At 40.9% G+C, this 102,153-nt stretch overlaps 1 protein-coding gene and 1 pseudogene across 3 annotated transcripts; one reads left to right on the top strand and one right to left on the bottom strand.

Moving 5' to 3' along the window:
- Positions 1-3,078: 3,078 nt before the first annotated feature.
- Positions 3,079-101,581, top strand: ASXL1 (ASXL transcriptional regulator 1). 3 transcript variants are annotated; one of them, XM_058286888.2, is made up of 13 exons: positions 3,079-3,672; positions 9,818-9,900; positions 12,203-12,308; positions 87,743-87,823; positions 90,375-90,495; positions 90,572-90,669; positions 91,223-91,316; positions 92,220-92,372; positions 93,650-93,813; positions 93,923-94,019; positions 95,168-95,273; positions 95,573-96,206; positions 96,747-101,581. In XM_058286888.2, exons 1-13 carry the CDS (start codon positions 3,616-3,618, stop codon positions 99,633-99,635), a joined length of 4,683 nt encoding a protein of 1,560 aa, XP_058142871.1. In that variant the 5' UTR covers positions 3,079-3,615; the 3' UTR covers positions 99,636-101,581. The 3 variants fall into 3 exon arrangements, with proteins under 3 accessions (XP_058142871.1, XP_058142873.1, XP_058142872.1); XM_058286890.2 differs by lacking the exon at positions 87,743-87,823 and having other exon boundaries at positions 3,080-3,672; XM_058286889.2 differs by lacking the exons at positions 3,079-3,672; positions 9,818-9,900 and adding an exon at positions 10,787-10,845.
- Positions 75,725-77,257, bottom strand: LOC139437557 (large ribosomal subunit protein eL15-like; annotated as a pseudogene).
- Positions 101,582-102,153: the final 572 nt, after the last annotated feature.

The raw sequence follows: 102,153 nt of genomic DNA on the forward strand, positions 1-102,153 counted from the left end.
TGACTCATGTGCCAACAGGGCAGGGTTGAATATCAGTCTGGTTTATCTTACACTGCCCTGTGGCACCTGTGTTGACTTCTGAAGATAATGTGTAATAAAAAAGAAAAAGGAAAACACACACCAAAAAACTTATAGGTTTGCATTTTGGTGCTTCTGACAAGAGTTTCATTAAGAAAAATTACAACTATTTTAGGTTTAATGACTAAAGCCAACTTTCTAACGTGTACCTTGTACGGTCCTCTAAATATACCCTATTTTCACACTTAACAATAACTTTGTCATTTGTTTGCTTCTGCAAGGACAGAGACCCTGAGATATTTACATCTGGATTCTCCCACGGGTTGCCCCTACTGTAAGAGCCAGTCAGTGTTTACTGAGAGAATTAAATAAAAGTATTTCCACAGTGCCTATATTAGTTCTCTTTTGCTGCAGTAATGAGATACCACAGACTTAGTGGCTTAAAACAACACCCATTTATATCTTAAACTTTCCATGGGTAAGAAGTCCAGAGCAAAGAGTGGCTCAGCTGGTTCTCTGCTTAGAATCTCATAAGGCTGAAATCAGGGTGTCAGCAGGACTGCGTTCCTTTCGGAGGAGAATCTGCTTTCAGCCTCATTCAGGTTGTCAAAATTCTGTCCCATGAGGTTGTAGGACTGAGGTCTCTGTTTCCTTGCTGGGTATTCGCAGGGCTCGTTTCCAGCCTTTTAGAGACGCCTACAGTCCCTGGCTTATGGCCCCCTTGAAAGCCAGCAACAGTGGATTGAATCCCTCTTATGCTTGGAATCTGATTCTTCTGCCTTTCTCTTCCTGTGATTATACTAGACACACCCACAGAATCCAGGGTAATCTCCCTATTTTCAAATTTTTAATTCTATCTGCAAAGTCCCTTTTGCCATGGGATGTAACATATTTACAGGTTCTGGGGATTCGGGCAAGAGCAGCTCTCCCCAGGGTGAGGGTGAGGGAGAGGGTGGCGGAAGCATTATTCTGCCTATCAGTGTTCTTACTAAACATGTAAATTTTAGAGTGAATCTTTTCTAGTTACTCCTTGGAGGTCAGAGGAGTTAAAGCTACTCAAGAAATTTGAAACAAGCCAAATGACTTGACAAAGGTTACTTACTGTCTCTACTGTGGATTAAAAGACTTTAAAAAAAAAACAACAACAAAAAACCCTCTATAAAATTTTTTTTCTTTTTGGTTGTTCCTCCTTCCACCCTCTTGGGGTGAAATTAGAAGATTCAAAGAAACCTGCCATATTTCACGTTCTACAGACTACTTACTTTGCAAGATTTTGTTTATTGGACATGGAAACCTATGTAACTAGTGTTAGAAGAAGGAACACTGTAAACTCAGTGTTAGGTGTTGAGCAGCGTAGCAACAGTCTTCTCTCAGCAGTGGCTCTCATATGTGTTAGCACCAGGGAGCAGAGGATAAATTAATTTCCTTATCCAGGGAAATAATTTCAAATGTGGTCATTGACCCTGCTGTTTTAGTTTTTAAGAGCTCGTCATTAATCCAGTTCAAGACTGACTTTAGGAATGTTTCTGGACATTGACCTAACAAATAGGCGTAGAAAACTTTGTGTCCTGGGTCCTCTGAACTTATTTCATTGAATGCTCTTTAATCAAGGCTCAGAGAGGCTAAGTACATTGCCCATTGTCTTTCAACTGGTAATAACAACAGCGACCATTTTATGAAAACCCCTTGGGAAACGGACTTGGCCCAGTGGTTAGGGCTCCATCTACCACATGCGAGGTCCACGGTTCAAACCCCGGGCCTCCTTGACCTGTGTGGAGCTGGCCCACGCGCAGTGGTGATGCACACAAGAATGCCCTGCCATGCAGGGGTGTCCCCGCGTAGAGGAGCCCCACGCGCAAGGAGTGCGCCCCGTAAGGAGAGCTGCCCAGCGCAAAAGAAAAGTTCAGCCTGCCCAGTAGTGGCGCCACACACATGGAGAGCTGACAGCAAGATGAAAAGAGACACAGATTCCCGTGCCACTGACAACAGAAGCAGACAAAGAAGAACATGCAGCAAATAGACATAGAGAACAGACAACTGGGATGGGGAAGGGTAGAGAAATAAATAAAAATTTAAAAAAAACTTTGTTATTTAAAAAAAAAAAACAAAAAAAACCCTTGTTCCATGCCAGGAGCTATATTATATGGCCTTAATATTAAGATCCCTTTTCACACCTTCTTCCAGCCTGTCGGGTGTTTTATACTAATTCTAATCCCAAGAATGCTTTGAGGTAATTAGACTGACACTTTAAATTAGAAAATTGAAGCTCAGAGAGGTTGAGCCACTAGTTTTAGGCGACAGCAGGATTCTAGGCTAGAACATTTGACTTCAGGTCCTTAGCTCTCTCCAGAGAATTGACTGCCTAGGAAAAGGCTTCACTCAGGTGTATTCTTGTCGGTGTGCTCCCAAAGTCCAAGTTCTTTACGCTACCCATCATCACACCACCAAGTTCCCCAAGTAGAAGGACTAGCTAGGCTGCGGGTAAAGTCAAAGCAAATACACAGCGGCGTGAAAGCACGGGAGAAAATGGGAAACTGTCTAGGTTCGTCAATCGTGTAATAACCGTTTTACTGGTATGAGTGTCTTTTTGTCTCATTATTATGCGGCAGTGACTCATGTAGGGGCGGACCAAAAGGGAAAGTACTGCCTCTCTTTACCTACGAGAAGTGTAGGTGAGGACCATTTACGCGGGGAGAGAGTTGGCTCAGAGAGTTGAGCTACCAGTTCTCGAACCCCACCTTTACCCATTCAGGGGCCCTGGGGCGAGTCGCGTCCAAGGGGTTAAATGTGGCTGGCGCAGTCGGGACACCGCCCCTTCCCAGCATCGCCTCCCAGAATCCCTCAGGCCCCCAGCCAGTTCCCGCACATCGCGATACTCCGCCCAATCCCTTCCCCGAATGACTGCTCGGCCCTCTTTCCTGACCGAGTTTAGCGCGAGGTGGAGAAGGGGGGGGAGGGGGCGGAAAAACGGCCCGCGGGGCACGCCGGGAAGTGTGGTCCAAGCGTTTCAAGCAGCCATATTCTTCCGGAGCGAGGGAGGCCAGAGAGGGAGCCGGGACTACGATTACCAGACGCCCTTTCGGTTTGTTTTTGTTCAAAAAAAAAAAGCCCACACTCCCCCTCCTCACTCTTCACATACACTCACATACACCCACGGCAGACACGCACACACCCGGACACCGAAGGAAAAGCCGCGTCTCGCCTTCCCGCCCTGCCGCCGGTCCTGTCTCCGTTCCTCAACAGAGCGGGAAAGCGGAGGCCGGAGCTGTGACCTCTGACCCCGTGGTTATGCGGAGCCGCCGCATTCCTTAGCGATCGCGGGGCTGCCGCCGCCGTGGGCGACTGACGCAGCGCGGGCGCGTGGAGCTGCTGCCGCCCCTCCCCCACCGCCGCCCTCGCGCCGGGTCTCGAGCCAGCCGGTGCTCGCGCGCCCGCCTCCTCTCCCCGGCCGCACCCGAGTCCTCCCGAGCAGCCGCCGCCACGCGCCCGCCGCCGCCGCCGCCGCCGCCGCCGCCGCCGCCCCAGCCCCGCGCCGCCGCCGCCGCCCGCCCCGCCCGGAGGTCCCGCGTGGAGCCGCCACCGCCGGGGAGGAGGAGGATGAAGGACAAACAGAAGAGGAAGAAGGAGCGCACGTGGGCTGAGGCCGCGCGCCTGGTGAGGCCGACCGCTGAGGGGGCTCAGGAGGGGGGCGTGGGGGTGCGTTCCCCGCGCACCCCTCATGGAGAGGGGGAGGGGCGAGGCCCGGCCCACCGCGGGAGTGGGTGGGGCCACCCTTTCTCTGGGAATGGGACAGCCCCACCCCCTCGAGCGCAGCGTGTGAGGGGTCTCTCGCCGGGACGGGATGTGGCGCCCTTTTCTGCCCTCCCCTCTCTAAATTTCTACGGAGGGGCGAGCGGCAGACCTGCTCCTCCCACTCCACGCGGCGGGGTCCCAGCTTCCCCTCCCCCACTATTTGGTGGCGTCTGGGGGTCTGGGGAAGCTTCGTTTATTCTCTCGGGGGAGTTGGGTTTCCGGGAAGGGTCGGAAGCCCCTCCCTCGCTTCCTGGTGGGTTTGATTCCGGAGGGGGTGGGAGAGCGCCCCCAATTTCAAGGACGCAGTGGCATTTTGAGCTTTCCCAATCTAATCCAGGTGTGTGGTAGGAAACAAGTGCTTATTACTAGCTTGAATCCTGAGCAGAGGTTCTCAAACTTTAGTATCCTTTGGGAACACCTGAGGAGGTTGTTAGAAATGCTCGTTCCAGGGCCCGACTTCAGACCTACAGACTGAGATTCTGGGGTAGAGCCTGATAATCGTCATTTTAACCAGCTTCCAGATTAGTTTAATGCTGGTGGCTCATGGACCATAGTTTGAAAAACGCTGATTAAAGTGTTTTACTTCCTAAGTTAGACTCGAAATAGAAGAGCCTTGCAGATAATCGACCATTACAGTTTGCAAAAAATGTATATGTGTGTGCTCTCTTTACCAGCGTCCTAGTGCATGTCTATGTGAGATGTGGGACAAAGACAAAGTGTTTTTGTTTGAAGATACTGCTCATTGACGATTTAGCAAAGGGGAGAGTAATTTGAGTGTTTGAAGCTTCCTGGGGGTGGGGTGGGGTGTGTGTGTGTGTGAAGTTTTTGTTTTCTAAGCCTCAGAGGATTTGTAAGTAGAATAGTGGTCCTTTCAGATTTGCACCCGCAAAGCTTCGGCACTTTGAGACAGGGTCTTGTAAAATCTTACTGATCACAATAGTAACAGTTTATACTGCTCCCAGACATGTCACTTCCTCAGAACTGTCACAGAGCAAGGTTATGCAGAGAGCATACTTGTCTTTTGGTACCCTGTAGTTTATATGCAATTGCTGTAATTCACTTTTTATGGCCAATGATACTCAACCTTCTAATCTTTTCATTTTATTGGGAAGTGAGGTTCCTGCCTCAAAAGCTGTTGTGCAAAGAAAGATGAGTATGTGTTGAAGGCTGACACAAGCCCCAGGTATACCTTTTTTCTTTATTGGAGGTTGTAAAACTCAGTTTAAGATTTATAAGTACGGAAGCTGCTTGGTTCATAGGAGAATTTTCCCTGGAGTTCCTGCTAATTTTCCTTGGGCATTCGTTGCTCAAAAGAACAGATATTGTAATTGTTTGTATGCTGAGGTTCTGTGCTTAAATTGATGTATTTTGGCATAAGAAATTTGAAGACTTTGAACTTCCTAAGTGCTTTTTTTCTAATTCTGTCAAAATGTGGAGCTTTGGTTAGCTTTCAGGATTTCTTGGAAATTTCAGATTTCTTCAGTGTTGCTTCACCTGGAAATAAAGTTAGGCCTTAAGGGGACTGGGAGAAGCCAAAAGGATGTGCTCTTTTTCCTGGAGCTTGAGTCTTGGGTGTTCATTGAACCTCTTCTCTGAGTTCCTGTTATGCATGTGTTTATTATACTGAGCATCCAAAGGAAATTTGCTTTTTAGAGGTACGCAAAGGGACCTTTAAATTCTGTGTTATTTATGTCCTAACAAAATTCTAAAGTCTTTTTGTCTCAGTGCTCTTTTGTTTTTTTTGTTTTTATTTATTTTTAAAAATTTTTATTTTTTTTTCTATTGGCTCTTACTAGTAGTTGAAAGACTTGAGGAATTTGGGATCCACTACTCTGTTACACCTCCTTGCTTGAATTTGCCGTGATCTGAGCTCCAGCATCTAGGTTGCTCTTTCTGTTTTACCATTGGCTCAGTTTAATGCTACATTATCCGAGGAAGTTTTTCTTTTTTTCTTTTTTATCACTTCATTAAAAATAGGACTTTATGGTGCACTTACACATGTGGAAGAGGATTCATGGGAATGTGGTGTGTAGTTTTGCAGGTCTTTGTGTGCCTTTTGCTTTAGACTTCTGCCTCTTTGGGGATCTGTTGGTGGGTGAGAGGAAACTCTAAAAAGTTTTTTTTTTCTTTTTTTTTTTTAATTGGTCTAACACTTAAGTGCTGGAGAGTTTGTGAGAGTTTTATTGGACAGAGAGCGTCTTGACTAGGAATGAGCTGTAATAATAGGGCAGTCGATTAGATCACCTGAACACTGGATCTGCCTACTCTTTGGATAGGTGAATTTGGTGTTCTTGTCATGGTAATTAGATGCACTTGCTGGAGCTAGTTTCGGATTATTCTTGACCTCACTAAGATTGGAGGCTAGTGTGATACTGATAACCCTTTTAAAACTATTTTGATATCAAAAAGAATTCTGGAGAATTTCATGAGATTGATTTTTACAAATGTTAATTGAGTTGTTGGGAAGTAGATAGATGTTATTTCAGACATTTTGTAGTAACATCTTTTCTAGATATAAGAGGTAGACTTTAGGGGGTTGGGCGGATATTAATCCTCCCGTTTGTTAAGTTATGAGTAATTTGTTTGAGAGAAGACAGCCAAGGGGATTTCCCTTCAAACTGAGTGCCCTTAAATGGATTCTCTCTGGCTTTGAGAAACTCTACATTGCATGCTTTATCTTTCACTTTGATTCATGACTGACCATTCTTACATCAAACCTTTTTCCCCCTTTGATGTGGGAAAAGAGATACTTTAAAAGAGTGTACATTCTAGAAAGACACAGTAAGAATAGAACACTGCTGAATTGTTCTTATACTAAAATAGCTGGAGGCTATACAGTTTTAATATAAGCGAATACTTTGTATCTTTTGATGTAACTTCCCTTTGGAAATTTTGTTTCCTTTTTCTTAGAGTCTCAGGCTCTTTCTTTCTACTATTTAATTGTTAGCTAATTTTTCCGTCATGTATACTTCTTAAAAACAAAATCATCCTACAAAAATTTGTGAGCTCGGCTTACACTTAAATATATAAAAAATTTTATATCCTGTGGCAGTGAACATTAGTAGCTTATACCAGGGTTTTTGTGGTTTTGTTCATGTCACCATTGCCTGACATGGCACTCATTTAAGTTCTTGGAATATAAATGGAGGAGCTTATGTCTTCTGGGGTTGTAGAGGATCCAGACATATGAATAGCATTTTACTACAGGCATGATAAGTGTTATCATAGATGTATAAATAGGGTAAACAGATCTTGGTTCTTATCTATTGTCCAAGAGTAATTATTAATAGTTCCTCCTCTTACTCAAGTTTGGAAGATAAACTCTGTATTATGGGACGATGGGGGACACTGAAAGGAGACATTTAACTCTGCCTGGCAGAGGTGAGAGAAGACTTCCTGGAGGAAAGTGCTTTCTAAGTTGAATCTTAAAGGGTGAGTAGGAGTTAGCCCCATCACTGAGGGAATGAGCAGAAGCTGGTGACAAGAAATACTGGGGGTACGGGAGGATGGGATTTGTAGGGTGGAGTGGGGTAGAGCTACAAGCAGTTATTAGAATATCAAGTTTGTGGAGTGTCAGTTTGGCAGTTAGGTGAAAAGGCAGGCAGAGACCACATTGTGAGGGTCTCGTAATGCCATTCTGGTGAGCATCTATGCTGTGGCAGACATTCTAGGCACTTACTTACATTGTCTCTAATCTGTAAAACAACTCTGAGAGAAAACATAAGTATCCTTGCATCACAAGTGAGGGAACCAAGGCTAAGTAAGGTTGGTAGCTAACTTGCCCAAGTGTAGGAGGCCAGGATTTCAGTTTAGATCTGACAAGTTTGAAAGCCTGTGCTTTTTTTTTTTTTTGTGGGCCAAACTGACTGGAAACTTCAGCTTTACTGCATTTGATTAGGGAGCTGTTGAAGGGTTTTATAACAGAAAAGTGATGAGGGCAGGTTTGCTTTGTTGGGTTGACCTCAAACTATAGCATGTAAGCTCTTGAGAGCAGGGATTTGGTCTTGTTTGTTGATGAATTCCTAGAATTGTGCCTGGCACAGAGTAGGTGCTCTGTGTATGTATTGAATGAGGAATGGCAGCAGAGTAGTTGGGATGTTGATGAAGAGGCTGGTTCAAATGAGAGACTGACTGTAGGGTTGCGGGAGAAGTGAGAGTGAAGGATGATACCTTGCATTGTGATTTAGGTGACTGGATAGCTTCCCAGCTAAAGGAGGAATGTAAGAAGAGTGAGTCTGGAGTGGGGGAAGATAAGTTAGTTTCCTTTGGATCGGGGGTTCTTAACCTTTTTTGTTTCACAGACCCCTTTGCCAGTCAGATGAAAACCATGGACCTCTACTAAGTCCATACTATATGCTGTCTATTATTTAATAAATATATCACACCCACACCAACATATCCCCGCAAGAATGTTTTTTTAATCAAAATTTTTTTGTCTTTTTTTTAAAGATACATAGATCACACAAAATGTTGCATTAAAAAATATAAGTGGTTCCCATATACCCCACTCCCAACTCCCTACCCCCACTCCTACATCAACAACATCTTTCATCAAGTGGCAAATTCATTGCATTTGGTGAATATATTTTGGAGTATTGCTACACTGCATGGATTATAGTTTACATTGTAGTTTACTCACCTCCCCCCACCCCACCCCCCGTCCATTCAGTGCTTATAGCAGGATATATAATGTATTGCATCTGTTCCTGCAATATCATTCAGGACAACTCCAAGTCCTGAAAATGCCCCTGTATCACACCTCTTCTTCCCTCTCCCTGCTCTCAGTAACTCCCGTGGCCACAATTAGCAGTGTCTCCACATCAATGATACAATTTCTTCCATTGCTAGAGTCACAGTAGTTCTATAGTAGAATGCCAGTAAGTCCACTCTAAGAATAATGTTTTTTGAATTTCAATTCAAGTTCACAGATCTCTTGTTAAGAACCCCTGCTGTAGATGATCAAGGGGAGGTGTCCAGCACAGAATTGACTATCCGAATCTGAAGCTTGGGAGCAGTCTTGCTTAGTGCTAGAAATTTGGGAGTTATCAGAATTTAGGTGGTAGTTGAAACTGTGAGAGACTATGTAACATTACCCAAGGAAAAAGTGAAATTGAAGAGAGAGAGAGAGAGAGACTAAGAATGGGACCATAGTAAATAAGGGTTTTTATTTTAGCACTTCTCCAGACCTTGACTTCCTTTATTACTAAGGGCTTATGTTCTTCCACAGGACTGCTGCTGAAAGTACTCTTTATGAGGCTTCTTTGCTTTACATTTTATTTGTGACAGAGCAGTACTTGGTTGTTATGGTTGTTAAATGACTGCAAGATTTTAGTTTGATTTGGAGTAACCTCAGCAGCTGCACAGGTAGAGAAAATGCAAAGATATTGATTGGCGGCCTGTCTTTTCCTCCCCATAGCATTTCTAAAACATTTCACTCTCTTGGAGTAAGAGCTGCTGTTGCTCACTAGGAAGATACTGCCCTGACTTAGTTAACAGAGGATGCTAACATAAGTGGGACATTCCATTTCTCATTGTTTTGCTTTCACTAATCTCACAGATAATTATAGCATCCTGTTGCTAAATGGCAAAATGTTACCGTGGCAGTAAACACCAGAATTTCACAACATGGTGGCAAAAAACACCATTAAAATTATGAGTAATAATAAAACTTCCATAGGAAAGAAGCTGAACATTTTTCTGTCTTATGATATATCATGCAACATTGTATATTCTGTAGTTTAGCCATATTAACAGTGTCAGGAAGTAACCAGGGTTACTAAGGCCCAATACACCATGTATGCTAAAGAGAATTGAGAATTTGAAAATTTCCGCTCATTGCAGTCAAATCCAGTAAATGGATGTGTGTAATTTCCTTTCTGAAGTAATTTTAATAGAAAAACCAAGTTGTCACTAGTGGTACCTCAAAGTAGGATTGTACCCTATGATACAGATTGACAGATATAAATAGAAGTTGCACACTGAAATCAGGACATTTATATTTCTTCAGGTTTTAGAAAACTACTCGGATGCTCCAATGACACCAAAACAGATTCTGCAGGTCATAGAGGCAGAAGGACTAAAGGAAATGAGGTTTGTATTGATCTTGTTCCTTCATATGAGGAATTCATAGGACATGTGTCTTTCTGTAGTTATGTAGTGATATGAAAAAGTACACATGCATATTTATATGTGCTTGTGTGTCTGGTGTTGTTGAACTATCTCCCAGGTTGTGTGCCAGCTCTGAGTGGTGGGTGGGGGTGGCTCAACATCCATTTGTTTTCATTAGAGAGGTGTGGGTGCTTTTCCCAATCCTTGCTCCCCCTTAAATCTTTGACATGGAGTTTGTTTTTTACATAATGAATCAGGGCATATCCTTTCTTCTATTCTTGCAAGTTTCAGTATTGGAGAAAAGAACCTAATATTCTGTGGTGTGTCTATAAAATTATCTTTTTCCATATTGTATCTCTGAAGTCCTTTCTTTTAAGGTCAGAGACAGGTGGTACATCAGTATAAAACCTACTGACTTTTTTCCCTACTAATTTTAGCCGTTTGTGATATGACTATACTAGATTTTGGGTTATCCTTGATTTTTTTCAACTGTAATGTAGTTTTCCTAGAACAACAATAAGTTAGAAACACAAAAGCCACTGCAGGCCTGAAATTTAGTGATTATACTTATTCTTGCTCTCTCCTCACCCTTACCCCCAACTTTAAAAAAAACTTTTTAAAAATATAAATGAGGAAGGAGGAAAACAACACAGTCTCTTCTTGGGACTCAGAACAAGCAGCATGTGTTTTTCTGGTCACACTTTAGCTGCTTGAATTGATCTTTGAAGGTAAAAAGGTCCTCATTTTTCAAACATTCTCGAGTTGACATTTTGTGGGGAGGGAAGATAAGGATTGTCTAGATCACATGCATTTAAATAGTACCTTTGCACTGTGCAGTGTTATAATTGTGCTTTATTTTTGTTTTTATGGGCTATTTCTCATCATGCTGCTGTCTGCACTGCTGTTGGACCTCTATGCCTATAGAAGGTAAATTAGTCCCTTTGGGACAGATAGAAATGAGAACCTTGACTTGTTTCTGCTTCTTGCTCTTATAGGAATTATGAAGCAGTAATGGTGGCTTGTGATGAGTGAGCAGCTCTGTAATTTGTAGACAGGGCTACAGTGTGTAGGAGTCACATTTGCAGAAGGATTCTGCCAGCCTGCGGTTCCCCTTGTAGCAGAGATGTTAGCACACCCACTTGATACTCCAGATACTGCACAAGATTTCTTTTAGAGATTGGTTCTTGGTGAACTTTTTTTTTTAGCATCCAGTGTGTTCCAAAGTAGAATAATTTAGACAAATTTTTTAAAGGCTTTTTTAGAATCAGAATTTATTTTTAACACCCTGCATAAATTAGGGCTTCTAGTTCTGTAAAACACGAAGAGGCTTTATTAAAGATATTTATGTGTTTTTTTAACATGCTGGAGAGAGGGAAAAGAAGATACACAGGTGATCCTTAGCACTAACATGCTAGTACCAACCTTGGTTAATAAAAATAATTGGCATGTGTCTTGATTTTTTAGACACCTTTTCTATGTTAAGATTCAGTAAGTAGCTTCTATCGCACTGAGTTGTCATTGTTTTGTGACCTACTCTTGTGGAAAGGACCATGAAACAACTCAATATACTATCTCTTTTGGTTTAATGCTTGAACATTATTGGGCACTAAATCCATTTGACTCTTCTTTTTACATTCAAATATAAATGATTGTTCCTGGGTAGGTGTAGAATAAAACTCATCCTTTCCCTCTTTCCTCCCCAACAGAGAAAAAGCAAATGAAATGCTTTCTATTTAGACTGAAATGTGCTTATTAGGAAAATATTAAACTGATTAAATACGTGCTGTTTTGTTGGGATAGCATCATTGACTGATACTGTGTTTTTTGTGATGATAATGTGACAATTTCTGAGCATGGTATGCAGATTGAAATGTCACTAGGAAACTCAAGTTTTGTTTTTAATTAATATTAAAGTTTTAAAAAATTTTGTTAAAATTTAATATTAAAATATTGAGCGTGTTTGTTGTTGTTTCCAAAGCTGGGTTAACTTGGAAAAAATGGAGTAGTTTTTCTAAACCTCTTGGGAATTTGGTTCATATTGTCAAAAGACAAGAATGAAGTGTTAGGAACAGAGTGGAGGGTATTGTATAACATGTTCTATCCTAGAGCCTTCTCGGTATGATTTATGTGATTTCATTTCGTTACTCTTATTGTTTTCATAGTGGAATCATTGTCATGGGATCTTTTCTTCCATGTTTTTTGTTCCCCTTCTTCTTGATTTAAAAATGAGTTGGAGGGTAGTATAGATTTGTATGACTCTATTCATCCTTTTGTATTTTTACAGTGGTACATCCCCTCTTGCCTGCCTCAATGCTATGCTACATTCCAATTCAAGAGGAGAGGGGCTGTTTTATAAACTGCCTGGCCGAATAAGCCTTTTCACACTCAAAGTAAGTAATATAAACTATTCTAGTACAGTGAGTCACAAAGTTGTACTATGCATAGGAATCATCTGGTGGACTTGTTGGTCCCTACCCCAGTGATTCTGTTTGGAATGAGGCCCATGAATTTGTGTTTCTAATAAATGGTCAGATGATGCGGATGCTGTTGGTATGAAATGGCACTTTGAGTGGGATGTTCTAGTGTGAAAAGGGTATTAGTAATTTTTAGCAATTGTTTTTCCATCAGCTTCTGCTTGTCTATACCTTTGTAGGTATGCAATTGGGGGATAAGTATATATGAGAGTAATTGAAAATGTACTTTAATTGGTATTTTGTTTGTAGTAATGCTATAAAGGTGGAATTATTGGGAGATGAAGTAAGACCTACTCTGTGGAAAATAACTGAAATTTGAACTTATTTGTTCAAATTTAAAAACTCATTAGCTTTTCTAAGTAACACTATAAAAAATGAGAACATAAGTCAGGTAGAATTCATGATAAGGCTTAAGTTGGGCTGCAGTGAACAGATTAATTTTTTTCCTACCATTTGTGATATACATGGCTGTGATTTATACCAGGGCCAGATAATAAATATCTTAGGTTTTGTGGACCATACTGTTTCTGTCGCAACTATTCAACTCTGCTATTTTAGCAGGTAGAAGCCATAGATAATACACAAACCAATGGGCATGGCTTTGTTTCAATAAAACTTTATTTACAAAAAAAAAATAGTGGATCAGATTTAGTCTGCAGGCTGTAGTGTCAACCCCTGATTTAGATATATCATAACCATTTGAGAGTGGGGATACTGAAAATTGGATGCTGACCCTCATTCTCTTTCATAATATATTTATAAATTATGGTAGTCGTTATAGAAACTTTTCCCTTTTAATTTGGTTTTCTTGAAAAACTGTATTAATTCAGAAATTAATTAAACACTTGAACAAATACCTGCTGTATAACCTGTACTCATTAAACTTGGTCTTTAGGTACACATCACATATATCTTATGTTCAGATATCTTTGCTGTTTTCTGTATTTTTTCAGACATTTGTTTCCTTTTGTCCTTGTATTCTTTTCTTAAAGAGGCAGCATAATGTAATGTCAGGAACTGAGCCTTGGAAGGACAGCCATGAGTTCAAAACCTAGCTAACAGGCAGATTTAACTCTTCCTTATGGTATAAATATATATCCTTGGCAGAATAAGTCTTTAATAAATGGGAACCTTTTTGGTGTTTAGGTTCTTTATCCTTAACTGCCTGTTAATGGCATTTCTCTATTTTAGTTGGGATTAAGCGGGAGGGAAATACTTTTTCTATGAGCACATTGAGGGTAGGAACTGAGTTTTATTTGTCTTTGTAACTTCGTTCTAGGGATAATGCTTGGCATAGTCCATGCCCAATAAATGTTCAACCTGAATTAACATTTCTTCATTTTAATTTTGATCTGTCTTTGAGTTATATTTTTTTCCTATTGTTGTTGTGAGCGTTCATTTTTCATGACTAAAACCTTGGAAAGCGCCATTGTGTGAATCTGTCGTAAACTTGGGGGGGTTTCTTTGTTAGTCTGCGACCTGTGTCTGAGATACATTGATTGAACAGGTGGGTATTATAAGCATATCATTTCATCTGCCTTTGGCTTTATCATTCATAGCGTCTTGCACATCAGGAAGTATTATTTCTCTCATCTTTGTTCCTCCAATTAGTCTGAGCTTCTTGAGGGCAGAGTCTTTATTTCAGTGTCCATAGTACTAGGTACAAAGTAGCCTTCCGTAAAAGTATACTTACTGAATGAACTCATAAATAATGACTTCATTATTTTCATTGTTATCCTTTTGTTTTGACATTTGATGATAAATACTACTCATAATTGTGATGAAACTATTCCTAGATCTGCCTCTGGCATCTAGCTCAAATCTCAGAGCCAAATGAAGAGTGCTGACTGCAATGGCTTTGGTAGAGTTTGAGCTTGGTTAATGATCTGTGTCTCTTGTTGACTCTGCATAAAAGCAATATATATTTATGGACAATACAAATTGGTATAGAGAAAGTGAAAGTAACCCATAAAATTCTGCTATGTATAACTACTCTTAACAAGTAATTTCAACAGATATATTAAATAATAATTTGTTATAATATCAATATGAATACTTGAAAAGTTGGATTATATTCTCCTTATAGCTTTGCTGCTTGCTTTCTTCAATTAATATAGTTTGAACCATTTTTCCTTGATGGTATATCTACTTTTTTTTTTTTTTTAAGATTATTTATTTATTTATTTATTTCTCTCCCCTGCAACCCCCCCCACCCCCCCCCCTGCCGTCTGCTCTCTTGTGTCCATTTGCTGTGTGTTCTTCTGTGTCCGCTTGCATTCTCAGTGGCACTGGGAATCTGTGTCTCTCTTTTTGTTGAGTCATCTTGCTGTGTCAGCTCTCCATGTGTGCGGTGCCACTCCTGGGCGGGCTGCGCTTTTTTTGTGTGGGGCAGCTCTCTTTGGGGGGCGCACTCCTTGCACATGGGACATCGCTACGCAGGGGCATCCCACCGTGGCATAGCACTCTTTGCATGTGGCAGCACTACGCATGGGCCAGGTCAGCACAAGGGCCAGGAGGCTCTGGGTATGGTAGGCAGATGCTCTATCAGTTGAGCCACATCCTCTCCCCATCTAGATTCTTTTTACAGATTGTTGTAGGATTCTAGGTTATGAGTGTATGGTAATTTATTAATGTCTTGTTAAATGCCTCATTAACACCACCCTCTCTCCCAGAAGTTGTACAGGTATTTACTTTGTTGTTACTCTGGAATGGATGAGATAGGAAAAAAAAAATCTGAACCAGCCTATTACCATATTGATCTCCTGAGAACTCTAGTCTGCCCAATAAATTCCTGAATCCAAGGTGATGTTTATTTTTTTAAAATTTTTTAAAGATTTATTTTTTATTTCTCTCTTGTCCAACCCCCCCCCCAGTTGTCTGCTTTCTTTGTCTATTTGCTGTGTGTTCTTCTGTGTCCGCTTGTGTTCTTGTCAGTGGCATGGGGAATCTGTGCCTCTTATTGTTGCGTCTTACGGCATCAGCTCTTTGTGTGTGCGGCACCACTCCTGGACAGGTTGTGCTTTTTTTTTGCACGGGGCGGCTCTCCTTATAGGGTGCACTCCCTGCATGTGGGACTCCCCTACGTGTGTCATGGCACTCCTTGTGCACATCAGCACTGTGCATGGGCCAGTTCATCGGGTCAGGAGGCCCTGGGTTTGAACCTTGGACCTCCCATATGGTAGGTGGATGCTCTGTCAATTAAGCCAAATCTGCTTCCCGATTTTTATCCTTCAGTTTTTTATTTTGAAATTTTTCAAACCCACAGAAAAATTGAAGGAATGCTAAGTACAGAGTGAAGTACTAACTACAGTGAACACCCAACCCATATAGCTTTCACCTAGGTTTACTAATTGTTATTAGTTTGTCATATTTGCTTTATCCCTCTGTACATATGTGTGCATTACTTTCAGAACTATCTTAGAAAGTGTTAAGTACAGACGTCACATTTCAACCCTAAATATTTAATAATGTATTTATTAAGAACAAGGACTTTTTCTTACATAATCACAGTATCATCATCACATTCAGGAAACTTAACATTAATGCATTGGCATAGAATATATAATCCATATTCACATTTTCAGTAGTTCCAAAGACAAATGAAAGAACTTGGTAGATGGTGGTAAAACTTATATAAAAGGTTAAGGTAAACCTAGCATGTGTGTTTTGCCATGATGACCATGAAAGTCATCCCTGTAACTATGGGGAAGCCAGTCTAAGGCTTAGCTTTTGTCATCACTGTTTCCCAGGGTGTCTCGGTCAAAGAAATATTCTGCTAAGCTAGAAGGGGAGAAGGGAGACTTCTTGTGCAAGTTGGTTATATAGCCACCCAGTTCTTTGATTTTTTTTTTTGGCAGTTTTATTGAGATATAGTCACATACCATACAATCCTTCCAAAGTGTATAGTCAGTGGCTTTTCCTGTAATTACAGTGTTGTGCATTGATCACCACAGAATTTTTTAGAACAGTTTCATTACTCCAAAAAACAAAACTTCACACCCCTTAGCAGTTACCTCTCAATCCCTCTATCCTTCCCTAGCCCTACCCTACATAACAACTAATCTAATTCTTTCTTTGGATTTTAGCCGTTCATTCAGGTAATGAATCTCACTGAAGTCACACAGTGGGGGTTATTTTTGTCAGTGGTTAGTTTGTGCAGTTCCAACAGTGATTGATTCACCCTTTTTTCCAAGCACAAGCCATTGTATTTAGCCAACTCTTCTAGTCTTGATAGTTCTGCATTTCTATAAGCTTCTCAGCATGTTACCTCTCCTCATGAGACTGGTGAAGAAAATATTTGGCAATAATCTTTTTTTTAAGTTAGGCCAGTAATTTATTAAGGTAAGGTAAGAGAAATGGGAGAAAATAACAGATTATGGGTCCCAGGTAGAGAGGAAGGGGTTGAAGAGTAATAGAGGGCTGATTTACAGTCTATAATTGCCCATTATAGATTATAAATCCTCAGGTCTACTTGTGTGTTAATCATGGCAGGGGGTGAAAAGGCAGGAGAGGTGTGGTTTGGCCTTTGTACTTGCATTTTGAACCATTAATTACTCCGCCCCTTTGTTAATGACAGGGGAGGAGTCCAAGCTGTTTGCTGTTTTGATTGATTACCCATCAATCCCCTGGGAGGACCCAATGATAAGGCCCCTGGAGAATATCCTGGGTTTCTCCTGGCTTCCAGAGGAAATCTCGTTTTGAGTGGAATTTCTCGTAAGAGTCTTCCAGGAGCCATCTTGGGGGTACCAAAGGACACGTGGGCTTTCTGCCAGGTTCCAGATCTGTCTGTTGATTCCCTAACTAGCCTGCTTCATTTCCCCCCTGAGAGAGTTTACACTTTTATTCTTAAAGGGGTGCTGAAGGATGATGGTCCTTTTTCTGTAATTACTTCTTGCTGGTTAGGGGCAGTAGACCCTATCTAACAAGGTATAAAACCCTCTGGCTGTTCTGGCTTGGTTTGAAGAAGATGAAACTGGCATCATGGGTGAAGCTGGATGAAGTCCTCATGGCTGACAAGATGCTGATTCTGCAAAGGTTGCATCTACCTGAAGTTGATGGGAAATAGTCTTCTGTCAGTTATTTTGGTTAACTCTAGGGAGAGATTGGAATAGATAACAGGTTAGGTATAAATTGCCAATCCCAGTCCCTGTGGTAGAGGAGAGGAATGAGAAAAGAGACATTGCCCTTTTAATTAAAATATAGGGAGAAACTATAGGAAATAAAAACAGACAAGGTTTCTTTTTTTTTTTTTTAAGATTTATTTATTTATTTCTCTCCCCACTTCCCCCCACCCCGGTTGTCTGTTCTCTGTTTCATTTTGCTGCGTCTTCTTTGTCCGCTTCTGTCTGTTGTTGTCAGCGGCACGGGAATCTGTGTTTCCTTGTTGTGTCATTTCTCCGTGTGCGTGGCGCCATTCTTAGGCAGGCTGCACTTTCTTTCACGCTGGGCGGCTCTCCTTACGGGGCACACTCCTTGCGCCTGGGGCTCTCCTACGCAGGGAACACCCCTGCTTGGCAGGGCACTCCTTGCGCGCATCAGCACTGCGCATGGGCCAGCTCCACACGGGTCAAGGAGGCCCGGCGTTTGAACCGCGGACCTCCCATGTGGTAAGCGGATGCCCTAACCACTGGGCCAAGTCTGCCGCCCAGACAAGGTTTCTTGGGTGTTTGGTTTGCACCCCCCTAGCAATAGACCTTTGGGCTAGAGTTAGAGGGAACAGCTGACGTTGACACAGACACTACTTAGCTTTGCCTCTTCTTTTTTATTTTTTAAAGATTTGTTTTTTTATTTTATCTCTCCCTTCCCCCTTTCCCCTCCCCCTCCCCCCACTCCTTGTCTGCTCTCTTGTGTCCATTCACTGTGTGTTCTTCTGTGTCCGCTTGCATTCTTGTCAGGTGGCACAGGAATCTGTGTCTCTTTTTGTTGCGTCATCTTGCTGGATCAGCTCTCTGTGTGTGCAGCACCACTCCTGGGTGGGCTGTGCTTTTCACACAGGGCGGCTCTCCTTGCGGGGCGCACTCCTTGCACATGGGGCACCCCTACGCAGGGGACACCCCTGTGTAGCATGGCAGTCCTTGTGTGGAGCAGCGCTGTGCATTGGCCAGCTCACACATGAGCCAGGAGGCCCTGGGTTCAAACTCTGGACCTCTCCTCTATATGGTAGGTGGATGCTCTATCGGTTGAGCCACTTCACCTTCCCAGTCTTGCCTCTTGAAGAGGTATTTCAGGCCATCCAGTGACTGGCACTCATGCTTCCTGTCAGATGCTGTTGGTGAGCTGGCACTTTCTTTGGTGGCTTCACTCGGGATAAGTACACCAAGCTGACAATTCCTTTAATGTTAATGTTAATCCATGCATGGGCCATACACCACACGGGTCAAGGAGGCCCAGGGTTTGAACCGCAGACCTCCCATGTGGTAGGCGGATGCCCTAACCACTGGGCCAAGTCCGCTTCCCAGCAATAATCTTTTATTTTTATTTTTTTTAAATTTTTCTTTTTAAGATTTATTTATTTATTTCTCTCCCCTCCCCCCCCCCCCCCCACCCCAGTTGTCTGTTCTCTGTCTATCTGCTGTGTCTTCCTTGTCCGCTTCTGTTGTCATCAGTGGCACGGGAATCTGTGTTTCTTTTCGTTGCATCATCTTGTGTCAGCTCTCCGTGTGGGCGGCGCCATTCCCGGGCAGGCTACACTTTGTTTCGCGCTTGGCGGCTCTCCTTACGGGGCGCACTCCTTGCACGTGGGGCTCCCCTATGCAGGGGATACCCCTGCGTGGCATGGCACTCCTTGCGTGCATCAGTACCATGCATGGGCCGGCTGCACACCGGTCAAGGAGGCCCGGGATTTGAATTGCGGACCTCCCATGTGGTAGACGGACGCCCTAACCACTGGGCCAAGTCCGCCGCCAGCAATAATCTTTTAAACCAAATCTTTATGGTCAAAGTAGTAAGATGGGGGGAGGTAGACATGAAAGGTGTAGAACTTCAGGTTGATCTGGTGATTGATGATGGCGTCTGATCCTGGTTGTAGTTCTGGTGCTCCTGTAATGGGGATGTAGTCATCAAGACAGGTGGCGGAGGAGAGGTGGTGGTAGTGTGGCACTGGAGTGGTAGGGGCTTTGGGGTGGTCCAGGGGTGCTATAGGAGGTGCTGGAGGGCTGGCTTGGAGCTGCTAGCTGAGGCGGACAAGCCCTAGGTTTTGTTCAAGCACTGTTGAAGCAGAAAACTGGAGAGACTTTCTGTGAAGACATCTGGCAATAGCTGCATTCATTTATTTGTCATGTCTTTTTAATATCTTTTAATGTAGAACAGTTCCTTTGTCTTGTCTTTTATAACAGTGACATTTTTGAGGAGTCCAGGCCAGTTGTCTTTTAAAATTAAGTACATTTTTAAAGCACTGATATGAGAAGAGAAATTTTAATTCAAGGCTCATTTAAGTTTGTACTGCCTAGGACATAGGTTGTAACCCAGTGCCACTCAGCAATGAAGGATGAACTTGAGGGGATGTTTTCAGTAATGGTCTACCCTAGAGGTATGGTTAAGTTTGGTCAGGATATTGTCTGATATAAGGGCCAGTAAGACACATGGTTAACTCACATTTTTCATTTTTCATTTTGAAGAGGGTATTGGTTCCTTTGAAATCCTTTGAAAACACTTTCTTTGTCTAAGTCTTCCCTCATGTGTTAAAGAAAAACAGAATGGATTGGTAGTTTTTCTCCTCCCTGATTGGAAATGTCTTCTGGTGGGCCATTAAGTCAAAATTAAAATTTTCCATGTTTTGTTACTTATTTGAAAATAGTAGTTCTATCAGTTCTGGGTATATTTTTGAGGACTTATCTGTGATTATTAAAGGTTTACTGATAAACCATATTCTTTTTGAGTATGCCACAGGGTTTTTTTCTCTGATGAAAGTTATTCCAGATAATGGGATGGTAAGTTTGACACTTGATTCATAGATGCTTACATCAGTCCTTAGAGCTAGTCCTTAGGAATCTATTGATGTTTGAATTATTGAGTTGAATTGCTTTTCTTAATGTCAACTCTCAGTGCTGATCATTGCCTAGTTAGAGGTAGGATTTATATATTATTTCCCCATGCCCACCCCCAAGATGGCTCCCTCATCTGTTTCTGCTCGCTGTTTGTGCTTGTCATCTCCTCATGTTTTTTCTTGTTGTCTGCTTCTTGTCCTTTTTTTTTTTTTTTTCTTTAGGATGGACCCGGAACTGAACCTGGGACCTCCCATGTGGGAAGTGGGTGCCCAACTGCTTAAGCCACATCAGCTTCCCTGTATATTGTTTTTGCAGTTGGGATTTCCTTTCCTTATAAAAATCACTGTGAGCTCCTTTCAGTGTGACATTTTTTAGAACTTTTCATGCTGAACTTCTTGCTTTTGTGATTGAATGGTTGTGTCACAGGTGAGTTTAAACTGGGTTAGTGCATGGTCATTCCAGCACTCACTGTCAGAAATAACTGCAGTCATCTGAAACTTCACTCAGTTTTGTTGTTGCTCAAATCTAGATGTCATTCATGGCTTTTGTACTTTATTATACCCTATGGAGCAACATAGGACTCAACCCTCTGGGTCTTTTTAAATTCAGTTAACAAGCTCACTTGAACCTTTCTGATATTTAGAATATTTCTGAAGGTATAAAAAACATCTTCATAAAAGAAATAGACGGTACGCTTGAAATATCCATCCTTTAAAATCCACAACTTGGGAAGCGGACTTGGCCCAGTGATTAGGGCGTCCGTCTACCACGTGGAAGATCCGTGGTTCAAACCCCGGGCCTCCTTGACCCTTGTGGAGCTGGCCCATGCGCATTGCTGATGTGCGCAAGGAGTGCCGTGCCACGCAGGGGTGTCCCCCGCGTAGGGAAGCCCCACGCACAGGGAGCGCGCCCCATAAGGAGAGCTGCCCAGCACGAAACAAAGTGCAGCCTGCCTGGGAATGGTGCCACACATATGGAGAGCTGACACAACAAGATAATGCAACAAAAAAGAAACACAGATTCCCGTGCCGCTGACAACAACAGAAGCAGACAAAAACAAGAACACACAGCAAATGGACACAGAGAACAGACAACTGTGGTGGTGGGGTGAAGGGGAGAAAAATAAATCTTAAAAAATAAAAATAAATAAAATCCACAACTTGAAAATAAGAGAAAGGAAAAAGTTAATGGAGGAAAAGAGGGAGATAATGATTGCCTTTTCACAATGTTATTTAAATTTGTGCACAACTCTACATTTATAGTGATTTCAAAACTATTTATTTCCATTAAATACCAAGAGAAGAACAACAAATAGGGTAAGCCTAGACCCAGATATAGTCAAATCATGGAATCTTTACCATTTGCAAGGCACAGCAAGCAGAGTTTTGTTTTGTTTTTTTAAAGAATTTTATTTATTTCTCCCCACCCCCTCATTGTTTGTACTTGCTGTGTTTGTTGTCTTGTTTCTTTAGGAGGCACTGGGAACTGAACCTGGAACCTTTGATGTAGGAGAGAGGCACCCAATTGCTTAATTCACCTCTCTTCACTTCTTCCTTGTGTCTCTCCCTTATGCTTTTCTTCTTGTGTCTCTTTTGTCACCTTGTTGTGTCAGCTTGCTGTGCCTTCCTGCCACATTGTTGTCTTGCTTGTCTTCTTTATGTCTTCTTTAGGAGGTACCAGGAACCTCTGTTCCCTGCTTTGTTAAGTCTCATTATGTTTTTCTTTTTGTGTCTTCTGTTGCTTCATCTTGTTGTGTCAGCTTGTTTCACCTACCTGTAATGCCAGTTTGCTGTCTTTAGGAGGCACCAGGATCCGAACCATGTACCTCCCATGTGGTAGGTGAGAGCACAGTGACTTGAGCCACATCCACTTCCCAGAGTGATCTTTTAAATACACAAATCAGGTCATATCGCTCTCCTCTTCTCTGACCTGTTCTTCTAGCTCTTTTCCTTGGTCATTATCCTTCAGCTACTCTGGTCTTCATTTTGTTTCTCAAACACCCCAAACTTGTGTCTACCTCAGGGCCCTTACACTTAGCAGTCCCTCTGCCTTGAAAACTGCTTCTAGATCTTTCTTTGGCATTAACTACTTTTCATTTGGTTCTTTTTTTTAAAATTTCTCTCCCCTTTCCCATCCCCCAGTTTTGTGCACGTTTCTATCCTTATCAGCTGCACCGGGAATCTGTGATTCTTTTTGTTGTGTCATCTTGTGTCAACTATCCGGGTGTGCGGCGCCATTCTTGGGCAGGCTGCACTTTGTTTCATGCTGGGCGGCTCTCTTTAGAGGGCTCACTCCTTGCGTGTGGGGCTCCCCTTCACGGGGGACACCCCTGCGTGGCACGGCACTCCTTGCACACATCAGCACTGCACATGGGCCAGCTCCACACGGGTCAAGGAGGCCCGGGGTTTGAACTGTGGACCTCCCATGTAGTAGGTGGACGCCCTAACCACTGGGCCAAGTCCGCTTCCCTCATTTGGTTCTTAGTCAACAGTATCTTCTCAGTTTTACTTCCTCTTAACCTCCATCCTAATTCTACAACATTATTTCCATTATTGTTTGTTTTATAGCCTTATCAGTATCTGAAATTACCTTTTTTATTTTATTACATTGTTGTTGGCAGTAGAACATGGACTTTGTTTTCACTGTCTGGGACATAATAGGTACTCAGCAAATACTGGCTGAATGAGAAGGTGTAAACTCTTTTATGAAATGGAACTACAAAATACAGATGCTGGGAAACGGGCTTGGCCCAGGGTTAAGGCGTCTGTCTACCACATGGGAGGTCCGCAGTTCAAACCCCGGGCCTCCTTGACCCGTGTGGAGCTGGCCCATGCGCAGTGCTGATGCGTGCAAGGAGTGCCCTGCCACGCAGGGGTGTCCCCCACTTAGGGGAGCCCCATGCGCAAGGAGTGCGCCCCATAAGGAGAGCCGCCCAGCGCGGAAGAAAGTGCAGCCTGCCCAGGAATGGTGCCGCACACACGGATAGCTGACACAAGATGAGGCAACAAAAAGAAACACAGATTCCCAAGCCGCTGACAACAACAGAAGCGGACAAAGAAAGAAGACACAGCAAACAGACTCAGAGAACAGACAACCGGGGTGGGGGCGGGGGAAGGGGAGAGAAATAAATAAATCAATCTTTAAAAAAAAAAAAAGATAACAAAATACAGATGCTGCTTTTATTGAGATAATCTTGAGGGCCCAACTTCTCCGTTTCTGTGGGTTCCCCATCATCCACCTCATCTCCCAAGCACTTCAAACATCTTTCCAGGACCCTGGAGCTCTGTTGAAAACCTGGACTGAAAACATCAGTCAAGACTGTCTTTTGCACACATTGTAGTATCTCATTAGGTTGTCTTTCTGATGTTGAGTTCTGGGAGTTCTTTATATATTCTTTATATTAAACCCTTATCAGATAGAGGCATATCTCAGAGATATTGTGTGCTTGGTTCCAGACCACTGCAATAAAGTGAATATTGCAGTAAAGTGTCACATGAATTTTTAGGTTTCCCAGTGCATATAAAAGTTTTGTTTACACTATGCTGTAATCTGTTAAGTGTGCAATAGCATTATGTTTAAAAAGTCAATCTTAACTAAAATGTGACACAGAGACATAAGGTGAGCACGTGCTGTTGGAAAGTGGTTCTGGTAAACTTGATCGATGCATGTTTGCCACAAACCTTCGTTTTGTAAAAAGCAATACTTGTGAAGCACATTGCAGCAAAGCACAATAAAATAAGGTATGCCTGTATGTATTTTCTTCCATTCTGTAGGTTATCTTTTCACTTTCTAGGAATTTTATAGTTTTGGTTCTTATCTTGAGGTCTTTGATCCATTTTGAGTTAATTTTTATATATGGTGTGAGGTAGAGATCCATCTTCATTCTTTTGCATTTATTTGTATATCCAGTTTTCCTAGCACAGTTTGTTGAAGAGACTATTATTTCCCCATTGAATAGACTTGGCACCCTTGTGGAAAATCAACTGGCTGTAAATGTGTGGATTTATCTCTGGACTTTCAGTTCTATTCCATTGGTCTGTATGTCTGTTCTTATTCCAGTACCTCATTGCTTTAATTACTGTAGCATTGTAGTGAGGTTTTTTTTTTTTAAAGATTTATTTATTTCTCTCCCCTTCCCCCCCACCCCAGTCGTCTGTTCTCTGTGTCCATTTGCTGCGTCTTCTTTGTCTGCTTCTGTTGTTGTCAGTGGCACGGGAATCTGTGTTTCTTTTTGTTGCAGCATCTTGTTGTGTCAGCTCTCTGTGTGTGCAGGGCCATTCCTGGGCAGGCTGCACTTTCTTTTGCACTGGGCGGCTCTCCTTATGGGACGCACTCCTTGTGCGTGGGGCTCCCCTATGCGGGGGACACCCCTGCGTGGCACGGCACTCCTTGCGTGCATCAGCACTGTACATGGACCAGCTGCACACGGGTCAAGGAGGCCCAGGGTTTGAACCGCGGACCTCCCATGTGGTAGGTGGATGCCCTATCCTTTGTGCCAAATCCTCTTTCCTCTTCATTTCTTATGTCTTTGAGTTACTGTCTATTGTCCTTTTATTTCAGACTAAATGACTCGCTTTTTTGTAGGGCATGTTTCCTGGTAGTAAACTCTTTCAGCTTTTGATTATCTGTAAATGTCTTTATTTCTTCTTTATTTAATACTTATTTTTTTTTATTAGAGAATTTGTGAACTTACAGAACAATCATGCAAATGTTCAGAATTCCCATACAGCACCACTCCACTAACGCATTACTTTGTTGTGGAACATTTGTTACAGATTATGAGATAACATCATCAGACCGTTACCACTAATTATGGTCTGTAGTGAACATTCGGTGTATTTTTTCCATACCCCTCTATTTTTAACACAATACTTCTTTGACATTGACACAAGAATATTATAATATGGCTGTTAACTATAGTCCGTAGGTTACATTAATTGTATTTTTCCCATGTATCTCCATAGTCTTAACCACCTTGTAATAGTAATGTATATTTGTTCTAGTTCGTAGAAGAACATTCTTGTATTTGTACTATTAACCACAGTTCTTATCCACGTCTGGATTTACTGTTATTCAGTCTTTAAGTTATTCTCTAGCTTTTTTCCCATTGACATTCACATCCCTAGACTACCCCTTTCATCCACAAACCTATTTATAAACCAGCTGTGTTAGTTATACTCACTATCATATGTTATTATCAACTCTATCCATTTCCACACTTCTAAAGTCAAGCTAATTAAAAATTCTACATACAATAAGCATCAGTACCCCTTCTCAGTCCTCATTCTATCTCCTATTTATCTATACTCTAGGTTTTTAACTCCATTTATTTTTTGTATTTCACATTAGTGAGACTATGCAATATTTGTTCCTTTTGTGTCTGGTTTATTTCAGCGTAATGTCTTCAAGATCCATCTATGTTATCATAGGTGTCCCAATTTCCCTTCTTCTTATGCAGCATAGTATCCCATTGTATGTATAATACCACATTTTGTTTTTCCATTCATTGGTTGATGGATATTTGGGTTGTTTCCGTCTTTTGGCAATTGTGAGTAATGCCGCTGTAAATATCAGTGTGCAAATATCTGTTCGCATCATAGTTTTACGTTCTGGATATATTCCTTGTAGAGGGATTGCTGGATCATATGGCAGTTTTGTATTTACTGCAAACTCTTTAGCAGAGGCCGTGCTATTTGACATTCCCACCAACAGTGAAGGAGTGTTCTTACGCTTACTGTTTTTTTCAAAGTAATGACCATTCTATGAAGTGTGAGATGATACCTCATTGTAGATTTGATTTGCACTTCCCTAATAGCTAGTGATAATGAACGTTTTTTCATGTGCTTTTTTGCCATTTGTATTTCTTCTTTGGAGAAATATCTATTTAAGTCTTTTGCCCATTTTTTTAAGTTTCTTAAAATATTTTAATTTCTACAGAAATTTAAGTCATATTAAAATGAAGATAAGTTCACTGTACAGTGCTTGATAATACATTTCAACAACCCGAAAAGTAAAGCAAATCACTTAATCAGTTTATTTTTTAAGCTTAATAATGTACACACGCTTCCTTCCCAGGAGGATACAAAAATCAGCAAAAGTGAAAGTGGAATATTTGAAATAATATGATGTAAGATGTTTGGGCCAAAAGGATTTTTTTTTTCTTTTTACTTTTTTTTCCCCTCCCCTTCCCTCTCCCCCTCCCTGCTGTTTTGCTGTCTGTATCCATTCACTGTGTGATCTTCTGTATCTTTTTCCTTTTTTTTGTTTTCTTTGGTCTTCTTGTCTTTGTATAACCTCTAGTATTTTCCAAAGTTCCTTCCTTTCTCTTTTAATTGGGAAGATTCCAATTACTTTTAAAGGGATACTTGCTGACCAAGGATGTGCTTTTATTCCCAGATTTTGAAAAAGCACCTGTGAAACCATAATGGGTGGGTGGCTTACTAGTTGGCAGATACTAAGGCCCAGTTCCTAGATATCACAGTGGACCACTTCTAATCCACTGAAATGTTTTCCTAGGGACTTCAAAATGTGGAATAAACGTTCACTCACTTTCTAGTACAACCACTCTGGCACCAGTTTCAAGTAATGTCTGAGTCAGGATTCCTGGACCTGGATTGGACTCCAGAAATAGTGGGAGAGCTTCTTTTTGTTTCTTCTTAAGGAGCTTAGATAGTCTCTAATTATGTAAGGTCTTAGACAGTCTCCAGTTATGTTGCATTTAGTTAAGCAGCCCTTGGGTTTGGGAGAGGACAATTCCCTGAAATTGGAAAGGACAGTTGCTGTGGGAGGTAGTCAGGCAGTCCCCGGCAAGAGACCACTGGCAAGTCCTTCTGGGATGCCATTCCAGACCCTAAAATGCAAAAGTGAATAGGGCCTGCCAAGACTGAGCAGAAGTCCTGCCACTGGGCCCAACATCCTGGCTGATCAACCAGGGTCACTACTTTGGCAAACCCCATGTGGGTACCCCACGAGCAATATCTCCTTGTAGCCCAGCAGGTCAGGGCAGAAGTTTTGCCCATTTTTAATTGGATTGATTGCTCTTTTATTGTTGAGTTGTATGATCTCTTTATGTAGCATAGAATGCAAACCTTTATTGAATATGTAGTTTCCAAATATTTTCTCCCATTGGGTGGGCTGTCTTTTCATCATCTTGACAAAATCCTTTGAATCACAAAAGTGTTTAATTTTGCAAAGGTCCTATTTATCCAGTTTTTTCTTTTGTTACTTATACTTTTGGTGTAAAGTGAAGAATCCAGCACCTACCACCAGGTCTTTAAGATATGTTTCCCTACATTTTTTTTAGGAGCTTTATGATTCTAACTTTTATATTTTGATCTTTGGTCCATTTTGAGTTAATTTTTGTATAAGGCGCGAGATATGAATTGTCTTTCTTTTGGATATGGATATCCAGTTCTCTCACCACCATTTTTTTTTTCCAAATTCTAATCAATTTATTCATTTTTTAAAAAATATTACATTAAAAAAATATGAGGTCCCCATTCACCCCCACCGCCCCCACCCCACCACTCCCCCCACAGTAACACTTTCCCCCATCATCATGACACATCCATTGCATCTGGTGAGTACATCTCTGGACATCGCTGCACCCCATGGCCTGTGGTCCACACCATAGCCCACACTCTCCCACGTTCCATCCAGTGGGCCATGGGAGGACATACAATGTCCGGCAATTGTCCCTGGAACACCACCCAGGACAACTCCAAGTCCCGAAAACGCCTCCACATCTCATCTCTTCCTCCCATTCCCTGTACCCAGCAGCCACCATGGCCACTTTTTCCACACCAATGCCACATTTTCTCAATTATTAACCACAATAGTTCATGAATAGGATATCATTAAGTCCACTCTAATCCTTACTGTATTCCTCCTTCCTGTGGACCTTGGCTTGGTTGTGTCCATTTCACATCTATGTCAAGAGGGGGTTTAGATTCCACATGGATACTGGATGCAATCCTCCTGCTTTCAGTTGTAGGCACTCTAGGCTCCATGGTGTGGTGGTTGACATTCTTCAACTCCATGTTAGCTGAGTGGGGTAAGTCCACTAAATCAGAGTGTAGGAGCTGAAGCCTGTTGAGGCTCAGGGCCTGGCTATCATATTGTCAGTCCAGAGATTCAAATCCCCTAGATATGTCTTAAACCCCAGCACCAACTACAATTCCAGTAAAGCAGCATGAAAAGCTTGTGAAAAGAGATCCTATCTAAGTCCAGCTCCATCACGCAGAAACACCAGCTCCAAAGAAGGGCCAACTAACATGGCAGTGAACCCCATCTGCCATGACCGTAGAACCTGTGGGTCCTTTTAGCCCTCAAAAGGACCAGTAACCTGGGATTGTATCTACTTTATCTGTCTCTGAGACTGCTCAGGTGTGCATAAGGGCAATCCTTCTGATGACCTCCAGACTCTTTTTTAAAGAGACTCATAGCCATATGAACTCATTTGTCCTTTCCATTTCCCCCTTACTTTAGGTCAAACAGCATTTTTAACTCCTGTTATTATATGTAGACAGGGATATTCTGCTGGTCCGCGTTGAACCTTTAATTTAAAGTCATATTCTAGTTACGTCATCAGCTGGTACTTGGTGGTGATCCCTCGGTGCCAGGGAGGCTCATCTCCGGGTGTCATGTCCCACGCTGGGGGGAAGGCATTGCATTTACATGCTGAGTTTGGCTTCGAGACTGGCCACATTTGACTAACACAGAGACTGTCAGGAGGGAACTCTTAGGCACAGTGCTGCTCTAGGCCTTGTTCTTATTTCAGGTGTATAGGCTCACAAGCATAGTCATTAGTATCAGGGGCTCACTTTTGGACCCTCATTCCTTCCTTGTCCTTACCGTTGCACCTGGGGGACTGCCGCTGCTCCCCTAGGGACCACGACAGAGCCCCCCCCCCCGCCAGGAACCCAATACCCCCTCCAGCTGTTGTTTTTAATTGTTTCCACTATGAGTATATCCAAACATTTCCATGCACCCTGGACACATGCCCTGTATAACTCCCTGTCAACCATATATTGCCTGTCAATAAAATCCCATACCAGTATTCCTCCGCTGCCATTGTTGAACCACTCTGTGATCCAGAACTTCCTGAAAATTGAAGCCCAATATAATGTCAGATTCCCTTACTAGTAAAATAGAATATAGCGATGAGTTTAAAGGTTAGATGTAGAATACATATTGATTTGGAAAAATTCTACATCCTATCTTTTTCTTTTCTTTTTTCCTAATTATTGAACTTCTCTTCATAAGAGCCCTAGATCACAGTAATTCGTCTATACAATATACAGTACTCCCACATATCCATTATAAAACCTTTTCCCTTCCACAGCGATAATCTTTTAACTTATTCATATATTTACTGAAACTGATGTACAGATATTGAGACAATAGCTTTCAAACAAGGTAACATTTGTGTTTACATTGTGGTTTATACTTTAGGCTATACAGTTTTCTAAATTTTTTAGTTATCCTATGTTTTACATTAAGGTTTACATTATTGGGGAAACGGACTTTGGCCCAGTGGTTAGGGCGTCCGTCTACCATATGGGAGGTCCGCGGTTCAAACCCCGGGCCTCCTTGACCCGTGTGGAGCTGGCCATGCGCAGTGCTGATGCGCGCAAGGAGTGCCGTGCCACGCAAGGGTGTCCCCCGCGTAGGGGAGCCCCACGCGCAAGGAGTGCACCCGTGAGGAGAGCCGCCCAGCGTGAAAAGAAAGAGCAGCCTGCCCAGGAATGGCGCCGCCCACACTTCCCGCGCTGCTGACGACAACAGAAGCGGACAAAGAAACAAGACGCAGCAAATAGACACCAAGAACAGACAACCGGGGGAGGGGGGGAAATTAAATAAATAAATAAATCTTTAAAAAAAAAAAAAAAGGTTTACATTATTAGTCTGTCGTCCCCTATATGTCTTCGTTGTAATATTACATGTTTTATATCCATCCTTGTGTACTCTTGTGAAACACTTCTTTTGCCCTCACATTTACTTTGGTTCCATCTATTCAATATCTATTTCCCCCTCCCCTTGGGCCCCACAGTGACCGTCAATCTTCATTTCTTGAGGAGCCATGTTCAGAGATACTTGCAACAGTGTTGAGGGCTTGACTTGCTCAACTGCCCTAATGCCCTGGGAGCCGCCCTTTCTCTTGAGAGATACAGTTCCCTCTATTTGATGGCATTAGTCCTCCCCAGGATGTGGGTCTACCTTCACTCTCATTATATGGGTCTCTACCCAATGGTATAACCCACTCTGGCAAAACGAACATTCACATATTCCCTAGGAGTCTGTCCTGCTTCAGGTTATCCCCTTTGAGTATCTTAAACAGATAACTTTTCTAGTTATATTTTGAAAAGGTTTTCTCAGCATTTTACTTTCAACCAACACCTGGCAATCTCCTTTGTCTCACCACCATTTGTTGAATAGACTATTCTGGCCCAGTTGAGTGGGCTTGGCTGCCTTGTCAGAAAATCACTTGACCATAGAGGTGAGGGTCTGTTTCTGAACTATCAGGTAGATTCCATTGGTCTATATGTTTATCTTTACACCAGTGCCATGCTGTTTTTACTACTCTACCAAGGTAATATGATTTAAAGTCTGAAAGCGAGAGTTGTCCAACTCTGTTTTTCCTTTTTAAGATGTTTCTGGCTATTTTGGGCCCCTTACCCTTCCAAATAAATTTTATAATTGTGTTTTCCATTTGTTTAAAACAGGCTGTTGGGGGAAGCAGATTTGGCTCAGTGGATAGAGCGTCCGCCTACCACATGGGAGGGAGGTCCAGGGTTCAAATCCAGGGCCTCCTGACCTGTGTGGTGACCTGACCCACATGCAGTGCTGATGTGCGCAAGAAGTGCCGTGCCACGCAGGGGTGTCCCCTGTGTAGGGGAACCCCACGCACAAAGAGTGCACCCCATAAGGAGGGCCGCCCAGAGTGAAAAAAGTGCAGCCTGCTCAGGCATGGCACCAAACACACAGAGAGCTAACGCAGCAAGATAACACAACAAAAAGAGACAGATTCCCGGTGCCACTGGCAAGAATGCAGGCGGACACAGAAGGGCAGGGAGGGGGGAAGGGAGTGAAATAAATAAAATATAAATCTTTTTATTTTCTTAACAAGAAAAGGCTGCTGGAATTTTTACCAGGATTGCATTGACTCTGTACACCAATTTCTGTAGAATCGACATCTTGACGATATTTAGTCTTCCAATCCATGAACACGGAATGTTCTTCCATTTATTTAAGTCTTCTTTGATTTCTTTTAAGCGTTGTAGTTTTTTTAATACAAATGCTTGACATCCTTTGTTGAGTTTATTTCTAAATATTTTATTAGATTAGTTGCTATTGTGAATGGGATATTTTCCCTGACTTACTTGATATTAAATCATCTTTGAATGCTCGGTAGAATTCACCTGTGAAACCATCTGGTTCAACGCTTTTCATTTTGGGGAGTTGTTTGATGTTTTAACCTTTCTACTTATGATTGGTTTGTTAAGGTCCTCTCTTTATTCCAGGGTCAGTGTAGGTTCTGTATATGTTCCTAGGAATTTTTCCATTTCCTCATATTGTCTTGTTTGTTGATGTACAGTTGTTTATAGTATCCTTTTATGATCTATTTTATTTCTGTGGGGTCAGTAGTAATGTTCCCTTTTTCGTTTATGATTTTATTTGCATCTTCTCTTTCTTTGATCAGTCTAGCTAAGGGCTTGTCAGTTTTGTTAATTTTCTCAAAGAACGAGCTTGTGGCTTTGACATTCTCTTTATTGTTTTTTGTTCTCAGTTTCATTATTTCTGCTCTGATCTGTGTTATTTCTTTACTTCTGCTTGCTTTAGCAAAAGCTTGTTTTGTTTTTGTTTTTATTTTTGTTTCTCATTCCTTCAGCTGTGTAAGAAATTGGGTCATTGGTTTTAGCTTTCTTCTTTTTTAATGTAAGCATTGAGGGCTATAAATTTCCCTCCCAACACTGCCTTCACTGCATTTCATTTCATAGGTTCTCAATGTTGTGTCCTTGTTTTCATTTGTCTTGAGATGTTTATTGATTTCTCCTGCAGATTCTACTTTTGCCCACTGATTGTTTATGTTGTTTAACCTTCATATATTTGTGAATTTCCCATTTTCTGCCAGTTGTTGATTTCCAACTTCATTCCAGTATGATCAGAGAAAGTGCTTTGTATAATTTCAATTTTGCTAAATTTATTGAGATCTGCTTTGTGACTCAGCATTTGATGGTCTCTCCTGGAGAAAGATCCATGGGCATTTGAGAAGAGTGCATATCCTATTATTTTGGAGTACAGTGTTCTATATATGTCTAATTAGGTTTAGTTTGCTTATCATATTATCCAAGCTCTCTGTTTCTTAATTACCTTCTACCCACATGTTCTATCCAGTGATGATAATGGTATATTGAAGTCTCCAACTATTATTGTAGTGACATCTATTTTTTCCAAGCCTTTCACTTTCAGTCTATTTGTATGCTTGGGTGTAAGGTGAGTCTCTTACAGACAGCATGTAAATGGCTCATATTTTCTTATCCGTTCCACCAGAGTGTGTCCTTTGATTGTGGAGCTTAATCCATTAGCATTCAATGTTATTATTGTGAAGAACTTTCTTCACCCATTTTGACCTTTGAATTTTATCTGTCATAGTTTATTTTCAACACTCTTTTTACATTGTTACTTTTACTGATAGAATCTTCATTTCTAGACTCTCTTCCAAGCCTCTCTCTTTGTCTTTTCTTTTCAGACTGTAGCACCCCCTTTAGTATTTCTTGCAAAGCTAATCTCTTGGTTACAAACTCTCTCAGTTACTGTTTATCTGTGAATATTCTAAACTCACCCTCATTTTTGAAAGACAGTCTTGCTGGATATGATCCTTGGTGGGCAGTTTTTCTCTTACAGCATTTTTTCCCCCTATCTGGTTGCCTCATTGTCTTTTTGTTGTGTTGCTTTGCCATGTGGGAGCCTGCACCTCACACTGTGCAGGTCTAGGATGTCCTTTTTTTTTTTTTTTGCCAGGAGATCTAGGGATCAAACTCTGGTCCTCCACATGGTAAACAGGAGCTTGAGCCACAGCCACAGCCACTCCCTCTTGCAGTATCTTAAATACATCAAACCATTTTCTTTTCTCCATGGTTTCTGATGAGAAATTTGCACTTAATCTTACTGGGTATTCCTTGTATGTGATGCATCTCTTTTCTTTTCCTGGTCTTAGGATTCTCTTTTTGTCTTTGGCATTTGACATTCTGATTAGTAAGTGTCTTGGAGTAGGTCTGTTCTGAACTTATTTGGATGGGAGTACGTTGTGCTTTTTTTTTTAAGATTCAATTAATTAATTAATTTCCCCCCTTGCCGCTTGTTTGCTTTCTGCTCTCTGTATCCATTTGCTGTACGTTCTTCTGTGTCTGTTTGCCTCCCTTTTTTCCATCATCTTGTTGCATGCCAGCTCTTCGCAGGCATGGGCCATCAGCTCTACGTGGGTGTGGGCCAACTTGCCCTCACAAGTAGGTCCTGGGAAGTGAACGCAGGGCCTCCCATATGGTAGATGGGAGCCCAGTCAGTTGAGCCACATCCGCATCCCACGTTGTGTTTCTTGGACATGGATATTTATATCTAAACCTCGATAGGGTTATGATACCATTATTTTTTCAAATATTCCTTCTTCCCTGTAACTTTTTTTTTTTTTAAGATTTCTTTATTCTCCCCCCTGGGTTATCTGCTCTGTGTCCATTGGCTGTGTGTTCTTCTTTGTCTGCTTGTATTCTCATTAGGTGGCTCCAAGAACTGATCCTGGGACCTTCTGGAGTGGGAGAGAGGCACTCAGGCTCTTGTGCCACTTTAGCTCCCTGGTCTTCTGCGTCTCTTATTGTCTCTCCTTTGTATCTCTTTTTGTTGTGTCATCTTACTGTGCCAGCTCTCTTTGTGGGCCAGTATTCGCATGGGCCAGCTTGCCTTCACCAGGAGGCCCCGGATAGTAAACCCTGGCCTCCTTTATGGTAGACAGAAGCCCAGTCTGCTTCCCAACTTCTCCTTCTGGGATACCCATGACACATATGTTTGCACGTCTGGTTCTTTTTTTCTTTTTTTATTTAATTTTTAGAAATTTGTTATTTTTATTTTTTTAGGAGGCACTGGGAATTGAACCTAGGACCTCATGCATGGGAAATAGGCACTCAACCAACTGAGCTACATCCATTCCCTCTTGGAGACCATGTCTTCAAGCTCACTGATCGATCCGTCTGCCTCTTCAAATCTGCTCTTTATATGTCTCTGGTGTATTTTTAATTTCGTTTATTGTGCCTTTCATTCTCATTAGATCTGTTTTTCTGTCTATGCTTTTAAATTCTTTGTGCTCGTCGTCTTCTTATTATCCTTAATCTCTTTACCCATTTCATTGAATTTATTAAAGAGATTTGTTTGAACATCTATGATTAGTTGTCTCGACTCCTTTATGTTATCTAGAAGCTTAGTTTGTTCCTTTGGGTTATATCTTTCTGATTCTTAGTATGGATTATAATTTTTTGTTGGTGTCTTGGCATCTGGTTTATTAGATGTGTTTATTCTGGGCATAGCTTCTCTCTCTATTTGATTGGCTTTACACTACAACCTCTCTTGGGGACTTTCCCTTTCTTAAATATTTATTTATTTTAGTTACATAAATATTACATTAAAAATATAGGGGATTCCCATATGCCCCACCCTTCTTCTCCCATGCTTTTCCACATTAAGAACATCCTTCATTAGTGTGGTACATTTGTTAAAATTGATGAACACATACTGAAGCATTGTCACTAACTGTGGATATTGTTTACATTATTGTTTACAGTCTGTCCTGGAATGACCTGTATCCATCATTGCAGTGTCATGCAGGCCAATTCCAATGTCCTGAAAATGCCCCCATATTACACCTATTTTTCACTCTCCCTCCCTTCAGAGCCTCTGGTGGCCACTGTCTTTATATCAATGATAAAAGTTCTTCCATTGCTAGAAAAACAAGTCTATAATGGAATAATAGTAAGTCTACTTTAGGCCATTGTTCATTCCCCAATCCCTACGATTTTGGAGTGTGATGCCTACTCTGCTGCTAATTGAGAGGGGCCTTAGATCCCCTGGGGCAGATGGATAGAATTATGTTGCTTGCAGTTGCAGACTCTGTTCCTTAGGATGGGCATTATCCATCATCATCACCTTGATAGTTGTCCTGTCTGAGTCCAGTGAACTGGAGAGTAGGGATTGCAGCTCTGCTGTGATTTGGTGCCCAACTGGCACATGGGTGGACCAAAGATTTAAGACTCTTGGACATAAACCTACTTCGATGCCATTTTCCTGGAACTTGGGTCTTTCCATTTGATTGGCTTTATGCTATAGCCTTTCTTGGTTACTCAGATCAACTTAATTTGGAATTTTATATTGGCTCTTGTTTAGCCAATCTGAATTTTTTCAGCTCTTTTTTGTTTGTTCCTTTCCTTTTCTACCTTGCTGGTTGTCTAGTAAGAGCCGAAGGATGCAGTTCGTACTATAAGCTGTGGTGGCTGAAGCTGCCCTTGTTGCTCCAGGAACTGGTGAAGCTTCTTCCACCTTGTACAGTAATCCAAGTTGTGCAGTCCATGACCATCTGTAGTTGCCCAGAGAGACTGGCGAAGCTTCATGCCCCTTCCCCCTCCTGGGGCAGGGATGGAGCCACAGGTATGGGCAGCAAACTAAACCATTTGGGTCAGAACTGACTGCAGTTGCCCAGGTAGACTAACATATCTCTGGCCCCCCTCCTCCCCTGCCAGGGGTGGGGATGGAGCCTCAGGAGTGCCCAAATAATCTAATCCATGTGGGCCAAAGTTGCCCTGAGAGGCTGAGGGAATACAGTACCTTCTGCCCTTTCAGAGACAGGGATGGAGCCACAAGTGTCCAGACATCCAGTCTGTGCAGGCTGAAAGTGCCTGCAGTTACCGGGAGAGGCTGGTGAAGGTCCCTAGCTTCCTCTGTGTCCAAGTTGGGGCTGGAGCCTAGGATCTGAGTGCAATGAAATTGGTCCCGACTGTTGCTGTGATTTTTTTTTTAATATTTATTTTACTTATTTATCCCCACACCTAGTTGTTTGTGCTTGCTGTCTGTTCTCTGTGTCCATTTGCTGTGTACTCTCTGTGTCTGCTCATCTTCTCTTTTAGGAGGTACTGGAACCTGAACCTGGAGCCTCCCATGTGGGTGAAAGGCACTCAGTTGCTTGAGCCACTTCCACTCCCTGCTATGTTGTCTCTCTCTTTGTGTTTCTTCTTTGTGTCTCCTTGTTGTGTCATCTTGTTGCGTCGGCTTGCCATACAAGCCCAATGTGCCAGCTCACTGTCTTGCTCATTTTCTCAGGAGCACTGGGAACCAAACCCAGGACTTCCCATCTGGTAGGCAGGAGCTCATTCACTTGCACCACATCTGGTTCCCTGTGATTTTTGATCAGTACTGCTTCCCATCATGCTGGGGTAGAGTTAAAGTGGAGGCTACTGGCCTTCTTGATTCTAGGATTATACTTTAGCCAGCTGAATTTACTGATCAGTAGCTGAAGTCAGTGCCCGACTGTAACTTTCTCCCCTGTTTTTGGTAAATGTAGCTTCTATCTCCAGTCAGGGAATAGCTCCTGAGGCGGCTTGTACTACTGCCAGCAGAGGATATGCACCGGCCTCTACTGCATGGAGTGCTCTACTCATGAATCTTTACTGCATATGGGCAGGCCCCTCTTCCTATTCTTCCAAGGGTGTTGCAGGATCCTCTTCTGGTCTCCTGGGCCCTCAGACAGGTGTTTTAGATAGCTCTGGGTGATTACAAATTGCCCTGTAGGACTAGCTGTCTCTTGGAGCTCGTTACCCTGCTGCCATTTTGCCCCTCTCTCTCTCTCTTCATTTTTGAATGTTAATTTTGCTTGTCGTAACAATTATTATTTGACGGTTTTTTTTTAAGGACTCTAAATATACCATCCCACAACCTTCTGGCCTCCATGATTTCTGATTAGAAGTACTTTATTAATGTTATTGGGAATTCCTTTTATGGAGCAGGTTTTTTCTTTTATTGCTTTCAAAAATCCTCTCTTTTCTTTGGGTTTTGACAGTTTCAACTTGATATAGATCTCTTAAGAATCTGTCCTGCTTGGATTTTGTTGAACTTCCTGCATGTATATATTTATGTCTTTCATCGTATTTGGGGAGTTTTCAGCCATTATTTCTTTTTTTGAGGTACCGGGGCTAGAGATTGAACCCTGGACCTTGTATGTGGGAAGCAGGTGCTCAACCACTGAGCTACATCAGCGTCTGAGTTGGTTTTTTCTTTTGTTTGCTTATTTGTTTTGTTTTGTTTTGTTTTGTTTTTAGGAGTCACTGGGTACTGAACCTGGGACCTCCCATGTAGGAAGTGCGTGCTCAACTGATTGAGCCACACCTGCTCCCCATTATTTCTTCAGTGGCCCTTTCTCTCCCTTTGGATCTCAGTGCTGAGTTGGTATCCCACAGGTCTCTCAGGCTCTGTTAATTTCTTACTTTTTTCTTTTCCCTGCTCCTCACACTGGCTGATTGAATTGTCTAGTTCACGTTTGTTGATCCTTCTGCCTTTTCAGATCTGCTGCTAAATCTGTGTAATGAATTTTTGTTTCAATTACTGTACCTTGGAGCTCCAATTTTTCTTTTTGGTTCTTTTTTATGATTTCCAGATTTCCAACTCTTTATTTTGTTCAGACATTGTTTTCTTAAGTGCCTTTAGCTTTTTGTATATGGATTCCTTGTGCTCATTGAACATATTTAAGACAGTTGTTTTAAAGTGTTTGACTAATGTCAGGGCTTCATCAGGGAAGGTTTCTGGCAAATTCTTTTTTTCCTGTGAATTATTCATACTTTGTTTCTTTGTGTATTTTGTATACCAAAAATTTTTGTTGTAAATATTATGTTATTCTGTAAATACAGTTTTTTACTCCTCAAAGATTGTTTTTGTATATATTGTTCTTGAGGGCTGGAGCCATCAATTTGTGACTCTTTGAAATTATTTTTGCTCTCAAACCAAATGGGGAGTGATGGAGAAAAGAGGAGAAAAATAGAGTTGATTAACTCAAGTGGTTGAGTGCCTGCTTCCCAGGTACAAGGTCTGTCCTGGGTTAGATCCCTAGTACCTCCTAAAAAAAAGCTATTGCTTTTCAAAACTTCTGCATTTTGCCTGAGGGGATTGAAACAATGACAGCCTTCAGAATTAGCTCCCCTGCAATCTGAAGTAGCTGATCAAAGGCAGTGAACATCAGACCACATACCTCAGATTTTGGAGGAATAGATCCATATAGTCCACCCTGGCAATAGCTAGCAACACTGGGAGATGTGGAATGGTAGCTGCTGCTGGGATGGTGAAATTAATTGCTGTTTACTGCACTTTACTGACATCTTCCTCCAGCTCTGCCCTGGATGCTGCAGTGTTCCATCAGATTCCAGGGTTTCCAAAGAGCTGACAGTTCCTGCCAGTTCAGTAGTTGTTTTAATAGAGGGACTGTCCTGGAGCTTCCTCTTTTGCCATCTTCCCATAATACTGTAGTAGTTAGGTGTTAATGGAGGCTTTGCCCCTCAGTTGATAAAAGGTTCCTTATTTCTTTGAGTAATTCTAAGGGATGTCTGGGTCAGCTTTTGAAAGAAAGGTTATACCACTGTTGTGATTTCCAGCCATCTTGGGGAGAAGAGAGAACTTGTTTGTTTTTGTTTTCAGGGTCCTGATCTGACTCTCTTCTTATGTCTAAGAGACCTGCTGCCTTTTGCTTTTCTGCCTTCTGAAGTTCAGAGCTCTGTGAGAATGGAATGGTGAAGATCAGTCACTTAACAGTGATTTGATTTTGTAGTAGTCAAGGATAGTAAATCAGATGATAATATCAGAGTTGCTAAAGTGACATATATACTTTTAAACAAAAGTTTTAGAAACATTTCTGTGAGGCATAATGTTTAAAGCACCAGAGTTCTAGAAAAATGAGAGCCTGCTCTAGGCTTCTTTGAAACTATTTGAAAAAATACATATACTTATTTTTTAGTCAGCCAATGTGAAAACTGCATTTGATATCAACCCTTTAGAACAGAATTTTTGGGAGAATTTTTTGAGAACCTAAGAAAGTTGCTTTTCTAGGTTAGCTAAATCTGGATAGGTGAAAAGGTGGAAACTAATGTTTGAGTGCCAGCTGTATCCCAGACACAGGCGTCATACTCCTGACATCAGAGGCATAAGTACATTTCCTACTTCTATTTGACTGAGGAAACTGAGTCTGAGAGAATATAAGCAAATGATACAAAAATCACATTTTCGGTTATTGGAGAGATTTATATTTAACACATGGAGGACAGAGTATTAGTCAGCCAAAGGGATGTTAATGCAAAATACCAGAAATCTGTTTGCTTTTTTAAAGGCTATTTATTTGGGGTAGAAACTTACAGTTACCAGGCCATAAAGTATAAGTTACTTCCCTCACCATAGTCTGTTGCCATGTATTAGAGCAAGATGTCTGCCAATGTCTGCAAGGGTTCAGGCTTCCTGGGTTCCTGTCTCTCCCAAGCTTGATTCTCTCCTGGCTCAGCTGCTCTTCTCTCATCCGTATGCTTAACTTCCTGGGTTCCAGCTCAAAACTCCAACCTTCTTTCCCAGCAGTGTGGTTTCTGTGTTAGTCCCCACCCCCTGCAGGGACTCAATGTCCTACTGACCCGGTCCAGTCAAAGCCTTCGCAGTCCAGTCAAAGCCTTGATCATTATTTAATCAAGTAAAAGTGAAACTGCTGAATCCAGTCCAATCTAATAGGCCCAGAGGGACAGACCAGTTCACAAACACAATCCAATAAATATTTTGGAATTCATAAATAATACCAAACTGCTACAGACAGATTAGAAGATTGAGGTTTCAGGTAAATGCATTGGTTCTCATGTGTTTAAGAAACAGGCTCAAGGTCCTAAAAGAATAGCTTTAAATTCTGTGTATCATAAGGCAGAAGAGGCAGAGGGATAGAAAAGATATATGTTTTCTTCTGTTCCGGAAGATGCTGTCTTCTTTTTTCCCAGTGATACTAAATGAACTTTGAAATGTGTGCCCTTAGGAAGTGTCCATTAAGCTTTTTCTTTTAGCCTTCTCTTTTCAGACAGTTGCCTCTTCATACCAGTTTTTCTTTGGGAAAATAGCTTTTCTGACAATTCTACTTTCAAAGCTTCCACTTTTGGAGGGGGTGTTTGTTCTGTTTACATTGCCAGTGCACTAGCCTAAAATATTCTGACATGATAATACGAGGATATTAAAATAGCTTCTGCCTGGTCTCTTTGCTTTCGCCTTTGCTGCCCTTGTAATCTAGTCCTTTGCCGCCTTGATACCCATACAGCAGCCACAGAAAATTTCTTAAGTCATAATTTGTTCATGACACACTTCTGTTTGATACCTGTCAGTGGTTCCCCATGGCATTTAAAAAAATCCAAACCTTGTTTCAGCCACGCTTATTTTCCATCAGTTCTTTGAAATTCCTAAGTTCTTTCCAATTTTAGCATCTTGCGTTTAGAATTGTCCTCCTCCCACTTTTGCCTAGCTATGAGTCTCAGATGTCTGTTTTTGAGAGGAGCCTTCCCTTACCTCTAAATTAGATTTACCTCTTGTGCCCTATACTCTATTTCATGTCACTTATAAATTTAAAATTATATAATTATAACGGCAATTTGATATATCTTTTCCGACTACTTGGTAAGCTTCTTCGGGCAAGGAATCTATATTACTTTGTTCTTGACTATATCCCTAGCACTTACTGTAGTGGGTACTCAGTAAATGTTTGTTGAGGAAGTGCAGTAGAAAAACACGTAGAAGGAGATTGTTTCAATCTCCTGTGTTAGCAGTTCTCTATGTCAAAAGTTGAATTCATTAAGACTAGTCATTTTTAGTACCAAAGTTGAAATGTGTGTGGTATGGAATGTTTAGCAATATCTCTTTTCCCTGGAGCAGAGTGTTTGAAAACCTCAGAAGTGTAAGTTTTATTTTCTAAAAAAAAAAAAAAAAAAAAAAAGTCTAATGTGTTTGAATTCTAATGCCATGCTGATTCTTTTTTTTTTTAAGATTTATTTAAATCTTAACCCCCTGCATTGTTTGTGTTTGCTGTCTGCGTCCATCTGCTGTGTGCTGTATCTATCTGCTTGTCTTCTCTTTAGGAGGCACTGGGAACTGAACCTGGGACCTCCCATGTGGGAGAGACGCACTCAGATGCTTGAGCCACCTCTGCTTCTTGCTTTGTTGTGTCTCCTTGTTGCGTCAGCTTGCTGCGCTAGCTTGCTATCTTGCTCATCTTCTCTAGAAGGCACCGGGAACCGAACCGGGACCTCCCGTGCGGTAGGCAGGTGTTCAAATGCTTGAGCCACATCTGCTTTGCCATGTTGATTCTTGATCCTTTGTATGTGTTCCCTTTTCTTCCCTACTTCTTCTCCTGAAAATTTTTAGAATCTTTTCCATGATATGTAGCTTTGTGAAGCTTTTTTTTACCTCTTGTACTACGTACTTAGTGGGCCCGTATGGTCTGGAGACTCGTGTCTCAAGTCTGGAAAATTGTTTTACATTTTTTCTGGATGGTAGGTACCTGGGTGTAATACTATATTTAATTCTGTGTTAAAAATTTTTAAAATACAAATAAAATATTTCCAATATTATTTATATATAACACAGCTTATATCTTTTTTATTTATTGTGACTGATATCTGTCACACCACAGGTTTACTCGAATGTCTGGTGATCATTGAGGTTGAGGGCTTATTTTTGAGAGTGATATTTTAAACACAAGTGGAAATTCAGTGCATTGTAGTTTTGTGGACTGGTGGTGGCTTCACCTGAAGGGGTGGGGTAGTGGTTGTCACCTTGATGCATGCTGCTGAAGTGTCTGTCTGCTTCTAATGTAGACTTTCACACAGTCCCCTGTTCTCAACCCCACATCCCATTGTTGTCGTCATGGTACCTGCTTTATCTAAGTTCTTAGTCTATCTGGAGTTTAGGGGATGAATCTACTGGGTTCTTTTTAGTCTCTCTGAAACACTTAGATTTCATTTTCTTTTGCTTTGTTAGCTTGTCTTCTTGGCTCCTCCATCTATTTCTCTGTCAATCATTAATATGAATTTCAAATTATATCCCCATCCCAGATTCCTCCCTGAGCATCAGACTTGTATATTCATATTTCTATTTGGCTGTCTAATGGCATCTCAAAATTAACATGTACAAAACTGATTTCTTGATTTTTCCTCCCCAAACCTGTTCCATTTATTAACTTCGTCTTTTAAGTTGCTCAGAGTAAAAACTTGGCATCATCTTTGGCTCCTTTCTTTTTTGCTCATGGCACATGTAATCCTGTTGCTCGACCTTCATAATACATCCAGTCTAAGTACTCTCTCCTTCCTCACTGCCATCATACTGGTTTAACCCACAATCATCTGCCTCCTAGATTATTGTGGTAGCTTCCTGACTGGTATCCTCTTGCTACCCTCCTCAACACAGGAGTCAGATTTAAAAAGCATATATCACTTCTCTAATCAAAACCCTCCTATATTTTTGTTTTGTTTTGTTTTTTTCCACTCAAGGAAAAGGCCAATATCCGTAGAGGGGTTTACAGTGCCCTTATGTGATCTGCCTCCCATCCTTACTCCCACTTCTTACAATCTAATTCCACCCCGCTGATTCACTATGCTCAATAAACACACTAGTTTCCTTGGCGATTCTTGAAAAATACCACAAACTGGGTGGCTTAAAACAACAGACATTTTATTCTCTCATAGTTCTGGAGCCAGACAGTGTGAAATCAAGGTGTTGGCAGGGCCATGCTCCCTGTGAAGCCTCTTTCAGCTTCTCGTAGCCCCAGGTGTTCCTTGGCTTATGGCAGCATAACTCACAATCTGTCTTTACTTGACCCTCTTCCCTCTGTGTTTTTGTCTCAAGGGTATCAGTCATATTTATCCAGTATAATCTCATTTTAATGAAATACATGTACAAATACTGTATTTCCAAATTAGGGCACATTCTGAGGTATGAGTGGGCATAAATTTTGAGAGAATATTATCAACCCACTAAACACATCTTCAAGTCTTTGTTCAAATTGTATCTTGTCCCCTCCATACCGTCAGTATACCCAATATCTCTGTTTCCTGCCTTGTATTTTTTCCCTTAGTATTTATTATTGTCTGATATACTATATTCTATATCTACTTTATTGTTATTGCCTGTCTCCTTTAACTAGAACATAGTGCCAATCAAGGTGGGATTTTTATTTTCAGTTGTTTCTTTTGTACCTGATGAACATTCCTAGGTATAAGGCACCTGTTTTCCAAAGTGAATTTAAGAATTTACAGTTTTTCCAGCAGTATATGAGAATTCCTGTTGTTCCACAGCCTGAGTATTGTCTAGCTTTCAATTTTTTGCTAATCTGGTAATCTGGTAGGTGTGAAATAGGATTTTATTCTGTTTCTTTAAAACATCAAATTAGTTTTTTTAAATCAATTTTATTGATATATATTTATAAGGCATATAATTTATCCAAAGTGTATAATCAGTAGTGGTATATTGATATAGTATAATCACATAGTTGTGCATTCATCACTTTAATCATTATTAGAGCATTTTCATTATTTCAGTAATAATAATAAGCAGACAAACAAGAAAATTCTTCACCTTTCAATCTCTCTATGCTTCCCCTGCTATACATAGCTACTATTTCTGGCTATTCTTGAACAATTATTTATTTATTTATTTATTAAGCAGTTTTATTGAGGTATATTTACATACCATATGATCTATCCAAAATGTATAATCAGTGACTTTTAGTATAATCACAATGTTTTGCATTCATCAGCACAAAATTTTAGAACAATTTCATTGCTTCAAAAAGAAAAACTCCACACCCCTAAGCAGTCCTTCCCCATAATCAAATCAATTTTATTGATATGTATTAATAAAGCATATAGTCCATCCAAAGTGTACAGTCAGTGGTATTTGGCTATAAACACATCACTTCAGTCATTATTAGATCATTTTCATTATTCCATAATAATAAAAAAAAAAAACAAAAATCAAAACCCAGAACTCATCATCTCTATGCTTCCCTGCTATAAATAGCTGCTATTCTGTTTTGTCTCTCCAGTTTATTTCTATTTCTATTTTGTATAGATGGAGTCAAGCAATATATAGTACCTTGTGTCTAGTTTCTTTCACTTAGTATATTTCCTTTTTTTTTTTTTTTACCTTTAATGGAATGGTTTTAATATCTTACTTATACTACTGTCCGTAGTTTGCTTTGATTGTATTTTTGCCTGATATTAACATCTTATAACATTAACATACATTGGTTCAGTTTCAAAGAAAGTCTTACATATGCAATATTACCCATATTCATATTTCACATAGATTTCACTGTACTGTACATTATACTATATCATATTACTTTTTTTTAGCTCTCCTTCTAGTAATATACATGACCTTAGATTTTCTCTTTCAACACTGTCATATCCACATAATAGTACTGCTAGTTACAAGCACTGTGATGTGCTTTCACCTTTTCTATTCATTTCCAGACTAACAGACAACCTTTTTACCAATTCTGTACAGATTAACCCTCAGCATTCCATTCTCTAACCTCATTCTATTTTCTGGTGTCCTATATTCTAGTTATTAATTAAATGAGTTTACACAATATGTTTAGTTCCTAATAGTGCAGTCATACAGTATTTGTCCTTTCTGGCTTGCTTCACTTAATGTAATGTCCTCCAGGTTCATCCATGTTGTCATATGCATCACAACTTCATTTCTTCTTAGAGCTGCATAATATTCCATCGTGTATATATATCAGTTTGTTTCTCCATTCATTGGATGATGAACACCTGGGTTGTTTCCATCTTTTGGCAATTGTGAATAATGCTGCCACGAACACCAGTTTGCAGATGTCTGTTAGTGTCATTGTTCTCAGTTCTTCTGGGTATATACCCAGTAGTGCTATTGCCAGGTCATGTGGCAAGTCTATATTCAACTTCCTTAGGAACTGGCAAACAGTCCTTCACAGTGGCTGTATCATTCTATGTTCCCACCAACAGTGAATAAGTGTTCCTATCTCTCCACATCCTCTCCAACACTTGTAGTTTTCGTCTTTTTAAAGTGGCCCGTCTAATAGATGTGAAATGATATCTCATTGTACCCTTATTGTGTGTGTGTGTTTTTTTAAAGATTCCTTTATTCATTTCTTCATTCACTTATTGCTCTCCCCTCCCCACTCCGCCCCCATTGTCTGTTCTGTGTCCAGTCGCTGTGTTTTTGTTTTTTTTTGAGATTTATTTTTTATTTATTTCTACCCCCCCCCCCCCCGCCCTTGTCTGCTCTCTTATGTCAATTCTCTGTGTGTTCCTCTGTGTTGGCTTGCATTCTCATCAGGTGCAGGCGGCTCTGGGAATCTGCGTCTCTTGTTTTGTTGCATTATCTTGCTGTGTCAGCTCTCCGTGTGTGCGGCACCACTACTCTGCAGGCTGCGCTTTTCACGGGGTGGCTCTCCTTGCAGGTGCACTGCTTGCGCATGGGACACCCCTACGCGGGGGACATCCTTGTGTTTTAATCCTCAGTTTTAAAATTATGGTATAATTTATATGCAGTAAAATTTACCCTTATTTTAGTTACTAGTATACTTCTGTGAATTTTTAAAAAATGTGTGAATTCATTTTCTTTTCTAGTTCGAATTTGTTTTGCTATTTTGTTTGTAATTTTAATAGTGCTATTTAAAGGTATGCCATGTATGTCTTGAATGTAGTTACCTGGTAAACATTGTTGGTGCTAACATTGCTTTCCCCTTCCTGCCTTTTAAAATTAAGGTATATATTTATATACAGTATATTTCACCCATTTTAGGGTATAGTCTTGTGAGTTTTGAAAAATTTATTCAGGTGGGTAATCCACACCATAATTAAGGTCTATAGAACTGTTAGTATCACCCCAAAAAATTCCCCTGTGCTCTTTTGTAGTCATCCTCTCTCCCCACACCCAGCTCCTGGCAACCACTATTGATCTGTTTTCTGTTCATGTAGTTCTGGCTTTTCCAGAATATCATATAAATAGAATCCTACATTATAGACCTTTGAATCTGGCTTCCAGTTGCATGAGGTATTTGAGATTTATCCTCCTTCTAAGATATATCAGTAATTTGTTCCTTTCTATTGCTGAGTAATATTCCATTGTGTGGATATACTGTATTTTGCTTATCCTTTGATCAGTTGATGGACATTTGGACTGTTTCCTCCTTTTGGCTACTAAGAATAAAGCTGCTATGAATATTTGCATGGACATATATATATATATATTTTAATAATTACTATTTTTTAAAGATTTATTTATTTTTATTTATTTCTCTTCCCTTCCCCCCACCCCAGTTGTCTGTTCTGTGTCTAATTGCTATACTGTTTTCCAAAGTGGCTGTATCATCTTACATTCAATATTTTTTATTTTTGTTTTTAGTAAACATTCTTTTTATGTGACAATAGGCTTTTTTCTGAAGTCTCCTTTTGATACCGATAAAGCTAATCATCAGTCTTATTATTTATTATATTATATTGCATATTTTATTTTTCCATCCTTTTTTTTAACAGATCAGTTTTATTGATACATATTAATAAAACATATGATTCATCCAAAGTGTACAATCAATGGTTTTTGGTATGATTACAATAGTTGTTCATTCATTACTTTAGTCATTATTAGAACATTTTCATTATTTCAGTAATAATAATAAAAACCAGACAAACGTATTTTTCCATTCTTTTACTATTAACCTATTTATGACTATTTTTTAGGTTTTTTTATATTTGGGTCTTGATTTTTGAAGTCTAATGTTTTCTGTTTTTTAATTGGGATGTTTGGGCCATGGACATTCAAGTAATAAGGTTAGGTTAAATCTGCCATATAGTTATTTATTTTCTATTTGTCCTCTCTTTTATCTTTCCTTTTTACTTCTTTTCCTGCCTTCTTTTGAATTGAGTAACTTTTAGCATTCCTTTTATTTTATTAGCTTATTAACTATATCTCTATTTTTTCAGAGGTTGTTTTATCTTTTATACAGTGTCATTGATCAGAGACTTACCTTTATTTTTTATTTTTATTTTTTTAAAGATTTATTTGTTTATCTCTCCTCACCCCCTTGTTGTTTGCACTTGCTGTGTCTGTCTATCTTCTTTGTTTCTTTAGGAGGCACAGGGAACCGTACTTCTCCAGTGTGAGAGGGAGATGCCTAATTGCTTAATTCACCTCCATACCCTGCTTTGTTGAGTCTCTCCTTATGTTTTCCTTTGTGTTTCTTGTTGCACCATGTTATAGAGTCAGCTTGCCTTACCAGTTGGGCCAGCTCTCTGTTCTGCTCATCCTCTTTAGGAGGCACTGGGAACCTCTGCTCCCTGCTTTATTGTATCTCTTTGTTACATTTTTCTTCTTGTGTCTCTTGTTGCATTATCTTACTGTGTCAGCTTGCCATGCCTGCCTGTCACACCAGTTCACTGTGTTCTTTAGGAGGCACTGGGAGCCGAACCATGGACCTCCCGTGTGGTAGGCAGGAGCCCAATCGCTTGAGTCACACCTACTTCCCTAGAGACTTAACTTTATAATTTTTTTTTAAATGAGGGTATCTTTTTTTTTCCTGTCCCCTTCCCCGCTCCCCCCCCCCCCCACAGTTGTCTGTTCTGTGTCCATTCGCTGTGTGTTCTTGTGTGTCCACTTGTATTCTTGTCAGTGGCACCTGGAATCTGTGTCTCTTTTCATTGCGTCATCTTGCTGCGTCAGCTCTCCGTGTGTGCGGTGCCATTCCTGGGCAGGCTGCACTTTTTTTGTGCTGGGCAGCTCTCCTTATGTGGCACACTCCTTGCTCACGAGGCTCCCTACGCGGGGGACACCCTGCGTGGCACGGCACTCCTTGTGCACATCAGCACTGCACGTGGGCCATGGGTCAGGAGGCAGTATTAAACCTTTTCATGTAAAATGTAAATCCTTATAGTAAGTAGTGTTCTTCCCTTTACCCTCTCCTGGACTTTGTGCTGTTCTTTTCATATATTTTATTTATACGTAGGTTATATACTTTGTAACACATTCTTACAACTTTTGCTTTAAACAGTTATCTTTTAAAGAAGTTTGAAAATCCGGGGGAGAAAGAATGCTAGGGAGGTTCAACATAAAACCAGTTAATGTAATACATCACATTAACAGAAAAAGAGAAAAAAATTACCTCAGTTGATACATACAGAAAAGGCATTTGACAAAATCCAGCACCTCTTCTTGATAAAATAACTCAGAAAACTGGAATAGAAGGAAAACTTCTTCACTATGTTAAAGGGCATATACGAAAAACCCACCCCAGCTGGTAACATAAACTTTCCCATCTCAACCACCCCCAAGTATATCCCATTCCATGGTGTTTTTACATTATAATGTGCTAATTATCACCATTGATTATTAAAACTTTTATTATGTCACCACAAACAGAACCTCTGTACCTGTTAGTTTTTTGTTTTTTTCCCCAAAGATTTATTTATTTCCTCCCCTTTCCCTTCTCCTTCCTTCCTGTTTTTGCTGTCTGTGTTGTCTTCTCTTCTCATTTTCTCTCCCCTAGGATTCACCAGGATTTGATCCTGGAGACCCCTGTGCCACTTCAGTTCCTGGTTTCTGCTGTGCTTCACCTTGACTCTCCCCTTGGCTCTCTTTTGATGCGTCATCATCTTGCTGCATGACTCACTTGCATGGGTACTGGGTCACCACGCGGACACTGGTGTGGACACTGGCTCGCTGTGCAGGCACGCTTTCTCATCTTCTTTTTCACCAGGAGGCCCCAGTGATCGAACCCTTGTCCTCCCATATGGTGCAGACACTCTATCACTTGAGCCACATCTGCTCCCCCATTAGGTTTTTTCTTAAACATTTTTTAAATTATCTTTTTTTTTTTTAAGATAAATAGACCACACAAAACCCCTATTAGGTATTAACTCTTTATTTTCCATCCCACTCTGGTAACCTGTAATCTACCTTTTGTCTCTGAATTTACATATCCTAGTTATATCTCAGAAGTGAGATCATAAAATATTTATCCTTTTGGGTTTGGTTTATTTCACTCAACATGATTTCTTCAAGGTTCATCCATGTTGTTGCATGTATCAGAACTTCATTCCTTTTTATTAGATAATAAACATTATCTGAATAATATTCCATTATATGTATATACCACGTTTTGTTTATCCATCTGTTGATGGACATAGGTTGCTTCTACCTTTTGGCTATTGTGAATAATACTGGTATGAACATTGATATACAGATACAGAGTCCTTATTTTCAATTCTTTTGGCATGTACTTAGAAGTGGAATTGCTGGGTCGTATGGTTAATCTAGGTTTATTTGTTTTTGAGGAACTGCATCCACCAACAATGCATGAGGGTGCTGCATCCTTGCCAACACTTGTTATTTTCTGATTTTTTAATAGTAACCATTCTAGTACGTTTGAGGTGATGTCACAGTGTAGAGTTTTTGTTGTTGTTATTTATTTTTAAAGATTTATTTTATTTAATTTATTTCTCTCCCCTTCCACCTCCCCCCCCGCCCCAGTTGTCTGTTCTTTGTGTCCATTTGCTGCGTGTTCTTCTTTTTTGTTGCATCATCTTGCTGCGTCAGCTCTCCGTGTGTGCGACACCATTCCTGGGCAGGCTGAAATTTCTTTCGCACTGGGCAGCTCTCCTTACGGGGCGCACTCCTTGCACATGCACCTTCCCTACGTGGGGGCACCCCTGCGTGGCGCGGCACTCCTTGTGTGCATCAGCGCTGCGGTGTGCCAGCTCCACACGGGTCAAGGAGGCCCAGGGTTTGAACTGTGGACCTCCCATGTGGTAGACGGACGCCCTATCCACTGGGCCAAGTCCACTTCCCTGTTTTTATTTTTTGAGGTACCTGGGCTGAGGATTGAACCCAGGACCTTGTTTGTGGGAAGCTGGCCCTCAACCACTGAGTCACATTGGCTCCCCCCTGTAGTTTTGATTTTTGATGTCCCTGATGGCTAATGATGTTGGACATCTTTCCATGTGCTTTTTGACCATTTGTGTATCTTCTTTGGGGAAATATTTTCAAGTCCTCTACCCATTTTTAAATTGGATTGTGTGTCTTTCTGTTGTTGAGTTGTAGGGATTCTATATATATTCTGGAGAATATATACCTTGTCTGTTGATCTTTATTTCTTCTTGAGTCGGTTTAGGTAGTTTGTGAGTTTGTTATGGTTTTTATTATCTCTGTTCATTGTAAGCATTGCAATTTTTTTTTTTTAAAGATTTATTTTTTTTATTTATTTAATTCCCCTCCCTTTCCCCGGTTGTCTGTTTTCTGTGTCTTTTTGCTGCGTCTTGTTTCTTTGTCCGCTTCTGTTGTCGTCAGCGGCACGGGAAGTGTGGGCGGCGCCATTCCTCGGCAGGCTGCTCCCTCCTTCACGCTGGGCAGCTCTCCTTATGGGTGCACTCCTTGCGCGTGGGGCTCCCCTACGCGGGGGACACCCCTGTGTAGCAGGGCACTCCTTGCGCGCATCAGCCAGCTCCACACGGGTCAAGGAGGCCCGGGGCTTGAACCGCGGACCTCCCATGTGGTAGACGGACGCCCTAACCACTGGGCCAAAGTCCGTTTCCCAAGCATTGTAATTTTAAAGGCTTTTCCTTGTTCTGTTCTATCTAGTTTTTTTTTTTTTCATTATTATTTTTTTTTTTTTTTTTTTTTTTTTGAGGTACTGGGGCCAAGGATTGAGTCTGGGACCTGCCTCATGTGGGAAGCTGGTGCTCAACCACTGAGCCATATCTACCTCCCCATCTAGATCTTTTCTTTCTTCTTTTTTTTTTCTATCCGGATCTTGAGGTCTGTATTTGTCTGTTGTGTCTGCTGAACCCACCCCTTACCCTCCATTTTGGTGTTTGGTTTATTAAAGTTTGTGATTTTTTCTTATTTATTTTAAAGGTTTATTTTATTTATTACTCCCCCCACCTTTGTTGTTTGTGCTCACTGTTCTCTTTGTCTGTTTGCTGTGTGCTCTCTGTGTCTGCTTGTCTTCTCTTTAGAAGGCAGTGGAAACCAAACCTCGGACCTCTCCTGGGAGAGAGGTGCTCAGTCACTTGAACCACCTCAATTTGTGTTTATCTTCTGTGAGATTAATTTTTTATGTAACTTAAGTTGTGGACCTATCCCTATAGGAAGGTTTGAATTTCTCCTGGGCCCTGCAGATTTCTTTAGTGCCATACCTGTTGTTTTTTATTTTTACTTTTTTTTTAATCCCTCCCCTTGTGGCTTTTTTCGTACTGTCTGCTCTCTGTGTCCATTCGCTGTGCATTCTTCTGTGTCTGTATTTATTTATTTTTATTTTCCCTCCCCCCTTGTGGCTTGCTTGCTGTCTGCTCCCTGTGTCTATTTGCTGTGCACTCTTTGGATTTTTTTTTTTCTTGTCTCCCTTTTTTCTTGTGTCACCTTGCTGAGGTGCTTTGGGCCAGGCAGTGCTCTGCAGCATCTGTGGGCTGGGCGGCTCTCCGCAGCGTGCAGGTGAGCCTGCCTTCACAAGGAGACCCTGGCATGCAAACCCAGGGCCTCCCATATGGTAGACGGGAGCCCAACTGATTGAGCCACAGCTGCTTCCCACCATACTTGTTTTTAGGCTAATTTCTTCGCTTGGGCTTTCTGGATTGCTTGGGTAGAGTGATTCTGGAACCCATACTGTGATATGGAATTTTAGTTTCCCATTTTACCTCTATTTTCAGCCAGGTGTTAAGACTTTTCACATGGTCTGGAGGTTGGAATTCATTTTTCTTTGTGTAGTCTTCATGTCTCCTAGTGTTTTATGTACCCAACTTATTTCCTATTTTGTGTCTCTTAGCCTTTTATAGGTATTTAAACTCTTGTACTAAGCCCTAAGACTTATATCTGGTTTTAGTAGTCCTGTGAGTTCATTGGCTTTAGGTCCATCTCATCATTGTGACTTTGAGTAGCTTCATTGTTTCCAGCACCAGGGAATTTCCTTTTTTTTCCTGCTTTTTTGTTTATAGCACCAGGAATTTTCCTTTCTTGCTTTTAGGCTTGCCTATGTGTATGTATTATATTTTGCCCAATATTTCCATGATTTTGGAATGGAAAGCCAGTCCTCTGTTTCAGGCATATCTCCGTTAGTTCCTGGAAGAAACATTTGCTTACTCGGTTACATCTTGTAAAACAGGTGCAACTCAACTAAAACAAAGTTCGCAGTCATAATCGGTGATGGAATTGTGGTATCTTTTAAGATTATTTCAACTTGTCCTTAAAGCATTGAATTAGGCTGTAAGGATATATCCATTGACATTACTGACAGGCCCTTTGCAGCTTGACTGCTCACAGTATCTGCCTTGTCCTATAGCTCAGGTCTCTCTCATCAGCAGTTTTTATGGGAAAGAAGACTTGCTTTGAGAATCACTATAACGGCTCAGTGCTGTTCCCTGAGGTGTTTGGATATCTTGGGTTAGAGTAAAGATTCCTCCTCTTTTCTCCTAGTGATTTAATCTTCAACTATCCCAGCTGAGTGAGCAGGTGCCAAACCTATGTTTCTAATTCCAGAACTTCAGATCTGCATGTCCAAAGGATGTTTCCACCTGAAGATGAAGATGCACTAGTATCTGAAATCCAGTCTCTTCATCTAGTCCTCTCACTGCCATCACAAGTCAGCCTTCTCAAATACTGTTTCTTTATACCATCATTGTCTTCTCAGTAATCCACACTTAAAACATGACTTCTTTCTTTTCTTCTGTATCCATTCAGATACTAAATCACCTTACCACTTTCTCATAGCAGCCCTATCCTTTCTCTTACCAGAATGCTATCAGGTTGATAACATACCAGAAAAAATCTCCTATCTCTCCTAATATTCCTCTCTGATTTCTCCTCTGATACTTGTTATATTGGTTATAGAGAAGGGAGTATTGAAATGCCTCATTGTGGATTTGTCTGTTGTCTGTTTCTCCTGTCAGTTCTATCAGTTTTTGCCTCATGTATTTTGAAATTCAGTTGTAAGATGTCTAAACATTTAGTATTGTGATATTTGGCTATTATTTAGATATTTTTCCTCTTACCCACCCCTCACCCCCAATGAACTCTAATTATAAGTGGTCAGACTATGAAATTGTCAAACTATAGCTTAAGGATGCGCCGTTCTTTTTTTTTTTTTTTTGTCCAGTCTTTTTACTCTGTTTTGTTCTGGGTGGTTTCTACTAGTAAATCTTAATGTTCACTAATATTTACTTCTTCATTGTTAAATATACTGTTTAATTCTACCTAAACATTGTAGTTTTCATATCTAGAACTTCGAGGATTTGTTTATGTGTTTATGTATCTGCTTAATGTGTTGTCTTTCCTCTGCCTTCTTGAACATGAGAAATATAGTTATAACTTTTCATATCGTCTTCTAATTCTATCGCCTGTGTCATTATTGGATCTTTTTCTATGTTTTTATTTTTTTCTTGTCATTATGGATCGAATTTTCCTTGTTTGCATTCCTAGTAATTTTAGGTTGGATAACAGACACTGTGAGTTTTAATTTATAAGTTCCTTGGAAATGGATCCTTTTTTTAAAACTTGTTTTTTTAATAAACTTTTTGTTAACATATATGCAATTTAAGATTTCCCATTTTAACCACCTTCAAATATACGATTCAGTGATAATTTCAGTGGTATTAATTACATTCACAATATTGTTCTACCATCATCAACATGAAATGGATCCTTCGAGGCTTGCTTTTAAGCTTTGTTAGATGGGCTTTATCATTCCTGTTTATTTTTGTAAAACTAAACAAATGTTTGTTTCTTTATTTCCTTTTTTTTTAAAAAATTAACCTATGTATGTTCTTTTTATGCATTCTCATTTAATGGTCATAACCTTTTTCTTTACCATTCTAAAATTTTTATTTAGGCAGTAATTACATTAACCTCTTAATTAGCACTGTAGTTTTCAAACTTCCCATTTCTAATGCAGTATACAGATTGCTGTTATAAGAATTCTAAAGCACAACTCTGATATTGTCACTGCACTGCTTTTCAGTGCCTACAGCATTGGAATTCACATTTTTAAAAAATTATTTTTCCCCAAATGGTAATAAAACTATTTTCTCTTGCATCAGTATGTATACATTTGTGTATTTATACACTGTATATATGTACTACTAGATGTATATTAGCATATATTGTTTTATAATATATTCTTTGTGAAACATTCCTAAAACAGGAATTTAAAAGTAAAAAAAAAAATTATACTGCATTTAAAAAATAACTAACATTTGCTTAGCTAAGATTTGGGTGAAATTATTAAATGATAGGGCTATATTGTATTTTAGCTAGTCTTAACTAATTTTGGGTGCTTTAGACTAACTGCTCTTCAGGCATTATTAGATCATCATTGATTTTACCTTGTAACAGGTCTGATGAAGGGCTTTTACTAGATATTTATATAAAAGAGTCAGTTCTGTTTTCTTAGGATCCCTTGCACTTGCATTTATCAATATTATCCACAAACTGTCTTGTCTTTTTTTAAAAAAAATTTTGTAGTAACATTACAACTCAAAATTTCCCATTTTAACCACTGTCAAGTGTACAGTTCATTTGTATTAATTACATTCACAATATTTGTTACCATCACCCCAGCTTTTTCAAATCCTCAGAGAAGCTCTGCACCCATTAGGTAATAATGCCTTCTTTCCACCCCTGGACCCTGATAATTTATAATTACTATCTGTCTCTAGAACTTGGCTTCTTCTAGGTATTTCATATAAGTGACATCATACAATATTTGTTTAGTGCCTGCTTTATTTCATTCAACATGATATTCAAGTTTAGTCCATACTGTAAACTGCCTTTTCTTTGCGGTAGTATATTTACCTTGATTAAAATTAGATTTAATCTGTTAATCCACTTAACTAGGCATGTGAGTATGAAACATGCTGAAAATAATAAGTGAATTTCTGGATACTGGATATGATGTAGGACTGATTGTAAGAATTGAGAAAAGGCAGCATTGTTAAGTCATATACTGAATGTTACGCTTTTTTTCCATCTTCAAAAAAAAATGTGTACATGTGATTTCATTTTGGTGATTTTTTTTTTTTTTAAGATTTATTTATTTACTTATTTCTCTCCCCTTACCCCTCTCACCCCAGTTGTCTGTTCCCTCTGTCTATTTGCTGTGTCTTCTTTGTCTGCTTCTGTTGTCAGCGGCACGGGAATCTGTGTTTCTTTTTTGTTGTGTCATCTTGTGTCAGCTCTCCCGTGTGTGTGGCACCATTCCTGGGCAGGCTGCACTTTCTTTCGCGCTGGGCGGCTCTCCTTATGGGGCGCACTCTTTGCGCGTGGGGCTTCCCTACGCCGGGAACACCCCTGCGTGGCAGGGCACTCCTTGCACGCATCAGCACTGTGCATGGGCCAGCTGCACACGGGTCAAGGAGGCCCGGCGTTTGAACCGCGGACCTCCTATGTGGTAGACGGACGCCCTAACCACTGGGCCATGATTTCTGGTCCCATTATTAGAGATACATGAGCCTGATCCTTGATAGTGTCCTGATTATTCTGTGTATTTTTAAGTATTTTATGTATATTTTATCAGTTAGCATAACTGTATAACAGATCACCCAAAACTTGGTTCTTTAAAACTACAATTTTTATTTAGCCCAGGATTTCTGTGGGTTGGATGAGCTGTTTTCTAGTCTGGGCCAGCTCAGGTATCTGAGATTATCTGAGCTCTGCTCTCCCTCATGCATCTGTGATCAGCTGAAGGATTGGCTGGAGGCTGGATTATAATAGGCAGAATTCTAAAATGATCCCTAATAACCCACACCCTTGTATTATCTATTTTCTTGGTGGAACCTGTGTATTCCTTCTAACCAATAGGATATTGCAAAAGTGAATTACTGTGAAGTAGATGTGTCTCAAGCTCTGGGTGCCCATGTACCCAATGGGAGGTCCTGGGGTTTGGTTCCCAGTGCCTCTTAAAGAAGAAAACAAGCACACAATGAACAGACAGAGAGGGCAGGCAGTGAGTGCAAATAATGGGAGGGGCGGGGGGTGAGTAAATAAAGTAAATCTTTAAAAAAAAAAGAGTGAATTACCACTTCTGTGATTGTGTTCTGTGTCAAAGGTGAAGGGATTTTGCAAATGTAATTAAGGTAAGGAATATTTGTGACCTACATGTACTTACATCTTTATTGCATCTAGCCTGTGTGTTGAGAACCATGATTTTACAGAAATTGAAATCCTAATCCAATGCTACTTGTTTCATTCTAGTTTTCTTCCTTATTTGTAACTTTCTTCTCCAACAATGTGAAATCTGACTCCTATTTTTCCTGTTATCCCTAATAACAAGGATAACTGGAACTTAATTGTTTAATACTTTCCCTGTCCTCCCATTAACTAGTCTCTTACTACTATTGCCGCCCCTTCCTTATACAGATGTCCTCTTTACTCCTCTTGGACTTCAATACCTTTTGCTGGCTTGGCCCCTCCTCCTGCCCTATGGATAACCACCTCACTTGACTGAAGCTCTAATCTCCCACACTGAATGTTTTGCTTTATAAATGCCCTCTTGACCCAACTTAGGCTTTGATACCCTGTTCCATGCCATTCCCCTATTGGATTTTTTACCCTTCTTGAGCTCTGATGCCTTTGCCTTGCCACTCTTCATGCATAGATACCTTCTTTGCCCCATTCTGGCTCTGACATCCCATGCTGCTACCAGTTTACTTCTTCGGCGAAATATCAGTTCAAGCCCATTTTTTAATTGGGTTGTTTGTCTTTTTGTTGAGTTGTGGGATTTCTTTATATATTCTGAATATTAATAAGTGATTAGATCTGTGGTTTCCAAATATTTTCTTCCATTCTGTAGGCTGTCTTTTTATTTTCATGATGAAGTTATGGGCACAGATTTTTAATTTTGATAAAGTTCCATTTATCTATTTTGTTCTTTAACTGCTTGTGATTTTGGTGAAAAATCTAAGAAATCATTGCTAACACAAGGTCCTGATGATGCTTCCCTGTATTTTTTTCTAGTTTTTTTTTTTTTTATGGTTTTGGGTCTTATATTTGGGTCTTGGATCCATTTTGAGTTAATTGTTGTGTCTGGTATGAAATAAGGGTCTACCTTCATTCTTTTGCATATGGATATCAAGTACCATTTGTTGAAGAGACTATTTTTCCCCATTGAGTGCACTTGGTACCCTTGTTAAAAATCATTTAGCTGTAGATGAGGGCTTATTTCTAAACTCTTAATTTGATTCCATTGTTCTATATGTCTGTCCTTTTGCCAGTACCATGCTGTTTTGACTATTACAGCTTGGTAATATGTTTTTTTCTTTTTTTAAAAAATTGTTTCCCACCTCCCTTTGTGGCTTTTTGTGTGCTGTCTGCCCTCTATGTCCATTCGCTGTATGTTCTTCTGTGTGTTTATTTATTTCCCCTCCCCGCCTTGCGGCTTGCTTGCTCTCTGCTCTTTCTGTCCATTTGCTGCGGGCTCTTCTGTGTTCTCGCTTGTCTCCCTTTTTTTTTGTTGCGTCCCCTTGCTGGGTTGGCTCTCTATGGCGCCTGCAGGTGAGCCTGCCTTCACAAGGAGGCCTCGGGACACAAACCAAGGGCCTCCCATATGGTAGAAGGGAGCTCATCTGATTGAGCCACACCTGCTTCCTGGTAATAGGTTTTGATCTCAGGAATTATGAGTTCTCTAACTTTTTTCTTTTTCAAGGTGACTTTGGCTACTTGGGTCCCCTTACCCTTCCATATAAATTTGATGATTGGCGTTTCCATTTCTGAAAAGAAGGCTGTTGGAATTTTTATTGAATTTTGCATTGAATTTGTAAATGACTGGGTAGAATTGACATCTTAACAATATTTAGTCTTCCATCTATGAATATGGGATATCTTTACATTTATTTAGATCTTCTTTGATTTCTTTTAGCACTGTTCTGAAGTTTTTTATGTAGAAGTCCTTTACATCCTTGGTTAGATTTATTCCTAGATATTTAAATCTTTTAGTTGTTATTGTAAATGGAATTTTTTTTCTCTTTTTTCTTCAGATTGTTACTAGTGTACAGAAACACTTCAGATTTTGCATGTTGATCTTGTACCCCGCTGTTTACTGATTTATTAGCTTTAATAGTTTTGTTGTGGATTTTTCAGGATTTTCTCTAGTTAGAAAAGTTTTACTTCTTCCTTTTCAGTTTGGATGCCTTTTACTGCTTTTTCTTGCCTAATTGCTCTGAGTAGAACTTCCTGTGTATTGTTGAGTGGCAATGGTCAAAGTGGGCATCCTTGTCTTGTTCCTCATCTTAGGAGAACATTTTCACTGTTGGGAATGTTGTTACCTCTGGTGGTTTTTTGTTTGTTTCTTGTTTTCATATATGCCCTTTATCATGTTGAGGAAGTTTCCTTCTATTCCTAGTTTTTAAGTGTTTTTATGAAGAAGGGGTGCTGAGTTTTGTCAGATGCCCTTTCTGCATTAGTTGAGATGGTCATATGTCTATTTTTCTCCTTTATTCTATCAAATATAGTATATTACATTAATTAATTTACTTATGTTCAGTCACCCTTGCTAACTAAAATAAATCCCACTTCATCATGTTATAACTTTTTTTTAACATGCTGTTGGATTCAGTTTGTTAGTATTTTGTTGAGGGTGTTCATAGATAAACTCATAAGGGATATTGGTCTACTCATAAGGGATGTTGGTCTGTAATGTTTTAGTATGCTGAAAACTGCTGGGAGCCTTACACCAGAAATGGGTTGGCTTTTAAAATGGAAATTTTTTTATTATGTTAAAAGCTTACTGTCCTGAGGCCATGAAAGTGTTTACGTCAAGGCTTCATCAGGCAATGGTTTCCTCCCGGACTAGGGTGCTATGGTCCTGGATTCCTCACATGGAAGGGCACAATAGTGATGTCTGCTGGTCTCAGCCATCCCCTACAGAGGCCTTTTTACTTCCCCTCCAGAGACCTTGTGGCTTCCTCCGTTCCTCAGAACTCAGCTTCTGGGTTCTGCTCTATTTTTGCAGCTTTTTTCCTGTCTGCTGCTTTCAGTTCCTCCATTTAGGGTCCCACAATCTCATCAGAAACCCGTAACTTAAAGTAATCCAATAGGAAGTTCCCACCTACAATAGGTTCACATGCACAGTAATGGATTAACCTCTAGAACAAGATATTCTGGGATCTTCCCAGCTTTAAACTGTCACAAATGTCCTTTTCTTTTGGTATTTTGTCTTGCTTTGGTATTAAGGGTGATATTAGCTTTGTAGAAACGGTTAGGGAGTATTCCCTCCTCTTCAGTTTTTTGGAAGAGTTTGATCAGGATTGGTATTAATTCTTGGAATTTTCGTAAAATTCACCAGTGAAGCCACCTGGCCCTGGGCTTTTTATTTATTTTTTATTTTTTAAGAATTTGTAAGTTTACAAAACAATTGTGCATACCATGCAGGATTCCCATATGTTGTCCCCCTCACCATCTTACATTGTTGTGACACATTTATTACAATTGAAAGAAAATCATAGTATTACTGCTATCTATAGTCCATAGTTTATCTTTGGTCTATTATTCCCCCAGCCATCCTATTATTAACATGATATATTAGTATTGTATATTTTGGCTTTTCTTTCTTGGGAGATTTTCCTTACTGATTCAATCTCTTGTTATTGGTCTATTGAAATTTTTTTCTTGAGTCAGTATTTGTATGTTTCTAGGAATTTGTCCATTTCATCTAAGTTATGTAATTTGTTGGTATATACTTATTCTGAAACCCTCCTAGAAATTTTTCATTTCAGTTATTGTGGGTTTAACTCCAGAAGTTTGGTTTGGTTCCTTTTTAAAATTTCTCTTTACTGATATTCTCAAATTGTTCATTCATTGGTTTCCTAATATCCTTTAGTTCTTTCTCTGTATTTTCCTTAATCTCCTTGAGCATACTGAAAATCTGTTTTTTAAATTCTTTGTCCAGAATATCTATTTTCTGGTTTTCTTAGTTGATATTTTCTTTGTTTTTTCCTCTTCCTTTGTATAAACCATCATTTCCTATTTCTTTGTCTTGTAATCTTTTGCTGCACACTGTACATTTTAATATTTTAAAATTTTAACTCGAATTTATTCCCTGAGATCTCTTTTCTTGCGTTTGTAACTAGCTGAGATATGACAGGTTTTCTTGAGTGTCGGAAGCTAACAAAACCAAGGAAATCTTAAGTAAAAACACATTTCACCATCTTTGCAAATTGGTTTTACATTGGCTAGTGTTCTCTGTTAGAGTTGAGCCCAAGACAAATGCAAATTGTGGGGTCCACCCTGTCTTTTCTGGGTCTGGGTCTGGGTCTTTTCCTGGACTTGTACTTGCTAATAGCCTTAGGAGCTCCCCTTTTATACAGGAGTTTTAATGATGCTTCTATTTCCCAGGAAACAGATCTCCCTCTCCTGGTTCTTTCACTGCAAGACCTAAAGCAGGTAAACCTCTGTTCCAAGCCGTCTGCCTCAATTGTTTCTTAACACTGTTTTCATTGTCTCAAGCTGCTTTTTCCTAGAGGGAAGATTCTAGGAGGGGGGTCATGGAAAGGAATTTCCAAATCAGTCTTTTCCAGCCAAAAAAGGCAAGGGATACACAAAGGGAATGCCTTGGGGAAGGGATGAGGGAGGATCCAGGAAGGGCACCAGGAGCATCTTCCTAGGTTCCTCAAAGCTGAGCTTTCTTTACTCAACCCCCACCTAGCCAGTGCATCGCTTCAACTGTTCTCCGCAGCTCTGAGTAAGTATACCATCTTTAAGTCTCTCCTGCCACCTTCGTCCAGGGTGAGGTGGAACAATTGCTGCCCTCAGAGCTGAATTCCCAGAGAGCCATAGTAGTTAATCAAAAGCAGTGATCAGCAGTTGGCCTGAGACCCACCTCCTGCCCCCAGATCTTGGGGAAGTAGATTTTTATGTCCCTTTCTGTCACTACCAAGCCGTGCCAGGGATCAGACCCCACTGTTGCCTGCCTAAGAGTAGGGAATGGGCACCAGATACTACCATAATTTACCAGCCTCTTCTCCTACTCTTTCCTGGTTATGGTAAAGTGTTCTCCTGAACTCTGGCGTTTCAAAATAGTTCATTCAGGTACTTCCTGGCTGTTTAATAGTTGTTCTTCTCCCCCATTTTTGAAAGCCTTGCCAGTTTTAAAATTCTTGGTTGGCAATTGTTTTCTTTCAGCACTATAAATTCTTTGTCCCATTGCCGTCTTGTCTTCATGGTTTCTGATAAGAAATTGATACTCACTCTTCTTGGGACTCTCTTATACACATGTTGGTTTTCTCTTGTAGTTTTAACAACTCCTTCCTTGTCCTTGGCATTGGACAGTTTGATTACTGTGTGTCAGGCATGAGTCTTCAAATTTATCCTGTTTGGAGTTTGTTGGGGTTCTTTTTTTTTTTAAAAGATTTATTTTTTATTTCTCTCCGCCCACCAAGTTGTCTGCTCTCTGTGTCCATTCACTTTGTGTTCTTCCGTGACTGCTTCTATCCTTATCAGCGGCACCGGGAATCTGTGTTTCTTTTTTTTGCGTCATCTTGTGTCAGCTCTCTGTGTGTGCGGTGCCATTCTTGGGCAGGCTGTACTTTCTTTCGCACTGGGCGGCTCTCCTTATGGGATGCACTCCTTGCGCGTGGGGCTCCCCTACGCGGGGGACACCCCTGTGTGGCAGGGCACTCTTTGCACGCATCAGCACTGCACATGGGCCAGCCCCACATTGGTCAAGGAGGCCCGGGGTTTGAACCTTGGACCTCCTGTCCACCTATCCATTGGGCCAAGTCCGCTTCCCTCGTTGGGGTTCTTGAATTTGTATCTTCATGTCTTGTTAAATTTGGGAAGTTTTCTGCTGTTATTTCTTTGCATATTCTATCTACCCTTTTCTGTGTTTCTTCTCCTTCTGGGATACCCAGAACTCGTAGATTGGTTACTTGATGTCCCTCAGGTCTGTTAAGCTATGTTAGCTTTTTAAATTTTTTCTTTCTACTACTCAGCCTGAATCATTTTACGTGTCTTGTCTTTGAGTTCACTGATTCTTTTGCCAGTTCCATTCTATTGTTGGCACACTATAGGGAATTTTTCATTTCAGTTGTTGTGCTCTTCAGCTCCAATATTTCCATTTGATTCGTTTTTTGAGATTTCTGTCTTTATTGACATCTCATGTTGTTCATTCATTGTTTCCCAGATATCCTGTAGCTCCTTCTCCATCATTTTTTAAAAAAGTTTATGTCCAATATGTCCAAAGTCTGATATTCTTTGTTAATAGTTTCTGGATTTTATCTTGTTCATTTGAATGAGCCTTCCTTTTCTGTTACCTTGTTTGTCTCATACTCTTTGTTGTACTTTTTTCCCCCTTTTTTTTTATGGTAATGAGACTGGGGATTGAGCCTGGGACCTTGCCACTGAGCTCCATCTGCTCCTTTGAGTTGTCTCCCTCATCTGTCTACTTACTTGCCTTTAGGAGGCACCAGGGACCAAACCAAGGACTTCCATGTGGAAAGTAGGCTCTCAGCTACCTGAGCCATACCTATTCCCCAAGTTGCACATTTTAGTATTTTAAAGTATTAACTCCATTTCGTCCATGCGCTGTGTCTGTTCCTTAAGTTTGTAACCAGCTAGTGATAGAACAGGTTTCCTTGAGTGTCAGGAGCTAAAAACAACAAACCAGTGTTTTAAAAAAAAACCCACCTTCTGTAATATTTGCCAGTTGGCTCTGCTTTGGCTGGTGCTGTTATTGGCAGTTTAGCTCTCCTATCAAGAAGATCAGCCTGAGGGAATGTGAAATGCAGGCTCCTCTTCACGTTTTCGGAGCCTATGCCTTTTCTTGGGCTTTTGTTTGTTTGTGGCCTTAGGTATTCCTCCATTTACAGGAATTGGAATGTTCCCTTTACCCTCTTTGAAATATACTGTTTCCCCCTCCTGACTTAAAGCAGGTAATCTTTTAGCCCAAGGTGCTTTGACTTGTCTTTTACACTGCTTTCTCTCTCTTCAAGCTGCTTCTGCCTGCAGGGCACATTTTGGGAGGGGGATCCCAAGACGGGTTTCCTGGTTCACTACTACCTTATAAGATTGATACTGATGTACACGTGGCACCGCAGTATGCATGTAGGGTTATTCTGCTTTCTCAGAAACAGTGCTGGGAAGGTAGAGAAGGGGCCAGCAAGGGTGTGGGGAGCTTCTACCTTCTTTGACACTGTGGTTTCTCAATTTGGCATTTTCCCAGGTACTACAACCCATAAACTGTTCTCTGGTATTTTGAGAAGTTGACTCTGCCGATTTTTGTTACTTGTTCAAAGAGTCTATGGGGGAACAGCACCCTGGAGCTTCTTATGCCACCATCTTGGTTCCATAACACTATTTAGGTAATACTTTTTTTTGACAGGAATATCTCAGAAGTGATATTGTCCTTCTCATATGTTGTATCAGGAGGCATATGATATCTATTTATTTCTGATAATGGTAACTTTAATCACTTGGTTAAGATGATTTCTGCCACATTTCTCCACTATAAAAGTACCATTTTTCCCTTTGTAAATAACAAGTATGCTATATAGAGAGATGCTTGATATTATACAGGTAGTCTCATTAAGCTTTCGTCCATGGATTTTAGCATCTGCTGATGATTGAATCTTGTCTGAAACAATTAGTACTTTAATGGTTGTCAAGTAGTGCTTTTTGAGTTCTGTCATTCATTTGACATTTATTAAATTGCATTCTGCAGTAAGGAAGGCTTAGCTGTAGTCCTTTTAACATATCTACCTCATTCTCAGTCACTTCTTTACAAACTGCTTTTTGGCTCAGCAAGATGTTCTGGGCTTAGCTTGTGTTTTCCCAGCTCTAACTCTGGAATCAGCCATTTTGCCAGGGACCTCTTTTTCTTTTTGGTTTAGAATAGTATATATGTAACATATGACTCTTTCTTTTTCTCTCTCTATATATTTTTGTTTCCACTGACACTTTCAATTGCAGTCTCTTACTAGAGGGTTCATTCTAGGTTTTTCTTTACATATCTTTAAATTGCTTCTCCTGACATTGAGAAGCCTGCCTACCTATATATACTTCTGTATCTTCTTTTTGCTGAATTCTAGAATATGCACTTAATAGTTTCAAAATTGTCAGTTTGTTCCATTGTAAAAAGCAGATCTATTAACTGGAGTGGAAAATTTTTTACAGTTCATTTAGTTTTTTAGCCTGAAGGTATGTTGTCAAAATACTGTTTAAGAGTTAGTTCGATTAGAGTCTCCTCTGTACCCCTTTACTATGGTTAGGTTATCCATTTGAAATGCAGATTAATGAAAATTTTTAAAGCATCACGACACTTTCTCTTTGCAAAGCTGTGGGAAAACAGGTGTTTTCATACATGCTGCTAGGGACTGTTACTTTTTGGAATTTGGCAATATTAACAAAATTACATTGGTGCCTTTTTTTTTTTTTGCATTTACTTTTTTTTTTTTAATTAATTTATTTATTTAATTCCCCCCCTCTGCCCCGGTTGTCTGTTCTCTGTGTCTATTTTGCTGCATCTTGTTTCTTTGTCCGCTTCTGTTGTCGTCAGCGGCACGGGAAGTGTGGGCGGCACCATTCCTGGGCAGGCTGCACTTTCTTTCACGCTGGGCGGCTCTCCTTTTGGGGCGCACTCCTTGCACATGGGGCTCCCCTACACGGGGACACCCCTGCGTGGCAGGGCACTCCTTGTGCGCATCAGCACTGCGCATGGGCCAGCTTCACAGAAGTCAAGGAGGCCTGGGGTTTGAACCGCGGACCTCCCATGTGGTAGGCGGATGCCCCAACCACTGGGCCAAGTCCATTTTCCCGCATTTACCTTTTGATCTAGCATTTCCACTCTAAGACTTTAACCTGAAAATATACCTTCGAGAATATCAGAGCACATATTTGCAAGGTTATTCATGGCAGTGGTGTTTCTATTTATGTTATCCTAGAATCATCTGAATGCTGGTACATTGGGGAATAGTTGCATAAACTTTGGTACATCCACATCATGAAGTATTATGCAGCTGAGAAAAGAATGAGGGCGCTATCTACAAAATGATAGAGTGATATTTCCAGGTTATATTGTTAAATGAAAAAAGCTAAGTGCAAAATAGTATGTATAGCATGCAGTTTTTAGGTCTAATGATGAAGAGGAAATAAAATGTCTGTTATCATTTGTGCAAAATGAAACACAAAAAGAATAAACCAGAAACTAAGGAGATTGGTAGGAGTGGGTGGAAAGTAGGGAGGCATGGGTATAGAATGGCTAGGGGAGGAGTGTCACTTTTTTAGCATAACCTTTTTTATAGTTTTGACTTTATAGCTGTGCTATATTCAGAGAAATAAATTTAATAATAAAGATGGGGAATAAAAAAACAAAATGGCATCAAACAGAAAGATGAAGCCCAATTAGGTGCTTTATTAAAATTGCTCATAATATGATCACACACATCACATACACATCTTTTCAATGATTTGGCCCTGGAGCCCTCCTTTCTCCTGTTCTAATATGGACTGTAGGGTGGCCAACCATCCCTTCTTGTCCAGAACTGAGGGGTTTCCTGGGACACAGGGCTTTCTTTTTTTTTATTTTTTAAAAATAAAATCTTATTGAGGTGTATCATTACACACTGTATTAGTTAGCCAAGGAATGCTGTTGCAAAATACGAGAAATCTGTTGACTTTTATAAAGGGTATTTATTTGGGTTAGAAGCTTACAGTTATCAGGCTGTAAAGCATGAGTTACTTCCCTCACCAAAGTCTGTTCCCATGTGATGGAGCAAGATGGCTGCTGACGTCTGCAAGGGTTCAGTCTTCCTCTTCCTCTTAAGGCTCTGTGGTCCCAGCTGGGATAAGTCTCTTTTCTTTTCCAGGGCTCAGTTCTCTCCAGGCTCAGCTGCTCTGCTCTCTTCCCAGGGCCTCTGCTGTGTCTAATGGAGGCTTCTCTCTTTCCTCACGTATCTGCTTCTCTGTGTGTTTACTTCCTGGGGCTCCAGTATCAACACTCCGACTTTCTCTTCTGACATGTCGTGTTTTTTTTTTTTTTAAAGATTTTTATTTTATTTATTTATTTCTCTCCCCTCCCTCCCCCCCCCCCCCCCCCCCCGCCCTGGTTGTCTGTTCTCTGTGTCTATTTGCTGCGTTGTCTTCTTTGTCCGCTTCTGTTGTTGTCAGTGGCACGGGAATCTGTGTTTCTTTTTGTTGCATCATCTTGTTGTGTCACCTCTCCGTGTGTGCGGCGCCATTCTTGGGCAGGCTGCACTTTCTTTCGCGCTGGGCGGTTCTCCTTATGGGGCACACTCCTTGGTGCGTGGGGCTCCCCTGCGTGGCAGGGCACTCCTTGCATGCATCAGCACTGCTCATGGGCCAGCTCCACACGGGTCAAGGAGACCTGGGGTTTGAACTGTGGATCTCCCATGTGGTAGATGGACACCCTAACCACTGGGCCAAATAAGTACGCTTCCCTGTCATGTCGTTTTGATTGTCCTAGTGATGTGGAGCAGTCAAAGCCTTAATCATTATTTAATCAAGTAAAAGTGAAACCTCTGTATCTAATCCAGTCTAATATGGCCAGAGGAACAGATCTGTTCACAAACATAATCCAGTATGTATTTTTGGAATTCATAAACAATATCAAATTGCTACATACATGAACATACATAAGTGTATAGTAAAAGTTGTGAACTTAAAAAACAAACATGCATATTACCATGTTCCAGTTTAGCTCTCCTGTTAGCTTCCACCACCAGATTCACTATTGTACACAGTCCCATGCTGTGTACAGTCCATTCAGAGTATACATTTAGTGGCTATCAGGTTCATCACAGAGTTGTTCTGTCATCAGTTACCTCAGTCAATTTTAGAACATTTTCATTACTCCAAAAGGAAAAATCCCATATCCCCCTTTATAACCCTCTATTTTTGCCCCTTAGAATAGATACAATATCTTCTTTGCCATTGCTGCAAATGTATTACAATATTACTGTTAACTATCTTCCATAAGTTACATTACTTGTGCCTTTTTCGTGTATCACCATATTCTTAACACTTTGTAAAGGAAGAACAGTCTTATATTTATACTATTAACCATAATCATTTACTACTAAAATCACTATGTTATACATCCCCTAGATTATTCTTTAGTTCCCTTTCAATTGACATTTACATCCACATGCTATCCCTTTGAGCCACCATCATGTTTGTAAATCAGCAGTGTTAGTTCTATTCACTAGAATGTGTTACCACCAACTCTATTCGTTTCTACACTTTTACAATAAACCTTATTAAAAATTCTATATACATTAAACATCAGCTTCATTCTCAACTCACATTCTGTCTCCTGGTAACATATACTCTAGAGTTTACCTAAATGAATTTACTCCTCGTATTTAGTTCATATTCGTGAGACCATACAGCATTTTTCCTTCTGTCTGGCTTATTTCAGTTAACATAATATCCTCAGGGTTCATCCATGTTGTCATATGCATCCTGATATCATTTCTTCTTATAGTGGAATAGTTTTCCATTATATGTATACACCACATTTTGTTTATTCATTTATCAGTTGATGGACACTTGGGCTCATTCCATATTCTATCAATTGTGAATAATGCTTCTAATGAACATTGGTGTGCAAATGTCAGTTCGCATCCTTGCTTTCAGTTCTTCTGAATATATCCCTAGTAAGGGGATTACTGGATCATTCTGCAGTTCAGCTTCTTGAGGTACTGCCAAACTGTCTTCCACAGAGTCTGTACCATTTACATTCCAGCCATCAGTGAAGGAGGTTTCCTATTTCTCCATATCCTCTCCAGCAGTTGTAGTTTTCTGTTTTTGTTTTGTTTTATTTTATTTTCCCAAAATGGCCTTTCTATAAGGTATAAAATGGTATCTTAGTATCTCATTGTAGTGTTTTTAGTTGTTTTCTTCTTCCTTAGGTTCTGGGGCTGGGGATTGAACCCCGGACCTTGTTTTTTTGTTTTTTGTTTTTTTTTCCAATTCTACTCAATTTATTCATTTTTTTAAAAATATTACATTCAAAAAATATGAGGTCCCCATTCACCCCCACCGCCCCCACCCCACCACTCCCCCCACAGTAACACTCTCCGCCATCATCATGACACATCCATTGCATCTGGTGAGTACATCTCTGGGCATCGCTGTACCCCATGGCCTGTGGTCCACACCATAGCCCACACTCTCCCCACGTTCCATCCAGTGGGCCATGGGAGGACATACAATGTCCAGCAGTTGTCCCTGGAGCACCACCCAGGACAACTCCAGGTCCCGAAAACGCCTCCACATCTCATCTCTTCCTCCCATTCCCTGTACCCAGCAGCCACCACGGCCACTTTTTCCACACCAATACCACATTTTCTCAATTATTAACCACAATAGTTCATGAATAGGATATCATTAAGTCCACTGTAATCCTTACTGTATTCCTCCTTCCTGTGGACCTTGGTTTGGTTGTGTCCATTTCACATCTATGTCAAGAGGGGGCTTAGATTCCACATGGATACTGGATGCAATCCTCCTGCTTTCAGTTGTAGGCACTCTAGGCTCCACCCGACCTTGTATGTGGGAAGCTAGTGCTCAATCACTGAACCACATTGGCTCTCCTGAGTTGTTTTGTGTGTGTGTGTGTGCTTGTTTGTTTTTGTTTTTAGGAGGCACTGGGTACTGAACCAAGAACCTCCCATATGGAAAACAGGTGCTCAACCACTTGAGCCATATCCACTTCCCTCATTCTGGTTTTGGTCTGCATATCCCTAATAGCTAGTGATGTTGAACATTTTCTTTTGTGCTTTTTGGCCATTTTTATTTCTTTGGGAAAGCATCTATTCAAGTCTTTTGCCCATTTTCCCCTCCAGTTTTATTGATACATATTAATAAAGCATAAATTCATCCAAAGAGTATGATCAGTGGTATTTGGTGTAATCACGTTTGTGCATTCATCATCCCAGTCACTCCCAGAGCACTTTAATTATTCCAAAAATAATAAAAAACAAACAAAACTCATCACCTCTCAATCTCTCTCTGTCTGACTTGGCATACATAGCTGCTATTCCTTTTCCTTCTCTCTAGTATATTTGTATTCATATTTTGTAAAAACAGTCTTGTATATGTAGTATCATCCATATTCATGTTTTATATGAGGTTTTACTATCTTATACAGTCCCATATTAGTTATTAAGTTTCTTTCTAGTAATATGCATGACCTTAGACTTTCCTTATCAGCCACCATCATACCCATACAACAGCGCTGGTAGTTACAAACACCATGATATGCTTTAACCATTTCTGTTCATTTCCAAACAACCTTTTTAACAATTCTGCACAGAGTAGCACTCAGCTCTCCATTCTCTACCCTCCTTCTATTTTCCGATGACCTGTGTTCTCATTATTAACGCCATGGGTTTACATAGTATGTTTACTTCATAATAGTGCATTCATATAATATTTGTCCTTTTGTGTCCTTTTGTGTCTGGCTTGCTTCACTCAACATGCCTATTTTTAAATTGGGTTGCTTGTCTTTTTTTTTTTTTTTTTTTTTTTTTAGTTCCAGGGCTGGGGATTTAACTTGGGACCTTTAATGTGTGGGAAGCCGGCATTCAACCACTGAGCCACATTAGCTCCTTTGACTTGGTTTTTTCGTTTGTTTGCTTGTTGTTTTGTTTTTAGGGGGCACTGGGGACCAAACCCGGGACCTCCCCTGTGGGAAGCAGGCTATCAACTGCTAGAGCCACATCCACTCCCAGGGTTGCTTGTCTTTTTATCATCAAGTTGTATGATCTCTTTATATATGGATATCAAACCATCATTGGATATGTGGTTTCCAAATATCTTCTCCCATTGAGTAGGCTGCCTTTTTCACTTTCTTGATAGTTTTTTTTTTTTTAGGATTTTATTTATTAATTTATTTCTCCCCACCCTCTACTTGTTTGCACTTGCTGTGTGTTGTGTCTTTAGGAGGCACCAGGAACTGAACCTGGGACTGCCGATGTAAGAGGGGGAGTCATCTAATCACTTACTTGAGCCACCTCCATTCCTGCTTTGTTGTGTCTTCTCCTTACGTTTTTCTTATGTCTCTTGTTGCATCATCTTGTTGTGACAGCTTGCCCCTCCTGCCCATCATGCCAGCTTACTGTCTTCTTTAGGCACCGGGAACTGAATCACACATCTCCCATGTGGTAGGTGGGCACTCAGTTTCATGAGCCTCAGCAGCCACATCAGGCTGAAGAACAAAAACATTTAATTTTGAAGAAGAAAAATACTTAATATTGAAGAGGTCCCATTTATCTATTTTTTTCTTTCATTGCTTGTGCTTTGGATGTAAGCTTTAAGAAACTACGACCTACCACAAGACCTTGAAGATGTTTCCCTGCATTTTCTAGGAGTTCTAGGTTGTAGCTTTTATATTTAGGTCCTTGATCCACGTTGAGTTAAATTTTGTATAAGATATGAGATGGGGCTCCTTTTTCTTTCTTTTGGGTAGGGATATCCAATTCTCCCAGCACCATTTGTTGAATAGACTGTTCTGGCTAGCTGGGTGGACTTGACAGCCTTGTCAAGAATCATTTGAAGTAAAATAAATAACTGAAGAAAAAGAAAAATCAATTTACCGTAGATGAGGGTCTATTTCTGAGTTCTCTATATGGTTCCATTGGTAAATATGTCTATCTTTATGCCAGTACTGTGCTGTTTTAACCACTGTAGCTAAGTAATGCTTTAAAGCCAGGAAGTGAGAGTCCTCCAACTTTGTTCCTCTTTTGTAAGACATTTTTGGCTATTTGGGGCCACTCACCCTTCTGAATAAATTTATAATTGGCTTTTCTGTTTCTGCAAGATAGGCTGTTGGATTTTTGTTAGGATCATGTTGACTCAGTAGATCAGTTTTGGGTGGAATTGACATCTTAATGATATTTAGTCTTCCAATCCATGAACACAGAATGTGTTTTCCATTTATTTAGGTCTTCTTTTGGTTTCTTTTACCTAAATTTTGTAGTTTCCTGAATACAACTCCTTTATGTTCTTGTTTAGATTTATTCCTAAATATTTGATTCTTTTAGTTGCTATTGTAAGTGGAATTTTTTTTACTTCCTCAGATTGCTCATCAGCAGTGTGTAGAAAGGTTACTGATTTTTGTGTATTAATCTTGTATCCTGCTACTTTGTTGAACTCATCGATTAGTTTTAGTAGCTTTGTGTGGATTTTTCAGGATTTTCTAGATAGAAGATGATATCAACAGTGAATAGTGAAAGTTTTACTTTGTTCTTTCCTATTTGGGTTCCTTTTATTTCTTTCCTGACCTAATTGCTCTAACTAAAACTTGTAACACAGTGTTGAATAACAGCAGAGACAGTGGGCATCCTTGCCTTGTTCTCAATCCCAGCAGGAAAACTTTCAATCTTTCACTGTTGAGTACAGTGCTTGCCATGGGTTTTTCATATGTGCATTTTATCATGTTGAGTAAACTTCCTTCTGTTCCTATCTTTTGGAGTATTTTTATCAAGAAAGGATGTTGGGGGAAACGGACTTGGCCCAGTGGTTAGGGCGTCCATCTACCACATGGGAGGTCCGCGGTTCAAATCCCGGGCCTCCTTGACCCTTGTGGAGCTGGCCCATTCGCAGTGCTGATGCACGCAAGGAGTGCCCTGTCACGCAGGGGTGTCCCCTGCGTAGGGGAGCCCCACGCGCAAGGAGTGCGCCCCGTAAGGAGAGCCACCCAGCGCGAAAGGAAGTGCAACCTGCCCAGGAATGGCGCTGCCCACACTTCAAGTGCCGCTGACGACAACAGAAGGGGACAAAAGAAACAAGACGCATATGTGAAGATATCTTACAGTAAACTACATTTTTAACTTTTCCATTAAAAAAAAAAAAAAAAAAAAAGAAACAAGACGCAGCAAATAGACACAGAGAACAGACAACCGGGGGAGGGGAGAATTAAATAAATAAATAAATCTTAAAAAAAAAAAAGGATGTTGAGGTTTTTTTGTCAAAATGCCTTTTTTGTGTCAATTGAGAGGATACTGTGAGTTTTCTTCTTAATTTATTAATGTGGTTTTAATTGATTTTCTTGTGTTGAACCACCCTTGCTTATCTGGGATAAAACCCACTTGATTCTACACATGCCACCTCTTTCACTTTTACTGAACCTGTGGTTGGTGCTAGGGTTGGTGTATACTCAGGAGACTTGAATCTCTGGACTGTCTATGTGCCACCTGGGCCCCGAGCCTCAGCAGAGTTGTAACTCCTACCCTCTGGTTCGTTGGACTTACCCAGGTCAGCTAATGGAGAGGTGAAGATGGTCAACCACCACACCAGGGAACCAAGAGTGCCTACAACTGCATGCAGAATTGCATTCATCATCCGTGTGGAATCTAAGCCCCATCTCGATATAGAGGTGGAGTGAATATCACCATCCCAGGGTACACAGGATGGAGGAATAAAATATGGATTAGAGGGGACTTACTGATATTCTACTATGGAACTATTGTGACTAATAATGAAAGAAATTGTAGCATTGATGTGGAGAAAGTGGCCATGGTAGTTGCTGAGGGCAGGGAGAGGGAAGAAGAGATGTGATGTAGGGGCATTTTTGGGACTTGGAGTTGTCCTAAATGATATTGCAGGGACAGATGCTGAACATTATATTTCCTGCTATAGCCCACTGAATATACTGGGGGAGAATGTAAACTGCAATCCATGTGGTGCAGCAGTGCTCCAAAATGTATTCACCAAATGCAGTGAATGTGCCACAGTGATGAAAGAGGTTGTTGATGTGGGAGGAGTGGGGCGAGGGGGGTGGGGGGATATATAGGAACCTCTTATATTTTTTGAATGTAACATTAAAAAAAAAAAAAAAAGAGAGATCTTAGAACCAAAAAAAAAAAAAAAAAAAAGCAATATACTCCAAACGGAAAAAAAAATCCTAAAAGATCTACTCTAAGACAATGTCCACATAGAAGAGGTGGCATTGGAATGGGAAAAGTGGACATAGTGGACGAAGGGTATGGGGAAAGGCAGGAAGAGATGAGAGGTGGAGGCGTCTTTGGGACATGGAGCGGCCCTGGATGGTACTTCAGAGGCAATCACCGGACATTGTAAATCCTCACAGGGCCCACTGGATGGAATGGAGGAGAGTATGGGCTATGATGTGAACCAATGTATATGAGGTGCAGAGGTGCCCAAAGATGTACTTACAAAATCCAATGGATGTGTCATGATGATGGGAACGAGTGTTGTTGGGGGGGGGGAGAGGGGGGGTGGGGGGATGGGGTTGAATGGGACCTCACATATATATTTTTAATGTAATATTATTACAAAGTCAATAAAAAATAAAAAAATCAAAAAAAAAAAAAAGATCTACTCTAAGACACAAACTAATAAAAATTTCAAATGAATAAGATATGTGCCAACTGAGCCATGAGCCTCAGCAGAGTTGTAGCTCCTACTCTCCATTTTGTTGGACTTGCACAGGTCGGCTAACAGGGAGGTAAGGATCGGCAACCACCACACCAGGGAACCGAGAGTGCCTACAACTCCAAGCAGGAGACTCGCATCCATCAACCATGGCTCTAAGTCCCCTCTCTATATAAGTGGAGTGGACATCACCAACCCAGGGTCCACAGGATGGAGGAATAAAATATGAATTAGAGTGAACTTACTTGTATTTCACTATAGAACTATTGTGACTAGTAATGGAAGACACTGTAGCAATTATCTGGAGAAAGTGGCCATGGTAGTTGCTGAGGGCAGGAACAGAGAAGTAGATATGAGATGTGGGGGCATTTTCGGGACTTGGAGTTGTCCTGAATGATATTGCAGGGACAAATGCTGGACATTATATATCTTGCCATAACTCACTGAATGTATTGGGGGAGAGTGTGAATTGCAATTCACCAAATGCAATGAATGTGCCACAATGATGAGGGAGGTTGTTGGTGTGGGAGGAGTGGGGTGGGGTATATGAGAACCTCTTATATTTTCTAATGTAACATTTTTTGTGATTTATGTATCTTAAAGACAATTTAATAAAAAATGTGTGTGTGTGTATATATATATACACACCCACTTGATTATGGTGTATAATTTTTTTATGTGCTTTTGTTTTCATTTTGCAAGTATTTTGTTGAGGATTTTTGCACTTGTAATTCATTAGAGAAATTGGTCTGTAATTTTCTGTTTCATAGTGTCTGATTTTGGTATTAAGGTGATAATGACTTCATAGAATGAGTTTGGTTGCACTTCTTCCTGTTCAAATTTTTGGAAAAGCTTGAGCAAAGTTGGTATTAGATCATCTTTGGATGCTTGGTAGAATTCACCTGTGAAGCCATCTGACCTGGGCTTTTCATTTTGGGGAGGTTTTTGATGACTGATTCCGTCTTCTTACTCATGATTGGTTTGTTGAGTCTTCTGGGGTCATTGTAGATTGTGTGTTTCTTGGAATTTGTCCATTTTATCTACATTGTTTGTTGTTCATAGTATCCTTTTTTTTAAAAAAAAAAAAAGATATTCCCTCCCCCTCCTTGTTTGAGGTTGCTGTCTGCTCTCTGTGTCCATTTGCTGTGTGCTCTCTGTGTCTGCTCATCTTTTCTTTAGGACGCACTGGGACCTGAACCTAGGACCTTCCATGTGGGAGAGAGGTGCTCAGTTGCTTGGGCCACCTCAGCTCCCTGGTCTGTTGTGTCTCTCATTGTCTTTCCTCTTTGTGTCTCTTCATTGTGTGATCTTGTTGTGTTAGTTCGCTGCGCCTGCCTGTCACACCAGCTCACCTTCTCCAGGAGGCACCGGTTCTGAACCCAGAACCTCCCGTGTGGTAGGAGGCAGTCCAGTCGCTTGAGCCACATTCGCTTCCCCATAGTATCCTCTTGTGATTGCTATTATTTCTGTGGGGTGAGTGGTTATGTTCCTCCTCTCTTTCCTGATTTTATTTATTTGCATTGTCTCTTTTTTTTTGGTCATTCTAGTTAAGGGTTAGTTGATTTTCTCAAAGAACCATATTTTGGGTTTGTTGATTCTCTCTTGTTTTTGTTCTGAATTTCATGTATTTCTCCTCTGATATATTTCTTTCCTTTGGCTTGGTTTGGGATTAGTTTGCTGTTCTTGTTCTAGTTCCTCCAGATGTATGGGTAGGACTTTAACTTTAGTTCTTTTTTCTTCTTTTTTTTTAAAGACAGTACTGAGGGCTGTACATACAGAGCAGGTACTCAGACATTGAGCCTACAACCATTTCTTCCCTCTCTCTTCTGTTTTCTTTTGGTCCTAAACTGTTTATTAGGTAAGAATTTTGCAAACATTAGATTAGCAGTAACAGTGGAATTGGAGAGTATTGTGCCTTCTTTAAGCTGCGTGGCGAGACCCACCAGTAGTAGTGTGGTGGAACTTGTGGCCCTTTCCAAGGCCATGGCTCTTGAGGCCCGCAGACCTCAGCCCACGTATCTCCTGTGGGCTTGGTGATCTGTTAGGTGTCAGGATTTCTTCTGATAGCTTTATGGTGAGGATAACCTCAGAGAATGTGTATGTGGAATCCTCACCAACCCAATATGAATTCAGGACTCTCAGCACCCATAGTGCCATCCACCTTACTCCTCAGCAACAGACTGAAGGCTTCAAGCAAGCTTGAGCTGGTGAACACCATGATGGACAGGCTTGCCATAGGTTGCGCCCTTGGGAATGGGGCGTTTGCGGCCACCACGGCGTACTTGAATCCTGTAGATGACATAACGTTGCTTGGCCTTGTATCACAGTCTGCTTGCTTTATCCAGCCTGGTGGGGCAGGGGACCCTGTGGAGCATAGAGAGCTGGTGGTACTGCCAGCACCGCACCCTCAAAAGAAAGCACATCACATCCAACTGCTTCTTCCTCCACAGCTCCTGGATGTATTTGTAAGCATCTGTCTTGGCTTACCCTGATGGCTGCCGCCGGATGAAAAGGCCCCTCTCTCTTCTTTTTAATGTAAGCATTAAGGGCTATAAAGTTTCCTCTCATCAGTGCCTTTGCTGCATCCTGTAGGTTTTGGTAGGTTGTGTTCTTGTTTTCACTGATCTCAAGATATTTCTCTTGCAATTTCTTCTTTGACCCACTGTTTATTTAAGAGTGTGTAGTTTAATTTCTGTATTTGTGAATTTTCATTTTTTCCATCTGCTATTGATATCCAGCTTCATCCTATTATGATCAGAGAAATAGCTTTGTATGATTTCAGTCTTCTGAAATGTATTGAGGCCTATCTTGTGACCCATCATATGGTCTATCTTGGAGAGGTATCCATGAGTGCTTAAAAAGAATGTATATCCTGGTGTTTCGAGGTGTAATGCTTTATAAATGTCTATTAGGTCTAGTTCATTTATCATATTAGTCAAGCTCTGTTTCCTTATTTATCCTTTTTTTATAAGCACATTTATTAACAACTTAGTAAATGAATTGTGCTTACTAGGACTTTTAACATGTTCATTATCCCTCTGCATATGATCTAGAATAGAGAAGATAACTTAATCATCCGGCACAGAGTTATGGTATTTAATAGTAATCAATGCACAAGTTCCTTTTTCAGCTGCAATTAATACATCTAAGCCCCAGGTTTGCAATACATACATGTTATCTCCCCATGGGAACAGGCCATAATGCCAATTGTGTTTATTTAAATTCTACTCACAGTACTCTGGTAATTGTTGCTCCACTTGGTATGCCCCTCACGTGGCCAGCATGCTGCATCATAATTGATACTAGAGAGTAACTAGAAAGGTAAGGTTCTAGTGTTTCACCAGCCTGGTACATAGCGCCCTTTGGCACTGTGAAACAGAGCCAGTCCATGTACTGGCAACGTCCATTGTACATCGGGCCATATCCAGCTGTTGCCAGTTGCTGAAGAATCTGATACTGGAACATACTCTCCATCTACTTCAGTAGCATGTAGATACTTTTATTGCTTTAAGGTCAGTGAACAACCTAAACAATAACTCAAAAGGAGAGGCAACATGCAGTATACTGAAGGCCTGGTTTGAATGTACAACAAAGTTTGATGATATTGAAATCCATCTTACAATTTTTATGTACTTTCTAAACACTTCCAATGCAATGTATAACATATCAAATGACCTTAACTATTTTGGTACTCCACTTTTTACTTTACACATTAATCATGGTGATGTTAACAGATATTTTACTTTAGCAGTACAGGAAAAGCTTTCTCAGTTATTTCATGAAAATTGAAAGTTCCTAATGGAATCAAGATTATCTTTCTTTACCACCATTTTAATCTGCAGATTGAGGTGGCCTCTGACAAGTTTCCATTAAAAAGTTATTTTCTGTTATTAATATCAGTCTTAGTTTCTAGTTAATAATAGCTTCCTGGAATTAGTCATTCAAATGCTTCAGTTTAGAAGATGCTTCCACAAACTTCTTATAATTATAAGTTACTTTACCTTTAAACAAGCTTATTAAATTACAGTTATCCATTTATGAGAGGGCATATCTACATTTTCTTCTTTAACTTAATTTCATTAAACATAAACTTATAATTTAAAGATTTAATACGTGTTTTTTTTAAGATGCATAGATTGCACAAAACCTTATTTATCCTCTTTGCAGATGTTCTGTCCAATGCTGTATTGAAGTCCCCAACTATTATTGTAGAGATGTCTGTTTCTCCCTTCAGTTTTGCCAGTCTGTGACTCATGTATATTGGAGCACCCAGGTTATGTGCAGAAATATTTATTATAATTATTTTTTCTTGGTGAGTTGCCCCTTTTATTAATACATAATGAGCTTTTTCATCTCATAACAGCTTTTCATTTCATTTAAAATCTGTTTTGTCTAGTATTGGTATTGCTACTCCAGATCTTTCTTGGTTACTATTTGTGTGAAATATCTTTTTCCAACATGTTACTTTATCTGGTTGTGTCCTTACATCTGAGGTGAGTACCTTGTAAACAGCATATAGGTGGCTTATACTTTTTTAATCCATTCTGTGTCTTTTGTTTGGATAATTCAATCCATTAATATTTAAAATTATTACCATAATGGCATTACTTCTCTTATCCTTTGGCTTTCCGTTGTCATAGCTTACTATTGTCTTTCTATCCTTTAAGTTACCTTTTCTAATAATCTTCATTTCTATACTTTTCTCCAAGTCTCTTGCCCTTGTTTTTTTTTTTTCCTTTCAGACTGTAGAACTCCCTTTAGTATCTTCTGTAAATGTGGTCTTTTGGTAACATACTGTTTTTGTCTGTGAAGACTTTAAATTCACTTTCATTTTTGAAGGACAGTTTTGCTCTATAAAGAATTCTTGACTGGCAGTTTTTCTTTCAGTACCTTAAATATATCTTATTACTTTCTTCTTTGCTCCATGGTTTCTGATGAGAGCTTGGTACTTAGTCTTACTGAAGTTCCCTTTTATTTGTTGCATTGCTTTTCTCTTGCCGCTTTCAGATTCCTTTCTTTTCTCTGTTATTTGTCAATTCTGTAAAGCACAGGTGTCTTGGAGTAGATTTATTTGGATTGATATTTATGTCCTTCATAAGGGTTGGGAAGTTTTCAGTCATTATTTCCTCCAATATTCTTTCTGCCCCTTTTCTTTTCCCTTCTCCTTCTGGGACACTAGTAATGCATATATTTGTGTATTTCACATTGTCGTTCAATTCCTTGAGATCCTTTACCAATTTTCCCATTTATCTTTTCCTCTTTTCTCCTGTCTTTTCAAGTTCAGATGCTTGGTCTTCCAGTTCACTAATTCTGTCTTCCATCCATTCAGATCTGCTGTTATGTGCCTCTAATGTATTTTTCTTTCTTCCCCTCCCCCTCCCTGTGTCTATTTGCTGTGTGATCTTCTGTATCTATTTCTTTTTTTGTCTCCTCTTCTTGTCTTTTTCCTCTAGGATTCACTGGGATTCTGTCCTGGGTACCTCCAATGTGGAGAGAGGTTCCCTGTCAATTGTGCCACTTCAGTCCCTGGTTTCTGCTGCGCTTCACTTTGACTCTCCCCTTCGTCTTTTGTTGTGTCATCATCTTGCTTCATGACTCACTTGCGCAGGCAGTGGCTCACAGCGTGGGCACTGGCTCACCATTCGGGCCCTTAAGTGGGCACTCAGCTCGCTACATGGACTCTTGCATGGGAACGCAGCTCGCTGCATGGGCACTTGGCTTGCCATGCGGGTGCACACATGGGCACTCAACTCACACTTTCTCTTCTTCTTTTTCACCAGGAGGCTCCAGGGATCGAACCTGGGTTCTCCCATATGGTGGGTGGAGGCCCCATCACTTGAGCCACATCCACTTCCCTCTAATGTATTTTTAATCTCATCCATTATGTCTTTCATTCCCATAAATTCTGTTACTTTTCTTTACTGGCTTTCACACTATTCTTTGTGTTTACCAGTGTTGTTGTCATCTTTTTTTTTTAATAAACAAATCAATTTTTTATTGATACATATTAATAAAGCGTGCAATTCATCCAAAGTGTATAATCAATGGTGTTTGATATACAGTGTCTTTTTAATATCCTTTATCTCTTTAGTTATATTTTCCTTCAACTCCTTGAATTGATTCAGGAGATAAGTGTGATTATCATTGATTAATTTCTTAAATCCTTTCTCTTGTCAGGATATCTGGTTTATTCCTTTAGCTGGGCCATCTCTTCCTGTTTCTTAGTATGGCTTGTAAGTTTTTGCTTTTGTCTAGGCATTGGAATATGTTGGTGAATTTACAATGATGGTTAATTTTTCTCTCTTGCCTAGTGGTTTTGTTTCATGGCTCTTCTTTGGATTTTGGTTCAGCTTATTCTAAGTCTTTAAAATTACCCAGTTTAAGTTACCACATAGGGCCAGGGGCTCATGAATGGGACACAGATTCACTCCAAGAGATGTGGGACAAGAGACTCCTCAAAGCGGTTTTTCTCCTTGTAGTTTATAGGTCAGCAAGCAGATGGTGCTCACTGGCGAATCTTCCCATAGATGTGTGTCTTCCAATCTCCACTTGTCCATGATTCTTGTCTGGCCAGAGTCGAGCTTTAAAGTGGGCTCTGCTGGCCAAATTAACTAAAGAGTAACAGTATTAGTCAACCAAAGGGGTACTGGTGCAAAATACCAGAAATTGGTTGTTTTTTGTAAAGGGTATTTATTTGGGGTAGGAGCTTACAGATACCAGGCCGTAAAGCATAAGTTACTTCCCTCCCCAAAGTCTGTTAGGAGCAAGATGGCAGCCGATGTCTGAGGGTTCAGGCTTCCTGGGTTCCTACATTCCTGGCGCTTGCTTTTCTCTGGGTTCAAGGTTCCTTTCTTCCTGGGGCTGGCTTCTCTTTCCTCTGTGAGCTTACTTGCTGGGGCTCCAGCTTAAGTCTTCAGCATCAAACTCCAGCATCAAAACTCCAACATCAGAAACCCTCAACTCTGTTCTTTGCCTTGCCTTTCATCTCAACACCCTAATCATAACTCAGTCATGCCCAGGTACAGATCAGATTACAAACATAATCCAATTATTTCTTTTTGGAATTCCTCAATAATATCAAACTGCTACAGAAACCACTCTCTGTCCTCTGCCACACCCTCTCTCTTCTTGGGGAGGGAGATGTCTGTTCCCCTCCCAGTCAGCTGCAGTGAGCCACAGGTTTTATCCAGGCTGTTTGCCTTGGGGGTAGCGGGTGGGTGCCATTCTTGGCTGCTGGGATTAGTAACTCAACGTTTTAGTTTTGGCTGCTTCTTCTCTCTGTCCCTTGCTCTTCTGGATGATGTGCAGCACTGTCCTGGTCTGCAGATCCCCAGTGTAGCTCCATCAGACAGCTTTTTGCCCTTCCTCTACTGTTTTGGTGAGAGTTGAGCCCTGCCTACCTTCTCTGGCACCACCTTCCTAGAAGACTCTGTGGGACACAGGACTTTCAGCGTTAAAATCAGGAAAATTCCGGACAAACCAGGACAAGTTGATTACCTTGTTTGACATGCATATTGCTGTTTTTCAGTGATTTCCTTTTGTCTTCATTTTGGGAATTCTCTTTATCTTCCTCCTGTGTTGTCTTTCTTTTTCCTAGATCCCATGCTAATATTTGTTGTTGTTGTTGTTGTTGTTGTTGTGCTCCAGCTATTGTGCTCCTTTATTTATGTATAGTATTAATACGTTCTTTGACTTCTTCCTGAGAAAAAGTGCATAGGAGGCAAATTGAGACCTTGCATGTCTTTATTCTTTTTTTCCACACTGTAATTGGTTTGGCTCAGACTCCCAAAACATAGTTGCTCTATTATATTTTTCAAAACTGCTTTTGAGAAGCATGGTCATTCTGATTCTTTAGTATGTATTTGCTCTCCCTGGCCTGAGTATTTTAGGGTCTTTTTTTTTTCTCTGAAACTTCTGAAGTTTGTGGTATGGTACTGTGGATTAGGTCTTTTTTCATTCATTGTTCTGGGCATATTGTCCTAATAACCTGGAAAGTCTTGCCTTTTCATTTTGGGAAAATTTCTTATTTCATTCTGCTTTTAAAAAATTTTCTCTTTCTAAAACTTCCATTTGTTAAAGGATGTGGAACTTCCTTGATGAAGCCAGTTTTTCTTTTTGAGTCAAGTCTGGGGAATAATTTATTTGTGGAAATTTTTATTTTTAATTTACAGCAGCTTGCTCATTTTCTCTGATGTTCCATTATTTTATGTTTTAAATACCATCCCTTACTTGTTTTGGGGCTCTCTCTTTGAGGTCATCTACTCTGAATTTTTATTCACATCTGTTTTCCTTCAATTCTTACTTTTGTTTGTTTTGTTGTTCATATTAGTATTTGTGCTGGTATTCCTTGGTAGGTCATTCATGGTGAGAGAACTGATGGATTCTGTGCTTGTGGACACTGTTTCTTGGCTATGATAGAGTAGAGACCCAGTAGGATCCCCCAATTATCTTTATTAGAAAGTGTTTTCTCTTGGGCTAGTCACTTTCTCCAGGAGGAGAAATCCTCTCATCTCCTACCAGCTAGCAGAGAGTAGGATGGGGCTGTGATAGTTGGAATACCACTGTTTGGGGAGTTTTGGAAATCAAATTGGAAAAGGGAGCTGATAGTATCAACATTTTGTATGTGGTCTTGTGGCACCTTGTAACCCCACCCCTGATGCCCCCTCCTTGAGCTGTGCCTTTTATCTTTTATTCTAGAATTCTCTGATTCAGTTTAATGAGAATATAAATCTATTTTGTCCCTGGAGTTGAAAAAGGGATTTGCCTGACTGTGTGGAGACAGGGTGGGATCTGAGGGGTCTAACTTCTTGTCTAGCTTTCAGTGAGTTTTCTTACTTTCAGCCACTTTCCTCACCTCTGTCTACTATAGTTTCTGTTTTTTCCTTATCCTGACCTCCTCTGGGGTTTTGCAGTACTAACTAGCTTGAATTTTTTTGTTTGTTTGTTTCCCCTCTAAAGCCTTAGACTTGAGTTTTGTTTCTACTGCTGAGTCAGTTACTACTTGTCGTCTTACTATCCATTTTCCAGAATTCTTTTGACATCTGCTGCCTTTTCCTTCCTCTTTCTCTTTGTCTTTGTGCATTTAAACCTTTATTATTCTCTTAAAGCATTTTAATGAAGCTTCAGGAGGGAGCAAAGAAACATGTTCCTTTTGCCATGTTTAATTAAATGGAGGTTCAGTTCTTTATGGAGAGAAAGTGAGAAGTACCCTTGACTTCTACCCTAAACCCCATCCCCTCATAGCCCCTCCTAGCACCCTGTCCTGTGGCCCTTGTTCCTTCCCAGTAGCAACCACTGTCATTAATGTAATCTATATTCTTGCTGTTTATATGTGTCCATGAACAATATGTGGTCTGTTTATTCCTTTTAACTATTGTTTAATAGTGTATCATATCAATATACCTCATTTTATTTATCTCTTCCCCTGTTTTGGACATTTAGGTTGCTTCCAGTTCTTGACTGTTACAAACATTGCAGCAACAAACATCATTTTACTGTTTTCTCCATGTGCAAATGCATGAGAATTTCTTTAGGTCATTACTTCCCTACCTTTTCATTATATGGTGTGCTTGGATAAATTGAAGATGATATGGAGGCTTTCTGTGGGACTATGATAAGGAAAATAGAATTTGCATTAAACTTCCAAATTACTTCAAATATTTTCTTGAGAAACATGTGCTTTCTTTTGATGATATCAGATTTTATTCTTGAAATGTCTATGTGCCTTTCCTCCATGAGGTTTTTTTTTTTTTTAATTATCCACGAGTTTTTAAAAATGAGCTTCTCAGATGGGCTCCATAGTTTCTTCTTTTTTTTTTTTTTTAGATTTATTTTTTATTTAAGCCCCCCCCCCCCGTTGTCTGCTGTCTGTGTTCATTCACTGTGTGTGCTTCCGTGTCTGCTTCCTTTCTTGTCAGGCAGCACCAGTAGTCTATGTCTCTTTTTGTTGCGTCATCTTGCTGCATCAGCTCCTGACCTCTCCTGGGCGGGCTGTGCTTTTTTCACACAGGGCAGCTCTCCTTGCGGGGTGCACTACTGCCAGTTGGGCACCCCTACAGGGGGGGCATACCTGTGTGGCACAGCACACCTTTGTGCGTGACAGCACTGTGCGTGGGCCAGCTCACCACATGGGCCAGGAGGCCCTAGGTTTTAAACCCTGGACCTCCTATATTGTAGGTGGATGCTCTATCAGTTGAGCCACATCAACTTCCCCATATAGTTCCTTAACAATTCTGAAATCCAAAATATTTTGAAATACTTGAAAAAGTTAGTTTTTCCTTAACTCATTTAGCTATAAAACCTCACCTGTCTAAACTCATTTGGTGCCAAAATTTGAGCTAGGTGGACAAGACTATTTTTAACTTATTTCACTTGAAATAAGCATATACTTCATTTAAAATAGATCAATGTGTTTGATTATGGGGTGCTGTCTGTTAATAAATATATATGCACTGTATTACATCCAAAATTTTAGTAAATTCTAAATTCCAAAACTCATTGAGATCCAAGGATTTCAGTTGAAGGACTGTAGACCTGTGGTCACCATCAGCTAGAAACTTTCTTTTCACAAGTGGGTGGTAGCAAATCACAGATAAGGTTTTGCTTTATTTCTGGTTGAAGGAAAGTCTTTTCATAATGAATACTCAGATAATTTCTTCTCTTTATACTTCAAGAGTGTGTTCTTTCCTTTCTTTGACAGCTCTAATATTGAAATTGTTTGCAAATGGATTTCAAATTCAGTGTTCAAGTGTTTCAGGCATACACGGAATTTGCTTTATTAGTTTTAATTCTTTTTTAGTGTTCATGTAACAAATATTTTTTAAGGATCCAAATATGTAAGAAATTCTTACAACTGTAGTAAAGACAACTCAATTTTCAGATGATCAAAAAGCTTGAACAGATACTCTACAAAGGGAGATATGGCCTTTGTATTAGTTTTCTAGAGCTGCTGTAACAAAGTAACACAAACCAAGTAGCTTACAGAAATTTATTGTCAGGGTCTAGAAGTCTGAAATCAAGGTGTTGGCAGGGCTGTGCTCCCTCTGAAGGCTCTAGCAAAGAATTCTCTCTTTCCTCTTCCTATCTTCTGGTGGCTCCCAGCAATCCTTGGCATTCCTTGGCTTGTAGCCGTCACTGTGTTCTCTATTTGTTGTTGTTTTTTTTTGTTTTGTTTTGTTTTTTTTTAAAGATTTATTTTTATTTATTTAATTCCCCTCCCCTCCCCCGGTTGTCTGTTTTCTGTGTCTTTTTGCTGCGTCTTGTTTCTTTGTCCGCTTCTGTTGTCGTCAGCGGCACGGGAAGTGTGGGCGGCGCCATTCCTGGGCAGGCTGCTCCCTCCTTCACGCTGGGCGGCTCTCCTTACGGGTGCACTCCTTGCGCGTGGGGCTCCCCTACTCGGGGGGCACCCCTGTGTAGCAGGGCACTCCTTTCGCGCATCAGCACTGCGCATGGGCCAGCTCCACACGGGTCAAGAAGGCCCGGGGCTTGAACCGCGGACCTCCCATGTGGTAGACGGACGCCCTAACCACTGGGCCAAAGTCCGTTTCCCTCTATTTGTTGTTACATGGCTACCTTCCCTGTGTTGTCTTCACATGTCCTTCTTATAAAGGACACTAGACATTAGCTTTAGTACTTGCCCTGATCCAGAATGAATTTTTCTTAACAGCTGCAAAGGCACTATTTCCAAGTAAGGGTATATTCTGAGATTCTTGGTAGACATGAATTTTGCAAGGGATACTATTCAACCCAATACAGCCAATAAGCATATAAAAAAGTGTGTTCATCATCTTTAGTCTTCAGAAAAATGAAAATTAAAACCAATGAAGTAGCATTACATTTCCACTGGAATGGCTAAAATAAGACTGACAATTAAATGTTGATAAGATGGGGAGTAAACGGAACTTTCATACAGTGCTGGTGAAGGTATAAATCTTTGGAAATCTGTTTGGAATTTTTTAATAGTTAAACATCCATTTGTCCTATGACCCAGCAAGTCCACTCCAAGATATTTACCCAAGAGAAATGAAAACTTGTTCACAAAAAGTCATGTATAAGAGTAAGAATGGGGCTGTGGATATGGCTCAACCATTTGAATGCACACTTCCCACATGGGAGGTCCTGGGTTTGGTTCCCAGTGCCTCCTAAAGAAGACAAACAACAAGCAGCAACAAGCAAAAACAACAAGCATAAACAAATGAGCAGTGAGTGCATATGGCTCAAGCAGTTGAGTGCCCATCTCCCACATAGGAGGTCCTGGGTTTGTTCCTGGTACCTCCTAAAGAAAAAACAAAACAGTTGAGCAGACAGTGAGCAAAAACAACAAGCAAACAGACAAGGGAACCATCTCAGGGGGATGGAAAAAAAGAATAAGAATGTTCATAGAAGCCTTGTTTATAATAGGTGAAATCTGGAAATAAATAACCCATATGTCCATTTACAGAAGAATAGATGAACAAATGCTTGTTTATGAATATTATTTTGTAATAACAAATAATGAACTACCAATGCATGTAACAGAATCAGGGAATGTCATAAACATTAGGTTGAACCAAAGAAGCCAGGCATAAAAGAGAGTGCATACTGTATGATTTCATTTACATGAAGATCAAGAACAGATAAAATTTGTTTATCGTGCTAAAAATCAGGACATTGATTGCCTCAGTGGGGTGGAAAGGGCAGTGTCGCTGTGGGGGTTGACTAGGACGGGGCACAAGGGAACTTTTTGGGGTAATGGGAATATTTTATCGCTTGATAAGATATATGGGTTTATCAAAACTCAACAGATTTTACATTTAAGAGCTGTACATTTCATCCTTTAAAGAATAGGGGAAAAGATAAAAGGGACAATGATCAAAAAGTAAATATCCTTTCCACTTCTGTTCCCTGGTTCCTTAGATCCAAGGGCGTACCTCCTACATAATCACAATACGGTTATCGCAGTCTGGAAATTTACATTGATGCAATGCTACCATCTAATATGCAGTTCACATTCGGATATCCCCAAATAGCTCAGTAATATCTTTATAGCTTATTTAACTTACAGGATTTAGTAAAGATCACCCATTACCTATCTTTTAAAAGCTTCTTGAAGGAAAATATGGAGATGGAAAATATCCTTGCAAAGTAATTAAAATGTTTTTTGAGTCCTTAGAGCATACTCTCTGGCACCTGTAGTTTTTAGGAGCCCATTTCATTTTTGTCTTGCAGTTAATGTGTTGAAAGTTTACAAAGTTAAAAAGTGCAGAATTAGAATTATAAATCTTGCTTTCATTTTCCTAAATTTCTTTCTTACTGAAAATGTAGGACTTAAAAAACTTCTCTAGTTGTTTGAATTGCAAACAAGTGGGTAGTATTTCCACTTAATGTTTTGTCAGTGAGATTTGTAATTGGTACTAGGTTTCCCCTAGACTCTAGGGCCTAGAAGAAGGAAATTTTAACTTAGCTGTTGGTAAAGTAATTAATTTAGTACCGCTACTTTTCTTTTCAAATTTTATTTCATGACCGCAAAAAGCAATACATATTAATTGTAGAAAATACCAGAAATCAAAGAAAAAGCACTCATAATTCCTTAGAGATGGTCATAACTAGCATTTGAGAGAATATTTCTCTCATCTTTTTTCTATAGAAACATAGTCACACAATTTTCATTTTTTAAACAGATGGTGGAATGATAATATATGAATTTTAGCTGCTTAATTTACTTTTGGTTTCATAAGCATTTTTTGTCATTCAGTATTCTACACCTTTATTTAATGGCTATGGTAGTGTTTCTTGATGGAAATACTGTAATTTTTTAAAAACTTTTTTCATTTAGAAAAAAACCACAGTAAAATGCATAGAACACCAATGTACAGCTTAATGAATTATTTTAAAGTGAACACCCTTGTAACTGCCACCCAGGTCAAGACATCGAGCATGGCCAGCAACCAGGAGCCCCCTGCGTACCCTTTCCCAATCACAACCCCTTTGCTCCCCCTAAAGGTAATTACTCTCCTGACTTTATGAAAGTTATTTTTTGCTTTTCTTTATCATTTTCCACTTGTGTTTGCATCCCTAACACTGTAGTTTAACTTTGACGGTTTTTGAACTTTTTATAAATGAAATCATTACAGTATACATTCTTTTTGTGTGTGACTTCTTTCATTCAGAATTTTGTTTTTAAGATTCATCCATATTGTTGTGAGTAGCTGTAGTTCATTCATTTTTAAAAATTGCTATATAGTAGTCCATTCATTGAATACACTATTATTTATTGATTCTACTGTTGATGGACGTTGAGGTTGCTTATACTCCAAGCTCTTGTAAATGAAACTGCTGTGAACATTCTTGATATGCCTCCTGATGAATATGTGCATGTATTTCTCTAGAGAATCCAAATCTAGGAATGAAATTGCTGGGTCACAGAATGTTTGTACCTTCAACTGTACTTGGTAATGCCAAACTGTATTCTCAAATGGTTGGATCACTTTGCAGTGTACCTACCTGTTTTACATCCTCATTAACATTGCTGTTGTCAAACTTTATTTTAGCCATTCTGGTGGATGTATAGTATCTCATTACAGTTTTAATTTGCCTGTTTTGTATTTTCCTTATTGTTAGTGAGGTTAAATACCTTTTATATGTTTGCTGACTGTTTGGAGATCCTCTTTTGTGCAGTGCCTAATTCACATCTTTTGTCTTTTCTTCTGGGTTGCCTTTCTCTTACTGATTTATGTGGGCATCACACGAGCTCTTTATTGGATAAATGAGTTGCAGATATCTTCTTCAACTCTGTAGGTATCTTTTGTTCTTTTCACTCCCAATAATGGGATCTTTTGGTGAACAGATAGTTTTAATTTTAATGTAGTTCAATTGGTCATATTTTTCCTTTGTAAGGGTAAGTACTTTTCATGTCCTATATAAGTTTTAGAAATAGAAATGCTGGGTTACAGCTGTATATATTCATTTTTTAGATTTTTGCTAACAGTTCACTCTCCCATGGGAAGTATGAACCTTTTGATACCATTTTCACTCTCACAATGTATACATGACTTTTCTATACTCTTACTAAAACTGGAGTGTTTGAATCAGTTTTGCCAATGAAATAGACCACCTCTGTTTGTTAATGAGAATTTTCTTAGTTTGCCCCTGAGATTCAGAGATTAAATTTGTTTCATCACTCCAAGAATATGGCAAGTCAAATAAGCATAATTACAAAATTAATACTAAAAATACCTTTGCTTTTGATTCTGAGGAGCATTTAAGGCCAGGAGGGAAAAAGAGAGAAGGATCTAAAAACCTCTTTCCTTTTTATTAACTTAAGTCAGCATGAATTTGGCTTAAATTAATGAAAATAAATTGATGAAAACTTAATGTAGTGGATCAAGGGAACCATGAAATTGATGAGCAAAATTTTTGTGGGGTCCTCTTAAAAATTCATGATATTTTTAAAAAATGTGGACTAATGATTTTTATGTACTCTTCACACACTTTTATTCAAGAAGATGATCCTTCCCCCCAACTTGTCCTGCCCCTCTTTCCTGCCAATCCCCAATATTCATTCATATTCTTTCCTCATTGCAAGATGTGAGACAGGCTCCTTAAGTGTGTTTAATTCTGAGATAATACGACTGGGCCTGTTGGAAAAAGCTTTTATTAGGAAGAAATTTGGGGTGGACTTCTCTATACTCTAGCCTTATTGCACCTGCTTTATTTTTAGATCTTCAACATTTTTTGCAGTACTCTGAGATAGTCTAGCACTTCTCTCTGCCTCCAATTTCCCCATGGTTGCCAGAATGCAATTCCTAAAATGCAGATGAGTCCCATGGTTAATATCTTGTAGAGACTCCAAAAGGACAAAAATCTTAATCCTTTAGTGTGGTGTTTTATCTTTTGCCCTCTTGGTATCTGTCTAGCCTCCTCACTTAGCAGTTCTCTACAACCCTGTCTGGGATCTGCAGTTTCTTCGAATTTGGAGTGTTCTTTCACTTTAGCTTGTCCTATCTAGAATCACCTCCTCTTTCCCTACCACCAGCACACCTGCCTAATAGCTAACTTCTTTTAAAATATTGCTTAAGCAACACATCCCCTTGAAAGCCTTATTCCCTGATCCTTATTCACTTTCTATACTCATGCCCTCTTTCCCCCACTTCTGTGTTAGGTGCTCCCTCTTCTGAGCGGCTGCCGCTCTTTGTGTATACCTCTGTCGCTGTATTTTGTATTGTTATCAGTTTGATTTTCTCTCCTACTCAGTCAAGCTCCTTGAGGGCAGAGCCCTGATTCCCCTTCATTACCCCCATCCCCCTTTAGCCTGGTATAGCTTATCGAAGGTACACTGTAAATGTTTAATGAATGATTGAATACAGAATTATATCTAGCTTACTTACTGATATAAGTATGAAAAGAACTTGTTGAGAAAGAGGTCAGCTTGAAAGGGATAGAAATATCTTAAGACTCTAAACCATTCTCCAGACGCATACAAATTTAAGAATGACAATGTGTTTGTAGGATTTGTAGGGTTTTGCTCATCTGTGTTGTGCCTTTACCGTCACAGAAGGATGCCCTGCAGTGGGCTCGCAATCCAGCTGTAGTAGAAGGAGAAGAGCCAGAGGACTCGGCCGATGTGGAGAGTTGTGGGTCTAATGAAGCCAGCACTGTGAGTGGTGAAAATGATGGTGAGTATCCTTAAGAAGATGGGTGAAGAGCCACAAGCAGGTCCTAGGGACTAACCTTTGCTTTCCTCTCTTCCAGTATCTCTTGATGAAACATCTTCAAATGCATCCTGTTCTACAGAATCTCAGAGTCGGCCTCTTTCTAATCCCAGGGACAGCTGTAGAGCCTCCTCGCAGGTAGGGAGGAAAATTGGTGATTAGGCCAGAAGAACGAGGGCAGGCGCAAAACAGGATTCGTCCTATTGCAGTTAACCACGAATGTGTTTGGAGAATGGAAAACATAAGTTTGGTCTCCACCGTTAGTGCCATTTAAAGGAGGGCCATAGGAGAAGTGGACAGTGCATGTGAGAGAAAAGTGTCTGTTTTTTTTCTCTTTACACAGCTAGATAATTTTGTCTGTTCTCGTAATAAATGTGTTTATTACATGTGAACATCTAGGGAGAATTATAGCATGGTGCAGAGTGGTGAGATCATGAGCTTTGGAGTCACACCTTAGTTTGAATTATGGCCCTGCCAGTCACTAGTGTGTGTGGGGTGAGGATGTGAAGAAGAGGAGTTGCATATGAAATGCTGGGCATGGTGGCCAGCACATCATTCAGTAACGTTTGTCAGTGCTGCCACCAGTGTTACCTGGCTGATCTGGTTGAATAGAGACTGTTTTTACAAGAGGGAGCGCTGTTGTGAGCCTGAGAATGACTCAGGTTCTTCTTTATTCCCCCTTGGAATTTAGGCAAACAAGCAAAAGAAAAAGACTGGGGTGATGCTGCCTCGAGTGGTCTTGACTCCTTTGAAGGTAAACGGGGCCCACGTGGAATCTGCATCAGGTATGTGTAAATTCATGATGGTATTGCTTCTTCCTCAGCTTCCTATCAGCAATTTCTGACAAAGGTAGTGTGATACCAGTCAGGCCATTTGGTCATGAACTCCCATCTTCTCTAGAAGGTAGTAGTACCCTGTGTGGTGGTGAGACCCGACTTAGTTTCTAGTGCTGGACTCTGCTGTGTGCCCTCCTCTTTGCCTCACAAGTGGTTGTGAGAATCTGATGAAGGAGTGTACAAGTGTTTTGTAAAATGTATAGTGATGTACAAACACAAGATGACGACTTGATATTCTTAAGGTGATATTTTAAAGTCAGACAATGGGGAAGAGGATTTGGGCAACGGATAGGGTGTCCATCTACCACATGGGAGATCCAAGGTTCAAATCCAGGGCCTCCTGTCCCGTGTGATGAGCTGGCCCACATGCAGTGCTGATGTGCACAAGGAGTGCCATGCCACGCAGGGGTGTCCCCCACGTTGGGGAGCCCCATGTGCGAGGAGTACGCCCCTCAAGGAGAGCTGCCCAGTGCGAAAAAAGTGCAGCCTGTCCAGGAATGGCACCACACACACGGAGACCTGATGCAGCAAGATGACGCAACAAGAAGAGACACAAATTCCCTAGTGCTGCTGACAAGAATACAAGCAGATGCAGAAGAACACACAGCGAATGGACACACAGAGTGGACCAATGGGGGGGGTTGGGGGGGAAGGGGAGAGAAATAAATTTTTTTAAAAATCTTTAAAAAAAAAGTCAGACAATGAAGTGATTTCTGATAGCCTGAGGCTGAGATATAGAATCACCCCAGTATTGACGGCAGCATCTCAGGAAGAGCTGGGAGAAGTACGCTTGTCTGAGAGCCATGGGCATGGCATGTGATACTTTTGACAAGTGGAATGCTTTACCTTCAGGGTTCTCAGGCCGCCAAGCTGATGGCGAAAGTGGCAGCCCGTCTAGCAGCAGCAGTGGCTCTCTGGCCCTGGGCAGCACTGCAATTCGTGGCCAGGCTGAGGTCACCCGGGACCCTACCCCGCTCCTGAGAGGCTTCCGGAAGCCAGCCACAGGTGAGTGGCTTAACACTCATTTTTCTGCCTGCAAGAGGGGAGACCCCTGCAGGCCTTGCAAAAAGGTGCTGTCTTGATCTACTCCAGTTCCTTTACCATTTTATTTTTACTTCTTGAATGGCCCTCTATTTTATGTTTGTTTTTTACCTTGTATTTTTGTTATTTTATGAATAGATCTTCTCTGCTAGACTGTGAGAGAATGCTTTGTGGGCAGAGATGGTGCCACATTGCTCTTGTAATTCCCTGTAAGGGTCTAGCCTGGTGCCTGACTTGGTACTGCTTAGAAAGTGTTTGAGTGAATGAAAATTGCTTTTGAGCTTCTCAGTGAAGAATTCCAGTATCCATTTTCTTTTTTGGTAGCATCCTGCCGTTTTTGTAGTCAGCATCCACAGTCTGTCAGACTCTCCTTTTTTTCAAACTAGTCATTATATTGAGTGGAAGCATATGTTGAATTTTGGGGATGCAGACAAATTCATTGGTGCTTCAATATGCCTTGCTCCCTCCCCCAAGTAAGGCTACTTGCAACACATGTATACTGTTTGCTATTTCAGGATTTATTTCTTACAGCCCATATGCTGGTCCTTTTGTAGATGGGCTGCATTAAACCATTAAGAGACTAGCCCTGGCTTCTGAAATTTAGAATAAACCGTTGCCCAAATTGGAACTAGGTTTGCTGTCTTGCTGCTTTTCTAACTTACCAGCAATGCTTTAAGGTCTCACAGGTCCCTGTTTTTAGTAATTCTTTTAAGTTAAAGTAACATTTGCTTAAGCTTCTGTGAAAGCTGTTGGCATTTCACTTCAGTTGTCTCTGAACAATCCTTAGAACATTTCTGCATGTAGGTAATCCCCTTCACAGAAGTCTTCTGTAGATTTTGCTGTAGTACACGAAATTCGTGTAGTACACGAAAATGTTTGCTTTTAGACAACCTCCATCATTTTTCCAGTTGGGGTTTGTGGAGCCTTTTCTCCAGCTTTGGAGGGAAGCTCAGAACATGTCTCCAGCCTGGTTTTGTCTGGGAAGAGTATCTCTTCAGGCTGTTACAGAGCATGATACAGAGCTTTGTCTGAGAGAATACAAACTCAAGTTTGAGAATAATGACATTAGCTTGCAAAGAATGATTGTAAAATACAGGTCGGGTGAACTGGGAGATTGAGTAGATTGTGTACAAATAAGTTCTGGGTAGCTGGTGCTTCTACCAATGTTTTTCTCTCAGCATTTGCATTTTTTGGTTTAAGAAACTGAAAATTTATACCTTCTTATTGTTCAAAAATCACAGGTCAGATGAAGCGAAACAGAGGGGAAGAAATAGATTTTGAGACGCCTGGGTCCATTCTTGTTAACACCAACCTCCGTGCCCTAATAAACTCTCGGACCTTCCATGCCCTGCCGTCACACTTCCAGCAACAGCTCCTCTTCCTCCTGCCTGAAGTAGACAGACAGGTGCGGGCAGGAGGCCTCGTCTTTGTCTCTTTCTGGGTGCATTTCTTCTATCTGCTTTCTAAGTTTCTTTTTGTATTATTTTCTTTTATTTTTGCCTTGATCCTTCTAGGTGGGGACAGATGGCCTGTTTCGTCTCAGTAGCAGTGCATTGAGTAATGAGTTTTTCACTCATGCAGCTCAGAGCTGGCGGGAACGCCTGGCTGATGGTAGGTGGACGTCATCATCTCCAAATGGAGATATGCCTGCACATTTTTTTACCAATATCTTTTTTTTTAATCTCGAGATACTTAGTAGAAGGCAGCCCTTGCTCACAATACTGATAAATTTGGTGGGTGTTAATGTGCCACACAGCTCCAAAGAAGCTCTTTGTTTAATGACTGTTCATTTACATGTGGGCACTATGTGTTTGTACAGTCCTTTCACTATAGCATCTCCTCTTCATCATTAAAACTATCAACTCCTATCTTTTCCAATAATGGTGGCATTGTCTGGATGGGGGAAGAAAGCACACCCCGGTGTTGACCTACACATTGTATCCCACTGTGCTGTCCTTTTAGGCATTGTCACTTGGTGTGATTGTTTCTTTTTAATTTGGCTGGCAAGCTACATGGGGTTTCTGAAGTCTGGGGAAACCAGGAACAAACTTCCAGTGGAGTCACATTGTAACGGGATCTGTGAAATATTGTCTATCAGGGAAGCTCTTTAGAGACTCAGTGCCCAGAGTTGTGTGGTGGTGTTTTTTGTTTGTTTGTTTGTTTGTTTTTTAACATTTTGCATATACACCTGGAGTTTTTATTGGAGGCTGATCACATAGCCAGCCTCTGCCTGACATGTACTCAAATTCCAGACACTCAGAAGGAAAACAGGTGAACACTTATTCAGCATAAACCATATTGTTTGCATAAATAGTTTTGGCACAGTGAGCCACTCTTATTAGTTAGAGAGGTAGGAGCCCTACCTAAATTACCAAGCTCCCAGATGCCAGTCAAGGTCCAGCCTTGTAAGCAGGTTGCCTTTCTAAGGATAAGTTGTCAGGCCTGAATTCTTTTCTACTCAGGTAGTAAGAAAGTTTGCTTGTTTTAATAAATGTGTTGCTTGTTGTTGAATGGCTGAATTACTCTGGAAAGAATAAATTTTCCTTATAGCAGAATGTTAACTCTGTCCTGAGCAAGAGCAGAATATGAGATGTCCCCTGGAGGACACAGAAGTGAGTGTGGGACTGGTGTGAAGAAGATAGTAAGAATAGAAAAAATCTCCAGTCACATGGACTTTGAAACTCCTGAGGTGGTAGAATCCATAAGGTAGACATTAATATCCTGAGTATACTTACTAGAAAAGTTTTATTTCTCTGTAGGTGAATTCACCCATGAGATGCAAGTCAGAATAAGACAGGAAATGGAGAAGGAAAAGAAGGTGGAACAATGGAAAGAAAAGTTCTTTGAAGACTACTATGGACAGAAGTAAGGCGCTTGGTACTGTGAATTCTGGTCTGGGCTTTGGGGGAATATGGTCTCAGAGTAGTGCATACTTGTGTGTTGGACAATAGTTTGGAGATATCAGTGACTCTCGTCATTTAGGTTAATGCCATTCGTATAGCGAAGCTAACAAGTGTTTGCTGGCAAGTGTTGTGCGTGTGCAGGTTTAGTTTGCATTTACTTTGTTCTGAGATATTTACATATCTGAATGTGTATTATTAATAGAAATAAAGTAGACATTGACCTCTCTGGCCTGTAACTGATGGAGTGAGTTTGGTTTGCAGATTGGGTTTGACCAAAGAAGAGTCATTGCAGCAGAACACAGGTCAGGAGGAAGCTGAAATCAAGAGTGGCTTGTGTGTCCCAGGAGAATCAACACGGCCACAGCGTGGTCCAGCTGCCCGGCAGCGGGATGGGCATTTCAAGAAACGCTCTCGGCCAGATCTCCGTACCAGAACCAGAAGGAATCTGTACAAAAAACAGGAGCCAGAACAAGCAGGGGTTGCTAAGGACACGAAATCTGTGGCACCGGACATCCCTCTCTACAAAGATGGGGAGGCTAAGGCCGACTCAGCGGGGGTAAGCAGTCCCCACCTGCCAGGTGTCTCCTCCATAGCACCTGATCCAGAGGGTCCCGAATTCCCGGTGGAAACTGTGACTTCCCGAATCCGGACCCAGCCAGACGACTTGGCATGTGCCTCTGCATCTCCAGACAGAATTCCCAGCTTGCCTCAGGAGACTGTGGATCAGGAGCCCAAGGATCAGAAGAGGAAATCCTTTGAGCAGGCAGCCTCTACATCCTTTCCCGAAAAGAAACCCCGGCTGGAAGATCGTCAGTCCTTTCGTAACACAATTGAAAGTGTTCACACCGAAAAGCCACAGCCCACTAAAGAGGAGCCCAAAGTACCGCCCATCCGGGTAAGAGGCTATTTGATTCCTGCCTGCCCTGGACCCAAGGTTCCTTTGAAGGCATGAGATTTGTAGAGCCCCTTTGCAGAGACGGAGGCCCTAGGACTCTTATGTTAATTGTATGGGAGCCTAGAGCTTTCTAAAAGAGAGAACTTTCCCTGAGACCAACTTAAAGTTTAGGGGAGAATGAGATTCTTCCTCATTTTTGTTCACTCTGTTAAAGCTATCTCTAGAGGTCAGAATGCTTTGGGATTTTGAAATTATTTATTAGGTAATGCTAGATTCTTTGCTATAGTGACTCACAAGGTCTTACCATAAATTAAATTTAGAAGTGTGGAATACAGGAGCCCTTTAGCAGAATCTTCTCAGAATGGTGTGGTGTCTCAGACAGCTTTTTATCATCGTTATTTTATTTTTTAAGGAAAATTGAATTTCTAGGCCATGACCCACCTACCCATAACCTACTTGAATCCCAATTTTGCTTTATTGTTCCTAATCTAGGCAAATCACCTAGTCATTTAAAACTGTTTTCTGATTCCTTTTTTGCAGATTCAACTTTCACGTATCAAACCACCCTGGGTGGTTAAAGGTCAGCCCGCTTACCAAATATGCCCCCGGATTGTCCCCATCACGGACTCCTCCAGCCGGGGTCGGACTGGTGCCAGGACCCTTGCAGACATTAAAGCCCGTGCTCTGCAGGCCCGAGCCCAGCGAGAGGCGGCCACCACTGCCATCGGAGGGGGGGGTGGCCCGGGTGGAGGTGGCGGCGGGACCACCGATGAGGGAGGTGGCAGAGGCAGCAGCAGTGGTGATGGTGGTGAGGCCTGTGATCACCCCAAGCCCAGGGGAGTCCCAAACATCCCTGGAGAGCGTGCGTCAGATCTACAGCGAACACAACTACTGTCGCCTCATCCTTTAAGTGGGGAGCATGCCCAAGCTGGACCTGCCACATCCAGAGCCAAGAGAGAGGACCTGGTTTCTCTTAGAAAGGAGGAAAGCTGCTCACTACAGAGGCTAACAGGCATCCTCACAAGTGAGCTAGAAGATGCCTCCCAACTTGCCATTCTTCCCACTGGGGACCAGCCTTGCCAGGCCATGCCTGTGCTGTCCCCTGAAACCCCAGTACCTGAGAGATTAGCTGAACAGTCTAAGCTGCATCTAGATGTTAGAACTGAGTGTGGGTCTGGTACCACTTCCTGGGAAAGGGATGATGAAGCGCAAGAATCCCCAGAGAATGAGCCTCTTCATTCTCCAGTGAAGAATATTTTGTCAGAAGAAGGAAGTGGCCTGGCTCTAGATAGTAATCCCACTATGAAGGACCCTGTAAATGTGACCCCCAGTTCCATCCCTGAATCCTCATTGGCTGATTGCCCACAGGACAGACCATTTGATGATGAATTAGGACTTGGCAACTCATGCGCACCCATGAACAAAAGAGATGCTGGACAAGAAAACTTGAAAACTGAGGCTCTCATTTCCAGTAGTGCAGTTCCTTGGATGCCCATCCCATCAAATGATGAGGTAGTGAAACAACCTGAACTGGACTCCAGAGAAAATGTACCATGTGTTGAGCCCCAGATTGGAGATGAGTGGAATAAAGCTGCTTCCCTCATACCTGCATTGCTTAGAGGTTTGACAACTGAAAAGAATCTAGATCCTCCTGACAACCTTCCTCCACTCTGGGCAGTACCATCTCAAGGAGGCATTGACAGCACTTGCAGCATCTGCGAACAGGTAGAAGTTGAAAAGCTGAAAATCAATGGGAACTCTGAAGCATTGAGTACTCATAGCGAATCCACAGACACAGCCTCTGATTTGGAAGGCAACCTCACTGAGGATAGCAGTGAGGCAGATGCTCATGAAGCTCCAGTGAAGAAGGGATGCTCAATTGTGGACAATCATGAGAAACACAATTGGAACCGATCAGACTCACTTTCCAAGATAAATGGTGATCTGAGTCTGGTTACAAGGACAGATGGGATGGTTGCTCCTCAGAGCTGGGTGTCTCGCGTATGTGCAGTCCCTCAAAAGATCCCGGACTCCCTGCTGCTGACCAGTCCCGAGTACCAGCCAAGGCCCATGTGCCTGGCCAGACCTGGGTCCTCCATGGAGGCCACTAATCCACTGGTGTTGCGGTTGCTGCAGGGTAACTTGTCCCTAGAGAAAGTTCTTCCTTCAACCCACAGTGGCAGCAAACCAGAATCCTCACAACTACTGCTCAAAAAAGATCAGAGCCTTGGCATCTCCATGGGGATGAGATCTTTGCATGATCCTGGAGAAAACAGTCGTGCAGCTGGCAAAAGCAGCCCCAGTTTTTTAAGAGCTTTGAAAGAGCCTCTTTTGCACGAAAACCATGAAACTAGGCCTGGTCTTGCCAGGCTAGAGGTCATCCAGGCTCCAGGAATGCCCCAAAAGATTTCCAAGACAGTCCCAAGCTTTGACTCCCAAATGCCAGTGACAAAAATGACAACTTCCTCTGGGAATCAGGAAGAAATAGATTCCAAAGAGCAGTTCTCTTCCTTTAGTTTTGAAGATAAGAAGGAAACCTGTGACGTGTCCCAGTGCAGTAATTCAAATGCTGCTCCAGGCAAAAGTCCAGGAGAGCTCACTACCTCAAGAGCACCTTGTTTCTCACCTCCAAATGTGATCTCCTTTGGTCCAGATCAAACAGGTCAGTCCCGGAGTGATCAGAACAATGTTGGAGGCCAAGGAAAGAAGCTCTTTGGTTCTAGGAATGTGGCTACAGCCCTTCAGTGTCCCAGGCCTGTGGGCCTGACCCCACTACCCTCTGATGCCCCTCCCATTTTCCCTGGTGGGAAGTTGGGACCTAGCAAAAACTCAGTGTCCAGTGGGGAAAAGACTGCAAGGGAGGACTGGGCTCCAAAGCCACCTCCTGCCTCCATTGGCAGCATCAAGAATGAGAAGACTTTTGTGGGGGGCCCACTTGAGATGAATGCAGAGAACAGAAAAACTGTTGGCCAGAGTGCTCTGGAGCTGATTAATCATTTGCAAGGGATGCCCTTTGTCATGGACCTGCCATTCTGGAAATTACCCCGAGAGCCTGGGAAAGGGCTCAGTCAGCCTCTGGAGCCTTCTTCCCTCCCCTCCCAGCTCAACATCAAGCAGGCATTTTATGGGAAGCTTTCTAAACTTCATCTAAGTTCCACCAGCTTTAATTATTCCTCCAGCTCTCCCACCTTTCCCAAAGGTATTGCTGGAAGTGTGGTGCAGCTGAGCCACAAAGCAAACTTTGGTGAAAGCCACAGTGCATCACTCTCCTTGCAAATGTTCACTGACAGCAGCACAGTGGAAAGCATCTCGCTCCAGTGTGCGTGCAGCCTGAAAGCCATGATCATGTGCCAAGGCTGTGGTGCATTCTGTCATGATGACTGTATTGGACCCTCAAAGCTTTGTGTATTGTGCCTTGTGGTGAGATAATAAATCATGGCCATGGGAAAAATGTATATTTAGTGTGTGTATTTTGATAATGATACTAAGTCTGTATGCAGAATATCATTGATATCATAGATTTTGTTGGTCTAGGCAAGAGCATCCTTGCCTCTCCATAAAATTTATTGTGCTAAAGTCCCTCTGTTACTTATCAACCCCTCTGCTCTTGCTGGAGGGTTTTCTTATAGGGTGACCCATTGGGCTACCCGAGGCCAGCCAGCTTGAGTTCTTTCATAGAAGTCAGAGCCTGGTGTGCCACCCGGAGCCCCAGGGAACTTGGAACAAAAGCAAGAAGGTTGTGTCCTCCACTAAGGGATCTAACCTACCTGAACCAAGTAAAAATGTCAGTCTTCCACTGCCCCCTCCCTACCATCTTTTCTTCTACTATCTGGAGTTGATGGTTGGGGAAGAAGCCAGCACAGAGTTAGAGTAACTCCCATCATTGCCCACCAGGGGGCTTAAGCAGCTGTTGACCTCAGTGTCACAGTTCAGTCATTTGCCACCTGACAGAACCAGTTTGACCTTTGGTTCTGCTGCTGAAGCGTTTTTGGAACTTTCCTGCCTCAGTATGATCCACTGGCCCACAGGATCTCTTGGAACCTTGAATAGACCTGCTTGGACAATGGAATTGAGGGAATAGCATTGTTTTTTCTATTAAAATGCCATCTGTAGACCTTGTAAGTCAGGTATCCAGAAGTTTGATGTGGGTGAATTTCTCCACTTGACAACCTCCCTGTCACTTTGGACTCCAGAAGACTGGGTATCTCCACGCACCTGTGTATGTGAACATCATTTTACATTTCTAAACAGTGTGTGTTTCTTATTTTTATATTTTTAACTCTTTATTCTTGGATGTATAAAGTGAACTTTTTTGCTTCTTGTAAGTATGCTCTATGCACCTCTGTTTTATCATGTATTTATATGTTGTACACAGTACTGGCTGATTCTGTAAATGGATATATTGTACAGAGAACATGAACTTCTCTTCCTTATTTTACATCTTCAGCTTCATTGCATTAAAGTGGTGTAATTTACTTATCTACACCTGTTGTCAGAGCCACTGAGTACTGTGCTGCCCAATGGGAGGGTGGAGTGACTGATCTGCCAGTTTGGCCTAACTGCAGCTTCTAGAGCCAAGGTCAGTCACTCACACTCTATTGAGCAAAAGCATTTTGCTCCTCATATCCCTTTTCTCTCTCCCCAACCTTAAATGGCTGCTTACTACCATATGTGACAAATCACCACCACCAGTGTTAAGTGCTTTGGGATTCATGGGTGAGTTCTGTGGGCATACCCCAGGCAGGCCTTCCAGATGTGGCTCCACAGTTGCTGCTTCCCAGCAGTGCCTGAGACCATGCCCTCCTGGGGCCATAGGGCCCCTTTCAACTTAACTTTTGACAGCAGGTTTGGAAAGGAACAGAGCAATGCCTGTCTGCCACTCTCTCTCCCAACACATTTCTAGCAAATAGATGCCCTGGTATTTGTCTTTCCTTACCCTGCTTCCTGCCTTATTTTCTTATATCTCAACTTTTTGCAAAGTTGACCATACTTGTTTAATTTAGGTATGTGTGAGTGCTTCTGAATGAAGTATAAAATTTGTATGACTTCAGCAAGTCTCATTTCATCTGAAAGGTTTTTTTTTTTCCTTCCACATAGTAGTTTTGTCATATGAAGCATGAGTGAGAAGCCGGCAATGATGTGACAGTTTAAAATGCAGTATTGGCCAAGTCTAAGATGTCAACTTCAAAATTCTGTTTACCAAAGACAGGGAGCAGAGGCCCAAGCCTGTTTGATCCTCTTCTTCCTTCTGCTGTGACCTTTGGAGCCATTCTAGGGTACAGTTTGAAACTGGTCTGGTCCATGGGGCTGCTCAGAGAAGCTCTGCTCTTGTATGTCTCTTGTGGTATTGGAAAAATAAACCTGTACAACCTGCATTTGTGGTCTCAGTCATCTTCTGTGGCCACCCTGTTGGTGTTGGGAGGTCAAGCTGGAGTGCAGAAGCTGTATTGGGAAGAGTAAATGCAAGTTCCCTTCACCTTGACTCAAGCTAATTTTCTTGTATATGTGGCTCTTTGTGTGTGTGTGTGTGTGTGTTTAGCAGGTACCCAGGGATTTAACCTGGGACCTGGTACTTGCAAAGCAGGAGCTCAACCATTGAGCTGTACCTGTTCCCTGTGACTTCTTATGTGAGGTTAGTTCAGAAAGAATGTCTTGTCAGCTTTATGGGTCTTCAGACTGTACATGAATTGAACTGTGCATGACTTCCACTGTTTACTGGAAGTAGAAATCCTTTAATGAATGTAATGAGAATGCCTTTCCCTTGTGAATCAAAGCCGTAAATGGTGACACCCCTCCACAGCTGCTCATCCAAACTGTCTCGCCGAGATTGAGGTTGCTGAATGGATTCCTAATGGCTGATTATCTCTGTGGGGAGGGTGACCAGTTCCAACTTTGAAGCCAAAACACAAGCTTGTAGCTCTTTCCGAAGCATCGGGCAGCAGTGAAG

This window comes from Dasypus novemcinctus, chromosome 24 (assembly GCF_030445035.2).
Source record: "Dasypus novemcinctus isolate mDasNov1 chromosome 24, mDasNov1.1.hap2, whole genome shotgun sequence".
Classification (NCBI taxonomy): domain Eukaryota; kingdom Metazoa; phylum Chordata; class Mammalia; order Cingulata; family Dasypodidae; genus Dasypus; species Dasypus novemcinctus.

Coding starts and splice junctions, on each gene's coding strand:
- ASXL1 (XM_058286888.2), top strand. CDS start 3,616: ATGAAGGACAAACAGAAGAGGAAGAAGGAGCGCACGTGGGCTGAGGCC. Junction 3,673..9,817: donor GGGCTGAGGCCGCGCGCCTG/GTGAGGCCGACC, acceptor ATATTTCTTCAG/GTTTTAGAAAACTACTCGGA. Junction 92,373..93,649: donor CTTCCGGAAGCCAGCCACAG/GTGAGTGGCTTA, acceptor CAAAAATCACAG/GTCAGATGAAGCGAAACAGA.